General features: G+C 38.5%; 2 protein-coding genes across 6 annotated transcripts; one reads left to right on the forward strand and one right to left on the reverse strand.

The window, feature by feature from the left end:
* Positions 1-3,705: 3,705 nt before the first annotated feature.
* Positions 3,706-102,145, reverse strand: GAS2 (growth arrest specific 2). 5 transcript variants are annotated; one of them, XM_052811720.1, is made up of 8 exons: positions 102,013-102,145; positions 91,800-91,961; positions 83,468-83,592; positions 63,713-63,854; positions 53,448-53,511; positions 48,609-48,753; positions 45,166-45,273; positions 3,706-5,084 (listed from the first exon to the last, which is right to left on the reverse strand). In XM_052811720.1, the coding sequence occupies exons 2-8, from the start codon at positions 91,939-91,941 to the stop codon at positions 4,866-4,868; spliced, it is 945 nt and encodes a 314-aa protein (XP_052667680.1). In that variant the 5' UTR covers positions 91,942-91,961; positions 102,013-102,145; the 3' UTR covers positions 3,706-4,865. The 5 variants fall into 5 exon arrangements, with proteins under 5 accessions (XP_052667680.1, XP_052667682.1, XP_052667684.1 ...); XM_052811722.1 differs by lacking the exon at positions 102,013-102,145 and adding an exon at positions 101,639-101,747; XM_052811724.1 differs by lacking the exon at positions 102,013-102,145 and adding an exon at positions 101,603-101,621.
* A 21,168-nt stretch (positions 102,146-123,313) lies between these two features.
* FANCF (FA complementation group F) lies at positions 123,314-124,726 on the forward strand. The gene has a single exon (XM_052811374.1). The coding sequence runs from the start codon at positions 123,334-123,336 to the stop codon at positions 124,444-124,446; it is 1,113 nt and encodes a 370-aa protein (XP_052667334.1). The 5' UTR covers positions 123,314-123,333; the 3' UTR covers positions 124,447-124,726.
* The last annotated feature ends 19,453 nt before the right edge of the window (positions 124,727-144,179 follow it).

Raw genomic sequence — 144,179 nt, forward strand, 5'->3', positions numbered from 1 at the left:
AAAACACTGCTCTTCTCTCTCTCCATCCTTTAAGTAAAGAACAGATACATCTTGTGCCTCTTTCTTAGGAGTCCTTGTTTTGCATGTCAGATTCATTCTTACAGCTATGAAACATTCCAGAGGATTGGGGAGCATGTAGTTCTGTATTACAAATCACTGACTGATAAAGCTATTTTTAAAGAGGTTTCTATACCATACCCATCTCACTGTTCAGATGGCCAGTCTGAACTGAATTTGGGAAGTTACTTGGGTAAATAAAAACACCTCTTGTTGCTTTAAGTTTTTCGGTAACATTAAATGCAGTTGAGAATAAAAGCAGAAAATACTGCAGTTCAGTAGTATACAACGGATCACTACCTGAAGCGTACCATTGAACGGTAAGGTTGAGAGCTATGTAGATTAAAGCTGCTCTGTCCTTTTAGAAACAGACACCTCCCCTCTCTTCCTTACCACTTAGTGCTGCAATAAGTAAATATGAAACACTATAGGAATTTTGTCCTTATTTCCCCCAATCCTAGACGTTTATTTCACCTTAGAGGCTGTTAAAATGCATCCTTTCATGTGGCTTATCTAGGCAGTTGACATTTTGTTTGCTTTACAGCAGTATATACCTTTTCCCCCTCCACTTTCTGAAAGCATTTTCTTGCAGATCACTTGAAAAAACTCCCGGCAGTCAAAGACCAGCGCTCGTAAGCTGAAATGAAGGGGCTGACTCTCGGTGACTGCGATAGCATAATCGCTGTTGCGGTAACAGAAAATGAAACCATCTGCTACTGCGGATTGTTAAACTACACAGATCGTGCCAGGGAGAGAGCGTTCGGGGCAGAGCTCCTTGAGGTTTGGGAGGGCACAGAAGCTGCGTCTCCGCAAGGGTGGGTAGCGCCGCTGCGGGCCCTTAGGAAAACAGATGACTTCAGCACGTGGATTTGGCACGGTGACAGACTAAATCACTGGGACACAGCTCATCAGGCACGAGCGGTGCCAGCAATTGGACTGGGATGGAAAAACCTCTCCAGCCCCATAAAGGTTCGCACGATCCCACGTGCCTGTTTCACCTCACTTTAGATTCCTAACATACCACAGGCTAAGAAAGCAGGAGACACAGAGCAAAGAAAAAGCACTCTGCCTCCTTCCCTATCAGGTACTGCCTATCAGCAAGCAAGGCAGTACAACACATAAGCCCAAAAAGAAGCAAACCCTCGCAAGCGTCTCTAGCAGACGTTTCTGTAACGCTGTGGTGCGGCAAACAGCTCATCTCCCTGACCTAAAACGAACACATATAATGAATTCAGTGTTGGGTCTTAAGTTATAAGAAACTTGCTGTACCTTCCCCCACACATATATTGATACCTCCCTGTTTCACTCATCCCCACCAACCGCCCTTGAACTAGCTTCCATAGATTTTATGTATCATCTCCAAACTGCTGTTGGAAAAAAAGGTGGTAATGCAAGGGAAGGAGTGCTCATCGCTAATAAAGATGAAGAAAAAAAAAAACAACCCCTATCCTCAATCATTTATGTAAATAATCCTGCTTGGAAGAAAAACTCCAGGTAATATATGAACAGCAAGGTGACAGAAGGTACCTCCCGTAATGAGCAATAACAGATGTCACGTTTCTAAACTAATTCCGAATTGCTTCCAACGTGGTGATGCTTATTTGACATTGGTAATAATAATAGGTTTTCTAAGGAATCTAACACAATTTAGCCATCTTTAGCACAGTCACTTATTCACAGCCAGCAGGAGCTCCTATGAGGTTTGTTCTATGACCCAATGAGGACTTTGAGCCTCCTCAACACTCACATTCAGCTGAGTTTTACAGCGACAGAGTAAGCTAAAATCACTACACGGCACGCTTCCTTACAATCATCTTCCACGGCTAGTTCAACATTTCCGCATCTCATCACCTGCCCTTTTAACAAAAAGCTACTCCAGTCTCAGCAGACCCTCCCTCACTTGGGGGGACAAGAGAAGAGCTGCAGGTCTTCCCTCTTGGTACTCTACAATTCAGTTCAGCCTTCTAGAAATCTACACTAGATACCTTAATACCATAGATTTTGGTATAGAAACTTCAAGTATCATCCACTATAGCTAGCTGGTCAAACAACGGGGTTTTTTCTCCCCAAATTCTTTCGACATGAAGCCTGTTCTGCCCCCATCACTGCAACAAAGGCCATACCTCTTCGAGCAAGATTTTGCTGCTCAGCTTCAGCTTTGTAAATTGAGCCTTAGGCTCCCAACAAATTCCCCGACTCCTACATTGCTATAGGAGCTAGTATACGAAGAAAACACCATTTATGAGAGCAGCAACACTTACCTTCTGAAGAACATACGCCCAACCTCTTCCTCCAGAACTAACTAGCTTACTGCACGTTTTGGTTTTTTTTTTTTTTCACTTTATTGATGCTCCTGCTTTAATTTCTTCCTCTGCTATCCACAGCCACACCAGGTGCATCAAATGCACCAAGTCCCACCTGCAAGCTTTTTACACAGATTAGGTGGTAGAGGCAATACTTTAACAAGTCCTTTATAGGTTTCCCATTTTGGAATAGGCCAAGTTGAAGTTTTAAGTCAGGAAGTGTTTTAATGTGATTTTTTTTTTTTTTTAAGATGTTTTGAGTATCCTGAATCAAAAAAGACTATTTTGATACCTATAGTCCAAGCACATAAAGCAGTTCACGTTTAATTTAAAATCTTGGTTTGGATTTACCAGGGTGGTTTGTTGAAGTTTAATGTTAAAATAAACCCAAGAATACTTTTTTTATAATTGGCTGCTCGTGATTTATTAACATGTAAACACCGTCAAATATTTTAAAGAAAAAACATAATAGTAATGCAAACTTAAACTTGGATGATGGAAATGCAACTATTTATGTTTTAAAGAGTAACCATTACTTCAAAATAAACATCTGACACTTTCGCAAGTCATTTTTTTTTTCTTCTTTGTTCATTTGAAAACAGATCTCTTGGTGCACATATTAAGATGGTGATTTTTTTCAGCTGTGCTGCATTTTTTTAAAATAATGTTGCTCACGGTCTGTTCTCGGCTCCCATAAGGGCTACGTACATTGCTTCTATGAGAATTGGGTCTTCCAATGGCTTTTCAAAGGATTTACTGCTTGAGTATGCATTTAATCGTCCTAGAAAATGTCTCAAAATAAGAATAAAAGGCTGCAATTTTTCTTTCTAAAACCATGTCTGGAATTATGGACTGCTACTTAGTATGGTGCACCAAGCAATTGTGAAACTGTATTTAGCAGATATTTTTAGATGGTGAGGTAGAATGGTTCCGTGGAAGTGAGATAAAACGTGCTGATTTTAGGAAGGCATGGAACATGAAAGAAGAAGGTCTTGATCCTGCCTAGCCAGTAGATACTTTGCTGTTAATTTTAAAGACCACAGGGACAGATCATAAGGAAGGATATGTTTTAAAATTAAACTTCGATAAAGACAGAAAAATACCAGCTGGTACTTAAAAAAGTATTTCAAGAATGCTTTCAATTTTTTTTTTCCCTGCAAAGGAAAATTAACTTTCAATAAAATCTGGATATTTCTGTGCTATCTGTAGTAAGTGAATCCTTGTCTCGTTCACTGTGTACCTCATTATTAGGTTAGCAGGCGGTATTGTATGTTGTAGGCATCCAGTCAGTAGCAGCGAAGTTTGGGAACACAGATTACAAATAATAAATAAGACTTTCAAAATGTATGAGTATTTTAAAAAATTTTATTTCATTTGTAATGAAACAACTGAGTTCTGCTCAAATTTATACAGTCAGTGAAATAATCCTATAAAATGATTTTTCTAGGATGTTACAAGGCACATAAATTACCAAATATAAACACAGAAAAGTAGCCAAAATAATGAACTAAGCCCCCATATGCCTTTAGCTATTTTAGAGGTGTGTGAATGATTTACAAGAATGTGAATCATTCCACTGACAGGGTAATGAATATTTCACATTTGGCATGACCAACGAAATTAAAAATAAGGGGAAGGAAAAGCTCAGCTTCAAGAAGAGCGTAGTGTTTTGTGACTCAGGAGGGACTAGCATCTTCTGAAGCTCGTCGAGTCCAAGGGCTGTGCATCTTTTCCTGCTTCCCTTCGCGGGTTGCAGTACATCACCCTCCCAGTACATCTGTATTGTCTGACAGAGGAAGGGGCAACCTCTCAACTTCCCCATGCTTCTATATTGGGCAACTTTGTAAAAAACAGGAAGGACCTACGTACAGATCTAGCACTGAGCATTGTCTTTAGCTTTAAAGAGTAGAAGGTGTGGGGGTTTTTTCCTTGGGCTTTTTTTTTTTTTTTTTTTTTAAGTAATCAGTTTGGGAAGTTGTTTGGCATGCAGTAAGTCTTTATATTCTACTGGTTAAGAAAATCTTGCAACCCATAAAAATAGTCAATTTTTATTTCATTTCAAAAGGCATTACCAAATAATTTCCACAAATATTCTTTTTCCACCTGCAGATATATATTTTTCAGCTAGCCTAACAGTCAAGGATTCAATGTAATAAGATTTTCATACAAATATATTGTATTGTGTATTTTCTTCCATTAACAGGATCCACTCCTTTATGTAACTCTAAGTATACATTCACATATTAGAGAGTAATAATTTGGCTAAAAATATATGTCTATTTCTTATCTGATTGTAGTAATTAGCCTATCAAGGGTAATTTGCTATAAAAGATACAGTACTAGAAATAAATAGTTCTACAGTTCAAAGATTTTCAAAATGGGTTGCCATTTCCAGTCTGTCTTAAATTTTCCAAAGTCCTTTTAAAGCATAAACTAAATTTACTACACTTGAGAAAATAATTTGGACCTACGTACATAGAATCCCAATCACATGAGAAGCTTATTTCACTTAATCTCCTTCTTGGTTTTGTAATGGGCAGAAACAACCAGATAATTGTCTGGATTCATGTCCCTGAGGGTTGGAGACTTGCTCTGGATTGGAGAAGTTTTCCCATCCACTCGGGAGATCTGCAACATTCGGCACGGGTCATGCTTCAGTAAGTAACCTGCAAAAGTCTCCCATCCTCCTCCAACACGAACCATCACATGTTTGTTGTGCAGCATCTGAAATTACATAGACGGGAAAAAAAACCAAAACCTCTTGAGAGGGAACCATTCACTGGGAAATCACATTTTTTCTACTGGAAAAAGCTGTGCTGACTTTTAATTAAAAGTCACAGACGTATGTTAGTAGTCTGCTTTATAATAGAAGGAAAGGAAAAGAAATAGTAGAATGGTTTTTATTTGAATGTAATGAGTAAATTAAAAAGGTAAGAAAAATGAGATCATGTTTAAAACTAATATTTTATGTAAACAATGCTACATGTTTTTCTAGTCCTGTAGCACCGAGTGATCCTGTTCTTCATGTTTTTAGTATAAACACGTTAGGGAATGCGAATAGTTTTCAGATTAATTTTTTGAAAATATGTTAGTAAAGACACCGTTTTATATGTCTTGAAACTGGCTTTTCTTTATAGGCTAGGGATCTATATAAAAGGAGTAGTGAAGGGCAAACAACCAAAACCATCTCCTCTATCTCTTAAAATATCAAAGAAGTTATTTAAGAAAATGAAGTACCCTTTAGTTTAACAAAGTAGTATTGCTGACATACATTTTAACTAAAATAGTCCAATGTTGCAATTAAATTAGTCTAATGAGGGACACCAGAAATAAAGTATCTGGAACTGTTTGGAGATACCTGAATTTATGCTGAGTTGGGAAAGAAAATACAAGAAAAGTCCCCAGGCTCTTACTAGCAGGAGAGCTCAGTACTGCTTACGCTTGCTGCCTTATTCCAGGAACACTGGGGCTTGACCTACAAAGGAATTTCAGGTTGAGAGGGATATCTAACTGCCAAATTAGGTACCTCTCTCTGATGTGTATCCTCCAGATCCACGCTCATTTTCTGCCTACACTCAAATAAGATTTTTCACCAAGTACCAATGTAACTTCTCCCACATCTGCACCCGTGACTTCAGTTGGCACTTTCACTAATTTCTCTCCTCTAGTTCTCCATGCAGAACAGTCAAATAAATACCAGCGAGGGATCATAAAGCAGCATATTCTATAGAAGCCACATCATAAATCATGCACTGAAAAATACTTTGATTAGTACATCTCATGAACCGCTAAACATCATTTAGCCGTAGCGCCAGAAATTAAAAATTGGCCCTGTAAAAGGCATGCTAGAAGCTGTTTAATGTAGTCTGGGTAACATTTGGATTTATGGCTGTGATGAGTATATGGGCTCTTCTACACGTCCAAAACTCCCTCGAGGGGTGACAGTATTTGCAATTGAGACTTAAGTGGCACATAAGCCTTTCGTAACAGCACAATTCAGATTAGTACACATAGCATAGGCAACAAAACAAGAAAAATTCTCAAACAATATCACAGGTAATAAAAGGCAAAAATGTAACTCTCAACCCCCCCCCCAACAAACACCCCACCTCAGACTAAAAATATGTTGTTTGATTTCTGTTATGTGAGGAGACAGATTCACCTGGAGTGAAGAAAGCATGGAAAGCTGTACAACTTTCTAAAGTTTGAAAATCGGAGTAAGTTTGTAAGGAATCAAACTCTTCATCTGAATAAGCAGCTGCAAATGAAATCTTGTTTGAAAGTTTTAATTTAAAACTTTTTAATGCAGGGCAATTCTTGCTTCTGCATTTTGGTTTTTCTGTGAAACACAGTGGGAAGTCAATTCAGCTTTACAGATACTGAAAAATAAAGTCACTTCTGATCCATCCCAATGAGAGCACACTCAAGTACTCTTAGTTTAATTAACACCTCTCAGCTACTGAGACTGTCTGTGCTGTTGCTCTGGGTTGTAGGAGCGTTAGCCTCTGTAACAGCTATACACGAGTGAGGTTTTTCTCTAGATTTACATGGATATGCAAGTAGAATCAGAGTCACATCTTCACCAATCACACTTTTTCATCTCAAGCTTTGTATTTTAGTTTCAAGACTTCATTTTGAACTGATAATGCTATGATCAGCCTTCAGCAGTATGAGATTTGAATCGTATCTTTAGTCTGGACAATATATCATGAATGAAGCAAATGGTTTTTACATCAGGTTTGAAAATAGCAATTCAAATGGTGACACAGCCTTGAGACAACAGTCTACAGAATTTTATTTAGCAACTTCCTCCTCTTTGAATGCCTAAAAAAGCATTTGAGAAATGCCCCCAAAACTTTTCGCGTTAAAACATTTGAAGCCCAACTTTGGTCCACTACAACACGTGATGGTGCTGTGGGAGGGAGTTAACTGTTGCTGACTTTCAGCTTCCACGTACTGTCACAGGGGGGTTCATGTTCCAAGAGCACTTCATATCTGGACTTTTGATTAAGAGTTAGGAATGGAAAGTTAGCAAAAAGTATGTTTGGTTCAATTTCCCTTAGGGACTACTGTGCAGACAAATAAAAACTACTGCTGGTATGTTATTTCCTGATTCTCAGGTTAAATGTACATCTTCTGTCTTTCCCCTCTTTTCTCTTTGTATTATTATACTACTCTGAAATTCATTGAATGCTTGCTTTCTATAGAGACTGGGTTTTCCTACATCCTAAATATAGCCATTGTTCATGCTGTGCTGTGCCACAAAAGGACCATTTTACTCCTACGGCCATATTTTGATGTCAGTAACCCCAGCACAAATCCAGAATAATTCTGCTAGCTTCAGAATTGCTCCAGGTTCACAGAAGTATAAAGGATTTCTCACCAAGGAAAAAAAAAAAAAAAGAATAAAATAACTTGCTCTACTTTCTAACTGAAAAAGCAGTTTCCTCCTCAACGTACTTCAGCTGGAGATAAAACTTTTGAGATTTTTATGATCCACCCAATTCAGCTTTTCATTGCATGAGATGTCTGAGAAAGAAAAAGTTGGACTCTACAATAATGAGGTTATTAGGCAGTTATCAGTGTAAATAAATTCATGACACGTGTCTATTTTCACACCACCATCCAGCCAACTACAGAAACTGAGAAAACCCTTTCTGTAAAATAAAATCCAACATATGTTTACGATTGCCATAAATCTTCGTTATTTCAGTTGCGTCTGAAGCAGGGCTGTCACTAAAGCCGTTCTCTCTAGAATCTGTGTTTAAGTTGAATCTATGGTGAAGCAAACATATGAGAAACCAGATAACCAGACAATAGCATCGCAGAGGGAGAAACTACAGATTGTTTTGGTATGCGTTAAGGGTGTATCAAGAGATAACATGAAAAATAGTCAATAAAAGTTAGGTAAACTAAGTTGTCATTGCATAGGACTTTGGCATCAAAGTGAAACATAGTCTAAATGGCTCTGGTTTTCACATAAATAAGTTTAGAGAGCTTATGGCTTATTAAAGAGATATTAGGCTGTATGTAAAGATATTAAGCTCATGTGAATGAGCATAGTTTTACTGGCTTGAAAAAAATCTATTCGGTTTTGTAGGAACTGAAAATCTGGCCCAATACTGTTATCGTTCAGATTATATTATAACTTTCTTAAAGAATATTTCAGGGAGGGAGGGGAAGCGGGAGGAGGAATTACACACTACGGATCTGATCCAAGTACTGCAAAAGCCAATGGAAAGAATCCTACTGACTTGGGCTGGGCTCTGGAAGCCAAACACAGCAACCTAAAGCAAATCATAGCCTGGAGTTAGTTGGTGTGATTTTAGGCCAACTTCAGAAACAATGTAGGCTACATACTGAGAGAATATTGACTATAAAATCCAAAGGTGTTTGGCAAAATAATGCAGTGCATCACACCAGTGGCTGTGCGAAGAAAGTTTTGCACTCCAAAAGTGAAACGTTAATGAGATGGGGAAAGAGAAGAACTGAATACATTTCTATTAATTTTTACTGAATATGAGCCGCTTCGACTCATTGTCATCAGTAGATATAACCCTTGTTCTCGTATCCTAGCGTTTAGGGGACCTTCTTTGAGACATGTGCAGAACTACATCATGAAATGGGCTTCTAGAGCGATGTATATTCACACTGACCCCAGAGACGTCGCAAGCCAACACAAAGGAAATCCCAGTGTTGTTAAGACTTATCCACATCACTGTGTCAGATCACTACCCATAGCAAGTTGGAAGGCCTCGCTGCCGTCGCTGCAGGCATCGATGCCCGAGGTGAGTACGCACACACACACGGTACGCTCAGACACGGCACCTCTACTTTATGATTTTGCTGCAACCCCAGCCGATGCTATTTAGGAATCATTTTGCTCCAGCTTCTCTGTACCATTTATGTTGATGATCTACCCTTCCGTCTATGTAAAAAAAAAAAAAAAAAAAGTCTGTCTCAAATCTCAGCATTATTCACTAACTATTCTTAGCAAAAAAAAAAAGTGGAGCAGGGTACGAAACTCGTACCAAGAATGGGACCCAGCTTCCCCAGCGAGTCTCTGGGCCTGTATCTAGCATATGGTACTGTCAAGTAATGACATTTTATTCCATAGACCATAGCTCATGCGGACATTTTCATGGAGTAGGACATCTCTTCCACACAAGACACTGGTCTCCCTCAGCATCTTCCTAGTTGTGACCTGAAGAACTGATGTTAAGAGAGAACTTGCAGCCTGGGGCTGCATGGGTGGCTGACAGAGGGTGAAGTCTTCCTGGAATTTGGTGCACATATCTATATGGAAAAAAAATATTATCTGGGGACTTGAGACACTATTGCTTCAGAGAACAAGGCTTCTGTCATCAAGTGTCAAAATTTTATTCCTTCTCCTGGCAAAAACTTTTAATGGTAAAGCTCTAAAGCCAGCAAAATCAGTTCTCAAAATCCCCAGCAATTCCAATGCTTAGCAGTTACCTAGGTCCTCTTGAAGGTGGCCACTGAAAATCCTCACATCTACCATTTAATGTAGAGCCAGGGCTAGCCTGGTGGGGCCCTGAGAAAGACGGTGAAAGACTGGCAATGTGCAGAGAAGCCTGTCTAGCTGTATGCCTTCACAGAAGCTCTGGCAATATTAGTTCAACATCCCTGACAGTCACCAAAACATACAAAAGTTCACGTTAACAGGTAATGCTAATACTCCATTCAAACAGGTCATGACTGGGGGCTGGCCAAGAAGAGGATACTAAGGAGAGCTGAATGGGCCCTGACCATTGGTCTGATAAAGCTCTGACAATTGGTCTGAAAATGGGTTTGATAAAAAAAGAAATTGAGGGAAACTACGCAGATGTGCAACACGTGCTGAGAGTGGCTGGCCTCTGATGGGGCAAGCCCGTCGCAGATTGGAGTTAGGATTCCTACTGGTTCCATGAACGTTTTGAGGACACCTGACAGGAGCAAGTGCAAGGGCCTTGGACAAAAGAAAAAGCGCTGCAGTGCTGCCCTGTGGATCATGGATTAGCAGTACTTAATAGTGATGTTTAGCAACGTCATATTTCCATCATCATTGATGTTATCATATTGACAGTTTACTCCTTTCCAGTACATGGCCATGCAGTAAACGCAGTAGTAGGCGGTAGTAGGCATTTACACCAAGTCTTCTAAACACATTCAAATGGGGAAGTGAATTTTCAGAAATTTGTAGGTAACCTGCTACATGGAGTTTTTCTACTTCCCTGAGAATTCAGTGATCTGAAAACACCATCAAGAATGTGTAATAGTCTCCTGATTAATTGCTGCAAGCCATGTAATTACAGACGTTAAAAATACCTTGTTAGCAGAGATTATGCAACTTTATCTCCAGAGTTCATTGTAAAATTTATAGCAAAATCCTGGTGTACCGTCACGTTTAAACACCGGTCTGGCTAGATTTAGATACATTCCTATTTTAAAAAGTTTACAGCCACTTTAGCATACATTTTGTAAGAGGCATTACTGTTGCTACGTACATAGAGTTCACCCTTTTAGGCACAAGGGATCGTGGGAGCAATTCCCAAGAGGACAGAGAAGAAAACCAGCTTCCAGCTAGAAAGCTAGAAAGCTTCCCTCCAACTATTCTTTTTCTTGGCTTTCAGTCTCCTTTTGTCATTGAATTTGTGTGTCGTCTTCTTAGAGAAAAGTTTCAGCCTGATAAAACAAAGCTTATTTTAGACTTTTAAGAACTCACTTATGTGCCTAAGTGCACATCTAAGGAATTCAAATGAAACCTCAACCCTGCAAATCTGAAAAAGTGCAAATTATGTAGCCAATTCTAGATATTAATTATTTATCCACACTGAAGTAATCTACTTACAGTATATTAATGTGTATTTTGGCAGGCAATAGTGTATTAGTCTCTTCCAAACCGAATTATCCTATGATCTGACTGTATTAAGAAAAAAAAAGAAAAAAACCAAACCAACCAAAAAACTTTCACCACCTGAAAAACAGGAAAAATGCACTCCTCATTTTTCCCTGTCATCCCTCATTAAGTCACATTGTGCCTAGCCCCCCTCTTGATGTAGGATTATACAAAACTGTTTTGGATTATGTCTACTAGTTTTAAAAGTTCCAAATGATGCAACTTGTATCACTCCAGTCATTACATATGGATTTGTTTAGGGACCTCCACTGAGTCTCTGTGTTGTCATTCTAAAACCCCAATAAAGGAGCCTGCACTTCCCCTCTCTGCAGACACCATGATAATGACATGGAAAATAGACAGCTCGCTGGCTCAACATCTCCTCCTCATTTTCAGGGATTTATATGTAGTAAATCACACTAAATGAATCTCACTTAGGTGGAAAAATCATTATAAAAAAAAGCTCAGCTTGAAAAAAACATGTCCAGAGTGCACACTAATTGCTTGTCACAATATTTCTAGCTGTGCTAGAGTTGGGGTTTATAATTAACACACTTTCTGAATTATAAAGAATTTTATTTTAATGTTATATCTTGGGCCGTAGCAAACACATTAACAGGTATCCACTCAGTTTATTGAAACGATCTCTTACACTATGCTGTATAAACAAAGAATGGGATGGAATGATTCTTTATAAATGATTTATAAGCTTCATTGGTTCAAGTCTATATTCCTGAAACAAGTCAAATGCAAACATTCCTGATTTTATAGTAAATATGAATAGTGGAAAATAAAATAGAATGGAGGCATTCATCGGAATCCCTAAATCTCCATTTTGGGGCAGAATAACCTTTATTGCTTTGTGTCAAGTGATATTTCTCACTGAACAAGGAGCTCGGTTTTCATGTAGAACCTAATAAAGTTCCCAACTGCTTCAGCAACACCACCACGCTTATATTCTCCATGTCTATTGACTGACATACGGGGTGGGGGGAACTGAAAGAAGTATTAACTTAAAGAGGTGAAACAAAAAAATTGTATCAGTATAGTTCCAGCTGAAATTATTTTCAGTGGCTGCTGATACACTGAAGCCTGATAGATTTTCCAGGTGAGGCAGCCACAGAGGCTTGCACCAATAGAACCTTCAAAGCATGTACAGACCAGGCCTTACACTAAATATAGATCAGAAGCCTCCTATAATTCACCAAGTCATTTTTTCAAAGTTTGTTTCGCATCAAAAGAACAAGCAGACTTTGCATATGCAAATACAAAAGGCATCTAAATAATCATTTGCACATGTAAATACCCCAAAGGCAATTTAAGCATGAGAAGCATGAAATGGAAAATGGCAGGTGTAAGTGTCTGCTTTTCTGCTTTTCAAAAGTTGGCTATCGTTTCACTCAGTCAAACAAAATTCATCAAAGACGACTACAGACTTATCTCTCTGGTGACAGGACTTTCATTTAGGAGGTCAGCCACAGTAAAGACAGGAGTTTTAAGCTTATCCTTATCTCTTCTGAAGTTAAAATCTGCTCAGTCAGGCTTTCTGCAAAACTGAGCTGAGTACTAATTTTCTAATTTTCTAATCCTCCTAGGTGAGAACTGTTATTATAATTAGAGTACCAAATATAAAAGAAGGAATGTTAGTGGTGCAGTATACTATATATAGTGACATCTTCAAGACAGACATTATCTTTCACTATATATATGGCAAGATCCCTGATCTGTGCCTGGTGCCCAAAGGCATTGTCACAAAACAAATAAGAATTTAGGGTACAATGACATATTTTGGTACCATTTTCCATATTCAACTCCAAACCGCTTCAGACACACGCATCAGACTCACATCAATAGTGAGGGTTGGGTTTTTTCAGCAGTAAGAATGAGATATTGGTATTAATTAATAATGTCCTCTATCACAGATACTGTTGTACCTTCAAAGACAACTTAATTAAAAAATAAAAAAAAGACACCTATCTTCAAATAAGTTAAGACATAACGAGAGACTCAAGGTTTAGTGGGCAATCAACACACACCTTTAACAGTCACTGTCCTATGAAGGGCAAAATGTTTGATTAAATGTGTTTTCATTAAATTGTCTTCCCTACGCAGACTTTTGTCAGTTTTCTATCACATAGTTGAGCCTCAAAAATGATGTAGAAATTCTTCAGGATTTGTAAAGTGATACAAGCTTATAGTATTATACAATAGAATATTATGTACTAGAATTTATTATTATAATATTACTGTAGTATAGGATTAAATTAAATAGGTATTACCTATTGTTTCACACTTAAATCTATTAACAGATTTTTGCAATCAAGTAGAAATGGAAGTGATCAAATATATAAATAAAGTGAAGAACCACTCTCCAAATTTTGGAAGCCTACTCAATAACAGATACTAATTTGGGAGAAGGAATAGGAGACAAAAGTGTGGGACTTTGTATCTGTTTCCATTTGTCACTGAAAACAAAGCCAAAACAAAATGAGTTCCAATAAGAAGTTTAACATTAGTGAGACTGATGCTCCTCTCTGATTGAGGGATTTTTTTTTTTTTTTTAAGGGAGGATTAAACTAGGAATGAATAAATTGAAAGCTTGGCACAGAACATAGTGAATTTGGGTAGACAGTATATGGAGATTTTCTTACTTCTACTTTGCTTATTCCGATCTGACCTGAAACATAATTCTTTGTGGGTTTTGTAAAATGGCTGGTGGTCTCAAAGCTGAAAGCCGTTGCGCAGTTGTAAATTATGTCATCTTTTTGAAGATGTTAATGAAAAGATCAGAGACCGGGCTAGCCCGCACTCTTATTTCTCAAAATGATGCTGCCAGTTCAGGCCTTTGCCGGCGTGACTGACGAAGTTTCAGAAGCCAGAGTTGTATCTGATTTTTGTTCTTCAATACTGTGTAGTAAACGTGGCTGTTTCAGGTATTAAGTTATTTGACTGTGTTACTTGTGTATCCTGCCTTGCTCACAGGCTTTTCCGTGACAATAGAAGTTGACTTCTTAAGATTGTTTCGCATCAACATGAAAATGCCAATCTTTAAGTAGCAAAGGGTGAGGTGTTTGAAACGTGATGAAGCATTATTACTTTGCCACAAAACCAGAAGGCTCACTAACAATACTTATAGCATAATGCTTGCAAGCTTGAAAATACTTAAACATTGATATTAAAATGATCCACGTGAGGTACGCAAGCTAACTCCTGGTCTCCTAGCAGATTAACTAACATATGCACCAAAAGGTCTCAGAGGAAACATAATGAAATCTAATAAAACTGAATGAGACCAGTTACACAGTATTTTCATTAAGTGACTGATCCAGTTCCTACTGAAGTCAATGGGAATGTATCCAATTCTTCAAAATGTATTTTGGGTCATGTTTTTCTGAAATCTGAACCTGACCCTTTTGCTCAAGTAAGTAATTTTTTTTTTTCTTTTCTGAAAAAGCCCCAAGGATAAGGGCTTTAAAACCGCATCCACCGTGTCCTTTGTTAATTAAATCTCCCTCACAAAGCAGCCCTCTCATTCTCCTTTTTATCTCACAGATATTTCTATGAAAAGATGCATAACATCATCAACTTTTTTACTTCACTAAATCACACTGCAGAGAGCTCTCTTCATTTAGAATATGAAGTGAATTGTTTTCACCCAGCTCATCCTTATTTAATTGATCAGTCATTTTGCTTGCATGTTGATTTGTCCTTTTTCTAGACTGACATTACTGTCCGTTCATCCCATTCAGCAACTGCTTCCACTTGCAAAAACACTCCTTTCCATGAAAAACTTAAGCAAAAGGAGGGTAAGTCAGGCTGACCTGAATTATATGAACACCCTTGCCTCTCTCTTGGGACTCAGTTTCTTGTCAGACCTTCTTTATCCCACTTGCAAGTTCCTGCTAGAGGATCTTTGGACCGACCTCATTTGAGATTTCCACCTCACAACTTTTCAATTTATTTTTCCAGTACTTACCCGAGTTGTTAAACTACCTTATCAGTCAAAACTCTTACTTTACATTGCTTATGAAACACTATTATAAGATGTCACATTTTCAGCACAGGGCTGATGGTGCAACTGGGAACTGAAGACATCTGTATCCTGCTGAAGACAGAGAGGCACAAAAATGAGTGATTCAACTAGTGATTCGACTGAAAGCAGATTGCTGTAGCTCAAAAACAGAGGCTTCATATATTAACATACCTTGTCGGTATGACCTATATTACCTGGTTACCTGCTGATGAAAGTTAAAATGCTCTAAGACTGCTTAAGTGACGTACAATTCACACATGACTGTAAATTCCCCCTAACAGGAAGGCAAGTGGAACTTGTATAAACCTTTAAAAATCTGGGGACAGTGCGAACAAGTATATCAAGTCTCTGCCTTTCACCCTTACAGAGAGCTAAATCCTGCTCCTCTGTTATTGTTTATGCAGGAGGCAAATCCTTCTCACCATGCATCACAGCAATATAAAATGAAAACTAAATTTCATTTAGATTTAGTCACAGCTCAGCAAACTAGCATGTAATCGGGTTAGAAACCCAATACCAAGGGGAAAGAGTTTATAAATTGTTCCTAGAGCTTTCCCCTAGTTGAGGTACATATGTGGAAAAGTTGAGATAGCTTCTTAGTTACGTCCTGGTTTACAACAAACAGCTGCTCAAAGAGGGCAGTTTATAAAGATCTGAAAGAAGCCAGGAAGCATATATTTCAGCTTCAAGACACAGGGTGTCTAAGAAAACAGAGTGAATAAGATGCTAGATGACTAAAGCCTCATACAATCCAAGGGAAATAACGGAGGATAACTACGGACCATGACCTCCACTTAAAGCAGTCAGAGAACAGGCAAATGACATGTTTACACTGGTACTAGGCACGATATGCCAGAAGCTTTTTCCATTTGATATTTCAGCAAAAGACCACACGAGAACAGCACGCAGCCTCCCAAAACGGGCAACAGCAATTGCTGAAAACAATGCTCCTGTAAATCTAATCTAACAGCGTACATCGGGAACAATGAAGATCAGCAGTTGTGGATTTATCCGAAGTACAAGCAACAGCAGGGCGGTGACAGAATGGGAGAGTAGAAAACAGGATTTCTCAGGATGCGTGGATGAGCAAGACGATAACAAACAGGTGACCCAGAAACACCCACTGCAACATTAGAGACAGCAGTACTTAAGAGCCAGGGGAGAGAAAGCTTCTTTTTGACAGGCATCTAACAGTAAGCAAGAATCAAGCAGCACATAGAAATCCTGAATTGATGTGAGACATGGAATATCAAAGGATGGAGAGGAAGATCTCAGGGCAACTAACAGTAATTACTAAAACTACTGAAAGACAATTTAAAGACTCAAAGGACAAACTGGAAGCGTGTCTGACAACACTGTCCCATAAATTATGGGATCTAGCATAGAGATGACTTTTAGCTGACACCCAGGCATCTGAAGAGACGGTAGAGATTGAAACTATGGAGCAATGATCAAGAGAATTGCACACCACACCTGACATTGGGACCTGAAGCATATACACAGACATATATGGAAGGTGGTGTCAGGGGAACTGAGAATTTTAGGGGAATGGGGTAAGACAGAAGAAAGGTCCACTTGCACAGTGAAGTGAATGGAAAGATCTCATTAAGCCTGAGGCACTGAGGAACAATCAGTTGACTAGCGAGGAGGTCCCAGCTTAGGCGGTAGCATTTCCACAGTCATTCTACCATTAAAGATACTTAGAACCCATGAAATAACATCTCGCCTTCTGCAAAAGAAATAATCGAGCGAGGCAACTGGAATTTTTCCCCTTTCACATTGCAAAAAATGCAACCTCCTCCCTCTATTTGTTCTTGGCAAGAGATGAAGCGAATATGCTTGGTGTAATGACATAAAACACAAATGCACGTGGATGGAAACTAATGAAGAAAATTGCCTGTTCCACTGGTTCAGCTCTGGATTGAATACACATGCAGGGAGCCCGCCTCGTTTGCAAAGCTCTAGAACAGAACAGGAGTTTAGCCACTTTTCATACACATGAAGAAGCCAGGAATTGGCTTGGAGGGTGAAAGCACAGCCACGTAAATTCTGCATGGCATAGACACCTCAAGGTCAACAGCCTATCGACCTCCGGAGGTTAAGGAAAAGGCAAAGTTGCATAAAACATTTTTACAAAGGGAAAGCACTGGGGAAAGTAAAATTGAAGTGTTGTCTGTAGCACAAATGTTGCACTTAATGAAACTAAAGTCTTTACTTCTGTTTTCAGAATATAGCAGACTCATTGAAAGAATTACTTAAAGTATTCCCGCTTATCTAACTGAAATCAAGATACATCTTTGGATGTGTACCGATATAAATAACCTGAGAGTTTGGACATTTGGGATTCTCAGTCTTGATTAAACTTTCCCCCAACCCTTACTTTTAGTTTCTGTCTGTCACAATTTTATAGAATTTGGGAATAGTACATGTAACACTAGACCTTGGCTGCTGTTTGAAAAAAGCATCCTGCGTAGGCCAGTGCTTCGTGTGCGAGAAATGACTCAGACGCAGACAGAAGTAAACACATTTGTTTATTCATTAAGAGGCAAGTGAATTTCTGACAAGTGGAGGCTTTTATTTCTTGGACAAGGAGGAATAATGGCAAGGAAAATTAATTAGATGCGGGAGTCATGTTCAGAATGGCATTTGTAGGTAAAGAGATCATGCGTTCCCGAGCACTTTGGGTGAGACCCTGCACCTGGTTGGCTATGAGGTCAATGAGGGTGACGCTTTCTCGTTGCATCCCCTCCAGACATTTATGTGTGGGCTAGCCACAAAGACCTATCAACTGAAATGTGGGATATTTAACAGAAATCCAGTTCCTTCTAGCTACAGCACCGACTCGTAAGAAATATTTTATGCAACCCTCAGCAGAAGAGATGATATGGCAAACAGATTAAATACAGAAAAAGAAATCAGACAGAGTTTATGAGGTTAAGTGAAAGAGAAAGCATAAACTGGCAAGTGCTGTCTCTGGATGGAGACATGGAAAACCAGATGTACTAAGAGCAAATAATGGGGGGAGGGGAAGACAGTCTTTCAGAAAAAACATTTCAAAAACATAAGCCTGAGGCTGCCAAAATAAATCTATGAGTGATTGCTTATAAAGAAAAAAGCTTTACTCTTACCTTTGAAAAAAAAAAAAAAAATTAATTTTCTTAATTGTAGATAGTTCATGTTCCTGTTAGCATTTTGAGCCTTGGAAAGTCTCTCTCAAAAACAAAAAGCTAAGGGGACAATTCCGTCTCACGTTCTAAAGTTAAGTAAGTTTTTACCCCTCAAGGAATACCACTGAAATCAATATATTGGAGCAGCGAGATACTACTCAGAATGAGTTCGAGAGGCAAAATCTAATAAGAAATAAAAATGAGTTCCGCTTATAAACAGTGCACAAATTTAAAAACAGAAACCTCTCTAAGGACAAAAGGAATTAATTTTAACCAGACCATCACAATTCTCCTGATTTATATTCCTGTAAGGATATTAAGTCATTTACAGAGTCTATCCGTGCAGAGTGATCATCCATTTAGATTTTGCCACTGAATGCAACAAATCTAGGATTTCACCATGCAAATGTGCGTGGGTTGCATGTGAACATGCTTGTGTTATAGCAATGCAGAAGTACATGAAAATGTTCTTTTGAATCCTAAAGTGCCATCTGCTTTCTAGCTATTTTCTCAAGACTCATTCTGTCTCTCCTAATTTCCTGAATAACAGCCTCAAAACAGTCAAATAAAATATTTCCCGCAACCCAATAAAAAAAAAAAAAAAAACACAAAAAACTCCACCGTCATCTACAAAATTCTTCTCACTGCCTGCCTATGGAAGTGATGGGCATGTGATAAGTGACACAGACATGTTATAAGTCTAGCACAGATTGATTTATCATATGCGTCCAACTGCAGCAATCTGTATGTTTCCCTAACTCTGGCTGGATTTTTTCTTTTTAACGTTCCACATTGCTTCAAACAGCTACTTTCAAGTGTATGCAAGATTAATGCAGAAGCTGGAGTTAAATGTGCTTCCTTCATTATGCATCCATATCCTCAGGGATACCAGTACAGCAGACTCAGCAATAGCTTTCTTGCAGTTGCGATCTTTGTAATATTTGTCGCGAAAGTGACTGTAGGCCATCTTCCCCAAACCACCATTCTCCTCAGTGGACAAGACAGGCTCTGACCTCTATAGACATTAAACCTAAAAGGATGCTTTCAGCAGTGTTGCAGCTGGAGCTTACCCTAAGTACAGAAAAGCAACCAAGTCGAATGCAGTTTCTCACAAGTGCAGAGGAAAAAGAAGGGAAATTTCATTATTACAAGTCATTCATTTCACTTAAAGCATATGACAACCAGGCACATCGTGGAGATTGGAAAGTCCTTGAGCAGAAAAACATTTGAGTAAAGTAGCTGAAAATATTTTTTGCTGCAGTAAAGCTTTCAGTATCTGTAATTGTATTTTTCTAATCACACAGAGACACTGATATAAAGCGTCTATGAACACAAATTGCTCAGAGCCAGAAGGTGAAATCTCTTACCTTACCTCAAACAATGAGAGTTCCAGCTGCATTTCACACAGAGTTGGACTCACTAGCGGCTGTTTTAAACCACCAGCGTTTAAAGGCAGTTCACACCGCTCCCTATAATTCTGGTCCCCTCATTCCTTTCCTGCTTGCACGTCTGGATTTTCTTCCAGTTGAAACCATGTCGTGTTGAAAACTAACATGCCCATCTTTTGCCTCCTATTGAAATAAAGATGCTGCCAGCTCCCTTAGTGGTAAAAATCATGACCTATAAATTTTAAAATTATGTTTAACGTGTTTAGATTTACCCAACATTCAAAATTAATTTCAGTTGAGATAGGTATAGCAACGTGCTCAAGTTGGTTGTTAGTATTTCAGTTTAACGTGTTAAGTCCAAAGTCGTAATACTTTGGGAGAAAAAAACAAAACCGCAAACCCCAATATTAAAGAATAACCCCAACAATTGGTGCTTTTAAACATTTTTCCTAGCTGACTTTCTGAGCTTTTACAGACCTCAAGTCCAAGCAGGTCAGTGAGACAGGATGGATCAAGAACTGGATGCGTGCTTGGCCATTATTCCAGTTAGTATGACTCACCTCCTTCATGACCCTGAGAAATTAATTCCACGAACACACTCTTTTTTCTTTCACTACCCTTCCACTTACTTTGTCTGATCTGATCATCTGAAAATCTAAACAGAATCAACATTTAGTATGAGTTTTTACAATGCCTAACATGAGAGACCTGATCTTGGTTAGGTCCTGCAGACTTCACTGAAGAATAACACCAGAACATATAATGTTAATGAAGTCATGAAAGAGAGCTACCCCATTGTCTTATACTGCAAACTAAAGATTTGCAAAAACATCACTCTGTCCTAATGTTTAAACAAACAAACATATAACAGAATAATTTATTCAGAATTCCAAAATTTCAGGATTTTTTACAGTTGGATCTGGTTCCAAGCTTTTTATTTTCATCCCTTTCTTAGTGAAACAGCTACTTTTCATAGCTGTGCATCCCATGCTACAAATTAACATTACTTAAAATAGGAAATGTTGTTGCCTGGAGCAGCAAAAAGCCATGCACAAAATGAAGTCACTTTTAGGATAGTGTAATGTCTTACTGAGTCATAAGACTTAAAACCTAGTCAGCAACAGGAAACTATGACAGCATCAGCTATCATTTACACGAAGAAAAAATGATGACAAAGTATGGGATCACACTCATCTGTTCATTAATGAGTCTCTCAAGGGCATCATCACTCCTATGCATTTCTGAGAAACAGATAACAAATGGCATGCCTAGAGTCATCACAGTACAACTCAATTGCTTACCACGGCCTGTGCAAAAAAAAAACCAAACAAAAAAAACCCAAACCAAAACCCAAACCAAAACACACAAACAAACCCACCAAACACATCAGGATTGCAATTATGAAGAAAATCACAAGGAGGCAGACAAACACTACGATCAATTAAATGCATGAGAAAAAGGAACAAAAAAGGATGTTCAGGGCAAGTGAAGATCTCACAAAGGATAGTTAGAACTTCTTCACTTGCTTGTGTAATAAAAACTAACAGAAACTGAAAATCCCCAGACACCTTAGCAGATTACAAAGAACTGAGTGCCATGTATTTTATGTCAGTTCTTTGTGAAGAACTAAAAAATATTTGACACTGTAGAGGTCTTATGCACTGATCAGCGTAACCAGTACCTTAACTTCAGATAATTTTCTGCAGTCTGTGAGCTCATTTGGTATTAGTACCTGCCTCATTTGTTTTGACACTATCAAGTAAGTGAAAGGAAAGACAACAGTCTGAGGTGTTGTATAGACTGGAGAAAGGAGGCCTGCACAATAGCAACATGCCATCCACCTTAGCTGTGAGACAAAGACCACAAAGACTGTATGCTCCTAGGATAGAACAAAAGATATCATTTCTGTTTGATCATTGGAAACCGAGGAAAATCTTGTCTCTGGATTTAAGCCAGAGCACAGCCCCATTGTTTCAAGCACAGAGGCCTGAAAGGGTAGGCATGTCCCTACTTTCAATTTTCATTCGGGCTTACCTTTAGTTCGAAGAGATTTCTGAAAAAGATTATTTCTCTCTTCCTGTAGCCACATATTTGATTTCCACAAGCTGAATTACGTCACAAGTAACCATTGCCACAGAAGAACTGTTATACTGAACCTGAAGCTGATGGCAACAGCTCCTGCTGTGGGTCTGGGCTTAGATATCCACCACGAAAAGCTTGCTGCTCTACCAAGGGAAGTTCTCACAACCATAATGTCCACTGCTGCATCTAGCAGCACCTCTGTATAGCCTTTAATGTGTGCTATGCTGAGATGACATTGCTTTTGGAATTTACATAGGAAGTTATTTCATTACATCTTTTTCCAAGAAAGCAACAATGACACTCAAACAAAAACACTACAAAACTCTCTGGAGTGAGGGCCCCAACAAAAGAATGCTAATAAGGCTTGTATTTTTCTGGACATTCTCAGGATAATCTGCACACTTTCAGGTGCAGAAGTTGCCTAGAATTTTTTTGATGAAAAGTTCAATAATGCCTTCATTACTCAAGCTTTTTACCTCATCATGGAATTACTTTCAGGACTGGCAGAACGCTGGAGTGTCTGATCTAACCCATAGGAGTAAATAGTATACAACGACTGTAATACCATTTCACTTCCTCAAATTTATGAGAGAGATGGAGGTTTAATTATAAGCTCTAAGACATACTTTTTGCATGACCTTCAGCAAGTAAATATACTGTAATTCTATACTTCAAGTCTCTAGGCTGGGCATAACAAGACTTATTTTTTCCATTTCTTCTGTGTACTGGCTTGCCGGTTATTCAAAGACAGGATCTTTGAATATATGTGGAGAAAAACATCAACATTAGAAAGTACAGTTTCCAATAACTGATGTAAACCAGTCAGAGGGTAGCTATGGTTGAAATTAAAAGCAGTTTTTAAGACTAACACTTATCATGACTCCTCCCTGAACACTTGCAGATGAAATTGGCCTGTGCTTATAATTACTGAGCCGCCTACATGTGCCTGAAGATGCAGCAACTATAGCGCACAATTTCAATGTGCACTAGGCCCCTAGCTCACTGTGACTCCAGCTTATTAAAAAAACCCCCACAACAAAAAACCAAAACCAAACCCCAATGAAATAAACACAAAGGAACAACACCAACACGATGCATTGCAATGATGATAGTTATGAAGTTTAATTAAATTGAGAAATTTAAAACTGGGGAAGCCCCAGCCATGCGACTACACTGGTCTGAGGAGATCATGTGCCAAAACCCAGAAATGATTGAAGAGGAGCTGTAATATGCTTACAATCCATTTATTCCTGTGCCAAAGAACTAATGTTATTTTAAAAAGCCTTTAAAAGCAATACAATATACCAGCCAGCCATAAAACCATTTGTCCTTGGTTGCTTAGCGATCCTAGAATAGAGAAGTAAAGAAGTTCATTGGGTCTTTATTCTGACTAATTCAAAAGGTTACATGCTATTGTCTAGTCTCATCATTAAATATATCTAACAATATGGTCTATTAAAAGGAAACTATTCCTTTATACTATGCTCTATGAAAAAGACTCATTAAAATGTGGCTACATTGAGGATATTGCTTACAAAATCTTTTCTAATAGCAACAGGAATTAGTAAACACTGCTGAGGTACATTTATTGCATTTATGGATGGGTTACATTTTAATAATTGAATCCACCTATTTTTCCTCCATCTTCCCTCTACAGGATGTTTTTTTCCTTCACTTTCCACAACCCACAAGCTTTAGGGAAATCTGCTCTCTGCCTTATAGGTGAGAGAAAATTAAAACCTGCCAAAGAATGGAAGCACAAAGGAACAAGTACAGAAATGGAGAATGGCGCAAGCCTTTCTCTTTACAAGTGCCCTGTGGCGATCCAGTACTCCAAAATGGCAAGGAGGGGAAAACTGGGAACTGTTCTCAGCCCAGTCTCGTAGCTGTCTGACATTCTGAGGCCAGAATATTCCTCGAATAGGTGCAATATAATTTTAGTACCAGTCCAGTAGGGACGATTGCTTAACATTTAAGGTGAAAGACTGCATGTGAACACTTGTTGTGCAGTAGTTGACATGCTGTTAACTCACACCCTAAAAGTAACTTGGTTAATTTGCCCAAAAATCTAAGTAGCATGATCTAGCTCTATAGAGATGTAAATTAATTCTCAATATACTGAAACAGATATTGTAGCCTGACTCTCTTCCAGAAAGTTCTGGACTGTGGACTGAATGCTTGGCCTCCAATTGCTTCCCCCCATGGTGTAGTGCAGCAGGAGCTGTAATCCCATCTCCTCCCACTCATGCTTTCTCTGGTAGGAATGTTTCCACCACTCCAGACTCCACCTCCTTCCCTTGATGAGTTGCAGGAGAGCACCACATTGCATTAAGCACCTTACACCCTCACCACTTATTGTAAGCAGTAAGGAACTCTGGGCTCCAGACCAATGCCACTCCTGCCTCATCCGGGTATGTCATGTATATAAAGAAGGGTACACGGACAAAAGGACAAATAATGGACAGAATAGTCAAGAAGAGAAAAAAGACTTCCCCCCCTCAATATAGAGTTCCACCTATACAGCTCCATTCAACTAGGTGTCCTTTTCCTCTTTGAAAAATGCCCTCCTAGATTCATAAACCCTGTAGGTAGAGCATGGCAAGGTAAAAAACATGAGCTGACCAACATTTAAGATTAAAGGTCACGATACGTCTGTATCTCCTCTATTATTTGTCACGTATCTGGGGAACAGATAGTAGTTAACGATTGATATTTAACAATACTTAACTATACTGAATGTCAGTATATTATACACTCATTCTAACAGCTATTTTTGATTAATTTCAGTCCAGGTTCATATGGGCTTTTTTACTTGTACAGAAGTTGTCTTTCTTTGAAAAATGCATCATTTGTATATTTTATTTCACTCTTTCACACTATGTCTCCGCCTTAGTCCCAAGTGCCAGCAAGTCTCTGCATTGTAATTGTCCTATGGCCTCACTCGAATGTCAATTCACAAAAAAAATTTGACCCTTATCTCTTTTAGCCACACTATGTTCTCACTGTTGTCAAATTCCAGTTCAATTTGCCTTTACATATGTGGTACAGTCTAAATACAAACAACTTCTATTTTCACGTAAATTTGAACTAAATAACACAATAAGGGAATAAACATGATCTAAGAAACCTAAGGTCCCAAGAAGTAAGTACACTGCCAACTCTATCCTGCAGTATAACGGCTCACATTGACCTATCACTGGAAATGGCACGGCTATAGCTTTTATGGGAAAATTATCTCAGGGAAGAATCTTTTGGTTACTAGCACCTATAACAGAGATAAAGGGCTTATAATAAAAATATTGGTGAGCTGGCAATATTCAGATAACATTCCTGCAACCATCACTGACTGATTTTATTCACAAGAACTGTCACTGTTCGCTAAGATACTTCAGAAAACCTGTGCAAAGCACAAACAGCCCACGGTACTGGTTGGCTGCCTATAGAGCGCTTGAGATTCCTTCTGTTTTGCAATTCTTAGTTATGATGGAAACCTTAGTCCACGTGCTTTTAGATAAGACCTAACAGACAAAGAACACAAAAGTCTCAAGATTTGTTTTCCACAGTCTTACATATGAACAGTTCAGGGCAACACCAAAATTATAAAAACAGTCACAGATGTCCCGAAGTAAGATGCAGAGATTTGGAAACTGCCCCTTACCTCCATCCCCTGTTTTTTAAATCAACAGAGCTACATGCATAACCAAGAAAATTACATTTGGAAAGTATCTAGAGACAGATTATTTTATCAGATCTTGCCTGAATTAGGACTAGAGATTATTCTATTAAATGAACAGGCCTGAAATAAACTTATTTAACTCCATGGGTTTCACTAAAATGTCTTCTAATTTACACCGGGGTAATGAAGGGAGAACGAAGGTAGCATAATTTCAATAATGTTTATACTTAGGCTTAATTTCCTTGAAATAGTACAAAGCATCCTCTCAAAGTTTTCAAAATGATGTCAGTGTGAGTCTATGGGGTATGATGTTACAATGTTGGAATGAAATTATGTCACTGCAAACCTATGAAAGCAACATTGTAACTAACGAACCAAAGCTATACTAATGTGTTAAAAAATTGTGAAAACAATCTGAATGGAATAAACAACTTTTAATATCATTATGATATTACAGACCAGAAATTATTTATCGGAGACTGCAATCATGAGTCTTGACTACAGATCCAAATATATATATATTTGGCTATAGAGCCAAATCCAGTCAAGTGCAATCTGTAGTATATTACCTAAATTCAAATCCACCAGAGTTCAAGTGACTGCAGCTTGCATGGAAGTCTATGGGCCAAATTTGGCCAGAGTATAAATAATACTGGAAATTATATACCAGGTACAACAACTGGAAAAGAGTGCAAATGGCTAGAGAATTTAAACTAGCATGTTGAATGGACAAAATTTACTCCTGATACAATGTGAAAGCAGGAAATCCACATCTGGTCACTCTCCCAGCTTCTAAAAACAGTCATCCAAATGCAAATCAGAGGTGATCTAAATACATTGATGAGGGTAGCATAAGCACAAATTAACATGTGACAACATGGCTGCACGATATTTCACTATTACCAACTTTTCCTGCTCCATATTTTCCTTTCTTTCTGGGATCAGATTAGCACTCGCAGTCATCTTGAATCAAATTTCCAAGGCATTTGAACCTAAAATGGGTTTACTCTGAGATTATAGTACCATAGAGAAATGAAGGATCTGCATTTCAGCTTACAAAATGTATGAATTTTACATATTGACGTTGACTATTTCATTTCACATAACTACTTTGTCACAGTCATTACACCCATTTTTGGACCTCCTTACCAGCATCCCATATATAGTCTTACACATCAATACTGAACATAACTGAATGTAGAAATTACAGCGATTTCAGTTCTCAGGAACATTAACAAATCTTTCTAATGTTCTAAACTGTACACGTATGAATCATCTGAAGGTCTGGTTTGGTTTTTTTTTAATCAGGCATTTCTTTTAAAACCGTTTAGCCCAAAGTGAAATTCAGCTGAAATCGCAGTCTCATCTAGTTTGATGTGCAGTATTGATTTTTTAATTGTTTTGACGCAAGACAATACATTTTACATGGATATGAAACTGCCACGATTCACCAGTTTGGTAAATTTGGGCGATAAAAGAGAAAATACTGATGTTTTTGTTCTCCTCAGCCCTACTTTGACAGCACATCTGATACTAACTTTGTGCCTAATCCTCACTTTTCCATGGGACAGATCCAGGAAAAATCATGGTAATACTATCACTTTTGTTCTGCAGAATTCAAAGTTTATCTTTGGAATGCGTTCCAGGACAGTTTACTATACTGCACTTCCATGACGCTCGTGAGTGGCCGACCAGGTGCCAAGCCCTGAAATGCATTTAAGTGCTGTGAGTGCTACCAAAAAAAGCCACTTCCTTGGTGTGGAAGTTAAGATAAAGAACCGATGGGGTCAAGGGGAGAAGAAATCAGCCTTAAACAGCACACAGATTTTTCATGTGGTGCTCTTTTTCTTTGGGATATTTAATAATTTTAAGACTCTGATAACTCTCTTGACAGAGGAATGAAATATTTAAAGTTAGTATTAGTAATTTAGGTTAGTTTTGATAGCTGCCAGCTGTAACCTGACAGCACTTAGATTCAGTCACATGGAAATCCCCTGTTGTATATATTCTAGTATGTTGGATCTCTTTGCACTCATCAGTTTTATATCTTTCCGCAAATACCAGAAGAAAGATCTTTTTAGGTTCTGGCAAAGATCTTGGAATGGGAAAATGTGCTAGTTGCCAAAAAGGCGCTGATTACTGTAACAGAGTAGCCTGGAGTTTCTATCCTTTCCTTTTTAATACGTAAACTTGTTTCTGATTTAGAACCGACTCTTCTGGCAAAGGTGTTTTCCTCAGTGCTAGTATGTGTACAGCTAGACTATATGTGACTGGTATCTTAGAGTACACGAATCAGTTTTCTCTTACTCGGAAGCACAAATAAATTTTATACCATTTAGTCCTGCATCGTAGGAGACAGAGCGGGTACACACGATAGGGAAATAAACTGTACTTTTATTGCATGTATGCTTTTTAACCATGATTTCAATAGCAGGAACTATGGAAAACTTAAAAAAAAAAAAGTCATCTTTCTAACAAAAGGAAGAACTACTTTTAGACAAACCCAGTATGCAAGGATACTTGTATACTTCAATACTTCATCCTTAGATTTCACTTCCTTCAGAGAAGTGCTTTTTGCTTACTGTCAGCATAATAGATTTTCCTTTGATAATGCTCCAATAGAGAATTTAATGAATGTTTACAAGATGACCTTGCACAATGATGACATTTGTTTGTATGACTGGGGGGGGGGGGGGAGTTTTGGGGTTTGGGTTCTTTTTCTTTTTTTCTGTTAAGGTGATCAGGTGATGCTCCAGTAAAGCCTGAAAAAGCTATGGAAACATTCTTGGCTGAAACGCCTTCTCAAATACTCTCTCTCATTCATTGCTGCTACATCTGAACTGTGGGGTAAAAAGCACTTCTATGTTCCACGTCTGTATGGTGTGCCCTAGCCACAGCTTAATCCATGAGAAGCAAGACTTTTTTTTTTTAACCTTCTCTCTACTCTTACTTTCAGGTTTCCATAGAAGAGAAGCCACAACAGGTCTAGCTGCATAATCAATCTGGACATTCAAGAAACCCCGTGTGTCCGAAATTACATCTACTTCATAATCTAAACATAGTCAGAGCTTACTAGAAGGAACTACTGTTGCAGTTCCTAAAAATCTTAGTTGAATCTACAGGCCTGTTAAATTCCTAAAGCCTTATTATGATTCCTTAGTCCTTCAATAGTGAATAAATTATTAGAAAAAATATATATAATCTAAGCATGAAGCGTGAAAATTCTTGACTTCTTGAGATCACATATTGAAATTCTACAAATGTAACGTATTAAACTTACACAGCAAAAGTGAATAAGTACATCCTTTCAAATGATGCTAAAGGCCAAAGTCTTCATGCCCAGAGTCCTGCAAAGAAATCCATTGCAACTGCATGACAAGTTAGATACAGTTATTAAGCCATATCTGCTTGAAAGCAGATCCTGATGGCATGTACCTTATGCAAACAGCCAGGTCTTACTTCAAGGGTACTGTTTGAGAAATCAGTTTCCCAACTGGCACTGGGGAGATTAATTTCTACTGAATCCTTGTGCGCTGATCTTTGTCTTCAAAGCACCTCTCACCATACGCTGTTTTAATTGATTCTTTTCACTATAGTGTATATGTTCTGCCAAACAGTTTGACCAGATTAGAAAGTAGCATATAGACATAAATATTTCCAACCCAGGGCCAAAATACAGAAGATTTAATCAACATTCCCTTCTTACATTTACAATATTTTAAGGGCACAGTTCCCCCTTTTAATTCACCCTGGGTGTCTAACAAACACCCAGATAATATATATCCCAAAATGGCAAGAAAAGCAGATTGATGGTCACTGTCCTTGAATATTGTAAAATATTTTAAAAGGCATACTGAAGTGAAGGAGAGAAAAAAATAAAAATCAAAACATGCAGTTTCACAGATTGCTCTTTAAGGTGGGGATTTGGCACGGTCAGATGAAACCAAGAGGAAGGGACTACACTCAGGTCAGTGAGTGCTTTGGGTGACCAGCTTACGCGTAGAAGTAGAAGGTCAGCTAGCCTGAACTTGCCTGAAGCCATAGGCATTTTGTGGAGCAGTTAGGGCAGTAAGCATGCCTTTAGGATAGGTCAAGAGCTATTTCTCGGAAGGAAAATATCTAAGCTTGGGAGATTGGGGAATAACTAAAAATCAGTGGTAAACATTGGAGAAGGAGTGCTGAAATTCAAGCACCAAGGTAGGAGAGTATTTCTAGATTTGAACTGATTTATCTTCTCATCCTGTATCTTACAAGGTTCACAACTGGCCCTACCAGACTTTGCTCCCACCAAAGTACAGCACAGAATGGAAACACAGACCACCCAGCTGACACCGGAATTATACCTGGGAGCACACAGAAGTGTGCACATGGTAAGCGAAGCTGCAGTCTGACATGCAATTCCAGAGCAGTGTCTGCCTTATGCTTTGATCTGAACTGCAGTCATTGTTCAGCAAATCAAGTTATCAGCTAGATACTACCGCTCTTTGATGTATTTTGAGCCGACATCATATAAATTTTAGTCAGAGGACTATGGTTTCACTGACAGAAGTGCGGCATGTGTGTGTTTGTACACACCGATGGGTAGGTGGGTACGCACATACACCCTCACATAAAATACGCAAAGTACGCTGCGGCCAGGTAACATGGTGTATAAGGCAGACGAGAGCTCCTAAATGCAAACATATGTATTTAGGTGGTAGGTCAACTGGTTCGTAAAATATTTTCATAAAATTTTTTTCCACTTCTGTATTATGACTAAGGCCAAAGAATCGTGTGGTGTTGTCTTGGTTTTGGCTGGAAGAAAGTTAATTTTCTTCCTAGTAGCTGGTATCGTGCTGTTTTGGATTTACAGTTGTAAAACAAAGCTTCTTTACACTGGAGAATCTACTAAGCTAGTTTTAGCCTTCATTCTAAAAAGACTTTGCTTTTAAAACAGTTTTTGTTATTATGTTAATCCTGAAAGTGGAAACTAATTGTTAGGATACGACTGTTAGTTTTAACTTCTTTCCTGGTCACGGATAACGTCAAGCAGTAGCTCTAGGCAGAAACAAAGCTACAGAGAGCTTCCCTTTACACTACCACTGCTAATGCTAAGCACCAGTTCTGAGAAATGCTTAACATATTATCTTCTGCTCAAAACATCTCCTAAGCAGGTATTATGAATTTTTAACAGCTAAGAAACATGAATGAATTCCTCTTGTGTAAAAATGTGACAGTGTAAAAATGTAGTGATTTCTATTTTCACATCAACATCATCTTTCATCATCAGTATAGTCTTATTTTTGTATTGGACTCTTTACTTCAGTATTAGCAAAACGGGGATATTATGTAATAATTCCTGAAGTATTAAATGTCAATACATTAATATTCACTAGAATCTGCAAAAAATTACTTGATGGCTCTAAGCCAAATACAGCCAGACTCTTGGCTTCACAGAAGAGCTCATTGACCAACCTTTTATACAGAAATAGATACATTGCCAGACCTGGATCAAACACTTGATCTCCACATTTCCTACAGCAAAGATTTCATACCACAGACACCGTATTACACAGTATAAAGCTTTGAGCTTGAAGGCATCTCATCTGGCTTAACCCTCAGGCCAGCTTTTTGGACAAAATTGAAAGCACAGTAGAGAAAAGACAGAGGAGTTAGAAAAGCAGTATCACAAGCCTACTCAGTATGTTAAGGACATTTTGCAATGCTTTTCACTAGCTGAAAGAAGGGATCTGGATGCTTAGCACTTTTAACAAAAGGTCTTTCCCCTACATACTCAGGTACTCCTAACCCACTGGCAGCTTACTTATCCTTACTAGCTTTTTTTGTACTGAAGGGATTCACTGAAGTACTGAGAACCAACTTAATTCCATGGAGAGATTTTTTTTTTTTTTTTTTTTTTTTGCACACTGCTTGCAAGGGCATCAGGGCTAGGCCAAGACAAGGTTATAATATCTGATTAAAAAAAAAAAATCCAAACCAAACAAACAATCCCCTCACACACATTTTGCTATTACTTTTCCTTAGTTGGAAAATGTGTTCTAAAATTAGGCCAGTAAGACAGTAACCCTAAGCAAATTAGCTACATTATTCCTTAATCTGTAAGATAATGAAACACAATTATCAATACATGCAGACCAGACTTTCATTGACTCCTTCAAAATCAGGGCTTATGCTCAAGAGTTGTCTTATGCAGGACTTTACATAGCATTTCTTGCAAACGTTATATTTAATTTAAACACACAACTCCCCCCCCCCCCCCCCCCCCTCTACCAAAGCAGACTAAAGAGAAGGAGGGAGACTTGAGAACAATGTACACTTTCAGCATGTAAGTGCCATGATATCATTCTTTGGCTTGCTAATATATATACTTTGAGAGACTGGAGGAGGGAAGGAAACAGAAACAGGGTTCTTTGTACCATTATGAAATGCCAAATGACTCCTTCTCCCTCTTGTCCCTCAGTAAATCACAGAGAAGTAGTTAAGTAACATGAACCAAGAAATTAGCACAAACAGCATAGTCATTTCTGAAAACCTGGTTTAACTAAAACGCCAGCCTGTCACTTTACCTGATTTATGTGACTCTGGTTAGAAAGTTTTACATAGATTCTGAATGCCACTGTGGTTCTACACCTTAGACACAACGGAATATTGATATTTAAAATGCATACTTTTTGCCAAGAAGGTTTCTTAGGCCAGCCAGGATTATCCTTACATTCTTTGTAACAGATGCCTGTGTTTCACATGTATATAGAAAAGAAATCATAATAGTAACTATGCCTTGACATCAGGTGGTATAGGGGGGTGTGGGTTTGGTTTTTTTAGCTCAAGCTGTAAACTGGCTTGGAGTTTACTTTTAGGCATTAATTTTACTTCCCACTCGCAGATCCCATTGGCTTTCACTACATTTTTTGTGCGTTTGAACAAGGAACAGACTGGAAATATATTTGATGGAACACAGAAAAATGGACATCATTCTAATCATGCCAAAAGCAAGAAACTGACCTTATTTACAAGCGGAAATTACAACCTGTTGGCATTTAACAGACTGCTGTACCAGCCAGGAACACAGGCAGCCCAAAGTCAACGTGTTGCACTTTTTAATTTTTGCTCTGCTTTCCCATGTACAGCAAAATTAGATTAGGCAATTAAAGATGGTCTTACCAATGTTTGGTTAGAAAATCCACTGACATAATAGGAGTTTTGCAACAAGTTTAGTGAATATCTGTTTTGGTTTCCACGTTGAAAATTTTTCCCAGGACAGAAAAAGAACCATGTTAAAAAGCTAAACAAAACCATTTGAAAATTTGATACTAACAAAAAGGGAAAATGGGAGTTGCTTTTGTTCACTTTATGTTTACATTTCCCTAACTGAAACATTCCCGTTGTATACAACCTTCCCTACTTCTTTGATAAATCCCAGCCAGCTAGCAGAGTATCAGACCAGGAATACTGATAATCCTGATGGATTTATGCTGGATTTTACTTTCTCCCCCATGTAAGAATCTTTTGTAGACTCACTTTTTCCATGCTTTCGATATTGAATTTTACTGATCTATGTTGAAGTTGTAAAACTTGTAAATGTGTTATTCCTTTCTTCTAATTTCAGTTTAACTGCCTGCTGGTCCTTACATCATAACACTGTGGGATCTCAGCAACATCCATCTTAATGTGTTGGAAAGCGCTTACTAACCTAGAATGACAAGGAAACAGCAATAAAAGTAATTGTGAAAGACTTTGTTGTGGACTCTGGCCAGCTTATTCTCCACCTTACTTTTGAGTATCCAGGGAACCAAGTGATTCCTTTCAGTTGTATGTGCAACCTTACAAAGGGTCAGCTTCATCCAAGCGCTACTCTTCATGACTGTTTCACTAAGATACTCCTTCCTGGGATTTAAAAGACGGTTTAAATACATGGAGAATGGGACCCAAACCAAAGCCAGGAAACAGAATATGAAAACATCAGTAGTTTTGGAAGACTGTCTAAAAAGAGTAATACAGTTAGAAGCATTATGAATCAGGTCCTCAGCAAGTCAGTCAGGTTCCACAGAAATACTGGCTTCTTTTGTTTGGTGTTTAAAAAAACAACAACAAAAAAATCTTGTCCAATACAGTGAAGACAGATGAAGAAATGAAACAATACAGATCATTGTCCTGATGATCAGATAATAAAAAGAAGTGGCAGTAAGATAAACTTAGGAAATTTTTGCCTGGGAAACTTTTTAGGTTAGAAATTTTAAAATCCTATCACATAGTTAAAAGAATTCAGTTTACTTTGCAAAACAATATTCAAATATTATGATCAACAACAGTGTTTGAAACTAGAGTGAGCTATATTAGTTTAACTGGTTGGCTAACAGGCAAACTAATGGCAAAATGTTGCTCAGGTCCAATACTGAAAGAGAAACCTGAGCTGTAAGAAGAATAACTACTACAACTTAAACTTTTTTGAATGTGTTCCCTTGAAGGAAACAAGGAGAGAGATTGGAACCTGAAGCGATACCATATACCGTATCAGTTAAGTTGAGCTCAAATGTCTTCCATGGAAAGCAATGTGTTAGAGCAAAATGGTATCAAAGTGTTAAAAATATCTGTATCAGTTTTTAAAAAAAAAAAAAAATTCTAACAGACACTCTCATTTTGTGACTTAGCTGGGTCATCTTTAAGTGATCTATTAATACGCTTCATGTAAAATAACACTAGTAGAAGGGGACCGGGAAGCTGTCGGTTGCTGAGCCAAAAGGCCCTGGCCACATCTCATGTTTTTGGGCCTCCCTGCCACACCAGAACCATTTGCAGCAAGCACGCTTATTTAAATACATCGTTGCTCTAATGGAAAGATTCCAAATTGTGTCTGGGATCAAGGCTGAAATTCAGATGTGTAGAGATCAAATATTATACCTTTGTCTCATTCAAAGGAAAAAAGAAAATTCAAAAATTCAGGGAAAGGAAAGGTTTCAGATTGGGGGCTGCTGGGGCAGAACACAGATGAGGTAGAAACCAGTTCCTTTGCATGAAGCACAGGTAGTCTAACAGGTGTAAAACTTTGAGACTAAGGCACAAACCCACTTCCTTTATATTTTTAAATTCTTTGAGATCGTTAAATCTTCCTTCAAATGAGACAGAAATTTATTATGGCTATGCATTTGCCAAAGAGTTATAAACACATCTCCTTATGAATAAACAATTATTCTTAAATAATGTTCATGTGAAGTTAAGACACACATTTAAGATAAGAGAAAAAACAGACTGTCAAAGGCTTTAGGCAGAGGAAGCAGCTCCTTTTCCCTATGCTATATTGTGATAGAGTTTGAAAGAAGATCTTAATGCAAATTAAAAAATTACTTAATGTTATTTCAGCCTTGTTTACAAAAGCACTCACAACCGAATAACTAACAGCATATGGCATGTTTAGGGCAATGGTTCTGGCTCTCTCTTGACTTCTAAAAAGCACAAATAGGATTGCACGTAGTTGGGTAGACAAAAGGCATATTTTTGACTGCAAAATCTTAAATGATCTAATCCGTTCTGGTTTCAGCATGTATTTATCTAAATAGAGTGTTTATAACAACTAAAGCATTTTGGCATCTGTTGCCATGATTGGAATACTAAATTAATGAAATAATACAATTTTAATGATCTGGTAACGGCTGGGGGGGGGGGTTGGTTTGGGGGTTGTTTTTTAAACCTTAAGATAAATCCATTTCTGGCAAGTTGAAAACAAGGCATGATAGCACACCACAAAGCAATCTGAATCAACTGATGCTGATTTATGACTTGAGGAACAATCTGTATCTGGTCTTCAGTTTAATAGTTGCTGGTTTTTTGGAAAATACCCTTCAGATAAACAGTTGAGTCTGGGATCTCCAGAGTTTACTCATCTTTGCCAAAGAAAATTTTTTGCTGTATTTAATACTTCCTTAGAGCAACACATTCTTCTCATTTTGCTCTGAGTTTCAAAAATCAATGACAAAAAAAGAGCGGAAGAGACGCTCCTAAACTTCCATTAAAACATGCATAACATTATTTTAAAAGTTAGATCAGTTTTACACATATTAGGTCCCAATGAGATTTGCAAAACAAGCTGATGTTAAAAAAACTGGTTTAAAGAAAGTTTTAGAAATTTGTGCATTCACCATTTTTACAGTCAACATATGTGGGAAAATTTGGTTTCATGTACAGCTACCCCTCAATGAAACAGTTCACTGCTACAAGACAATCACAAGAAATCACTTCTGGACTTATGTAAAGAAAACAATGTTGTTTTCAGAAAAGGATAAATAATGGCATTGGGCATATATTTTAACAGAACATCACATCCAGTTTTAACTCCAAATTCCACATTTGGAGAAGCTAGAAGTTTTACCCCTTGGCTTTTGTGGGCTACTACTGACCAGTGTTTGTCTACCAACTTACATCTGTCTCTAACTTGGCACTTACTCTGTAGCTTTCATGTGATAATTAATAACTTTATGTCAAGGCAAAAAGGTGGTAATTATAGCCTTTTTAATGTTCCATTGCTAAAGGAGTAAAACTATGTAGAAAATAACTTCTGTGAAAATTCATTATTTGATGCACAAAGCATATAAGTGGACTTGGACTCAAAAAATGCTACTTCTAATGCCAAGAAGAAATTAAACAAAACCACAGAAAAAGTCAGGCTCAAATGTTGACCTTGGTTGAGCATTTGCAATTTCTGTTGATGGAGGAGCCATGGAAGCATAATTTTGGTCCCATGTCAACTGGAGTAGTCATTTGCTGCAACTGTTTCCATTTGTGATATACAAAGAGGTCACCTGTTCAAGAAGCAAAGACAGTAACTGATACAGTCTAGTCTGGGGTCTGACAGTTACCCGTGGAGAACTAGTAAAACCTATATTTTAACCTGCTCATGTATTTTGATCATAAACTAAACTTTACATATGTTCAGCACAAACAACTTGAACAGGCAAGTTATTATATGAGAACAAAATATACAATCAAATTTGAGTGCACGTAACCTTAAAACCTCTTCCCTTCATTTTCTCTTACTGTAAGCAAGAACATTTCCCAACCAGTTTTTTGACTGATGAATTTAAATTAGCAAATGAAATTTAAAATATGAAGTAAAAATAACTCTTAATACTGTGCGAAATTATTAACAGCATATTACATTTCAAAGGAAAATTTTATTACATTGTAGCTACATAAAATCTAAAAATCTGCACTTAAAAGCATTGTTCAATATAGCCTAAAAGTCTTATTTCTATGCTATTGCATATATAAGATACATATACTGAATTTATCATGTCTATTTCATAGTCTTTGCCTCCTAGACAGATTAATAAATCATTCAAGGACATAACTGTTATGGATAAATGTGTCACTGTTTTATCCATTCCCTACCATGAGAGTTTATTCTTGATAAATACTTTTTGGTTTTTTGAAAGAGAAATCAATTCCTATTGACTCACACAGATGCAGCTGAAGTTTTGTTTTTTCTTTTAAAGTTGAAACATAACGTCTCAAGATAAAATCTTAAGAAATCAATGTAAAAAAAAAATTCCCCATAATTTAGAACAAAGACTATCTCAAATTGACAGTTTACTTTTTCAATTTTTAATCTAAGAGATAAGTAATATAAAATGCCACGTAGTTCTTTAAGGTGATTAACAATCCAGTTAGTCAACATAATAGAAATAGACAGGAATTGCTTGCTCCTCTCTACTGAAAGAACCCTGTAGGCATCAAACCTAGGCAAGATGAATGCAGCCCTCAGATTGTAAAATAAACAAGATTCATTTTTTTAAGAGAACAAAACAAAAATAAAAACTCAACTCCCCCCTGTCTTTTTAGGAAGAGTGGGCATCTCACAACTTCTGCTAGAAAACAAGACATCCTAGTGGAACAGACTGGTTGATAAATTCATTGGTATGCAGATCATGAATTCTCTCATTAAAATACAATGTTCTGTATTTCAACATCGTAAAGAGGATTTGGAAATAGAGCATTTACTACTTTTCTACTGGTCAGAATTAGAAGGCAGCACACAGGACAAACTCATCAGTAAACACATGGGATAAAAAACTGCTGCCTTTGTTTATGGTAAAAAGTACTTTACATGCATCTTGCATGTTGCCACAGAGGTGCGATGGAGCTTCAAAAGAAAATACAGTAGATATAAACAGTTTTTACTGAACAACAGGAATGCATACAAAGTGTAACTGAATGCAACAGGAGGAAAAACCATTGCTTTCACGCTGATAAGAGAATGACAAAGAAAACACTTTTTAAAACACGCTTTAACTTTTTCCTGTTATTTCAGGAATGGAAAGGCCAAACCACATGGTATTAAATATTTTAAAAGCCTACATACCACTTTTGTTAAATCATGGCCAGTTCAGTTCTACGTAGAACCATCTCTCCTGAGTCAAGATATAAAGGCCAGTTGGAAATTCCCATGTAAGCTATGAGTTCTTTAAGAATACTACCCTAAAGCTAAAGAATACTGCAATAGATATTCAATATACTTCTATGCTTGAATCCTAAATGTTCAAGGAGAATCTCTGATGAACAGTGCAGAAACTTCGGTTTACTTATGCCACCACATAAACCTCATTTATTGTCATTTCTCTAGATGGTAGCATGAGTTACGCTTACAGTGTAAAAGTATACTGTACACAAAGTATATCACAACAGAGAATCAGGTGGGTTTTTTCTTTTTAATTAGCATTGTGTACTAATTATTTAAAGCTACAGTGAAGAATATTAATTCCCCCCATAAAATATTGCAGCATCATGCCGTAAAAGATAGATGTGCTTACCTTGACTGTGTTAAATATATGCACATTACTGTCATACAAGACATTTTCACCTCATCAAGGAAGAGGTTTAAATAAGAAAATGTAAAGCTCAGTGCTATCCTTCTTAAAGAGCAACACCACAAATAGCTGCATCTCCAGTTCTAATGCACCAAGGTTACTAGTTCCAAACTGCGAGCATCAACTGCTGTCTCATCGTTAATGTAAAATGTATTAATGTCTAGTAAGTGTTAAATGGATTCTTACAAAATGATTAATCTATTAAACAGAACCACAACAAAAAAAAACCTGAACAAAAAAGAAATACTTTTCCCTATTAACATTTTCAGTATAAACTTAAGGGACCCAACCTGTGGTTCTCAACAATAAACTATAAAGGCTTTTTCAATTTGCAAATTCTTGTCTGTAGACTAATGGTGCACTATCTGTGCTTTTAGATACGAAGATGCTGATCCAGTACCTTTCATATGAAAGCAGTCAGAGGAGCAGAAAAAAAAAAAAGGGGGGGGGGGGGGAATCAGGAGGGTACTTCTATAATTTGGTCTATTTTTGTATTCTCAGCTTCCTAGGGAAAAAAAAAAAAAAAAAGCCTGAAATAATGAGATTTATCTAGCTTTGTTACTCACCTTTATTTACCTTTAAAGTATTGAGAAATTTTTTGTATAATTAGTTACCACACAGAAAACACTGCTGATACTGGGGTGCGGGGTGATTTTACCCTGGCACATTCCTGCCAGAGAGGAAACTGCGGCACCCAGGGAGGTCTCGCTTCGCAGTCTTCAGCTCTTGCAGGCACTGGCTGCATTAAGAGCACACCAAAGGCTTCCTAAGCCTGACTCACATCGCTGAGTAAGTCGGCTGAATTTTTGGGTAGTGTTTTTAAAGATATTACATATATAGCTTCAGAATACCCTACCCTGGCCTCCCGTTCTGAGCTACCTCCCAAGGGAGATTTCTCTTTCCACTGAATACAGGGAACCTAATATTGTTCTAACTTCACCTCTAGGAGCCTAAATTGTAAATACCTCGGCAGGAAATTACTGCAGGTGTATTAGTCATTTCAAGAACTAGAATGTGACACTTCTTGAAGATGCATTACATCTCAGAAAAAGCACAATATGATTTCCTAAAGATTTTTCAAACATCCAAGTGGAGTTCTCCTTGTGCAATATTGCATAGAGGAAGATACTGGGAATTAAAGACGACACAATATTTAATCGTCCACAGAAGGAGGTCACTAAGGCAAACGGGCCTAAGCTAGTGAGAAAAACTGCTGAGCTATTGCGTAGCCTGTCAGTTCCACTGAATCAGAATATTGCATCAGAGATACATTCTGTCAAAACATTTTCAACCAAGACTAACGAGAACACTATTTGTGTGAAAGTAAAAAGGAGTAACTCCATCACTTTTCCATTAAATTAGCAGCTAAGAATTTGACTTATACAGCTTTTTTGTAAAGAAGCTTACAATGAATCCTTTCAAAGCATTTTTGCTCACAATATGCATTCCAAGCTATCCCCAACACACACAAGTTCTAGACACTAAATTAACTTGAATGGCCATGCAAAAGAAGCATGTCAAGGAAAAAAAATATAGGAAATTAAATCCAGAGGGAAAAAAATAATAATAATAATTTCTAGTACTTTATGGGTTTGGCTAACCCTCAGTGAAAGTCTGTCAACCATTTAACTAGAAATGTCAAGTCTTCACAGAACCAGATAGTGGAACCGTAGCTGCTCTTGTGTTCAGCACAAACACAGCATCAGCAAGTACAAAGCAAACAGAGATGTCCACGTGCTTCTGGCTCCAGGAAGGCTGCTAGGCCTAAGTAAGAAAGGCTCAAGGAAGGAAGGGGAGGGAAAAAAAAAAAAAAAAAAAAAAAGAAGAAAAAAAGGGAGACACGGGAGAGAAAGTGTAACTATAAGAACAAGCAAGCTGTAACTTAAGACGGGGGAAGGCAGGGGTCTGCCTAATGTCACTCAACAGATTAATGGCAGAGTAAAGAAGAAAACAGATTTCCTGACTGTCCTATTGGCAGCACTGGACTCCAGTCACCCCGCTGACATGTTCAGTATCACTATTTGTCCAAGAGCTTTTGAGTCCTGTGGACTGAATTTTACCAGACCTTTAAGGACTTTTTAAAAACAAAAAAAACCCCAAAAGACAAAACCTGAGAAGGCTGAGAACAATTCCCCCTTCACTAGCACAAGGAAGACAGAAATGTGTCAACTACTCTGTAAGCGTAAAGCAGTTGGGGAGGAATTAGTACACAGTAAAAACGTGTCCAGCCACCCACTGCTGGAAGGTCTCCAAAACCACCTTACATCAGGGATATAAATTAGGGCTGGACTTCAGACATGCCTTTCCCTGGGTCTTTTGCAGTCTAGAGTTGAGAATTAGTATGTTTGTCTATAAGCGTGAGGAGACTGAGAGCAGAAGCCCAAAGAAGAGGCCAATGACTGTCACTGTCCTGAGGCCCAAGATGTGTTTTCAGAATTTACTCGCGAGATGACTCTCAGGCATCCCACCACATGTCCTTTGGAGTTAGTTCAATGAAAATTCCTGATTTGCTTAAGTTTTTGACATTTTAAACATCCCTGAGAGGCATTTGATACGGATAAAGCTCTAGGGAAGGAAGTTCAGTGTTAAAAAGGTAAACTATTTTGTAGACTACAAGTGAATGGGCCTGGGAAGAGCAGAACAACTGTTAAAATCCTTGGAATAAGGAAGACAATAAAAGCAAGGCAAATGATGCTGGAGAAGAAACAAAACACAGAAGCACACCAAGCAAAAGCTATGAGTGCGACTTATGTATTTGGATTGGAAAAGCAGAAGACGACATTTGGATCTTAAGAACTGTATAATCAATCTGCTTTCCATTCTTCCTTATTTCCAATTCTTAGATGGTATATCATCCCTACCTGGACGGTTTGGAGTAAAGCATGGTTCCATATTTATACACGAGTATATTTTTCTCACCAGGAAGAAGCAATAGCATGCACCAGACTGTCTGCAGAGTGTTTTTATGTATATACGCATATATATTACACATACATATACATACACATTTTGATAGCGAATCCCAGAATAAAGTTTCTACACAGGTGCTGTAACAGGCAAATAATGCCTTTCATTTCCTGGGATTCAGAGGAAGCTAGTATTAAACAAACATTTTATTATTACTACAGCAAATTAATGCTAAGAGATATTAATGATTAAAAGTACAAGGTCAAAAAGTATAAGAGCAATCACATGCTTATCATCTGGTCTGCAAGGCAGATAACACCTATAAGTTATAGGAAAAATGATAGGCTCTAAAGCCAGGACCTATTCATATCATCTAATCTGACTCCAGTTGCACAAAGAAAGAGTTTTTCCATTGTGCAGAACCCACTGATTTGAATATTACTATGGGTACAGACCAATAGGACAGATCTTTCTGAGAGAAGCTTGCTAGTTTGTGGAAAGTATACATCCTTAAGAACATACAATGTAATAAACACAAGATAACTTGAAATAAGAATATTTGCCCCTGAAACTGTTAAAAAAAAATTACTTTTTTTTTAAGGCCTGACTGGCATTTCTTACTATAAAAACCTCTGTTAATCTAAATAACTCCTTTACTGCCTTCTGCAAGCAGCATGCACTTCAAGCTCTGTGACTCTTTTTTCCAAGTTATAAAACATGCATTTGTGCAAGGTAGGTTTTCATGACTTGTTATTCTTTATTTTTAAAAGTAGGCTTATTAATTCAGTTCTATTTTGAAAGATTAAGGCTTGTTCCCTAAAGCACTCATGACATAATGGTAGGATCTAAGAGTGAATAGGAAAATAATTGATTCTATATAGCACACTTCTAGAGATCCCACTAATTCTAAACCAATGTTTCAGTTTTAAATAAGCTAGTCATTTCATTTACTTCAAGTTATTAATATAATCCATTATTGTAAAACATGTCTTCATCATTTTTGTGTAAGTAGAATTTAGACTCTTTCATTCCTATATGGCAGGAAGGAAAAAGAAATCATGAGCAGGTAAATTTTTATTGAAAATAAATTTTTAGCATCTAACCCACCACAGCATTATGGTAATCATGTTCAGTTGAGGCATTATGGAACTACTTCATACATAAAGAACTACTTTTGTGACATGCATTTTTATCATCAGAATTAAGTGTCTTAACGTTTTCATGGATTTTCATCATTTCCATTGCTTTATGGATTTCTATGGTTTATTTTCATCTCAAATTTAAAAATTTTTCCATGTTAAAAAAAATAAAGTATCTTTATTCAAGTAATTTTAATGGGACCATAACCTTAAGAAGTTACTACCACACAAGAGAAATTTTGAAGGACTGCCCCCGCTGCGTTTTGCCACATATTCCTAAGGGGTTTTTTTCCTTAAAATTATTTTAGATTGACACACGTAATTTTTTGTGTGATTTTTGCATGAATTCTATGTTCTGCCAGGTTTTATTTTTCTTTGCTGTTCTTTTTTCCACTTGTTCCATATCCAGATATAAATTAACAACAAGAGGGACTTGGACACTATTTCTTCTTTTTTAAACAGAACTCGTAGAACCAGAATAAAACAAATTTGTTATGGATATAGATTATTAAATAATTTCTGGGGAAAAAAAATCTTAACCCTCAATTGATAGGTGTTAACTCCACTTTAAACTTAGCTCTTGCAATGTTTTATCACATGGCATGCTTGCAGCATCACTGAAACGATATAGGTTTTAAGTCCTATATACATTCCTAGAGAAAGCTAACAGAGACAGTAATAGCCAACTTAAAACAATGAAACTTTTGATCTCGACTAGAACACACTGGGTTATAAACAAATGGCATGTATCTGGCTGTGTCATGCTGTGTAAAGAACGTAGGAGGAACTACCTCAGCAGCGTCAAATAGGGTGCCAAATACCAACAAAATTCTAAGTCAGCTACACATCTCAAATGTGTTTTCTCACAAGTGTCCAAAGGATTCCAAAGGAAGGCTAATAAATCTACTTATGTACACAAGAAGAATGTAGAACATAGAATGAAGAGTAAAAACTTACTGCGATCCAGTGAACGTTCCAAAATGAGGTTCAAACCAACCAAAACCAAAAGACAACTGACTTTTAAAGTCTAGGAATATGGACTTGCTCCCACTGAAGTTCATGGCAAGTTTCCATTGATATCGGTTTTGTAGGAATGATCTCTAATACTGCAGTTTAATGTCTAATCTATATTACTGTTATTTTTTGGCACAATTCAACTTGGAATGCGGTAGCGTGATACGAAAAGGGTGTTTTGTTTGCAAACTTGGAATGAAATCTGACTTGGACTAGATTACACAATAAAGAAGCCAGCAAAAGGGAATTTGACACTCACCATTCTGGCAGAAAACCTTAAGTTTCTCAAAACTAGAAGATTAAAAATACTTTGATATTGTTATTTGAAATTAAAATCAAACGGAAGAAAACATAAGTGTTAAACTCTGCCAGATTACTGGAATCTTTGGTTAATGATCATTACCTTCTTCAAAGCTGTTTGAAGCTAATAACAAAACTAGTACCTAAAAATAATGCAGAATTAAAAAAAAATGTCTCACTGGCTACAAAACAGAAAAAGCTATTAATCCTCAAACTATCTGTGACAAATCCTGTATTTCTTCTTCCTTCTGAACTATTACTGAGTTAATTGGGAGTTCTCAATCCCTATTCAGCACAGTACTTAAACATGTTCTCAACTTTATACACATGAGAAAACCTAAATCCTTATCTAAATTTGACTTCATTTTAAGTTAAGCATAAGTTTATGACAGAACAAGCACTCTGGTGTTTTGTTGAACTAGGAACTTGATTTCTACAGACGGGGGAAAGTCCCTCTGACTACTTTTGCTCTCGCAAGTGCTAAATCCTCGCTTCCATCAGGTCACTGTTGTGTGCCTTTAGCAAAATATGGATAACAGTTATCTGAGAGCAAGAGCTATCATTTTGTCAAGTCATTACTCAAGGATAATACATGTGGAGAGGAAAATGGAAAATGGAAAGAAGCATAGCATGAATCAGATTCTTAACCTACTACTATAGAATAACATGATTAGTGTATTTTCATTATTATTACCATAAGCATATATAGAGAAGATTAAGAGGATCAAAATTAAGTTTGGATAGTATATTGGTGCTAAATTCAGCCAGATACTAATGCTAGCAAATATTTATACTAACGATTAACTTTGTGCTATGGGAGTTAATATACTACATACAAAGTCTGAAATACAACACCGGGTTTGGAAATATCTGTTAATCAAATGAAGTACTATGTACATTAATGCTTTACTCACCCTACTTAAGCAATATGTCTTAGTCGTGACTTGGCAATTCAACGACCATGAGGTCTTTCATCTGTTTCCTGACCCGTCAAACAGTATCAGTCAAAACAAAGTGGGAGGAAGGCTGCTTTAATGCAGTGGATGTTCCTTCAAACCAAACTGAGAGGAAGTCAGCATCTCCATTTGTGAAGACTTTTGGTTGCCGTTGATCAAAGACAGAGAAAATTCAATGACCCAAATTTAGAAGGATCTACCTCACACTAACAATTCCTTGGGTCAGTTAACCCACTGTAGTTTATTTATTCCCTGACAACGTCATAAAAATGAGTCAGTGCTGGTTAATAAGAAAATATTTTCTCCTGTTAATCAGTGATATCATTTGCAAAGTGGAAGGTAGCAGATACTAACAATTCACTACAAAATAAAAAATGAAATCTTTACCCTAATAAAGAGGATCTTCTCTCCAACTCTGTATCTTCCTTGTGAAAGACGCTCCACACAGAACTTATTAGGGCATTTACAAGGAGGATCTTCAGAAATGTGTTTAACCTGAAAAACACGGAAGTTATTAATAGAAACTGTTTAAAATGGCATGTGTAGCAAAACATTCAAGGCGACTTTTGCCATAACATGATAACCCTAACCTAATCTTCATTGATGATATTTTCTTAGTTTTTCTTAATTTTCTTAATATTTCTGTAGTCCCAGACTATGGTGCTTCCAATATCAAGAACGATTTTACAGCTGTGATGAGGTAACAATAGAGACAAGTGTCACACAGTTCAGCATAAAATTTGCACTGTTTAACTGAAGTGAAACAGTTTGTTAATTTGAGTTCAGCATCAGACTTTTGTAGATGTGTTCTCAGTATTTTACAGTGAATCAGCGCAACTGTCAAAGTGCAAATATAGCTGACGGGCAAAATGAAGATGTCATAACGATGTATTTTCCCTTCTAAATAAATATAATAAATACAGAAGCATCTTGCTTATCAATGAAAGGCCCTGCCCAATACCTTCACTTGACACTTTCAAATAGTGCACTAACGTCTTAAAAAAAGTGTACAGAGAATACTGTGACATAATCACAAATCCATGCCAAGATGCTTCCCAGTATTGCTAACTACCCTCCAACCAAGGGCATTAGTGCAATCAACAGTAATTGAAAGCGGCCTCAAGAGTACTCTACTCTATCATTGCCAACAATAAGGGCTGAGAAAATACAGATGAAAACTACTTTCCTGCTTTTTATCAGCTGCATCAGCTTGACTTCAGCCTCTTGTGAAAACTTGGCCTTGCATGTGCTACCAAAGGCATTAATGCTTAGTAAAAGTATATTTTGTACTCTTCAGTGATCTGAAAGTAACAATGCCAAAAGAGCAAATCTGGTTGAAAAACTCTTATTTGACATTCAAATCACACTGCTGCATAGGAACAGCAATAACAAGTGCAGCATTTTCATATACTGCAGTTTTTGTGGATGAATGCTGACATAGTATGTCAGTGTCAAACAATACAAGATGCCAGGGGAACTTCCTAGAGGTTTTGTCCACTTCAAATAATATTCCAAAGACCTTTTCAAATACAGTTAGTAAACCAAGGCCTGTAAAAAAGGTCTGAGGTCTGGGAAAGGATATTTTTAGAATAGCTAACAAATTAAAGTCTTAAACTGTTTCAGAAAAAAAAAAAAAAATCAGGGCAAAGCTATGGCACTTTCATAGGTGTTGTGGTTATCTTGAATAAATGAACAGAAAAGGCTTCTGAAGTACAACAAATGCTTTTCAGATGTGCTTTTAGAATAAAGTTATGGTATGTTAAATAAACCAGAAGGAAATTAAAAGTTAATGAATTATTGTTTCTATATTAGAGTAGGGAGCAAAAATGCTTTTGAAAGTAGCCCTGTTGACCTATTTAAAGGCTTTCCAATTATTTCTGAAATTGTTCAATGTTGTTACCTGAGTAACTTTATTACTTTGTGGAATATTTTTTTTTATAATTATTCTTATCTTAGCTTTTTTTTTTTTTTTTTTTAATCAGGGCATGATATCTTTGTGAAAAATTTCATTTTAAAATAACACTTGGCAGAGAAAATCTACAAGTATTTTACACACACAAAGTGTTTCTCGGGTATCAGATGAGTTGTCCTCAGTTTGAATGTACAATCACTGAATTATTTTAAGATTAATTATTCCAGTGATTTTTATCAACATGGGTGAGCATTAGCCTCCAGTTCTGGATAGTCAGTGTATGATAGGAATAACTTATATGAAGTCAGTGGTCGATGACTTAAATCCAAGTTCAGGTTGCTGAGGATGCAAAAAGTGCATTCCTGTATCTCTTGCAATGTGGTACCAAGACTGGGATTGTGCTCAGAGGACTATTTGGCAATAGCACTCTGAATGCTGCCCAATAATCAGTGATTTCTGACATAATATCCTATGGCATTCATCACCTCTGGAGACACTCTTGAAACTCGAAGCTGACAATGGATAGCGTGAACTATGCCTTAATAGCTGCGTCTACCGGGGTTCATCTAAGCAAGCAAAAACCCAGAGTAGCCAGACCTAACGGGTTCAAGGTTGTTTTGAACTGTGTAAGCAAAATAGAGCCATCTTTGGCCTGTGGAGAATGAAAGCCAACAGATTTATACTGGTGTAAAGCAGAGGATAATGAGACCTTCACTGCTGATCCTGCTGTTGAGGCTTCCATTACCTTACTATCCCAAAGGACACAGAAGTATTATTGAGTGGAATTTGGAAATCAAATAAGGAAGCAGAGGGAAGAATTATATCCTATTTTATTTTGTGTCTGGACTATATGAGCACTGCTGCTATTTTATGGTGTGAGTGTCTGGGGCAGTGCGGGTCAGGAATCTAGCTGGATGAATTCCATTCTGTTTCTATCCCTACTGCTTTCTAAATTAAAGGAGGTGGTTGGAGACAACCTTCATACTCTCTATTCTGTTCCTACAAGATACGCAGTCACCACCCTCCTTCTATACACAACTGTTCTTTCTCAATTCTGTTGAAACCTAAGTGAGTGCTTTTGCAAAGTTAAGAAAGAAATACAAAACGTAAAAAATGTTAAATGTAATTATTTGCATCAAATAGTACAAAGTATTTCAATAAAACGAACGAACATTATATTCCATCTGCTCTTTGTAACAAAAAAGTGGCACATGGATTTTTCAAGAAGTGCTTTGTAACTCCCAGGTGGCACATCTACCTTGTAATACAGCAGTTACTATAGTAACTGCTTCTTTTTATAGAATATATTTGTACTTTTCAAGTTTAACCTCTTCATGGTCTCAGAATGCGTCCTTTTAATCTGATTCCAGCTGTTTCAAATGAACCCCTCTGGGGTTTGCAACAGAGAAAAAAAACACTACAGTATAGTGCAAAGAGTTTAATGAAATTCAAAGAAAGATACTTTCTTTCTAACAATGAGGAAAAAAATGCTTTTTTTTTTTACCACGTAAGAAACATGCAGAACAGCAGCATAAAAATTAGGCCAAGATAACTTAGAAGCGTTCGTTAACATTCTGTACAAGTCATTATGGGCCAAATCTCCTAGTCCTGACTCAGTCCTTTCTCAGACAAAACACCAAGTGGGAGTTGATGAATAAGAAGTGAACAGAAAAAGAAAACAGAGTAATAAGAAGGGAACTTGGCCCTAAGCACAAAGCTAGACTAAACTGCAGATCTCCTACACAGTGTGACATTTTTTCCGAACTTCAGGCATAAATAACTGTGGTCAAAAATAAACTAACTCTATCAGTCTGCTAATCTTTAAAATACAGTGAGATGTTAAACTCCGGCTTCTGTGTGCTTTGCAAGTGCATACCAGAATGGGTCAGATAGGAAGAAGCTTCCTCCCACAACTTACAGCATCATCCAACAGTTTCCCTGTGCTCTTTTTCCCAGGAGACTTTGTTGGTGACGGTGAAGGAGACGGAAGCGGGGCTGAAAGTGTTTCCTCTTGTTCAATCTCTTTTTCCAACTTTATTAATCCAGGAGGCTCCACCCCAAACCTTTTCGAAACATGCAAACGAGTTACTAGTCCTTATAAAGCATTACATACATTAAAACAAAGCGGTGGAAAGAATTCATACTTTCTGTATTGCACTACTGTGCAATAATAGAACGCTACATACGTTAGCAAACATGTATAAAATATATCAACCATTTATGCCATCATTCCAAATTAATACAAAAATTAAGTTTAGATGTAATGTCTCAGTTGATCAAATTTACAGGAAATACAGGGGTTTTTTTCAACTTCTCTGTCTGATAACATATGTTGGTGAATGACTAACTTATGAACAACACTAGGCCTCAAAAAATGCTATACCATGTAAGACAGATTCAAGGTCAGTACATTTGCCTTTTTTTTTTTCTCCTCTTTTTTTTTTTTCCTCCACACAACATCCTTTCAAATTACAGGACAACTTACATTTTGTGTTAGTATTTTTCAAAGAAATCCAGAAGAAAAGGGATTAAAGGTTATCCTGGTCTCAACTATTGCACTGAATTTACAGATAAACAAATTGAGACATGGCCAATATTTTTCAGAAGTGGCTAAAGCTTTTTCTAACTGATTTTTGACAGCAGATCTTCTGTTTACAGTGGCAAAACACTTGTAGCTCCAACTAAAACAAAATACATGCAACTTTGGCATGCAGCATCTCAAACGCAGCACTTGGAGAGCAAGGCTCTTAAAAACAATGCCTGCTTTTGAAAGCTTCATGGCAAGTGATTAAGTCAGTATCTCACAGCAAGCAGCAGAGCTTGGACAGATGTCAGAAGTCGAAAAGCCCATCCCATTTTCCTAATCATCAATAATCCCCCTCTGTTTTTTTTTCTTTGCCAACACTGAACAAAACCCAGAGAAACAGAAAGATTTCCTTTTTCAGAGAAGGACTTCAGCTTGGAAAAGTTATCATGCCAGGTAGGCTTCTCATAGCAAACTACTTGCATAAATGAAAACACATTTTCTTCTGTAGTAGAAAAGTCCATAGCCCAGATGCAGAACTATGCTGACTTACCTAGGTAAAGATCTGGACGCTAAAATATTGAGCAGTAACAAACGTATTACGAAAATCTAAGCTAAATACCGTAATAACGTTAAAAGCGCACAGAGAAAGGGCATAAGTGCATATACTATCTTTTGTGGGTTTCTGATAACTTTTAATTTAGTCACACTGCTGCCTAGTAAATTAACACGAAGAAAACAAAGAACCAAATCTGTGCTTGTATTGGCTTTTAACTGGTGCAGTCTGCCTAATGAAAAGTCAGCCAACATTGAAGCAAGCACTTACATACAATCCATTTACTTCCTGTCTGTCTGCAGATGCCGACAGGCTGTAAATCATTAAATTCCCACTGGGCTCTAAGCCTACACCTGCATGCAGCCTTACTCATCAAATAAAACTCTTCCACTCCAAGCAATGCAGCTTCTTTGCTTCTACCGCTTTTCATAATCTCCAATTTTTGTCATTGTGACAGATTTTTAAAGTTCCCTGTACTTCCAGTATTCTGAATTCCTCCGGTGATGAGTTGAAAAATAAAACCAATGAACAAACAAACACACTCATTTTTTTTCCACATATTGTATCAACCTGAAGCAAAGTTGCTGGAAAGCTGAAATGGTAAAACCCACATCTTTTCTGGGAGGGGTAGAGGTGCAAATTCTGTTCTGGAAGGTATGCCGAGAATTTCCTTTTCTGCTCTTTTCTAGCCTTCCTTCTCGTAACTACAAATGAAGCAGCATTGGACTGTAACATGATCTCCAATAGACTTCTTAGAGCACCACTTCCCATTTTTACCAAGGAAAAGTTGAATACAATAGCAGAAAGATCTGGAAATTGCTCAACAGTAATTTCCAAAGACCTCTGGGTTTTGTTTAACCCCCCCCCAGAGTTTAATAGTTACCCAAGAACTTCATTCTTTCTATAGAAAAGATAATTTAGCTGTTTTCCATTGTATAATCTTTCACTTTAAAATACTTGGGGAGAATGTTGGACCTGTGCAACCCACTGCAATAGCCCTGTGTATTGTCAATGCTCAGTTTCATCCTGTAGGACACTTCCCTCTCATAAACGTTCTCACTCGACCCACGTGATATCTGCCGGTGCACACAACGGCCCACTTTAGCTATTGAAATTTCACAGATTACCTCAGAATTTTGTTTTCATAAACAACTGAAATCCAGGATAGTTTATCAGGCAATTCTATTTTTATTAGTACCTGGGCTTTGAACTGCCACTCTTTGAGCCAAGTGGTCACACCAGTTTTCCACTCACTGTGTAGTCCATCCATCCAGTCCATCTCTCTCTAATTTGGCTAAAAGGACACTATGAGAGAATATGCTAAACGCATTGCTAAAGCATAGGTAAATTATCATCTATCTCCCCTCATCCACAGAGTATCAGCTGAATGGGTTCAAGTTTAGCTGAACAGAGCTCAGTTCTATCTCCTCCTCAAACAATCGCCATTCCTGCTCACTTGTGTCTCAACCCCAAGCCTATTTATTTTCATTAAGAAGGCAGGCCTAGGTTGATTTATAGGAGTTATAGACCCTAAGACTAACAGTAATCTAGCTGGGCAAAGTGAGCTAAGAGCTGGCTCCTCGTGATGAATAAGCTACTTTGAACACATCTTTGTCCTTCTAAAACACAAAAGGAAGAAAAAAAGAAGTTACTCAGTGTCTCTTTTCATTCTTTAAAAACATAATCAGGCACTTTTCAAAGATCTCTGCAGCTCCTGTTCTGGAAAGCAGACCCCTAAGATTGTCAACAGACCCAGTTTGCTTTACAAAGCAAGCGTTCATCTGACTTCCCTCCTATGTAAAGCAGTGCAACAACAACGGCAGTTCAATGTGCTCTTTCCTATGCTTTATGGAGGCAACTATCTATTCTCCTTTTTCCACATAGTTCTAGTTTACCACAGCTCAGGCAAAAGTGGCATCACTTATTTGCTTTTCAATTATATTAACTGGATGTTCCCCTTCAACAGTTTTTGTGCACCTTGGAAACTTACAAGGTTATAAATGGGGTTTGGTTTGTTTTCAAAGAGATATTAGAGCAGGAACAAGTACACAGACATATGTTATTTGACACCTAAGCTATAAACAAAAATAAAATACAGTAACATTAGTATAATATAGAAAATACATTAATGATACATGGTAACATACATGTATTATAAATAAAAAATAAAAGTATTTTAAAGGCAAAGGGATAGATATGCATAATAAATGAAAACATGGTTCATTTATTGGTTCAGTATTTGTTTTCATGCCTGGAACAGAGAGCATCTGAGACATGGAAGCTTAGGACAAAAGACAAACATGAAGGATAAGATTCTATCTTAATGCCCTTGTAGATCTGTTGAGAAATCAAATCTTGTTGCAAAATGAGATTAATCTAACTCAAACAACTTTAGCAGAATCCAACGCTGCCTAACCACTGACATGCATTCTCTGAGGAAGCCAGATACTATCAAGTAATCAACCTGAGACAGACATTTCTGACAGCTATGCCCTGGGTATAGGGTCTTTGGATGCTGGAAGGTCTGTCTCCAAGCTGGGGTTCTTAAAACCACAGTTTGTTTGCTCAGGTAAATTAAGACTCCTGAAAATCAATTTCATTGAGCACCTACAGATCAGAATACTTGCTTATTCATGGAAAGTTAAATTAATTTTTTTCCATGTTGGACTGAATCCAAGTTTTACAGGTAAGAAAATTTCTGCAAACTGGAAATAAACTCTTTTTCTGGCCAATACTGTTCCTATGCAAGATTCCACTGACAACAAGGGCTTTTCTGAAACTTGACCAAGAGACAAGTTTCTAGTTAAGCACCTTCCCAAGTGAGTGGCATTCACAAAACAGGAATACCCGTAATGCAATTATAACACGAAAATACTAGTTCTTAAGCTATGAATAAACAGGGGTCTCCTTCGCATTGACTGTAACCACAAGGAAGTCTTCTGAAATTAATGAAACTATCTGAACAGCAAGGCACTCCAATTTGATACATATGGATGAATTTACACGCAAGACTGGGAAGCAGCACTGCTGTTCATACATTTTGTAGCAAATCTTACGTGCTATGCTGGTTAAATCTGCATCTGCAAAAAGGGAAAAATCACATTCTAATTACTGTCATTTTGATTGTCTAGTAAAAGTCACTGTTGTCTTGACATCAAAGATAATGCTACAATGTATTGAAGGGTCCAGCCTGGCTAGAATCATCTGACAGAGATAGAACACAGACTGTTAACTCAATTCTCATATTGCTTCTGTTGGTGAAAATCAGAGCTAAGTTTATTTAAATAAATAGGAGTCAGTGTTGCTCAGATCAGATTTAGGTCATGTGAAGATCAATTTATTATCAGTAAAGTTAATGAAATCTCAGTTGTTTATAGAGACATCTGACTGTTAGAAAGAGAAACAGCTCAAAGCTTTAGAAAAAAATTCTCAACTCTTTCCCCTCCTAATACGAGGATAGCCAACAAATACCTTCATTGAGGTGATGGTACAGAGATTTCATTGTATCTGTTAACAACTGCCCACAAAATATTCTTGAGTGACATCAAGACAAGCATTCTCCTTGAACCTAATGAGCATAAAAGTTTGCTTGAGATGTGCTGATTCAGTCAGTCTCTCAATAGCCAGTGCTGTCAAGAATGTAAATATTTCTTCATTCTTTAAATATTTTCACCTACCTTGCTGCAATCCTTCCAAGTTCCAGCAAACAAAGGCACACTTCTCTTGGCTGCTTGTGGAGAACTGGAAAAGCAAAATGAAGATGGAAAACATTTATAAATAAAAGCTATTTTAAAGATCTTAGTGATGAATGGAACCTAATCATCAACATCTGTAACTCTTGACTCAGATAAAACTTGGTTTTCTTTGGCTTGCAGTGGAGTTTTACTGGAATAAAAGGATGGGATTGAGGAGTGGTTCTCGAAGTGCAGACGATTTAGCAAGTTTCCATTTAGTTATCCTTTAGTTCCTTTGAAAATACCATTCTAAATCTAAATCACTGAGTAATTACTTGGGCTATTTGATAACCTGCAAGCAGTTCATGACTACATAAAAATAATCAAGAGCTCTGGCAGAACACTAGAATTAGTAGAATGTCAAAAATAACAACATTAAAGTGATACTTTTCTTTCTACAAACTAAGAGAAATCCTATCCTTTAGATGACTATTTTTCTTAGCCTATTTAAATACCCCAAATAACAAAATTGCATTAGCAAATATACGTCTCATTATAAATTTGGTCCTGAATTTGTTATACATATAGTCTTAAAGCAAATATGAAACTAGAATACTTTATGAATTCAGCTCATCATAGAAAAAAAAAAACAAAAAACCAACCAAAAACCTTTTCTTCTGTATATATACACACATACATGCAAGTTTTCATGCCTGGATTCCACACAAGACCTGTAGCTTTTAACCTTCAGAAGCAGCTGTAACACAGCATGAACTTGTCATTAAGAAATACCACCATAATCCAAGACAATTCTTCCCCCCCCCCCCCGCCCCAATTCAATTCAAATAGGTAATGTTCTGTAGAGAAGTCCAGCAAAATACATAAGCAAAATCCAAAAACAATAAATGAGGAAAGGCCTCATATGGCTGTTTGCATAATCAACTCCCTTTAAATCCAAAACAAAGAAAGGAAAAAAAAGCAGAAAAAAGCAAAAAGGAATTATGAGTACATTGTCATCTTCTCTCCAGAAATACCTATTGCAGTAAAAGCCTCGTGTTGTGGATAGACTTCAGGTTTTAGAAATTTCCACAATAATCCAAAGATCTGTACCTTATTCTTCAGATTGAATTGACACACACACAAAAAAATTTGTGTGAATATTTGTATAAATCAGAAGGAAAGAAACAGCAACAAAATTGATGTGTTTTTAGTGAGTTAAGGTCAAAACATCTGCTGTATAAACATTTTGGTTATCTAAAGACTCACCTAACTCAAATGCCTGAAGAAAAATCTACCATACCTGAAAAAGATATTTCAATGTCTAGTTAAAGCTCTGAAAGTCATTACTTTGCCCTATACTGTATGTACGAGACCCAGAACGGGAATCCACAGACTTAAACATCTCTAAATAACTAATGCCCTGGGGCTGATCTTCAGCTTCTGCAACTTCAACTTCCACCTCCACTGACTTGAATAAATGTATGGTAAGTTGAGCGAGTTGAATGCTTATCCCAGTATCTTTTACTAGCGTATATGTAGCACTTCAAGATGTATGCATTCTTCCTCTCTAATCTCATCCAAATATATTTCCAGAAGTGAAACTGCAGAGCATGAAAACTTAAATGGCACTGCACTAGGAAAAGTATTTTTAACCTTCAGCCATCTGTTATTAAGATTATGAAAGATGCAGACTTGGACATTCAGCTATTCTCAATATTCTTCCTTGCCACAACACAGTAATTTGATGAAACATTTACCTTTACTAGTAGTATTTTTAAAGTGTTACGTTCATGACCCTAGAAATGTATTCTGCTGCTTTGGTTTTAAACCAGTTGGGACTGCTCCAAAATAAAACTTGATTTTAAGAAATAAGGCATTCCCCCAAAATATAAATGGAATAAACCGGTTTTGGAATAGTCAAAGGGAGTCCAATTTTTCTGAATTGCAATTCACACATATGCACATCTGAATGACTTTGGAAAGGAGGAGAAAAAGAGAGGCTCAAGTAATATTATTTGCAAAATGATCCATAAATAGAACTGAAAGACGATTTGATTACGAAAGGCAAAATGTTTTTCTGTCAATACTTAAAGTTCTTCTACCCAAACAAAATTCAAAGTTCTTCAGCAAATCTGACTCAACATAATCTAGACACATTTCATGCATTTCACATCGAACAACGTGACACAGTGAAATCATTGTTAGAGGATGAAGAGCTGTGCAAGCAATAACCAACCACAAAAACAAACATCTGGTCATCTGATAAGAAGACAGTGACACAGCATTTCTAACAAGAAAATGTTAGCATTCCTGAGGACTATACCAGCATATGTATTCGGGAACTTCAGAGACAAACAAATGTTATTTTGTTTACTGCAATACCCACTGGAAATAATTTAGATTCTCAAACCAAAATTTTCATTTTTTTCCAAAAGCACAGCTGTTTAATGGGCTACCACCTTGCAAGGTGTCAGGAGTTACAGCAAAAGCCAGAGAGACACAAGACTGCGTCTCCCCAGCTATCTTGGTCCCAAATGTTCAGTATAAGCTTGGGCAAGCAAATAAGAGCATTGTCTTTTGGAACAAGTAGCACTTTCCAGTGCCTTCATTTCAAAGTACTTATTTTGAGATACTTTTTGTCTGGTGCTATTCTACAATAAATGAAAAAACTCGGTATTTACAGTCACTTTCAAAAGGCTGTCTCCTAAGCTTTTTGAAAAAAGCTACCTTCACGCTTTTTTCCATCTAGAGAACAGAAAGAGAAACATTTCTTACACTTCCATTCTTAGTTTTACTTATAGAAGTTGAGGTAATCAGCATTTTCGAAGCACTTCAAGACATCTGATAGAAGAGATGGCAAAAACTATTTCAGAGGCACTACACAGCATCAAAATCACTTATTTCATTATTTAAAATAAGTATGCCACTAAAAAAGAAAATTTGTACAAGTCCTCATAATTCACATGTAAATTCTCATTGCACTGTAATTTAAATTCCCATTTAAATTCTAACTGTACTGCAGTTCATGGCTAACTACACTACATACAAAATACTAGTTTTATAAACAGGTAATTTAATAACTAATATCATTTGAGGACTAGAGGTAATTCATTCTGAAGTGACTGGTGACTAGCTCAGGTTGAAACGTAACACCTGTACCCATGGTATTCTGCTGTACCTGTGGGAACTAAATCTACCACTTTCTGAATTACTATAAATATATATTGAGTTGCATTTCAGTAATAGGCACCCCTTCAACTTTTTGACCTGACCAATTACTTAATCCCAGATATCCTATATGGCGAGCAGACATTTGCAAAGCAACACATTTTCTGTAACTGTAGCAATTTATATGCAGTTAGACACGCTAAGTACTGGAAGCGAAAAAATGATTTTGAGATACCATCTTCATTCTGTCTACAGCCACAGACACAATTCACTGCACATCATTTAAAGTCTACAGTAAACAATTCATTTCCACAACAGTGCTACTGTATGCTGTGAAGAATTCAAAGAAAAAGCAAAAATGAAGATTTCTCTAACACTTCTATGAGGTAAGTACTATTATTATCCCCATCTTATACGTGGAATTAAGGTATAGGTATTCGATAAAAAAAAAAAAAAAAGCACACTTATCTAGGTGCTATTCTAAAATACTTACTGCTTGATCTCCAGGGTACTGTTGAGTTTCCTAATCCTACATTTTGTATGAAATCAAAGCCAACACAACTAGCGATCCCATTACAAAGTCTGATACGGATCCTCCCGCTGCATGTGGGAGCTACGTGATAGAGCCATAGTCACTTCTTCTGACGCCATTCAGTAGCAACATCAAAATACTATCCTTCAGCATCTTGCGTCATTCTCCAAACATCTTCAGATTTTTGCAACAAATGAGGCATGTGAGGAGAAAATAACATACCAATAAGAGTTTCTTTCACGTCATGAACCTTACCATACCAAGAGGTTGGCAGAGCAAGGTCCGTCCTAAAGAGAACACAGCTCTTTTAAGGAAAAAATAGCCCATGACCACATGAAAAGTCAGTAGGTGTATCATAACCGTTAAATAGTTTAACTAATGTAGAACAGCCAGCCTTAATTATAGCCCAAGTACTTCACTTTGTGTGATTAACACAATTTTTGTATGCAATTTCCTGTAATTTTTCAAGCTTTCATATAGGGAAGAAAATGATATTCCTGGAGAATCATTGGCCAGTCCTCCCCTATCAAACATTAGCAAGGTGAATCGTCCGAGTAGGTGACTATAAGCAAGCAGCAATTTGTAAATGTAGAAGACATATGCTACACAGATCTACTGCATAAGATGAATGGAAATATCCACCTTGCCAGAGAATCTCGCTGATGATATCTGCTTGACAAGAAAGCAATGTGAAGATTTAGAAAGAGTACATACAAGTCCAGCTTATTTTAGGCATCCTGACAGTTACAGACCCTTTTGCTTTTCATCTCATTAATGTCAAATCCTTCTTATCTGCTGTCGTCATTGCCTGCATCTTTTCAAGCTACTCGAAGCCACTTTTGTTTAACAATGCTTCCTTTTCAACGCCTAGCAAGCTTTTATGCCTGCTCCTCCCTGGCTATAACTTCTGTCTCCGCACGGATTCCATCTTGTTGCTGCCCCTTTCTCCTTTTACAGGTCCTCCTCTCCTGATCACTCACCCCTTGTTCTCCTTCCTTATACTTCCTTTCTTTCCTACCTACTGTTCACCACATTTCAGCATCCTTCACTGCTTCCTTCCCCGGTGCCTGGATGCTACCAGGAGAAGCAGAGAGAGCCGAGGAAGAACAGCCTCTGGTTTCAGTGCTGACCAGACCCTGGGGCTGTGAGGAGACAGAACACACCCTGCACATGGAGACCATGTGTTTGCTGAGCACATTTAAACCGAGAGTGTTCACAATAACAAATGTGAGGGGTTTGTTTCGTTTGTGGTGTGGAGGGTTTTTTTGGTTTGTTTTGTTTGGTTTTTTAAATTACCAGAATGCCCAACCGTGATACAGGAACAAGCTTCTTACACCTCCCTGCCAGGTTTCAAGCCTTGGCTCCTAACACTTTTATAAACCATTTTTAGTGGAGTCAGTTTTTCTTCTAAACATAAACTTTTGGTTTTTTTAAAGATCTCAGGCATAGCTGAATCAAAAAAGTGAACATGATTCCTGCTTCTAAAGGATTTTTAGCTCACTAGAAGCAAACAAATTTTCCAAAGGGATTTAGTATTTATTATCATAGGCTTCCAATTGCCATCAGAATTCACACGTGTAAGGAAAGTTTTTCAAAAGGTTGATCCTTTGATCCTTCTTCTTATTGTCTTTCACTTTCTCCTTTAATACTTTTTCTTCTGATCCTAAAGTACTCTTTTTTTTTTTTTCCCACATTGCTTTGACAACACTTACTCTGTTCAATTAATCCCAAACATATCCTTGCTTCTGCATCAGAGTTACACTATGACACACTTAAATCAAGGAGTTGTGTTTTCCCACACCCCATTTCAGCACTATCACTTATGGAAGTCTGAAAAAAATTAAGGTTTCAAACAGTAGATCTATGGATAGTAAAGAATTAATCTAAAATGATTATGCAGATCATCTAAACACTAATAATTTACTGGAATTATTAATTTAAGATGCTAATCCAATGGTAAAAACACAAGTGTCCAGGATGCTTCTATAGTCCTCAAAATGAGACATATTCAACAATATTATGAGTTGTTTAGTAAAATGTTGTGAAAGACAGGACAAAGTCTTATTCTGATGCAACTACTTGTAAAATTTAACATGCTGTTACAAGCTGTAAATGTGTCACTGTGAAAGAATGGTCAAAACACTTCCATCTTGTAATATCAAATTAGATAAAACTGGAGTATTCATTTAAAAAAATCATTTGCCCCATGCATAAAATCTTTTTAAGGAATCAACATTTTAGTGTTTTTTTTTAAAAACAACTAAAAACCAACAACATTAGAATAGGGATCAGAGGTGTTTGCGTTTAAGTCTCTCATTTCCACGAAAACACTAAATGCTTTTGTTTAGGGAACCTGTCCATTAAACCCTAATCAATAAGATGCGTTGCATCAGAAGAAGTCCGTGTCACATATTGTGTGTACATAGGCACAGTTACTGAATATACAAGCACAAAACATTAATACAACACTATCATCCAACAGCTCCCAAAACAAACGACACGCATTAGCATGCTGGCACACTCGGTGGCAAACCCTTTTCTTGCCGGGTAGACTCTTTATCACAGAAGAGATGCAGAATATTCATTGGTTCCAAATCCTATAATCATCCAACAACACTACGTTACCGACAAAGAGTTCATAACTTATGCTTTAAGTTCACTTAACTGAAGCAATCATAGAAAATCTTACCATTCTTACTATTTGGCCAAGAAGAGTTTTCTTCAAGTATTACACTCTTCAGGCTTGAGCACCATAATTACAAATATCTCCACCTAGAATGCTTCCTTAAATTAAATTACCATAGCTGTGTGGATCTGCTGCCCTAAAACCTACAGCGAGGAACTTACAAAATATACATATCATGGGAACAGAGGAGTTACAGACCGTATTACTTTTCTCAGACTGCAAAGAGTTAGTGCATCATGTTCCAAGTCCTAGATAAGGGGCAAATTTTGACCTCCGATACATCTAAGAACCCCATTCAAAGACAGAATATCTCAAGAATTGCCCAAATGATGAAAGTTTGGACTTTGGATCATAATTTTTGTATGAACAAAGCTAATTCCTTCTTCCTTAAATACGCTAACTATAAAAATAACAATTGTGAAAAGCACGCTAAATTGGTCAATGAGTGCAGGGAGCATGCAGAGTCTCCCTCTATATTGCAGCATGCAAGATTATCCCTACATACTGTGTTGCTATATTTGTTACAGATGCTAATGTCTTTCTTGCAGCTCATACAACAGGTACACCACCCACCTTTTCTTTGCAAAGGCATTAACTCTGAGACTTCCCTGCCGTGTCTTTGCGTTAAGATAAGTTCAAAGGGCAAAATACATACAGATCACCACCCGTCAACCCTGGCTGTATTATAAATCTTTGCAGAAAACTACATTTCCAATTTGTATTTTAAACTATGTTAAAGCGTCAGAACACTGAGCAAGACAAAATACATCATATCATAGACTACTAACCACAAGTTAGTAGTACAAGTGCATTGTTTTCAAACTTTTGAGCTCTGTACTGATCTCTTTCAAGGACCTATAAAGTAACTCTACTGATTAGAAGGCATAATTGTATCTACCAGCATAACAAACAGCACTTTTTTTTTTTTTTTCCTTCTATTTATTTTGAAGAAAAACTTAGATTCTGTCTCCTTGTTTAACTCAGCTGAATAGCCCAAATCCAACAAAGCATTTGAACCCACGGTGATCTTTAAATAATTAAATAAATTACTAAATCGGTCCACAAGTGATGGACAAGGACACAAAGTGACACAAGTAGGTCTACTCACCTGCTTGTCTGGTTCAACCCTAGAATGTTAACACTTCGCAGAACCAAGCCTCTAGGAACACTCAAAATTGCCATTAACATCACTTGCCTGCAAGCTCCTCAGGCATGGACTGCACTTATCTGCTACAGTGTCTGTTTGACACAGTTCCATTTCAGTGAGGAATACCTTCATGTGACTGCAATCTGAGTGCTAAAAAAGTGGGAGCGTTGGATGCATTTGTGTGCAGTTAAACTTGCAAGATTTCAAAGACTTCAGAACTCATCAGGATGAGAGTATATTTTGAAGTAATGAGAAATAATAGCATTTAATAATTTCTTAGCTAGTATATATCTAATTTTGCCGATCTCTGAATAGACTTGGGACTTTTAAAAAAAAAATCAGCAATGACATAAATCCATCATTCAAACGTTTCAGTGCAATAAATTTTCAAAATTACTCTTATAATGTTAGAATACAAATTTGGCAGAAAAAGGCCTCAGGAATGTTTTATATGAAGAAAATATCACTATGTGCATCTAATTAAATAATACTGTATTTGCATACCATAAGGCAGGCAGAATAGATTAAAAAAGGAGGATAAAAATCAAGTCAATTAAGAATATTAACACAGTAAGGTTCCTCAATATAGACCAAAACCAGTTGCTTTATCACTAGCCATTTACACATCAATACAGCTTACTAGCCAGGGGGGGAAAACACAAGAAAACACAAAAACCTCTGTAACCATAATTTCACCACAATTATCTGTTATCAAAAATACAGCAGAATTCCATGTGGCAGTGCAAACACTTAGATGTCAGTCCCACACGTTTCTCACCACTTTGAATAGAACCTTTGATATCACTTACCTTTGCTGAATTTTTTATTTCCCGTTCAGTGGAGAAGTGATTTGTGGGAGAGAGAGGAACATAAAAGCTTTAGATTGGTAAATTTTTACGATTCATCATTATTTCTAATGCATTAGAAAAACCTCAACTGAAATCAAAACTTTTTAAGAGTTCTAGCTCAAACCGAGGGAGAACAGTAGCTTCTATTTTAATCTTTTTTAGAAATAGCATGGTCACTATCCCCTTCTCAAGTTCAGAAAAACAGGTCAAAATATTATCAATTCCTAATCCTATTTCCAGCACCATAAGTCTTTTCAACAAGTATATTCTATAAACACTAACACTCAGAGAAGGAAAACAACAGAACCTAGTTTTCAATCAGTGAAGAAAACCAGTCACTAACCAAACAAATCTAATACAGCACAGGTTTGCACACTGTGTATTTGGGCATATTTCACTTCAGTTTTCCGAGAGAGGAAGTCATCTTGAACATCAACTTTCCAAGTGCATTTGCACTCAGTGTTATACTGTGGCAGGCGAAGCACTGCGTATGTGTAAAAATTAACTTATCCAGGGAATGTTGGCATTTCGGCTATGCCAATTCCATCTCTAAACAAGATCTGGTTTCTTAACAATGCAAGAGAAAATTCCTTATAAACATGCTCTCAATTATCTAATTAACCTATTATTGGAACAACGGTAAACCACAGGGCTTACCATAGCAGTACAAAGTCTAAATTCATTTAAGTGTTGGATTAACCACAGGTTCTTCTGTTTATCTCAGACATTGGAGGTCTGTGCCTCCTTCCTTCTTGCGTTTGCAAGTTTCTTTGTCCCAGGCAATTTACATTCCACGTGATTTACCACGTCCAATAAAAATTTCATCTTGAGGATTGAATTAATAAAACAGAGACAATACAGATATCCTCCCTACTATTTGTCACCTTTGTGATACTAATTTCTTCTCTGCCACACATTTTCTCCTGGAGATATAAAACAATTTAATTTATTTAAAAAAAAAAAAATCTCACAGGGTAACAGAACAGACAAATGAAAAAAAAACGCTTCAGAAATAGTTGTGCTAGAAGAGCAAGACTGTAAAAAGGGAACAGATCAGCTGCAACACAGATAAGAACTTCAGCTGGGCAGTCAAGGTCTTTTGAGCAACAGAACAAAGAAGCCTCTTGATTCAGTACAGTGTGTTCATTTGTCTTTCAGAGAAACTGAGCTGTCTGTCATCACAACTGCTTTACACTTTTATCTGAGTTCGGATAACAAACATTTGGTTCTCTTCATTTCATGATACTTGGCTCAAAAACTCTTGAGGTAAGATTCCTAAGTTTACCTTTGAAGAGAGAAGAGTTAAAATAATGAAGAATATGTAGTATCAGAACAGTGATTTCCTAAGTAGTCCAATTCTTTTGATGGAAAACCCTGAAGCACTACTGTTGGATAATTTTTGTCCAGAGCTGCACAAGGGAATCAGCTGGAAAAAAGGTCAGTATAGGACACAGAGAAAAATTTTATATTTCCTTGCCTCCTGCACAACCCATTGCATTTGCACAAATAGCTAAATGTCTGCAGCCAAAACTGAGCATGCACTTGTATCCTGCTCTCCCAAAACAGAAAAGCACCACCTTATACATCGAACTACGGAAAAGCATTCCATGATTAAAAAAGCATGCGTAAGGTGAAAAATCATCTGTGTGCAAGAAATCATAGCAAGATTCTTGTCTCATTTAAGCTCCTCTTAAAAATGACTTAAATTAATTTTAAAAGATGTGTACTTTATTTGTTCATGCTTCAGATAAGGGGCAGAATTCACACAGTCAGACACAGGTCACATTTGAAGTCAGGACCTATTAAGAGAGCAATTCTGTCTTTCAAGGCACAACGCAAGAGAAAAGTTATTTAAAATTACCAACTACTATATAAATAAATACATACCCAAACCTTCTGACTCAAACAGGCAGGTATCATCCACCCCTACATCTCTGCACCAGGATAGGAAATTTGCTGTGTTGTCCCGTGCAAAAAAAGACCCTGAAGGAGCATTGGCTTTGCATGGAATCTTCCGTACTGGTAAGGTCTGAAAAACAGAAGTTCTTTATTGAAATAAATCATACATGCTAGCATAATACTTAAGTATTATGAAATCAATATGCAGGTTTTGCATAGATGGGTGACTGCCACCAACATATTTCCTTGTCCATTAAAGAACTCCAAGCAAACAAGAATGAGAAGGGAATTTAGCACCATGAAGTCGTCACCCATTGTCACTTTTGAAAAGTCTTTTCAAAAGCATCATGGTAGGCTACACAATGGGAAGTTCAGAGCTGAATCAATATTAGCAACTTCTTAGAAATATTAGCAACTAGAGTTTTGGGATTTAATGTTTGTTCCAGTTCACTGAATTAAAAAAAAAAAAAAAAAGTAAAAATTGTAAAGACAGACTTTAAACTTGGAACTGAACCTTCCCAAAATTAATGGTGAATTAGTTTCAGATCTACGTTAGGCAGGAATCATAGTGTAAAGCAATAGGTCTTGAGACCTAAAGACCATAAACACTTGAGAAAGGCCACTGTCTCCCTCTTAACAACACATGGAAACCCCCTATCCACAACACAGAAGTGTAATCTAGTAGCTACAAGATCAAGGTCTAACAGAGCCAGGCTCTCATTGTACCAGAGTAGTTCCATTTACACGATTTTGGTATCGGAGGAGATGCTACTGATACAGTATATCAATATCTGAACCGAACAGAGTAATTACCACAATAAGCTTTTTGCTTGTATTGGGACACTTACTGAGACACATACAAAGAATACTTTAGCATTTAGTTCTCATTTAAGGTTTCCTTTCCTCAAATGAAAAATAGCCGTCATTCACGGCAAAATGAAGAAAGAATGAAATATTGTTGCTATGTACCTTTAGAAATCTAAACCATGGAGAAATTCAGACCCCATGTCGATCTGAACGTACAGCTTTTCTAATGCTGATTTATGAAATATTTGCTTCTGTTCTGGAGCCCGTAGTTAATGGCAAGCGAGCTAAGAGGTAGAAAACTGAAAGTGGTGTCTCTACTAGTTCCTAGATCTATGTCCAAAATTCTGGTTTTAACAGTCCAAAATAATTCTTGGAAATGTGGAGAGGGAAGAAAAAAGACACAGGAGTAGGCTTCCCCTTACAACAGCTGCTGGTAGTATACTAATGTCAGTATTTAAAGACAGTTTAGAAAGAGTTTCTATATCATAGAACAGTTTGGGTTGGAAGCGACCTTAAACATCACCCAGTTCCAACCCCCCTGCCGTGAGCAGGGACATCTTCCACTAGACCAGGCTGCTCAAAGCCCCATCCAACCTGGCCTTGAACACTGCCAGGGATGGAGCATCCACAACCTCTCTGGGAAACCTGTTCCAGCGCCTCACCACCCTCACATTAGACATATGATAGCAGCAGTGTAATTGCAGAATACATCTACATGCACAGAACTACTCACATCTATATACCTGATAAACCAAATAAACCGCGAATAGAATGGCTACAGGGATAAACACCATTCTACTTATTTCATCAATATGTCAATGGGAGCTTATAAATTGTATTAGACATACACACATGCCTTATAAATGTTTAGACCTCTTCTTCAGATCACCATCTAGCTCTCATTCCTCCGTGATTCTTATTCCAATTGCACAATTTTACATTCCCTTGTTTTCCAAAAATTATGCTTATGTTTCAAAATATTTACAAGGAGATATTTTTACTTTTCTATATCGTATTAGCAGAAAACACTGACCAGTTTTACGTGATATTTTAAAGAAAAATCCAAGTAAACCTTGTGTCACAGATACCACATCACCTCCTGGACCATCCTGAACAAGGGACAGGAAGGAGGAAGAAAGTAGGACGTCTATTCACTAAATTCAGAATAAATAAAAATCAGTGAAACCTGAATTCTTCCAAGGGGCTCTAGATATGGAACAACCTTACAGATCAGAGCACGAGGAAGTTGTTAACCATTATTTTAAATCCCTTTCCATTCTTCGGCCTGGGGGAGGGGGGAGCGGGCTGTGCTCAGTTCCTCACAGACCAGGGCTGCTTTTCCTTGTCTTTTTATTTAAAAAAAAAAAAAAAAAAAAAAGAAAGAAAGAAAGAAAGAAAGAAAGAAAAAAGCTGTTAGCCCTAGACACATTTCTAGACTAGCACCCTTTTCACATCACACTGATTTCTTCAAAGAAACAATGACTATCTCTACCCTGAGGCAAATACTCATTATACCCTACACACTGCTTCACACGTTGAATTTCCCCTTGTGACTTACAGCCTTAAGAAAGAAGTAATGCAGCATTTGTTCATCTCTGCCCCCCACCCCTTTCTCAGGAGATTTTAATTGGGCAAGTCTAGTAGTCTTAAAAGAGCACCCACTTCTGTTAAAAGGAGTCACACAAAATTCTCTGGCAGCCTGCTGGAGGAAGGTCAACGAGTCCAGTCTGCATTTGGAGAAAAGCTGTCAAAACAAGCCTTTTGTTTCATGATTTTCTACTAAAATCTTACACAAAACATTGCAAAAACCTTAGAGAGGTTTCTTCTTCAAAGTAATCTCCACAGCAAAGGTCTAACCTGACCTTACTTCCTCCGGTGCAGAAGAGGAACGAGCAGCGTGGGCAGGGATGTTCGGCTGGCTAACAGCAGCATGAAGCGAGACGGGAAACAGGCAGGGAGCAGCAAGAGTCGGGCTGCTCCATCAGGGAAGATAAGCCAAAAGCCAAGGATGACCCCAGCACAGGCAGCAGCAGCTCTCACTGGCAATGGTGCGGTCCCGCAGCAGCCAACTAAGGCAGTGCTGGTGACATAACCATCTGTCCTGTGACAAGATGAGGTGATAAGGCAGGTCTAGCATCTGTCCAGGAAGACAAGTCAGAAAACAGCAGAAGACAAGGCTGGACACGAGGCTACAGCAGAAGCTGAGGCTCCAGCTGTGAAGCCCAGGCAGCAAGAAGCAAGGCTGGAGATGGTCTGTCCACAGCGCGGCTCAGGCAAGAAGCGGGCCTGAGGTCAAAGGGACCTCCTGGGCCACGGGCAGAGAGCGCAAGTTGGGGTCCCAGGTGAGGCTGGTCATGACTATTATGGTATTTTGGTTCCCTCAGGTCCTGACAACAACTATTCCGTGGTTTTTAGTGTTTCAGTGGAAACAGTCCCTTTGGGAATACATAGCTAGTTTATAATCAACTCTGTCTTGTCAGTAGATTCAGAGAGGTGCCATTTCATAACACTGTATCTTAATCTAATTACATAAAACATCCACTGTACATGCAACATACTGGATCACATTCTCACAGAACCAAATTACCAGCAGCTACAAATTGGCTGAACACCATTCAAATCAAACAGAAAGAAATTCTTTTCCCATAATACCTCTGCTTGGACTAGAGTATCTGAAGTGATACATGGATGTTGAACCAACTGAGTTAACAGGTCAACGTAAGGAGACCAGAAAATTGTATCTGACAAAACTAAACTATACTTTTTGGAATTTTTGAATGATCACATCCAATTTAGAGCACAAATCATGGATGACCTTATAATGGATTAGCAGCACTGCGACAGGAACAAGATGACAAGAAGCCAGCTCCAGTATTCCCAGCACTCGCAGACTTGTGCATAAGCTACTTCAGAGAGCATGGAAAGGAGACAAAACTACAGTTACTTTTTGCCTGAAAGCAGACCTGCAGTGTCAAATCTTGTCACCTCCCAGTTCGCTCTTCAGTTCTCGTATCTGGATTTTCCACAGAGCCTATATGTTACTTTGCTCTCAGGCTCTCCTTTGCAGAAAACTAGCGAGTCTTCTCCAAGACAAAAACTGTTTATAACCCCACAAGCAGCTCAGAAGGGCATTACAGGTGAAATCATGCCAGGTTTGTTTCCTTCCACTCAGTTCTCCAATTCCAGCCCAGGGGATTCTGTGCCTTTAAACTACTTTGTCCTGCCGCTTCCCCTGATAACCAGCCTATACTCTTTCGTGTCGTGCTAAGGGTATTAAACACTGTTCTGGAAGTCTGTGATAAAAGCCTCGTATTATTTCAGGAAATTTGAACTAGGAAGAAACCACAAAAAAAAAAAAAGAAATATTGTGCTATATGGCTGGTGGCTGCCATCTGGCAATCAGATGAGACTTAGGCCCAAGTGTGGGCACAACCAGTCTGCTCGACTCGGCCCTGAGCCCTCAGGGCAGGAGCAACTCTGCAGCACTGGTCGTGAAGACCAGGAGCTGCTCCTCGGCACGGATGCCCTCAGCAGTACAAAAGCAGCTAGAAGCAAGGAGATAGCCAGAAGAACCTGCACTGCCTTTCTTTTAAGGGGCTATCGGGAAGGCATTGCAATGCCTGGCAGGAACGCAGAAAACTCTAGTTTTCCCCTGGGTCACTGCTGCTCCCCAGTACTAACAACACATGAATAAATCTGGTTCTAAATATTTCATGTCTTCTGATTTAGGTAGATCGTAATGACTGAATATAGAAATGCTTTCAAGAAAAGCAATTCAGAACAGATGGTTTATGTGTCAGAAATCTATGCAGTTAAGAGTCAGCAAATAAACCATCTAAAACTCCATGTACGTAATGGAATATCCATAAATTACGCTTCTATACCTTGACAACTAAGACAGACCTTTAAATACATCAGTCAACCTAGCTTCACTGTGAAGCTTAGACATTCATGGAGCTTGCAATATTTCTTTTATAATTATAAAGATTACAGCATCTTTTAGAAGTACGTTTTGGTAGTAAAGCTACCAACAGCAAATAGTAAGAGCCTAGGCACAAAACTATCCCACTTAATTAATCAAACTTGTGATATTTTCTAGTTTCATAGTGACAGAAAAGATGTCTGATTAATGGGTGCCCTAAACAACTCAGAAGTGACAAACACCCAAATGTAAAAACAAGGCATGTCCTGGACTACAGAAGGAAAAAAACCTACATTATTGAAGGAAAAAGAGAAAAAAAAAAGCTTTAAGTCATTTTATGGAACAAATACTATGCAGATAAATATCCCTGGCATCACATGATCCCACGAAGATGTAGCATTCTATATTTCATCCCATTTCCCACAATATTAGGGTCTTGCTGAAGAGAACAGCAAAAAAACCTCCTCTCCATTCAACAATAGCACGATCAGGTTTATCACAGAAGTCATAGGGAAATACTCTTATTTTCTTATCACCTAATAAATTTCCCTACCACCTTTTAAACAGAAGTCTACTTTTTAAATATTTCCAAAACTGTCACTGTAATGTTCAACCTAAAACGCATGAAAGCTCTTATTTAAGAAAGGTTTCACGCACAAATATTTTTTACTGATTTGTATAAATGGCCTGACTATCTCAAAAGTGCTTTCTAACAGATCATTCTGAAGTAATTAGGTTTCCATATGGCAAAAGTGACTTTTGTTGACATAGTATAGTATAACCGCAGTTGCTTTGAAACAGCAGTGGCCGCAATTACTCCTATCAAATATCATGAAAACAATTCCCCCGTTACACTCCTTTTACAATCTTGTCTTGTTGATGTGCATGCATGTGGTTTAATGCAGGATGTGAAAGTGTGAGTGAAACATATGATGCAATCCTGGAAAAATGCTGTCAGGTTCACTTCTAAACCCAAAAGGGACTGTCTTACACCGATGCTCTGAAATCACATGGAAAAATGTATTTCTTGTACTGTTTTTTCCAAAATGAGGGTCCACAAATACATGTTCAAAACACCATTTTTTTAATAGCAGACTTAAGCCATATTTTGAAGATTCCTAATCGCACTTCCCTCTTTGAATAGGTGATTTCACAACTTTTTGAACTGTCACTCGCACGTGAATAAAAGGAAAAAGATTAGCAATTTTGTTTGTTATGGAATAGGATTACAGTCAGCTAGGCACTCACAGGAAAAATTTGCGTTTATCGCCTGATGACCTACATTAACCAAAATAAGAGGAAAAGTTACACTGTGAAGACTTCAGTATCTGACTGCAGCAGTGTTTCTCATGTGGTTCTTCACTGTTACGTAAGCATAAATTCACACTGAAATGTGAGTATATCAGCTAGGCAGAACACGTATCTGTTTCAGAACTTTTTACAATTTTGCCTTTAACTTTGCTACCGGCCACAGAACTATTCTTTTTCTTCTTAAATTCTTCCCTCATTTTGCTCAGGTATTCATAGAAAAGCCTCCCTCCCCCTTATAAAATCTGGATTAGTTCATTAGGATAGGGAATACAAAAGAGAAGTTCTGCCACAATCTTCTCTGTCAATATGATTGCGCTCCTTGCCTTTTATCAATTTGTTAAACATACATGAACTGAAGCTCAGGGCTACAAGAACTTACTCTTACTAAGCTGTTACAATTCACCTTACCACAGAGTGACAATACCCCTAGCCAACCATCACTTATTCAGTTGCTGTTCTTAATTCTTCAGGAACTCAAACCTAAAATATTTCAGATTCCATTTATAAATCACAGAAGTGGTGTCCCAGACACTCATTTCAGCAAAGGAAAATTCAGTTTACCTTAGACTGCTTTGCAGTGCCAAAATTCAGGTTTAGTGAATAGCCATAATGTAGAGACAAGTATGAACTAGACATTAAATAAATGAAACTGTAATATATACAAGGTAAAATAACTACTCCTTGGCAAGGCGGGCCCAGTTTTGTTTTCACCCTACCCCATTTACTGTGGGAGAGAACACTTTCCAAATATAACAACTGGACCAACAATCAAAAGAATGTGCTAAATGCTTATGCAAAATGCATAGAAGAAACTCTGACTGGAGTTGGAGTATGGAAATACATACGTAGAATTTAAAATGAAGCTTTTCCCACTGCAAAATATAAAACCTAAGGAAAAAAAAAATATAAACCCCCCAGCCCTTCCAAAGCCGCAATAAAAGTTAAAATCCAGGAAAATTTAAAAACTAAAAAAATCAACATGCAAATTTTGAAGGCTTAGGAGACATCAATAAAAATTGCCAAACTTTTCAACAGACACGGAACCAGGAACAGCTTCCAGATTAATGAAAAATGACATTGCACTTACAACAAAGAAAGCATCCCTAAGCAAGTCACTTAACAACTGGCGCAACATTGTCCTTCAGTGAAACACAATCTTTGCACTGTCATATTAAGTACTGTAGAGAGATGTCGTTTTAATGGAGTAGCAGGTTGGATTTCAAGTTTAAAGATCATGTGTTGACCAGATTTTTACCCTATGTAATTCACTGAAGAGATCATCAAAAGCCAAAAATCACTCATTATCAACTTCCTAGATTCTAAGAAAGCATTTGTGATCACTTTGGAATACCCAACAGATTTATGATATGCCAATAAAAATAATTAACATCATCAAGGCTTTACATCAACATACAGACTACAATGTTAAAATAAATACAGAGCTAAGTGAATGGTTTAGCCATGCTATTAGTATCAAAGTAGAACACATTCTCCCACTTCTTCCACATAGCATTAGTTTTAACTTCTTAAGAGTAAGCACAGGTGGAGAATAAGCTTAATTTAAGAACAATATAGTTTTAAAAGTTAAGATGTTGTTCATGGCTTTGTTCTTCTAAGCGTTCTGACACAGCTTACGGGTCACACAGCAAAAGAAGAAAATATTGGTTATCATTTCAAAAAAGATGGCGTTAATAAATAGTTATGAAAAACTAATTTAACAGAAACACTGCAACTCCTACTTCTATGTCTACTGACAAGTCCACTTTTATTAATAGTCTTTGAAAGATCTTGTAGAAGTAATTTACCAACTCCAGGCACGTGTGCACCACAAATTAAAATCCATTACTTCTACTTACCTACAATCTGAAAACACTAGCGGGCCAAACGCAAAAATCAAAGGTGGCTTGGTTTTTTTCTAATGCTATAATAGCATTAGAGAGAGACTACCATTAAATAGCATTAAAGAGAGATACTGCAATCAAAATTAAAAAAATAAAAGTAGTTTATTAAAATTTTATAAACAGATAAATTAAGACAGAGACACCAAGGTAAGTCATGGCAAAGACCTTCTTGCAGTGTTCCTGAAAACAAATGCAAGAAGCAAAGCCTGGGATTCAGTATTTCACTCCCATTCAATAAATGCTCTGTACTTTGTTTGTCCTTAGACCTCTGGTTTTCAGAACTTACTTTTAGATGGGGATTTTTTAAATTGGCATTTCATAATAGGCTTCTTAGATAATATCCGATGAGAACAGAATAGGGCAATTCTCATAGTTCCTCTTTCCGAGGACAACTACACCTTATTTTTGATACATGATCATGAGCTTTTCCCCCATCACAACCACAGAAGCCAGAGCTGAATTAACATAGAGTTAGTAGAAGCAGCTGAAGAATCCTAGTTTCTGAATTTCCCTCATTTATATTGTAATTTAATGAGAAAAAAACAGGAGAATTGCATTTGAGTAAGTTTTTTGTGGCTATTTCATTGTCACACAGCATGACATGTGAATAAACATGGCAACTACACACATAGGTAGCAATTTTTCCATGAGATATAAACTGGTCAAATCTGAGTGGATTTCCGTAGGTCATGTTTCAAGAAGCATCTTATTAACCCACAATGATGTCTTATCAAACATAATATTCTTGAAGGGGATACGATTCTCTCAAAATAAAGTTAAATATGAAAAATATTAAATTTTGGCAAAAGCAACTCATTTTAGTCTCAGAAATTTCAAAATCACTTTTTCCCCTTAATCATTCCAGAAGAACCCAAGCTAAGGACGATGCTTAGAAAATTTCAGTCTGAATGCTGAAGTCCATCAAAACACATTATAGGTTCTAAAATTTCATATCGAAAGATGTTTCCATACTTTCACTTACAGTGTGGTGTAATATAGTTCAAATAACCAACATATTTCTTTGATCTATGGAATTAGAGTGGCTAACCTTTCACTGGCAGTCTGAATAACAAGTGTCAGAAGCCATTCAAATTCCTTGATGTAATAATTATAACACTGGGTATACTGCTGTATTACAGTCACACCTCTTCTTCCTTTTCCCCCTGTTTTTCTCTCAATCTCACACTTTGCGACCTTTCGAAGTGCGAGGCGGGGTGGGGGGTTCCCAACCCTTCCTGTAAGATTAGTTCCAAATGGTGATTTACCTAACACGAGCCAAGTGTCAAGGAAGACTGTGATAAAGATCTACGCAGTCTAAAGGAAGACAGAATTTTTTCAGATGCTTTATCTGTTCGCTTTTTCGATTTCTAGATGTTTAACAAAGATACAATTTTTATGCAGATGCCGAAAACATTCAGAAATAATTTCACATGTAGATCACCGCAGGTAAATCTGGTTCTCCAAAGCCCTGTACATTCATCTTTAAGAAAAAAATGCATCTTTGCCTTTATGATAAAGAATCTGATTTTCTGTGAGTTTTCCAATTAGAAACCACAAGGAAACTGCTAGACCCCTGGGAATTCAAAACTGGCGTAGAATTTAAAAATGTCCGTGATTTGAAAAACATGTTGGAATGTTAATCTATACAGCCAAATTTCCAAACCAGCCTTAAATCAGCCTCTAAAGTCGCAAACAAAGCTTTACTGTATACTTGAAGCATTTGGGGCCAATTTACATATACAAGTCCAAATGAGAATACGTTTTTATTTAAATAAACCAATTAGACATAATTATGATATCTATAAATTGGTGTCTATGCCTCAAAGTGACTTCTGTTTTCTCCTTCTGCATTGCAGTCATCAACTTATGGCTGTATATTCACTATTCCCACTCTTTCAGAAATTTTGCCTCATTATTTTAAGTTCAAGACTCACTATTCGTAAATGGACCAAATTCTGTAGTTCTTACTTTTTCATCATTCCCTAAAAACTACTAAGTTTGACCTAAGAATTGCACAATGAAGCTGAGGATAGTTGATTTAAATTATATTTTTTCAAGCTTTTAAAAATATATGCTAATTTCCATTCAAGTCCCTAATCTTATGTTTCTGTTCCAGACTATTCCTAATACTCTACATAAAAAGCCCCATAGAAAGATCTGTTACAAAGATTTTTAGTTTTCTTTAAAGACTTAACAAAATAAATAATACGAACGTTACAATACATTTCACATAAGAGGCAAAATCTAGCAAATCTAAAAATGGCTGTTTATAGATTTCTCTCAGAAAATATGCCATCCCTATTTGCAATACCTGGACAGAAGTAATGGTAAAAGTATTATGAAAACTTCCAGGTTTACTACAACTTTTATGAAGTGAATGAAATTTTATGGACACTTAGACACACTAGTATTCCATACAAAAACAATGTTTATTAAATATTTCTAGAAAAAACTTGACACGTCTTCTAGTTAAATGATATCATTAGAAATCAAAGTTTGGTTCTCCTCTTGACCTGATTTGCAGTCTGAATCATTATGATATTTTCCAAAGCAGAAGCTAACACGCAGCTAACTGCTTAAATCTGCACTGCTTTTTCCATGACAATTACCTTGAGATGCAAATTCTCATTATTTCTGCAATGTCAAACAGGAGCGGAGGGAGGGGTATGCAGGAAAATCCCTACCTCAGGATCACTGACAAGAGCAAGCCAGTTCACACAGAGATTAATCATGCTCCAGCCAAACACGGGAACGAACCATGCTTTCCCAAGGACAAGAAGTATCAGTGGGAAGAATGATCTGGAACGACATGACGCCTCGGTGCTCCTTCCAAGATTGCGTAGCTCTGCCCACAACACAACGCATGGCTTAAAGTGCACCTAAAAGCTTTTAAGACGTTCTTCAATGTATTCACCTGGAAGGTGCCAAGCAGAGAACCGCATAATATCCTACATTTGTTCAGACATCTCCTTTTATGGTCCGGTGGGAAACAGAACTCTATCCTACCATGCAACCTTCCTGCAAGCAGAATAGCTGTAGTTGTAAGAGTTATTTGCTGAGGCACATTGGGTTTGTCCACATGACCTGTTGCAGGCAAATCTTATGGTATCTGCAAGAAACCTGGTAGCAATCCAGCTGAACATAAGCTCAGCAAGCTATTGACATGTCTGAGAAAGGTACAAGGAATTCTCTAACAAACAGCTTTACAGTCTTGTGGAAATGATTCTTTCCAGATGGATTAGCACTTGTGAGTCATTTCGCAAGATTATTCTTTTCCTCTCATATCCACATCAGTCTGCCACTATAAAGATTAATACACAAAAAGACAATGCTGTACTTTTTTTTTTTCCTCCCTAGTAACTGAGGGCCATATCTATATTGTATATGATTAGAAATTGGCTCCACAAGCTTTTACTGCAAAACAAAAGTCTCCAGAAAGTACAAGTGTGCAGACAAGCAAATTGCTGCCCCAGACCACAAAGAATCTGTTCATAGCCTAACCACATTCATGCATTTCTCAAGTGGAGAGTCAGATTTATAACTTACAGGGACCACCTGAACATGGCTCTGCTATAGCTGAGGATTCTTTACGCCGGGCAGACAGGCTCAAGGCACCAGAGCTTACAGAATACTGTATTTGCTGGGAATCCATCCCATCTACAGGACACAGGTAACCTTGAGAAACTGAAGCCTACAGTAAAAATAAAAGCACCATGTTGATTAGATCCGACTTTCAGCTTGGCCATCCAGGGTCTAAGAAGAGCAAGATTCACGTACTTCAAAGGAAGATACTTCAAAGCAGATAAAAAAATAGAAGAGACTGTCCAAAGAGAAAATTTATTCTTAGCCTTTTCCACTTGAACTTGAATTACACCTTCAGGCATGAAAATTTATACCCTTGCCAAACTTTAAAACATTGAAGCAATTCTCTCTATTGTACCTATGGATGCTCTCATAGCAATCGCACATACCTGATTCTGTTGAGGAATCTGTTCATCTTATTCTTAATTGAGAATAATTTGATGCAGTACGTTCAAAAAGTATCATATGTTTCAGAAAGACCAAATGAAAGGAAATTATAAGTTTACTGATTTTCATTGCACAGCACCTCAATCATTTGTCGAGAGGAATATTTCCTTAGGAAACCTTTTCTACTTGAGGGAGATTTCCTTAGGGAACCTTAGGGACCTTTCCTACTTGAAGAAGAAAAATAAAGTTATCTGGTTTGGCCTATTTTTGCATTTTAATATCCCAAATAATTTTAACGCACACCCGCTTTTTGACAACTCCAGTAAGGGAAGCTCAAAGAGCTTCAGTGTTGATTTTATAAACTATAATATCTAGCCCAAAGAATTTTTTACTCGCCTCCTCATTTTTAAGAGCCCTTCAAAAATACTGTGGTCTTTACTATCGTTGTCAGGTTTAGTTAGATCTTAAACCAACTACTGAGTCTTTGAATTATGCCAAGCACAGCCTGCCTCCCGTCCACCAGCCAAGCTAGCTGCCTCAGGAAATTATTAAATATTTTCCTAGTTCTCTTCCTGGTTTGATATTTGACCAGTTTAAGTGAAAATATACTAACATGACCTATTACACCTTCTATAATTTGTCAGATGTGTATGGTCTTCTGTAAACAAAAAAAACAATTTAACATTACAATATCTGTACAAGTGTCTCACCTTGTCCAAGACTTGAATGGATCTTCCTGGATTACTTACAAATGAGGGTTACAGTAGCATATTAATTTGTCATTTAACCTATGTGATAATATATTAATGTGAAGATACATAAGATTTTCTAAAAACAAATTTCCTCATTTCTAAACTGCTGCCATTTTGCTTTCTTTGATGATGCATGCCTTGGAGACTCAAGAGGCATTTGTCACTCCTCGTGAACCTCCAGGATTCTGATAATTTCTCCATTCACATAATTCCCTTTATGCAAAGGAATGACTGACAAGATAGAACAAGCATAAAAATATCTTTTTTTCTTATAAATTGTTAGAGCAATCCCAGAGCTGTTATTTAACCCCAACTCTCACCAGTTCAGGAGATTGGTCAAATCCTAAACCATTGGTCCAGATTCTCTACTTTAGGAGGACTAGGTTCCCTACATTTGCTTGCGGCTCCATTGCAGAGCAGACACAAAGCTCTTTGAAGCAGTAGATTCACAAGCAAAGGTCTGTCTCCTATCTATATTTAGAGAACCATGAGTTTCCATGTTTCCTGTAAATGAGCAGAGTCAAATATCAACTTGTTTTCATAACGGGAACTACCTAATACTAATCACGGCTCACCAAATGGGGCAGCAATACTCAAAGTGCTCAAAGCACTTTACAATGTTCACAAATCAAGCCACTATTGTACAGTGAACAGTATTCCCAGGTTACAGATGTGGAAAATGAAAGTAGGGAGATGTATTCTCCCAAAAGTAAACAATAAGCTTACAGCTGAGATGGGAAATTAACTTGGCCTCCAGTTTATAATCTTGTTCTTTTGCCACCAGCCCCTTCTTTCAATATTGACAGACTTCAGATCAATTCCCTGGCTTTTCAAGTTCTTTAGTTTACAGGATTCTGCCTCTACTTCCACAGATATATGTAATTCTCTTTAGAAACATAAACATCTTGAAATTTAAAACAAACTGTGAGTTTTCAGTTGTGAAACTGCTGAATTGTTTCGCCTCCAAGATCCAACTTCAATATTAGAACGTAATTAAGGTCAAAACACTTCCGTCCCAAATAGCAATTTAGATCTCTTAATTGTAACTCTCAAAATGCATAATGTGACTTTCAAAGGGCTCTCACTAGGCCAAAAATCTTACCTTACGCAAACCCGCATGACTCAGAGAAGCCAATGCTGTCAGACTGATCTACACCCACCAAGTATCAGATCCATTAAGTACATTTCCCAGGGGCAAGCGAAACCTTTGGATATGGAACAACTGCAAAATACACTTCAGATACTAGGACTATGGGTGAGACATGGACAGAATCTCTTAATGTTAGGAAATACACGAATGCGTGTGTGCAGAAATTACTGTTTCATAGACAGTTTCAATGGAAGTGCACGTGCACATCCAAGGACAAAGTTTACTTGTTTTCTACACAAAAGCTTTATTTCAGCGCACATTCAGTTTAGTCTTATTAAATCAGCTCCCATTGGAAGAATAAAATTAAATGCATATTTGAATTAAACATTCTAGGACTTAAGAAATATTTGCATCTGGATTTATTTTGTACTTCTATTTCTTTTATAGGCCAAATCTAATCTAGATCCTGGCTTCCTGAAAATGACGTTGAATTTTAGATTCCGATTCATTATTCAAAAGTATTTCCAAGAGAGATTTGAGTTGAGATTTATCCGATTAACCTCTGAGAACTCGGAGAAAAAGGATTATTCAGCTTCAACCTGTTTTCATTCATTTGCCGTGAAAACATTGTTTCCAGTGGAATGTTCATAAATATATAGGCAGCTTCAAGGATGGTGGGCAGATTACTATGCTCTGCCTATTAAAATGGTGATAACTATTAACACAATTTACTTATGTTTATTTTAAAATCTTAATTAATGGGCTTACTAAACTAAGCCCAAGCAAATGTAGGCTATGTGCATACTGCACACGCCTTGATGCTCTGAATTTGTTTGTACAGCTGTGAAATTCTCAAATTAACTATCTGACAGGAAAAGTAAAATACTGCCAGGAGAGCATGGAGATGAAATCCAAGCCAATGGGAGAAAATTACAAAATGGCATCCTGTGACATGAATCACTTTTACGGAATAACTCCTGCTATAATAATAAGTCTGTAGTTTCTAGACAGTAGATCATTAGCAGTAGCAGCACAGGTAGTTCCAACAACTTACTACCATACAAATCTTGAACATTTATTAAGATCGGTATCAGTCATCTCCTTGTCATTTACAAAAATGTACATTATTAGACTTATTTATGACTGTAAAATCTCCAAATAGGGGAAAAAATGACTTCTTCAAAAATATATCATACAGTCACACCAGTCTAATACGTCCCTCCCTGTTTAAAATTTCCATTTTCATTTAAAACTCAACGTTCTGTCTGTCTGAAGCAAAGGATAAGGTACAACATGAATGTTTTCAGAATCAACAGATTTTAAAGCATCGTTTAGCTGCTTAACAAAGAAGAACACTGTCTTCTGGGGTTTGCAAATGAACAATTGTTAAATGCTTCATCTTTAGAAACTGAAATGCTTTTAATAACTTATTACTGAATGATTAACAAATCAAACACCACAATGGTAGGGAGCTAGACTTGTGCAGGACACATTCAGAGTATCTATTATGATATCCCAAAGTGCTTATTATGGCATTAAGCTCAGGAGGGCAAGGAGCAGAGACTGCGTAAATGGCACCAGAGGCTGCCAAACTCCAGTGCTCTCAATCACCCATTACTCCCCTGGATAACAGATACCAAAGCAGAGCGTGACTCAGGTGCTATTTTTAGCTGCAGGGATTCAGTCCTAAAGAGGCACCTTTATACAGAAACAAAAAGTACAAATTTAATTTAAAACAATTTCTTTGAAGTTTGGCCCTTGTGAAAGGATACATTTGCCCATGTCCACCTGCACAACCAGCAAAGTATTCAGCCCCAAGAAGCAAAAACGCATAGAACGTAAGAGTGACCCTTCTGGGTCAGCTAAAGGTTCATCTAACCCAGATGCAGACTGGCCATAAGTATCTAGGGAAGACGAAGACCACAGCAAACATGTTACACCTCCCAATACCTTCTCAAGGTCCAACCACTTTCAGCTACGGGGACTTCCTCATCTAGATAGGCTGGACATTAGGAAAAATTTCTTTACTGAGAGGGTTGTCAGACATTGGAATAGGCTGCCCAGGGAAGTGGTTGAGTCACCATCCCTGGAGGTATTCAAAAAGTGCATAGACGAGGTACTCCACAACGTGGTTTAGTGGGCATGGATGATGGCTGGACTCGATGATCTTGAAGGTCTTTTCCAACCTAAATGATTCTAGATGGGGTTCCTGTTTATTCAGCCTTCTCTTCCATTACCTTATTCAGTGTTTTCTTGAACCCAGGTAAACTTTGACACTCATTGGCAAGAAATTTCCAACCAGTTCGTAAACAAGGACCCCCTTCTGTTTGGCTCCTACTAGTTTCATTCGACATCCCATAGCTTTTGTCTAGAAAAGAATTAACATCTACTGTGCCATTCCTGATTTTGCAGGTTCCATCATATGACCTCATGCTACCTCCTTCAATGCTGAAGAATCCTAACCTACTCAGTCACTCATAAAAAGCTACTCCACTCATCTCCTTCACTCATAAAAAGTTACTCCTTCATTGCCTTCCTCTGACTCTTAAGGAAAGAAGACTTCACTTTTGCACCACACACCTTTTAATCTCCTTTTCAGTTTCTTAAAGCTGTATTCCCAAGTCATATTACCAGTAATTTCCTAAACCTTTTGAAAATGTCCCCAGCATCCACAAGTGTCTCCACATGACACAAAAAGGAAGTGTTTATATCAAAACCACCATCTTCCTTCCAGATTTGGAAAACACAGTATTTGGGGATGCACCACTACTTTGGTTTATGCTTTCCTGATTTATTCCACATTCAAAAAGGCTGACGTTGACCTAGGGGGTCCTTGAAAGCTGAAGAAACTTCAGTCCTCCCTAATAAGAAAGGGAATGATACAGTTCTGTTAAGAAACAAACTGCAAAACCGACAGCAACTAGAAACATATTGCACAAGCAGTTAACCCAGAAGCAATAGGATTTAACCTCTGCCATTCTGTACAGTATTGCAATATGAACTTAAGGAATTACAGCAAACAACTGATGAGTCAGTGTATGCAATATTAGTTTTTAATGTCTTCTACATGTGTTGCTAGAGCAGCTAAACTGGCCAGACAGCCCCAAAGAGCTGTACAAGTGAGTTCGTGATCAGTAGTACATATCAAGCAGAGCAGGATTATCATCTTCCTCTAAGACCAAAATATTTTATGGAGTTTTGCCATCCAGGAAGTAGTTCACATACAAGGTAAAACTTCACTTACGAAAACAGACCAAATCTTCAAGCTTGTGGAGGGACTTAGTAAGATTACACACACACACACTCCCCATTATCTACAGCCTTATCCTGTCTCCCTCACTCAGCTGCAACCTCGTGCTCCCTGCAAGCTGATCCTTCTGGCAGCCACTCATTTTATATCAGTCTGCTTCTATCTAAAAAAATTACAAGTTACATATATGGATAGAAAAGTATGTTATCTATTTTGATAGAGGCTGAACTCTACAGAAGTCAGCAGCTTCTTCCAGCTGCCAGTGAAGTCACCAGGGCACCTGGGTGAAAGACCATAATGTTTCTGTTTTCCTGCGCACAGAGAAATGGCCAAATGGCTTCAAAATTCCACATGTATTATTAACAGAGTGCATAATAATGATTCAGGGGAGGATTGTGGAATTCTTACTATGCTAAATTTCATACAGTATAATCTTCTTATAAATTTCCTTGGAACCACAAGTCAGATTTTCCAATGTATAGACTAGTCCTATTGCCTAGGACTGCTACACAGGGAATTAAAATCTGAAAGGATTAATAGCTCCCTAATAGTCTACAATGACACAAATCTATTACTCTGCCATTTTTTTTGAATTCTTACTATACCAAGTATGAAATAACATACATTAAGAAAATAGCAGTGGAGCAGAATTTTTTCACTTTAATTGCATTGCCTGTTATACCAGTTTGACAAATAAAAGACCAAGAAAGTTAAGTAATTACAACATATGGGATTACAAATGTCTAATTGGCTTCTAATGTAAGTTAGGTTCAAAAAAAAGGGGATCAGCTAACTGAAGGAAGGCAGGCCATATTCTCAGCTGGGGAAGTTAATACAAGAAAGGAGGTCTTCCTCTTTTCAGTGGCAAAGCACTGAAGTACCAAACATTGGTACATTTCTGGGTTACCTTTCCAAATGGTAGCTTCCTCTAAATGAGCCACCATCAGGCAAAAGTCTGATGATACAAACCCCCCCCAAAAAACAAAACAAAACAAAAACCCCAAACCAACAAAACAAACTAACAAACCAACCAAAACCCCCCAAAGCAGTAGTTAGATATCTAAGAAAAACGCATTATTTAAATTTCTGAATATTCACTAGAACTTTGTAGTAGAATTTATGACTATTATTTTTCCTGATAATTTTATATTAAACAGACATGGCTTTCTGAGATGTCAGTCTGTAAAAAAATGCTTTACACTTTGTGATTTGATTTTCTAGTATGCCAGCCGGGCAAGATATGAAAAGGGAATGTTTTAGAACTCTGTAGCCAAGTCTACCTTTAGGGTATTCACTGAACCTTTTAGTAGTTTTTGGTCAATAATGGTGCCTTTTGTTGGTTTGGATTTTTGTTTGTTAAGAGGAAAAAAAACAAAACAACAAGTAACCCTTCTTTCCGCCTAGCTAGTTCCTAGGCTCAATCGAAAAAGACTGCCATAAGTGTTTTCTCAACTTGGGAGCTACCATGACACTAACAGGCCACCCCTTAGGTGAAGACAAGCTGGACCGTATTATAAGGAGGAACTCAGAAGTCATCCAGTACTTCCACTAACCAAACCCTGATTATTATTTGAAATATGAAATATGAGATCCAGCTGTCTTTTCCTCCTTTGCGGAGGTAGGATTCCTTCTTTCTCTACTTTACTTATCTTCCTTCCCAGCTATCTCTTCCTTTTTCTTTAGGAAAAATAAAACAAATGCAAAGCAAGCAAACACCACCCCCCTGCATAGCCCCCTGCCCCGCCTCAACCCACAGAAGGTTAAAAATAATTAAATAAATAAATAAAGCCTGCCTTAGTCCAGACAATTTCTTCTGCAACAACAATTATGAGCCTGGAACCAAGAACAACAACTTATGCAGCTGCAGCTGACACAAGGCCGTCAGTTCTCAGAACTGCCGATAAAGTTTACGCCGTGCCGTAATTTTTGCTATAGACTAGTTATGAAAACATCAAGAATAGAAGATGCATTATGTGATTTCTGCTCTTGGGCCCTTTTTTACCCGCTGTGTATTTGCCCGTTTCAGCTTTCAAGGAAGAGGTATCTAAATTCAATACAAAAAATAAAAACAGTTTCACAGTAAATGCATTAATGTGTCAACCACTTAATTTAACTTCTCCCAGAAAGAAACTTGCTGCGCTCTTGAATTTCTCCCAATAAGCCCATCCTATGAAAATAACTTCAATTAAAGGGAGGTTGCAGTCAAGCAAGATCTTAACCTGATCTTTGCAAAGCTCTTCAGTATGTTCTGAGGGTTCACATTTTCCACATCATTCCTGCAACTCTTTACTGAACCCCTTCCAGCACACCAAAAGGACCTTTAAACTCAAGGCACCAAAACTAGCTATAGAATTTTATTATTGGCCTCCCTAGAGCTGTTTACGGAGGAAAAGGCACCTCCCACAGCTACTTAATATTTCCCTTGCAAATAAATACAAGGATCAGATTTTCTCTATTAGCTACCACATCACACTGCGAGATCTTATTCTGTGTCTTATCCTCCACATATTAGAAGTCATTGTTTTATTAACTGCCTCTCATAGTTACCTTAATAATTACCCAAGTAGTATCAATTCCCCCAATTTTATATTGTAATTTTTCTACACAGAGCAATTACCTCCCTGCCCATTTACAGAGCCTCCACAAATGAAGTCTCTTAACTGCACAAGAAAGTTCAGTACCAAAACAGTCAGATACCTCAGATACTGATAATACATGCTAGAACATTGACCGACACTTACTTTGCCAGGCTTGTTTGCATCAAAGCTGTTTTCTTTAAATTTCTCCTGCAGGGTCTCAGCTAACCGACAAAGCAAGGCACCATTATCCAATTTCTCCATAAAGGTTTCTGCTGTTATTTCTCTACCTGAACAGCAAACAGAAAGTTAACATGGCAGAAAGTGTGCAATAGTATAGACTGCATCTGTGTAAAAAGAGAAATCAATAGAAATCTTGACAACAATTTGAAATATGCTTTCACTGAAAAACTTGCATTACTTTGAATATCTAGTGAATAACCTCACTACTACTTTACTGGTAGACATACAGCAAATTATTCAAAGATAATATGCTTGCTTTGTGAAGTCACGTGCTATTTGAAAAAATAATTCTAGCATATCAGACTTCACATATCTCATTTTACTTATGAAATTCCAGTGCTTTGTACATAGTGTTTTAAAAGACAGAGTACAGCAGGCAAATGGTTTACACCAGTGTGCATGGGTAGCTATAGCGTAAGAGTTGCTAACACTACTGCAGCTTATTTTTTAACAGAAGTAGAAAACCATGTCAAGAAAGGACGGACTGTATTTTTTTAAAAAGACTTTAAGACTTGATCCTGCAAGAAGTTGACAAGATAGTACAGTGACTGCAACGCCCCTTTGAAAGAGCTTTTTCAAAGTAAAGTTAGGTACATTAAAAGAAAAAAAAAAAAGGGGGGAGTAAGTGAAATTTCATGTTATGTATCTACCTGCCACAGATTAAAATTTTCACCCAAAGAACAAAGCCAAAATACTCAAAACATTTCAAAACATGCCAATTTTTATCATGTTAGATGACACTGTACTTCAGCTGCCACAGATCGTCCTCCCTGGCTACAGCAGACCAGATGACCTTCCATTACACAGTAATTGCATCCTCCTGGCGGAGGAGATCACGAGTCCCATGATGAGATGTGCATTCTGACCAGGCTGGACAGGTCAGATGAGAAGGGAATCATTTACACCCTAGACTAAACTTCCAGGAACTTAACATCATTTCCAGGTAAAAATATTCCTATTTCTTATTGAAGGTTTTCCATTTCACATTTCTACTGGAAAATTTGCCTTCTCTTTGGACACTTTTTTGACCAGCAGCTGTATTTTTCATCTCTCTTCACTTCTACTAATACCAGGAAAGCATCAAGGACTAATTCTTGCTCTTCCTATTAAGACACGATTTTTTTTTTTTTTTGGTGATATTTACATATGGGAATTTGGAAACAGGAATAACACTATCAACTCATTCTCGATAGGCTGTTACACAGCAATCACCAGTAACAATAGGCTACCCTGAGGGGGGGAAAAAAAAAAAAAAAAAAAAAGAGGGGGGAAAAAAAAAAAATTTAAGAACTGAAGTGAGAGTGATCCCTCAGCCCATCCAGATCCACTCCTGCTACTCAAAACCGGCTTGTTTGCAAGCAGAACAACAGGTACAGGTCTGCCCACTGCTGGTCGGGGTTTTTGCCACAGATTTTTGACCAACAAGCAGCTGCCTGACTAAACCACTTCTTTTGTTTTGTTTTTCTAGTCAGTTTGGGGAAATCTGTTCTCCATGAGATGTCTGGAAACTGAAAACATTAATCTGTTTAGAACAGGTTCAAAACATTTTTCATCAAAAAAACCCCTAGGAAAAGTAGATTTAGAAAAAACAAGTCAAGCTTTTCTATACCTTTTCACTCAGAAGAGAGCGGGAAACTAACACTCAAAAGTAACAAAAATGAAGTAGATAATAAAAAAATTAATATTGTACTTCTGTAATATATTGCTGCTACATTGTAATCTGACAGTCAATGTCACCTGTAACACTGAAGACAGCAGTATTATAAAGCAATATGATTACACGAATGCTAAAGGAAAGTTGATTTCTCTAGGCCCTTGCCTGAAAACTGTTAGATACTTAAGCATCCTCTGGGCAAAAAATTGAGAGTCTTTTCAGTTTGATCAGCTAAAAATCAACGACTAAGATAAAGATCTTTGCAACAAACCATCTTCAGATACAACAGCAGACTTGTATTTTTGGTTGAAGTTAAACTTGGTTTTTCTAACACATTTCTACTTCAGAAATATCTGTTTAATGTGAAATTTTTTCCCCTTTTTATTCCCCCCTTAATTCTCTCTGCCATATAGCCCACTTTATAGCTCCTGTATACCTAAATGACTTCTCCAGGCAAAAGAGCAGTAGCAGCACCGCAGACATTCAGTGGTAGCTTGTGCATAACGGACAATATTTTAGCAGTGCCTCCAGCTCAGCTGAAGCCAGGAGTGAAACTATAATAGCCCACAGATATAAAAAATTGAACATCTCAGCACCTCAGAAGCCTTCATCACCATTCTAGCCTACATAATTTCCCATTTGCCCCCATCAGCATTTTTGCAAGAGGTGTAAAGCCATTAGAGAGCTAAATTTTAAGAATGACAATGTTATAGGAACTGCTTTATTTTTAATAGAGTATTGCATTTTACAGTAGACTGATTTTCTTCTAAAAAAATGATTTCAAATATGTTTAACCTACTCAAGATTTTTATTTTATTTTGGAAAGCATAATTTTTCACACAGGTAGAAGAAAAATCATATTCTACATATCTATTCTGTCCTGTGATTTCTAGATTTATTACTTCACTGGTCAAGCATTAGAAAACCTAAAACCTATTTAGAGGTATTTTCTCTTCACACAGGCATGGAAAAATTCTTCTATCTTCTACTATTTAACAATATGTTTATATTATTTTAAATGCTGAATTGCATTAGCAGTTTGGTCACTGCATATTGTACACTAAACTGAAGTATTTTCGTTCTGTTCCCTTTTATGAAAGCTGAAAGAATGAGTTTTGCATTGAACATCTGTATCCAATGAAAAATATATTAGGTGTCAGCTTTCAATTCACTGTATTTTATGGCTCCAAAAGGTGGCATTTCTTTGCTAAAACAGACACTCTGACATATTTAACAGTTGAAATGTATTGATTCAAATGAGAGTAATGTTCATAGCCTGAGGAAAAAAATGGCTCTGTATATTTGTATGGAAAAAACATTAAACTCCATTAAAAATGTATAACTCCCCTATAATTACAAGAAAGCAGTTGCAATGTTTTTATAGAATGGAAATAACATTAAGCATAATAAAAAAAACAACACTATAAGTATGAAAACAAAAAAAAAAGCCTTCATATTCCTGGTTTGTTTTCTCAAACCTCACAAGCATTGCTTACTCTCTCTTTTACCGCAATCACCAGATGCCCCTTAAAAAGACAAACTGTTATACCTGAACACCAACCACTTGGAAACTGTGGGCTGCTATCTCTAAGGCCACCCAGTCCTGGGGGTCCTAATGCAACCAGACTGGGAGGTCTATGAAAGAATAACTAAAGAGAGCCCATGCCCAGGGTGTGTGCCCAAGAGGTTGAAGATAAAGCATTCCCTACGGGCCGTGTCAGACAACCAGAGCCTTCCGAAGAAGGCAGAGGGACTCAAAGACTAGAACAAAGTACCAAAATCTAGTTGGTTCCTCTATTGTTGCACCGAGTTCTTCCACACTTAGTTCAATAACTACAATGCAAGACACCGACTCCGGCCTCACAACTAGCTGATCGGCTATTTTAATTGTATGCTTCCGTGGTAACACAAAACTACTAGTTTACAAATAGAAACATTTCACGCGGGTGCATCTCTGAAACACCTCAGTAGGAGGATGAGCTTCTACAATACTGAGGCACCAGTGGAACAACTCCTCCTGACCCTCTCAAATTGTGTGACATTTAAACCCAAGATAACAAAACGCAATAAAAATAAAGAAAACAAAGGCCAACGATTTTATGCACATGCAAAACTGGCTCTTTTCTGACAAGGCTACTCTGTTTCCGACAACAGCTGACAGCAAGAAAAATAGCTTTGATAGCATTGAGACATTATCACTTACTTGAAATGGGACCTATAGACAATCCCAAAGGCATGTTGATACTAAAGAAAATTCTAAAGCCACTCAACTAAGTAAGAAACTGCATCGGTGCCAGCAGAATCACTAGAAGTATCAGTATCGTGAATGTCTTCATATTCAGGTATTTAAAACCTGCGTTTCCCACTGGCTTGAGCTGAACGCACCGATGTTAAAAATAAAGGTACTGCTACAGAATCTTCTTAGACAGCAAGGTGAGCCACAACACTGAGCTGAAACAGGTTTTGCTTTAATTCAGAATCAAAGAAAGACCATTTTCTTGCAGAAAACTTCCTATCCTTCATCCCCCAAACTTCACACCTCCTTTAACACACCTTTAAATTCCAAGCCTGGTCTTCAACAAAATGCCTGTGCTAACATCCTCAACTCTCTGTTCCTTTTCTCCAAGCCTACTTCACTTTTGCACCCAAGCAACTTTTACATGCCTCATACAACATTCAACATTTACATGTCTAATTCCTCACCACCTTACCTTCTCCAACTCCTTACCTATGAGCTTCTGAAGCCCAGAAAACTCTGTTAGGAAGAGGCCTCAGCACTGAAACCTTGGAGCCCAGACACATCTCACAGATCTATTCCATGGTCCCATGTGCTAAATGAAGCTGGATGGAATAAGCGACAATATAACCCTCTGCAGCTGGTAAATGGGCTCTGGGAATGGGAAAAAACATCAGAGCTCTACACAATAGCCAAAGGGGAAACAGAGGAACCATCCCTCCGTACCTGCCCTAAACTACAGACTGGTGATGAGGCCCAGTCCTTCTGATGTCAGCCCTTTTGCTTCCGCAGACACACATGAGAAAACCAGACAGCATTGGAGGGTACAGCAGACAAGCAAACCCTATTTGCTTTCAAGTTGCTATTTTGCCTCTGCTAGAAGATTACTATGGCCCAGCTGTGCCAATTCCCATGTGAAGCTTGCTCGAGGTGGAACAGAAGTTTTCAGTATCCACAAGAGCATTCCATTAAAGTAAGTATATACATAATCTACCAAATTTGGAGCATGTCAGCAGTGAAAGCTTTGTCGAGTACTTTATTGGCTCTATACATAATAAAAACAAGGCTGAGAGATGATCGTGATTTGCAAGACAGTTGGGTCAGCACATCTCCTTAACTTTGCTACTGCAAGGATCTCTCGACTGAGCCACCACAGCTCAGCAGAGGGAAGCGAGGGTAAGAGACACAACATCCATAGCTCCAATCTTCCTCTCCAGCATGCAAACACCAAGCCCCGCAATGCTGACATGTCCCACTTTGAGAATGCTATAAAGTACACTATTGTATGAGTTAATCCCATCTGACACATCGATTTTATCTGCAATGTCCTTTTTCCAGCCCCCAGAATACAGGCAGCTAAAATCTATTCAGCAATGGAGCTGTAATGACAAACTGTCCTCTCAGAAGCTCTGAGTTTCTCTGACATGGTTCCAAAAATAATTAGCAAAATGCGTACAAAAGTACTAGTGATTACTAAAAAAGCCCCCACAACAATGTCCGTGCTAAATTGGAATAAAATGTCCAAAGTCTCAGGGTTAAAAATTCTTACAGCATTATTTTCCAGCTGCACCACCTATGTCAGTCTTCCCATTTATCACTTGGGTAAGGTCAAATTCTAGCTATGCCTAATTTCCATCTAATATCAAACCCCTTCATTCATATTATGAAGTGCAATATCCTTCCAATGTTTTCCAGTTTGTAATTGCAAACCCATACCAGGCTTTGCTGTTGCAAAACTGTCACCATTTTAACTTCCAGTAACACAAGTATGTAGGACATATTTGCCTCTCCACAAAAATTTCCAAAAACACCATCAGTTGATCAAATAGTTGATCAAACTATTCTTGCCTAAAATATTCTCTTTTTTTTTTTTTTAAATCTACATTTAGTTGAAAAGATTATGTGCCCTTGTTGAATCATAGTACAAATGAACAAAATAATAGAGATAAAACAAGACATGAACCAACATGGCAAAAATTGAAATGCATACTAATTTTCTTTATAAATTCAGAAAGCCTATTACATTAAACTGGCATAAAGACACTTACAATGAGGCCACACAAGTTATAACACAGAGCAAATTAGGGTGTGAATACACAGAGTATTATCTGCTCTGTGTTATCTGCACATCCATGCACATGAAAATCTACTAACCATTAATGCAAAGTACATTATTTCTCCCATGAAGGGAAAAAAACCCACAACAAAACAAACAAGAGAGTCTTGCATTTCCTTTTATCCTTTTGAATGCTGAAATGTGAGAGTACAAACAGGTTTTTACAAGGTAACAGCATGCTATAAATTCATACCTATTTTATCTTACAGCAACATGCTCATGCATCCTTCCTCTCATTAAATTTAACCTAAATTACACAGTAATTAAACCAAATATGAATTCTGAGTTAATATATTTATATGAATATTAATTACTTTAATTCAGTTACACTTAATTTATTTTGAATGCAAATTTTAACTTAATTGAATTATTAATTTGAATAACAATGTCTACACAGGAATTCAAAGCAGTTTAACAAGTCACTATAATTTCAGTTCTTGAGGACAAACTCTGAGAAAAGAAGAGGTTGGTGTGAGAAGGTGTGGGGGAACACATTAAGCAAGTGAACTGTGTATCCTGCTTAATTAAAAGAAGGTTGCGCCCATTTAGTTCTGCAGTGCAGAATTTGGTGTCCATATGAAAAATCAGATTTTTAATTATAGTTGGCATTTCAGAACCTCCTGCTGGTTGCTACTTTCTTGCTAAAAAACTGACCTCATTCCTAAACTTGTCACTGTGAGAACTCTGTTATGAACTGCAAACAAGCTTCTATTTGTTTTAGAGTGGCTCACTAAAACTTCATTGTTTAAAACATTTAAGCAATATATTAAATCCTTAATGGAATGTGCTGCTTCTGATTCAAAAAACAGTCTTTTGGATTGCTATCTTGTGGTAATTGGAACGAGAAGTCAGGATTTCTGGATTTTGTTCTGGCATCGCCTAAACAATTTTATATTCAAAACTCATTAATTTAAATGGAAGTACCACACAAAGATGTAATTTAAAACAAGTGCCACTTTTGCAGTTGTGGATTCACAACTATTCCAACTCTAAAATGGTTACCGCCTAGCTGCAAAATACTGTGTTCTTGCATTCTACTGACATTGTACTTATTGAATACACCTCTCATAACACAGTGATACTTCCCTTCCTCTTAAAAAATGAAGAAATACAGCAAGCTAGAATATGCAGATGAAAGGCACTAGATATACTCTATTATTGTGTGATATCACTGAGTTGGTTCAGCTACAGCATTTGCCAAGGTAAGACACTGTCTATGTCTCACCAGAACAGGCTTCCAGAAAAAAAGCCCGAAAACCCCCAAAACCACACACACCAAATTTAAAAACGCTCATCCAAATTTTCGTCCAAAAAACCATCAACGAAAGTTTCATGTAAACATCACCTCCTCTGAAATATTTTCTCCTTTTTGTTTAATGAGAGGAACGGCTGGCATGTTTCCCTGAGGATGAGGTACTGCGTAAGTCATGTACGTCTTTGATAGAATCCTTTGGACTTACAGAGATCACACAAAAGCCATTTTCCCCTGAATGTTCTCAACAAACAACATACTATTTCCTGGCTCATAGTTTCTAAATTCCACCTTCTTGAATGAGTCGTATATCCCAAAGAACTGCCTCTCTCCTTCCTGCCAGGGACATACTCTCATTTGCTCCTCTTCATGTGTACCTGATTTTTCTCTTGGCTTTTGGTATGCATCCTCTTTCCTCAACAACATGTTTTGGCTTCACACACTGAGACATACAGTTGCAACCAGTAAATCCCCAGGTCCCAGCTGCAGCCACTAGCTCAGACCCCTCTATGCACAAGCTTCCACAACTCTTAGCATGCATTGCCTTGGGTGGCAGTTCTCAATCACTGGACTGCTTGGTCAGCAAAGAACTATTTAATGGCTCCTTCCATTCAAGACAGTACACCCATACTCTTTAGGGGGCCTACCAATAAAAATGGAAAACATAGGTAATGGCAGTAATTAGCACCATTCAGCTTAATGGTATTAATACAGAAAACACAAACAAAAGAACATTTAAAAGAAAATGTGAGGAAAAATAAACATGAAATGAATAATAAAGTTCAATTATACTACTCACAGAAACACTGTGGAGGCAAATTACTTATTAGCTTTTCTGACTCTGCTAACAGTTGCACTGTGTGTGGCGGTAGCTACCTAATCATAACCACCTTTATTACTGAAACGCAAAGAAGCCTGAAGGACCGAATTCCCAGCTAACAGCGTATAGAGTTCTTTTACTGCCCAGTATCTGCATTCCATCTTATTATATCTTACCCAGTAGGTTTGTGAGCCACAGGGCCAAATCCTCTTTCATCGGCAACAAGTTCGCCTCATGTCTACTTGCAAGCCACTGACTGTATTGATGCATATCAGAGAGGCCAGGGCCACGTGCCTTCGGGCTCAGAGCAGTGCACATTGCTTATCCACTTGTTGTACCTGTTTTATTATATATATACAAAAAAAAAAAAAAAATTACTTCATTATACCAAATCTAGTTTCACAGGTTCTCTTTTTAGAATTGTAGAAGATAGTAACTATGATTCTAAGAAATCAGATGTCAGACAAACAGATGTGAATCCAACACATGAATACAACATCAATGACTGAAGGTTTGTTTTGTTAATGGGTCACATTGCAAGTGATTAAATCATACAGATAAATGTCAACTTCATTTGTACTCACCAAGCTACACGTTGCCAACACATAACCAAATATTCTGCAAGGAATGATTAAAATCAAATCAAAATAAACATTTTACACAAAGCTAACAACTCACTACGGTGCCTGATCCAATACCCATTCAAAATAAATGGAAAGCTTCAGAGATTTTTGGATCAGGCCCAAGAAAAGCACGGGAACAACTGAGTTACGCTACTACAGCAAACTTACTAACAATTAACAAATGCTGTTACCAAAAAGGAATCAGTCTATTCTACAGCTTCAGAATAATTAAAGTAAAAACCCACACCAAATATATTTACTGAATAGTATTATTTCTTCAGAAAGCAGCACAACAGCTAGTGCTGGTCACCCACACTTCCCACTTCCACCTTTTCTACAAATACTCCTCTGCTTCAGTGACAACATACTGAAACTTTAGTTTCAGGTAAGACCATACGTCACGTGTTAACTATTAGTTAAGTGTTGTGAGTCTTGCAGCAGCCAGAGACGTTAGGCCCACCGCACCTATATCTCTGCTCCTGAACGAGTAATTGCCCCATCTGTGGCAGAAGCATGCTAAGAAAAGAAGGTTATTTTTCTCTCTGAAAAGAAGCTCAGATCTGGACCCTAATGCTCGCAGCAAGGAGCCGAGATACTTTCTTGCCTGGTAGGCTGTAGCCTGCTGAAAGCCCAGTCACGCCAACTAGCAGTCACGGGGTCTTACATAGGCGGCACTAGACAGACGTTAACTGGAGGTGGGAGGTCCGTAAGGAATAGTTCTTTGCCTACTGTCAACTGGGTGATCCACATCAACTGTGGTTACACGAGCCAACTGGCTTCAGCTTATGATACTCCGCAAACACCGCTCCTTTCTGTCCTTTGCATACCTTTCAAGTCAGGTAAGAGGTAGTTGTGGCTTTAAAAACAACAACACAAAAGAACAATTTGTTATACTATTCCATTGTGGCCTGGAATAACAAGAATACTGAAAACAATTCCTTTGCCAAAAAAAGGAAAATGTCTACTGAATGTAAAAAGCAATTGCCTTTCCATAAAATTGTGCTGTAACTGACATTTCCAAATATATTAAATGCTATTTGGGATATTTTAATGCTTACATTAAAACAAGCTTGCGTATTTTAACCATACCCTGAGTAACTAAACTCCTTGTTCGCAAAAACATCTGCTTAAGCTCTTGTTGAGAGTACCTCACCCCAAATCCTGAAGTCTGGTTTGCCCTTGAGATAGATACTGTAGCTTTCACTACAAATATACTCCTTACAGAAATTAGACAATTTTTTCAGTTGGGGAGGTGGGAAAATAAACATAAAAAAGACTTTATTCCCTTGTACATTTCTGAATTATAAATAAATTCTACATTTTTCTAACAACAAAAAAAATCCTTATGTATCAAAGTTCCTTTGAAAGCAGAGGAGTTGAAGGCAGACTGAAGTATGTAATTTAAGCACAGCTCTGTTCTGAAAACTGACTTTGTAAAAATGTCAGCTTGGATTTATGGTTTCCTGGTTGATTAAATCCAAATCATACCTGTTCATTTGGGGCGGGGTGCGAGGGAGTGCAGGGAGAAGAATTAGGCTGTTAACTCTGCAAAAATCAGTCTGGAATGTCACTCTCAAAATAGATTCCTTTGGACTAGATGATACTAACAGCAAAGGAATTACAATGACAGTATATTTTAAGTTGCTCTAAGTGACTCAGAACCATGCAATTTAGTTCTTCAAATCACCGCTTCATTTTGGATGGAAGCAGAGGCAAGATGGGTAATTGATACCCCCCTTGTCTTCAAAGACTATATGGGAAAAGTCGAGTATAAATACCTCTGTCATATACTTTCTTTCCAGAAAAAAAGCCTTTTTATATATATATATAATTTTTTTTTTTTTTTTTTTACTGATTTCTGGAGTCTATAAACCCCATTGATATGGTGAGAACCAGAACTGAAACTAGTTTATTCTCTTGAACCACCTCTGAAATGATATCGGTAAAAAGTAATTAAAGTCTCATTCCTGAATGTTCACTTCATATACAATACACAAATAAAGCAAAGTAAACATACATCATTTTTTGGCATCAATTTTTCAGTTTATTAACACCTATATATCTAAATGTTTAGGAAACAAGATCCTGCAGTTTGCTTCTTTTGACCTACAGATTGGAAAAATATACCTGAAAAAAGAAGCACAATTATACTAAAGGAACCAGTTAGACACTGCACCTCTTCACCAGAAACAATTTCACAGTTCATACATGCTTTAAGGAGGGGGTTAGACTAGATGACCCCTGGAGGTCCCTTCCAACTTAAATTATTCTGTAATTTTATATTTCAAGGATGCACGCAGCAATATTCATCATGGGACCCTAAGCAGGGTCTGCCCTGTTAGGAGCGTAACTCATGGCACACACACTGAGCTGGGTTGCGTTAAGAGGAAAACTACAGCGACAACATCCTTTTCCTTCACCTCAGGAAGGGTCCACCTACCTTGTGACTTCCAAGACCACGCATATTTAGTGCCCTATGAAACCTGGAGCTAATTAATAATCAAGAGCATTATAATATGCCTGACAGCCAGCCAGATAGGATACAGGCTGCTGCCACTGGTGGGGCTGAAGTAATTCTAAGGTCTGAAAGTTGCATTTCTTTAAGACTAGACAAAAGAGAGGGAAGACTTCTGGAGCAGCTACATGGAGGCAGTTTGGGTTTCCCCATCAGCCTGTGAAACAAGCACGGCAGTCTGTTTACGCTTCAGCCTGATCTCTGTGGAGACGCAGAGCAGAGAATTCAGGGATTTGAGATGTTACTTCAGTTTGTCTCTAATACTTCATACTGACGTACCTCTTGTTTCATAAAACTCAGCAACCAGGCTGGGTAAAGGTGTCGGGGAACTTTGAGACTCACTGCAGGAAGAAAAGTGGGAGAACAAAGAGCTCTGATTTCGGAGGACGCATGGGTGCTTCAGTTTTGTACTAACTGTGGTAGTAAGAAGAGAGAAGATCCAGAGACAAGAAGGGTATTCTGAGTTTAATGTAGTTTCAACAGGACACAGGTTCTCAGAATGGGAAACTGGGAAAGATGAGGAAAGGCAGATAGACAGGTGACAAAAAAATCTCTAGAAGCTAAAAATGATTCAGGCATCTCTATACTGGGACTAGGTCTGCTTGAAATAGTAGCCCTGAATTAACAATAATTTATGGGTTAATTCGTAAAGCAGGCATGCAAAGTGAGGACTGTGGAATGAGAAAGTTAATACTGATGAAGTGTCTCCACTGAGAAGAACCCTGAAGAATCACATACAATCCAACCTTACCTTTGTGTAAGTTTTCTTTAATTTCGTTTCTGAAAGAAATTAATTTTCCCCTTCCCCGCTACTTCTCTGAAAACCTGCCCTACATTTCAGTAAAATACTTTGTCAGGCTCAAAGCAACAAAATTCCTACCTTGGATTTTTAAAATTAAAAAAAATTTTAAAAAATCGGTCCTCAAGAAGCAGAGCACAATTTGTACCTGTACCTCCTGTCACAAATTCTGCAAGTGATATTGTGGGTCAGTTATCAAAATGCAAGCATCAGAAGCTATCAAAACCTTAATTATTCTTTATGCAAACACTGACTGCTGCTGAACTTCTAAGTTTAACTTAAGCCTCCACGACACTTCAGTGCTGAAGTACCTAAGCTTCATTAAAGTGTTCATCTACTTCATCAATTGTAATAGCCCATACATTAACTATTAAAACTTCAGCACATACTAGCTGGGATCTGTGAAGAAGCTGAACTGAGTTAGGTGAAGGTGACAGCAGCTGGGTCCTGAGCTCCTTCAAGACCCTTTTGAAGATTCTACCTGTAGTAAAGGCCAGGCTCTTGATTGCTCTCTCAGATACCATCAACTCACCTCCTTAAAGTGTCTTAACATACTTATTTTCTGGTGAGCTGGAGAAAAGTTTATTGACAATTTAGCAGCGAGGAATTTGGTCAAAGAAGTAGACTAACTTGCCACAGAAGGAGCCAGCAGCGTTCAAGGCTACTTCACCACAGCTCAGGCAAGCCTCTTTGGCTCCAACAACTATTTCATCCTTTCCTTTTGGCAGACATGAGGTATGAACAAAGTAGCCAAAAAATATTGGTTTTCCTAATCTCACTACTTTCTAACAGCAACATCAAATCATCATATATACAGCTCTTTAAAACTAGCCAACACAAACACATCAAATATTTTGTAGAATGTTACGCTTCTCTATAAACTGTTGAGGCTGATGTGATATGCAGAAGCGTTTTCAAAACTTACCTCTAAATGCTTTGTTCCTCAAAAAGCAACTTCTTCCCCCTACTATTCTGAATGCAGACAAGGAAAGGTCTTTAACTACTTTTCATTCTGTTTTGTTACAGGTCATATTTATGCAGCACAGCCTTTTTTTCCACCTCTCTCAATAAGAGGACGACATCTCAAATTCTTAGACTTATTGTCTAGCTGAAGAATTCAGTGTGGGATAGTTTACAGTACACCCAGTGACATGTAACAGATTCAACACACTAAAAGGTTATATTTCTCTCTGCTTGCTTCTACCAAACAGTGAAGTTTTTATTTTGCTTTACAGTAGTACATTTAGTTTTCTGTGTATTGTAGCTCACCACTTGTATTTTGCCAGCAGGGTAACTTACGCTATCTGCTGATTGTTGTCAGTGATCATAAGGTGAAAGCAATGAGAATCAAACAAGTAATCTTCTGTAATTCCACTGGCTTTTGTTGGGGTTAACTGGTAGAACAAAACGATTCAAGAATGATACACTCTGTACTCAAAACACACAGGAGGCAAAGACTGTTAGTCCAGAAAGTAAACCTGGCTGCACAGTTAGGCACTCACAGTTGCAGATGCCTGGATTTGATTCCATTTCCTATTCCAACCACTTTCCTTACCTGTAAAATTGCAATAATAGTATAATCTGGAGGAAAAAAATTATTCTATATAGTAAATATATATATATAAAAGCGTGCATGTATGCATAGATATGCATACACAGAAAATACACATGCTCTACCCTGTGAGTTAATCATACAAAACAGTAAATTCTTACTCCAGATTACCCATCCAGTTCCAGCATATATATATAATGGCTTATACTGAGTAGCTGCTGGCTACCCAGTGCTCTCTGTGCTACATGAGTTTCATTGTCGCTTCAGCCTGGCTCCTAATGACATGTGCATTAGTTCTCAAACAAAAGGAGGCTTGAACCACTCCTTTTAACTTGTTCCTAGATACAATCCTTCCAGGTCAGGGATGAAGAAGTCTTACCGAGTCACTTGCTCTTTATGACTTGGTTTAAGAATTAGGATAGACATTAAGTATCCAGTGAAACAAGTATTCTTCTTTGTATTTGTATTCAGTTAGAAAAGAATAAAAATACGTTAAAATTGTCTCTGGAGGGGAAAAAAAAAAGTCATAAAGCAAATGCAGAACTCTATACAGAGATCAATCAAATCCTCTCTGATGCAAAGGTCCTACATGATGTCCCTTTTGCGCCACACCAACTTGACTGTGACACCGTGCAACAGACACCTGTTTTGGCCCCCCCCAGGTACTATCGCCTAGCAGGCAAGCTAATTGACCGGCTCTGTTCAGTTGGCAGCCAAACCAGAGTTATCCAGGACTGAAGATTTGCACATATGCCAGTTCAGTGGCCTAGTTGCTCTACAAAGTTGGAACAACTGGAACAGAAGACAGCGTAACTCCGCCTTGGACACTGGGTTCAAAGACTCTATTTCATAAAATCTTCACAGAATTAAATAAGCAGGCTTTATGCTTGTGAAATGAGGTCTCTTGTAATATGATTGAAGAAGCACATTAGCTATCAGTTGTAGAAGAAACAAAACATCATGCATGCACAACTGTGCAATAGTTTTACTGTCAGTGGTAGAGAGAGCAGACAGCAACTTAGACAAGAGCAGCAACAGTTTTCTCTGAAGGAACTGGAACTTGAGCACTAGACTGCACATTGGCTTTGACAGAGGGGTATCGGCTATAACTGCAGACAATCTCCTGCTGTCTTAGAGAGAAGGTAATGCTATTGGAAAGCAGCCATCCTGGAAAGAGAGGAGACAGAGGATCAAAAGCCAGAACAGAGCTCATGAGTATCTGGCAAGGGTCTCTGCTGGATCTCCCTGCTAGTTCTAATCACCTCAAGCAGATGGAAAAGAACAGAACTTTTGAAACTTTACTGGAGTTTAAGTGGACAGTGTGAAGCATTCACTTGCTGTAACTGCAAGCTGGGTGCAAAAGAGGCTTAAATGAAAGATTCAATGCTCATAAACAGATTAAGTTGCAGCAACAAAACGCACATTTGTGCAAGCAGAAATGAGGCTTCCCACACTATGGGACCCATACTTGCAATCACCACTTTCACATACGCAATTTTACACACATAGCACATCCAAGCATAAATACGTTCACATCTGAAAACTGATTTCAGTTTTCCTGTCTCAGTGTTGGCACATTTTTCAGATTTGGAGAGTATATCATTAGACCACAGACTAAAGGCTGCTCTTGTTTTTCTACCCCCTCACCCATGTACATACATAAGTGTATACACACATATATATGCAGAAATGGGGCGGGGGGGGGGGAAGATCTATTAATGTCTTCCTTTGAGAGCCACAGAGGTAACTAACAATTTCTGTAACTGATATTTTTAATGTCAGGAAACTGTTCCCTATGGTGAGATCCGCTAGACAGTGGAATAATTTCCCCAAGTGAAACCGTGAAAGATCCCCTACTTGAAATCCTTAAAATGGATTAAAAGAAGCAGTAGGAAAAAACACAGAGACCTGTCACTCACTGATAGATGTTACTCAGTCAATCTTTACCACCTGCAATTTCCAGTTTACTATAGAACAGTAATCACTCTCATTTGGCCCTTTTATATATGTAAAAACAAACACAATCACTTTTAAAGTGATTCTGCTACTACATTGCATAGCTCCTCTTCAAGAGCTATTGCAGAGCTTTCCCTTCTGTAAGAAACAACAGGTCGTTCCCGTCTGCATCATCCTAAATACATATATCTGTAATCTTAGTTTTCTCACTACCATAAACAAGCAGATAAAACATAAGCTCACAAATGCAGCAAGCATATTTTTGCAAGGAAATTCAATTTTTCTAGTTATTTTATTATCCTTATAAACTATACCACAACCAATTTAGCCCAAGGTTTCTGGAGCTTTCCCAGATTAACTTGGAGCATACTGTACATGTTAGGAGCAGGGGGAGGGGCACTGGAGGGGAACCACCATCTGAAACTCATTAATCAATTAGAATTTTTAAGGGCTTACATCAAAATGTGATCTACACTGATAAAGTAAACTTTAATCACAAGAAGCCTTTGTCCTTTACGTTATGAATATACATGTTACAAATGTGTGCAGTACTTCGAGCGGAGGATAGAGAACCTGGCACAACAGCTTACCGATACTTTAGACCCGCAAGGCCCTTGGTCTGAGGCCAGACCAAACCGAAGTTAACCGCACTTAAAAATCTGAGCTAATCATTGGAAGCCTAGACACTTTCAGGACTATGCCTAATAGAAACAATTTTGTTGCCTTCATAATGTCTCTTCTACCAAAAGGAAAACAAAAAGTCCTTCTCACATAGACCAAAACAAAACTTCAGGAATGTTCAATATCTACTTGCTCATAAAATTATAACTTCTGGAAACTGAGCCCAACTCCTAACACAGCCCAAAAACTTTCAAGTTGACTTCTCTTTGCCTGGCTCTTACTGTATGTTATTCTGCTTGTCTAAGCAAAAGAGCCATTAAAAATTAGTACAAAAGAAGTTTCAACCGCCACCAACTAGAAAAGGAAATACATATTAAAACTGACCTATCGCATCTTACAAGGAGTATAAGCATGTCTCTTGCTGCAAGGACACTACGCAGACAGTATTACAAGCTGACTCCCAATCATCAGCTTTGCTTTTAATTATGAAGTTCCATTTCTAAATCCTGTCCTGAAATTAGTGTGAAGCTTAACTTAGAGGTGTAAAGTGGAGTTTAAGAAGTACTTTGGATAGTAAGTGTGCCAATTTAAATAAGACTGTGGGTAAAATAAATAAAGCAACCAAATAAGTTAGTAGCCTGAAGTCAGTAAGAGCTAGAAACTTGAGGATAGTACTGACTCTTCCTCACCTCACCTCCTCCATCTAGATGTGGCTGTGGTTCCAACTAGGGTACCACGGTATAATGCTGATCAGATGGCCTATGGTATCATATGATATGAATTTAGGGATGTCAGCTAATTTCCTATTAAATCACAATCCACATCACAAAACCATCATAAACCCATTACACTTGGCACAGCATCTACTCCACAGTGAAGAAACCATTCATAACTTAATGTACATGGAAACCAAAGAATACTGGTTTTGTTCCTTTTTCATTTCAACGTAATGTCAGAAGCGTGCTGGAACTGCACCGGGGAGCCTGCAACGCATCCTTTCTGGTGCCCCGAGAGCCCTTCTCCCCTGGGAGCACGCAAAGCCCGTACAGCCAGCGGGCTCAGCTGACACACACCACTGCAGCAGGATGCTGACAGCAGTCCTAGATAAGGAATACAGCAACCTTCATTTCTTACACGTAAAGCACCAGGGAAGAAACAAAGCCCTCTTAAAGTCAAACTCTGCCCTCCTCAGATTTGAATCTAGAGCCTAGAGAGGAAAGCAAGAACCTGGAAGGACGGGGGAGCGCACAGCGAGTAGGAACTACCCGAAAGACGGGCTGGAAAAGCGCACACGGCCTCGTAAGGGGAATCCCCCCCCCCGTGTTGTGCCCCCACCGCTCCCAGCACCCGGCAGCCGCCCCCCCCCGCCCCGCTCTCACCCACCGCGGAGCCCGGCTCTGCGCTGCCCCGGGATGCGTTTGTCCTCCTCGGGGCCCCTCCGCAGCAAGGCTGAGCTAATGGCTTTGCCATGAGTGCTGGAAGCACCGCTCCCAGGTCTGCCCCTCGGGGGCAGGACCAAGCAAACCCGCCGCGGCCCCCGACCCTCCGCGGGATGCCCGGGGCGATCCGCCAGCAACCCCCGGGCTAGCCGCGGCGAGCCCCGGCTGAACCGCTCGTCCAGCCCCACCACACACCCACGCACGCTCTCATTCCGCCTCCGCGATGCTTTCAAACTCTGGACAGCCAGAGCGCGGGAGAAAAGAGGGAAAAAAAAAAAAAACAAAAAAACAAACCCAAACCAAAAAAAACCCAACAAAACCGAGAAAGCCCCCCGCTGCCCAGCCCGCAGGCAGCCGCCCCCGCCCCGCAGCCCGGTGCCCACCACCGAGCCCTGCTGCTTCCCCGGCGGGCCCCCCACGGCCGCCCCGGGACACGGAGGCGGGGGGGGGGGGGGGAGAAGAAAACAAAAGCACCTACTCCGCAGCGACAAACCACCAGGCAAACCTCACCTTCCCGCTTCGCTCCCCGGCCCCTTTCTCTTTAAACTCGAAGGCAGCCGGCAAGCCACGCGAAACGCCCTCAATTTAAAGGAACCCGGGCTGCGGGCTCCGCCGTGGGGTCGGCAGCGAACCAGGCAGGCAGGCAGGCAGGCAGGCAGGCAGGCAGGCAGGCAGGCAGGCAGGCAGGCAGGCAGGCAGGCAGGCAGGCAGGCAGGCAGGCAGGCAGGCAGGCAGGCAGGCAGGCAGGCAGGCAGGCAGGCAGGCAGGCAGGCAGGCAGGCAGGCAGGCAGGCAGGCAGGCAGGCAGGCAGGCAGGCAGGCAGGCAGGCAGGCAGGCAGGCAAGGCAAGGCAAGGCAGGGCTCGGCTCCCGGGGCCGCACTCACCGGCCGCCCGGCGCGCCGCTGAGCCCCCCGCCTCCGGCAGCCGCCGCCGTCCCCCCGAGCTGAGCTGAGCAGACCGGCAGCAGCCGCGCTGCCGCTCTTCATACTTCTGTCCGCTCCGCTCGGTGCTCTCTTTGGGAAACCCCTTTTTTTTTTTTTTTTTTTTTTTTTTTTTCCTCCTCTCCGAAACCGATTTCCTATATTTCAGCGGTCCACACAGGCTGAACGGAAGTTAAATACTTACTTTTTTTCAGAGGGACGGCAAAGGCAGTTCACACTGATTTACCCTTGAAATGCTGAGATATTGTATTACAGCCCTTGGCAGCAAGTTGGTGCTTGGGTCCATTTCACTTTTATTATTATTACTCCCTTTCCAAGCCTCTTGATTGTGGAAAAAGAAAAAAAAAACAAGGGAGAAGGGAAGATTTCACATCCAAGATAAAACTCTCTTTTTCTTTAATTTGACTAGCTGTCTCTGGAATATTTTAACACTTAACAGCACCTCTTTTAATTGCCACTTTCTTTTCTCTTGGCTAAAGGAAGATCTTGGGGAATTCTGCTTTATTGCATATTTCTCCAAAACATTTCATGCCACCTTGTAGTCTATTTTGAACAAAAACGTATGCTGTTCATAGATTAATCATTCTATTACACTTTTAGAAGAGTGGTGGGTAGAGGTTTTCCTTGTTCTTGTATGTCTGTGCTTCGTTTGCCAAGCTAACTCTTAGCGCACCTTTATTTCAGCCATTTCATTCTCACCTTATGTCATTCTCATGACATTTCAACATTTGGTTAAATGTCAGAGATAACCTTCTCCAACTCTTCTCCAACTGTTGCTTATTCACTTATTCCCTACACAGAGAAGCCCCTTTTGTGAATTCAATAGCGGGAAACAGATGTTCAGACTTCTGCTTCTCTTAATGCATGGATGTAGATTGCCTTGCTGAGTTTCCTAATGGTATCATGTTATCACTTCCCATAAGAATGCTCCAGTCAAACAGCACACTTGTTTTTTTTCTTTCACAGTGTATATCTACTTAATTAAATTGTTCTAGCCAAAGCACATTATGTACAATTATACTGAAATAATTGTTTAACCTGATTGCTGAAAAGCACATCAAGCTGACCCTTATTTTTTATTTACATTCATTTTTTTGTACTCTCATCTGCTGGGAAAACTTGATTTGCACAATTAATGCTGGGCTATTTCTCAATAATTGCACTGTAAGCAAATTCCTGTTCTCTGAGAAGCAGATGTTCATTTCTAGCCAATCAGAATACACACATCTTTCGTTATTTATTGTATTCCTATACTCATATTATGCTGTTCTGATGGGCTATTAACTGCTGTGATGAGTGCTACTTAAATGAGAGCATTTCATCAGCGCAGTGATGTATTTATGATGAGCTGGAGGCATGTTCTATGTGAGTAACGGTACAGAATTAAATCAACTCCTAGTTTTGTTCTGGTTAGCAAAATTTGGATGCCCCTGGGTATGATGGTTTCCTTTGGCTCATCTAATTTCTTGATCAGAAAAAAAAAAAAAAAAGGAAAAAAGGAAGAAAAAAGCCCTCAGACGTCCTAAAAATGCACTGGGGTGGAGCGGATGGTGAGCTGATGAGCAGATTCCTGTATGCACTTAATTATCTTACAGAGGTTTTATCTGACCTTCAGAAAGATTTTTTTTAAAAAAATTTTTTTAACAATGAGCAGCAACTTAAATCCAATTTATGTGTCACCTTGAAATAAAAACCAGCTTGAGATGAGAAGGCCAATTCTGTTTAAGGTGTCCTCTATGCTTAGAAGTCCTGCCACTATATAGAGAAGTTGGGCAACATTCCCCTAAGCAGCAGTTATGTCTCCAGTAAAAGCTTTGCAAGGTTCACGTGTACTCTTGAAGTACAAGACTCCTACTGAGTTTGGGAGCAATTCTACGCAGGGAGTTAAGCTGAGGCTTTTCCAGGCATCACGCAATAAATCTTGTATGTTCATTTGCATATGTACCAGTGGAAAGGGCTGAAAAAGCAATTGTAAGATTTTGAAGCCAAACTTGGTTGTGCATTCCTTGATATGGTCAGTTTGTACCAAAGAATAATCTAACATCAGGTGATAGTAAAATAGCATGCATTCAGAGATACATTACCTATGGATCTTTTTCTACCTTTTATTATTTCAGTCATTAGTTTCTTACCATCACTTCATAAAGAATTGATAGTAGACGAGCAATATGCAACACCCAGTACAACAGGTAAGAAAAACAAAAAAACGAAGGTTAGATCAAATGTTATACAAGCAAGACTGAGGGGAACACAGTGCTAAGTATGCATCTGAAATGTACATTATATAAATGCTATGGAAGTTTCAGCAGTGACACTACAGTTATGAATGCACTGAGATTCACACTTCAAGCAGGACTACAACTTTTCTGTTTCACACTTAAGCACTAGAACTTGGCTTTCAGATTTGACACAGTTACTTCGGAGCCACAGCACAAATACATTTTCTACGTAAGGTTATTTCAGTAACATCCTTGCTAACCTTTATAGAGGAAATACACAAAAGTTCCCTTGGGAAATGCTATCATTTTTTTCACTATTCAGTTGCATAAACAGTCTTAGCTCCCCACACTTTCAACTTCCAGTGACCACATGTTCTGATAATATTTTTGACAGGGTGTATTGGCTTTGTGTGGCAAGGTTTTGGTAGTAGGGGGGGTTACAGGGGTGGCTTCTGTAAGAAGCTGCTGGAAGCTTCCCCTGTGTTCGAGAGAGCCCATACCAGCCGGCTCTAAGACGGACCCGCCGCCGGCCAAGGCCGAGCCAATCAGCGATAGCGGTAACGCCTCTGTGATAACATTTTTAAGAATAAAAAAGTTGGGACAGACGGTAATCGGCAGCCGGAGAGAGGAGTGAGAACATGTAAGAGAAACAACCCTGTGGACACCAAGGTCGGTGAAGAAGGAGGGGGAGGAGGTGCTCCAGGCGCCGGAGCAGAGATTCCCCTGCAGCCCGTGGGGAAGACCATGGTGAGGCAGGCTGTCCCCCTGCAGCCCAGGGAGGTCCACGGTGGAGCAGATCTCCACCTGCAGCCCGGGGAGGACCCCACGCCGGAGCAGGTGGGTTCCCGAAGGAGGCTGTGACCCCGTGGGAACCCCGCGCTGGAGCAGGCTCCTGGCAGGACCTGCGGATCTGTGGAGAGAGGAGCCCACAGAGCAGGTTTTCTGGCAGGACTTGTGACCCCGTGGGGGACCCGCGCTGGAGCAGTCTGTGCCTGAAGGACTGCACACCGTGGAAAGGACCCATGCTGGAGCAGTTCGTGAAGAACTGCAGCCCGTGGGAAGGACCCACGTTGGAGAAGTTCGTGGAGGACTGTCTCCCGTGGGTGGGACCCCACGCTGGAGCAGGGGAAGAGTGTGATGAGTCCTCCCCCTGAGGAGGATGAAGCGGCAGAAAATAACGTGTGATGAACTGACCGTAAACCCCATTCCCCGTCCCCCTGTGCCGCTGGGGGGGGTTGGTAGAGAATCCGGGAGTGAAGTTGTGCCTGGGAAGAAGGGAGGGGTGGAGGGAAGGTGTTCTGAGATTTGGTTTTATTTCTCATTACCGTACTCTGGTTGATTTTGTAATACATTGAGTTAATTTTCCCTAAGCTGAGTCTGTTTTGCCCATGACGGTAATTGGTGAGTGATCTCTCCTGTCCTTATCTCGACCCACAAGCTCTTTGTTATATTTTCTCTCCCCTGTCCAGCTGAGAAGGAGGGGGAGTGATAGAACAGCTTTGGTGGGCACCTGGCGTCCAGCCAGGGTTAACCCATCACACACGGTCAACTTCCAAACAGATAAGAGGATGACTAGGCATATGAATAAATGATGATCTGAAGACAGACATAGGAAAGAGAACTGAGAGAGAGAGAGGACTTACAGTGATTGAGGAAGGTAAAGCTTGTTTGGAAGCCATACGTGCGTGCAGAAAGCCTGAATAATATTACCGTGACTAGGACAAAATGGTTCTACACATTGTCATTTAGATAGTTTTAACAGTAGGAAGGGAATATTAACTCTCAAAAGAGGTAGAAGATGAGTGTAGTTGGCTCGGATGCAACAAATTCTATCTAAAGTTGTCATAAACTTTCTATGATTTAAGGCAAAAATTCAGGATTAAAGATTCTGAAAGATTTACTCTTAGTTGCACATTATAAATCTTGATACATAGCTAATTAGAGATGAAATTCTGGAGCATGAGGTCGGCAAGGATGATCACAATGGCCCGTTTTAATCCATTAAATTCCTCAGCCATTTTCTAAAACTGTCTTACAATCACCATCTCTGGTGACCTGCAGATGCTATATCATTCTGTGGCATTATCAGGATTTTCTTAAGAAGGTACCTTGCAGGTCACTTACAAATGGGGAGAGAAAATTACCTAGATCAAAGGGTTATCACAATACAGCTGAAGCAGCAGTCGCTAAATGGGAGGAAGAAAAGGGAGCAGGAGAGGGAGAACGTGGAGAGGAGGTTGAAGTTCTCAGTAGGCAGAGAAGAGACACGAGCATCTGGTTTGGCGTATCTCTAGATCACACTCTCCCGGTGATTTTCCAAATTTCCCAAATACTCCTTTTTCAGTATGTAACAAGTGTCACAACTGACCAGTATAATATCAGTCAAATATAATGGATACAATGTAATTTATGACTAGCATCCCAATCCTATATCAACTCTTAAAGCACATACAGCCATTAACCAGGACATACCTTGGTCAGCTAAGAGAACCAAGATGGGAGAGCAACAGAGGTGAGTAGCAGGAAAGATGAATAAAATGTATATTGAGTAAAGAATGTCATAGTTGTTGATTTTCTGGCTTTTTGCCACTACAGGGACTATACAATTAAACCATTTAACTGAAAATTAAACAAGTTCAGAATGCAGAAGTACATTTACTCTGTTCTCTTCTTTCTTTCAGAATATGCCATAGAAGTTAAAATTCAAAACATGTGGAGTCAGAGGTGAATAAAAACTGCTGATACTTGAGTCAGCTTGCTAGAATATGAGCAGCCACAATGAGTGCAGAACATGTTTCATAAATGACCTAGCATTGTCCCATATTATAGTAATCAGTTTGCAAAAAAATTTCCATGTCTTCCTTGACTTTCAAAAAAGTCAGACTAGTCAGTAGCCTTGCAGGCCTGTGATCAATAAATATATCATTGTGGAACTCACTGAAATATATTGCACTAACTGGTGCCAGATACCTCTTAATTTTACGTTTTTTTCAAAAACGGTTGGAATATAATGTATAAATCCTAATGTGTCCTGTGTTTGGCAAGTTGAAGAATATGTGGACAAACCATGAATGGGTAAAACTTAAAATTAATTCAGTTATGCATGATTTTCCATTTTAATTATCATGAAAATAAGGCATGCTGTAAGCTCAGTCTATCATCTGATAATTCAGTTCAATGCACACAATGACTTTGTAATCAGCTTTGTAATCAAACTGTACTTTCATCAAACGTGCAGTGGAATACCCATTTTAAAGCTCTATGAATAAACTGCAAACAATTCCTTCACCGTCCAAGTAGTATGTTTTGTCCTTCCATCTTGTAAACTTACCATGCAAGAAATGTACTTTCTATTCATATAATTATACATGACTTAAAATAATTACAATTTTCATGAAACTTTTTTGGTTTTAATCTTAAATGTGAAACTGACTGTGGTAATCCGAGAAAAACAAGTTTTCATCACTGTAAGCCTAAATACAAGTTAACTGTTTCATCTGCATCTTATTTACTAAAACATAGCTACTTCTAATCTTTTGCAGTAATCTTCATCAGTGTCAGGGAAGACACCTGGATGAAATTTGACCCAAGAACAGTTTTCTGTCATCATGGAGTACACATACTTGAATTGATGTACTGTGCACCAGCATACATAGACCACTCAGAAGATACAGGTGTACAGTACGTGCATCACTGTGACATACATTATGGTATATGCACCACTGGCACGAAGTGCTCACAGCTCTGATTTATACAGAAAGCTATTTTTTGGCCGAGTGTCATAATAGTTTATTCATTAATACGGAGCATGCAGTTGACATGCCAAGAAAAATACTGGGGTTGACACAATGATTAGCAAGCCAAAGTCTATGTTCTGTTTGACAATTGAAGTGCAATGATCTGTCTCTAAACAAACCAGTGCCTTAAACATTAACAAGGCAGATTGTTTGTTTGTTTGTTTGTTTTTCTTAAATATAAGGATCTCAGATATTACATTGATAAAGATCATTTAAATGCCTAGGTAGATTAGATAGGCCTCATAACACCTTACATCCTTCTTGAAGGGAAATCAATGATACTCACATACAGAACTGAAAGTTGTCTAACTATACCTCGTAGGGCACTGCCTTCTCCTCCAGACAATGTAGCAATTGAAAGTGACTCAGGAGACAATATAGCAACTGCAACTAACTCAAATACCTGTCAGAACTAGCCCAAATGTAAATGAAGTGATGGGAAAATGCGTATATGATCTCTGTTCCTGTTCATTATATTTTACAAGAGCCCCAGATTTTGTGGTTGGTTTCTAATTCGGATGGACAAGTCATTAAAATAAGATGCTATCTAGGGTTACATAGAAGCATTAGACTAACTATCAACAGCACAAGAACAGCAATGAGAAAAAGAGGATCTAAGAATGCCAACAGCTACCACAGCAACATCATCTTCTTGTATCAGAAGTGTTCTGTAATCATTTTACCAGCTGCTTCTTGTAGAGTAGCTGACTCAAAATACACAAACTAATTTTCATAGGAGTTAACAAAGAAATGCTGTGCTTTGGGAGGCAATTGACAAACAGTCCAGATGCACACATCACAGTTTCTTGAAAGTAACAGATTTTCCAGACCAAGAATACCAGAAGACTAATGCATTATTCAAGAACCAAAAAATTCTTTTAAACAGAAAATGTTCTAACAAAGTAGTAACATCTGACCACCTGCTCCCCACTTGGCTGGTCAAAATCCTGCCTTCCCTCTTTTTCTCTTTGCCTTTCAATGTCTTCCTTCTCCTGACAAATACCTAGGTTTCTTTTAAAATCATTAATATTCTTTGCTTCCATTTCCCTTCCCATTAACTTATTCCCTTCGTTATTGGACTTTGTATGAAAATATTTTGTTGAGTTTCTATTTAAACCAGGGCCCAATTCTGATCCTAATGTCACCCACGGTGAAACTCCCTTTAACGTTAATGAAATCAGATGAGGCTTTTTTTGTACCTAGTTTGTAAGAACTAAATTATCAGCAGTTATTCTAAATCTGAGAGAACTGTAGATAACTACAGATGTAGCTTTAAATCTCTTCTAGCAGTCCTATGGACTCATCTCAAAGTCTTCATAACTTCATCACATCCTCATTGATACTTTCCCACAGCACTCCAGTCCATGCTTCTCGGAGACATTATAATATTTTACTGAATGGGGAAAAATGTATTTCAATAGGCTAGCTAGTGATCTGATACCTCTAAATGAATATGCTAAGCTCAACCTAGAAGCAAATATGTGGCATACAGAGGTATCTCTGTACAGGCCTATGTGAGACAAATATGTATTCCTTCCCTACTGGCTACCTAGTGAAAATACAGCAATTTCATAGAGCTACTCTAGCCTAGTCACTGGAACAACTTCTGCAGCCCAATTTAGGATCCCGTTTCCATATGAAAACCCCATAAAGCAGCAGATTCTTTGGCTATCTCACAGGTTCAGTTCTACTTTTCTCACATTGTTCTGTCCATGAAGTAAAAAATGGCAGATAATTAATTCTACCCCATTTGAAGTGATGCATGCTCACAAAATATGTAATTTGTAATAAACCTGCCTTTGTAACAACAAAATTCAAGAGTTTTATTGCCTGGCCAGCAATGTAAAGGAAGAGAGACAGGCTGGTCCTTATAGCCGAAAATTAGGTGCTCGCTTACGTTTCTGTAAGTTTGATTTTCTTTCCGCACTATCTTCATAGCTCTCCCAGCCTTTGCCCTGGTGTTTCTGACACCGTTTTTCAGCATTTATCCCTCAACTCTACACCGTCTCCATCAACATTTCAAGTTAATTTTCCTCAGAAGCTATTGTTGAGATACGACTTCTATTGCTATTCTTTTCCAGGTTTTTTTTATCCAACTGCTCAGTTCAAACAGCCAATCTTATACCTTAGGCAATGCTTCAAGTCCAGCATTCCTTTTCATTCTTCTATTAAAGCGGCATCATCGAAGCATTCCTAATGGAAAGAACACCATTCCCTCTGCACTGTATTACATTGCCAAATGAAACAGGGCGAATGCCAGCTCATTTAATGAGTATAAGTTATTCCTGTCTCGTGGGGGTTGGGAGACTCGGTTCCTTTTCCCAGCCCCGCAAATTTATCTGTTGTATGAGTTTCGTCAAATCACTTTTTATTTCAGTTTTCCCATCTGTAAAATAGGCATATTCATAAAAACTTTCTCTTGTAAAGTAATCTGACGTTAGTGGACAGCGAGAATTATATAAAGATGGGCTTGATTTATTAATTCGATTTACAGAAGAGTCCTGCACATATTTCCCTTCTCTGTCTTTCCTTCTTCCTTATCCTGCAAACCATGTATCTGGTAATATGCTATTAGAGAAGGGAAGTAAGGTGGTTTGGGAATAATCTTGGCTCTGGTTATCACTTGCTGTCATAACAAAACAAGAAATCCGCGTGTGATCTTGGGAAAGTTACTTAATCTTCCAGATGCTTCAGACTTCCAATCTATAAGATGATTATTAAGTATATCTCATGAGGGTTGTAAGATAAGAGACACCTGTTAAACATTTTGATGTCACATACTGAGGATTCAACAGAAATGATAAATATTACTTTTTTAATGTATTACCTCTTGCAAGCATTCTTCTTGCTGTGAAGAATTTGCTCAATTCCAGAATTGTCTCTGTGACAGTATTCTTCATGTAAGGGCATGTCGTGGAATGGCAGTTTCCTTCAAAAGAATCTTCCCAGTTCACAGCATTACGACCTGAAAAATGATAAGGGAATATCTAATTGCTGGCAAAAGACTAGCGTTTATAATTTTACTATTTCTTTTAGAGAAAAATATGCTTTTGTAATTCTGTACATTTTTAATTTAGGAGGTTATTATTTTGCATAAATGTTACTTCAGCACCTGCAATCCACAGATCATCCTTTTCCAGTTTATCTTTCTCTTTATTGGGAATGTTTCTTTGTCCTTGCCGTTAACCATACCAATGTCAAAATAAGGAGCTTGTTTTGTTCGGCAGGTTTCTTGTTCAGAATAAAAGCAAAGCATCATTGCCAAGTACACACTTTTGGTTTTCTTCTAGGGAGGAGCCTGACATATCTCTGTTTATGCTATAGCCTATGCCTTGGGCATGTTTTCCTAATTGGGGCTGGCCAAAACTGTTCTGCTTTCCTGCTGCCTGTCATAGGCTGAATTACAAACAATGGTGAGACCGGTTACCCAGCTCCCTTCATTAATTACATATGTTACTGAAACACGTTGAGAGAATTTGAGTAAGATCAAATTTCAGACCAACCTTGAAACCAGATGCCCAAAACCAATAACGAGGAGAGAAAGCTATAGATAGAAAGCTAGTTTTTTACCTTGTGAACATTATAGCCATGCTTGCAAATAAGACCAGGGTCAGAATTCCAGTATTAAAAACCATTCTGTGTGATGTTTTAATTTAGTATGTTGCTTTTTCTTCATCTGTTACAAGTCCAGGCAAAGTGCCCGCAAAATAATTAAATCAAGAAATAATTCAACAAATGTGAAAAAACACTTGTGCAAAATATTGTAGGCCTGATAAGTGACAAGAATCAGGAACAAAGTAGACCGACCAAATAAGACCAAATATTCAGATCAGTTATCTGAATGATATGATAGCATGAGATACTTGGATGCTAGTAATTCCGTATGGAATTTGCAACCAAATACTGTACTGGGTGTCTGTGGTCCTCAGGCTTCATTCAACAAAAAACAAGATGGGAAAGACAGTAATTTAAAATAATTCAGTCTTAATATATGCAAGTGCTAGGGTCTAAATCCATCATAAGGACCTTTTCATTTCCATCCCAGTAGTTATGCATGTGAAATTTTGATCTGTAGAAAAAAATGTAAGGTAAACAAAAATATGCAGTCATCTACCAAGGCATAACTGGCGATCCACATCTTCTGCTGCAACATATAATAAGTCTTACTGGACATAGATAAAAATTATAACTTTCTTAGGGTAACATTAATTTTTATTACTCTAATAATAAAAACTAGATTATGAACCTAATAATAAATATGGTAGCCTAAGTAGAACAGATAATCATATTTCATATCCTACAAATAAACTGAGTTTACTGGCCGCTTCTTCATGAAATGCTATAAAAGACAGAAATCAGGAGAAATGCTAATGAAGCCAAGAGATTTACACTACTGTGAAAGTGGAGTGAGTACAAAGAATGCCAGGCCCACAATGTGTAAATTTTAGAAAAAAAAGACTCTGGAACATCTCCCCTTGAAAAGACACTGAAAAATAAAACAAAATCTAACAAAGACTACCAGTTTTGCAAAGTTCAACAAAACTCTCCCCACGGATTCGGAACAATTCCATGGATTTTGCTGAACACGGCAGTAATTTGTATACAGACCAGTTACAACTGACTAGGTATGTTCAGTGAGCTGTTAAGAACTGGGATGCTGAATCACTTTGGGGACAAATTTAACGGGAAATCCATGACCAAATCTGATGGATTAAACTTCTGTTTATGTCCATTAATATTACAACTGGAGGAATACTTGGAACAGGACTGAAGTCACTGTTTGCAATTTACTAATTAAAACAGCATGTAAAAAATAAAAAAAAAAAATTGAAATACCATCCATATTGTTATTTTTGACCAATATCTTTGTCAGTACTTCCCAGCGAACTAGCTAATTCAAATTACTTGAGACAGCGATGTATTAGCCATAGTAGCAAGCTATGCAGAAGGTGTCTGTTTGCAGGACAAATTACCTAGAAGCAATGTGCTGTGTATAACTTGAACCTTACATGTTTAGTATGAAGCCTGTAAAAGAAAAGGACCAGGAAGAACAAACTGCTATTAGAAACAGTTATATATTCAGAGAAAAAAAACAGCAAAACAATATAAGATAAGCAAAAGGAGAAGCAAACATTTTCCATTTGGATATTGACCCATGCTAAGCCTACTGTCTGAGGAACCACTGCATCCTGCCAGGCAGTCTCTACATTTCCAATTCTTTGTATTCTGCAGTTCTTTCCACACCAGCAAGAGAAAGGGTAATTTTGAACCAGGCCATATATCTCAATCTTGTCAACAGGACAGGGACTGACAAGGCCCTTTCTTCTTTTCCAAGTCCTTTGAATAGATCAAGTCAGGGAAGAGCAGTTCAAACCAGTGAACATCAATTCAGACTAACAAGAGGAGGTTCAAAATATTTCAGTGGAAGGCTGGGAAGTACCTTACTTGAAGTCAAACCTCTCAAACAAATTCTCTGCTAAGCGTAACAAGTTGTTGAGGTAAAAGTAACCCTTCTTCCTCAACTTTACTACAGAATTAGAATACTTTTCAAAAATTTTTTTGAACAAATGTTTTCTTTTTTAAATCCTTAAAATAATTCCATTTTAAAATGTTCATTTAAAAGTTAAGTCAAAAATATTAAATAAAACATACTGATTTTATCTAAACTAACATTTTTATTTATCCCAAGTCATTTTATTTGATGACTTCATTCAGTAGAAAATTCTAACCACTCATTCATAGTGAAATCACTGTTTGATAGCAAAGACCACCAAAGAAAAGACAAGCAAATTTAATTTTGAGATTAAAAAATTACTCAGGTTATTTCCATGGAAATGCTCTGGACTATTCTCTTGGATAAATCATTACTATACTATAGTTAGTAGCATCTATTTACTAGGACTGCAGTACTTAGGCGAGTTACACCCAGATTATAAACTGTTAAGTTTCCTGCGTAAAGCTTCAATCATGACTATTGCCAGATGCACAGGATGCTTTCACTAGATGAATGAGGATCCCTAACTTGGACACAAGCATCTCTTAATACACAAATTTTCAAGAGCTCTTAAGACCCTTAAGCATCTGGTTCCCATTGACTTGCTATTGTGGCAAGATGCCTAACTCCCTTAGGTGTTTTTGAACAGTCAGTCGTAGGCAAGCTTTGTCTGGAAGACTTGATCCATATTGTCCCTTTTCTAAGAACTATTAGATCCAACTCTTCTCACAAAAAGCAAGGGAACCAATTCCAGACATCAAGGATTGTAAGTTATCAGTTAACAGAACTTCACACTCTTGCTAATGCTGATGAGCATCAGCATTTCACAGAAAGAAAAACAGACATAATCAATCATTTTTCATTGTTTCATGAGTATTATTTTCTCCCTGCAGAGTATAAAACTCCAATACATTCATTAGAGATTATTCCTTGATGCAGTTACAAACGTATTTCTCTCAGACTAAGGGAAGCTATTGTAATCTCAAGAAATACGAGGACACTTGCAGCAGTAGTTTCAACTAAGAATAGTGGTTTTGCTGTTTTCATTAGAACAAATTGAATTAATATGAATTTGATTATTTTCAGGTTTAATACTGGGTGATTGCTACCTTTTTCTTACCAAAAATATGGGACCTTTAATAAAGCAGACCTCTCTTTTAGACTTTTTCCTTAATTCTCGGAATTCATCTTCACCCATCACCTTCATCCCATCCATGGGTATGAACTACACAGCAATTTTTTTCTGCTGGCTTTTAGGTTTATGCAAATATCCTATGTGCTAAAATCTCATCTCTGGTGCCTTTTTTTTTTTTTAACTCATTGTTATTCTTTTCTGCAAGTACAATTCATTGTTTTACCACTGCTAATTTCCTGTCTTGTTGAGAAAGTTAATGGCAACGTCTCAGGTTCAGCTATGAACTAGTACATTCTAATACACGTACTACCTGTATTATGATGCTTTTTGGATATACAGAAAGGCTCCAACCTTCGCCATCATACAAATCCTTAAGTGTGTTCAGGACTGGACCAGGGACCAAGTCAGACAACCAAACCAATATGGAATTAATGTGAAATACACAAATCCTAACTGCTGTGGAAAACTGTAACACCAGATCAAAAGATTTTGGTTTCTGGGCCTTTTTACTAATTAAATACCTTTATTTTCTGTAAAATGTGGGAAAAAACTTCTTCTTAAAGAACACCATTAAGTTAAAAACTCTGCAGCTAGGAAAAAAGTTTAAGTCTGTGGTTATTTGGCCTGCCCTTTCTTCAGAAAATATCAATATCAGGACAGTATGACAGTTATAGTAGTGGTTTCTGTGATATGAGCAGCTTACCATCAGGAAGGTCCTGACAAAACCTGCCAGAGACATTTCCCAGAAACAGGTACACACCTCATTATTAACAAGCAGCCCTCAATAGAGACCGAAATTGTTTTACTGTGCTATTGATCCTATAAGCAGCTGTATCAGTTTTAATGATTTGCTTTCAGAGGATGCTATTGGTACAGATAACAGAAACCAGTATTGCTTTATATGTATTTAGATAAGTAGACAAACAAAAAAACACTTAAACTTTTTTTAAATAGGAAGAAAAATCCCTTCAAAGTTTTGCATTAACATTTGCTTGATTCAGACATTTATATGATTTTTTTTTTTCATGGGATGTTCTTCTTGATATACTAGGATGGAGAAAGTAAAATCTTTAGTCATTAATGAGATTAACACATAACCCCCTCCATTCACTTAAGTAATGATTCTTACCGTCCCACTCTCCCACATTTGCTTCACAGTAAAAAGGATGTTAATATGGAAAATTGAATTCCTTTGTAAATATTAACCAATGAGCTTCTTAGCAAAGACTGAAAAAAATTTATGTATATATTCTGTGGTTTCCATTTCCTTGGCTTTATTGTTTTTATGTAAATTCTCCCAGGACATTTCAGGTTATATGTCTGGAAGCCCCAGCCATTCAGCAGAGGAAAGGTTGAGAGAATGATGAGAAATGTGCTGGAAGAATTCACATAAAAGCTTTGGAGACATGAAAATGGAAACAACAGATACTTAAAATCCTTATTGCTCAAAAAAAGAAATGTCTATCCGGCATGTGCATGTGTGTGTTTTCATGTAGCTATCTCTGTATACATAGACATGTATTATTCGTAAAGACACTGTACAGAGCTATGAAGGAGCGATATTAGTGTATCTGATAATTTAAGATGTTCTCAGGATATTAGGGCAATGAAAGTGAAAAATCCAAGTGACTTATGTTATTAGAACCCAGACATACGTATAAATAGCTCTATACATAGTTGTCTTGCACTGAGTTTTATATATCTTTTTATGTAAGTGAAAAATATAACCAATTCCAACATGAAAGTGTGTTTATAAGATTTCCCTGTACTCTTGTGAATGATAGCAATTTAACTGTCATGGAAACACAGAGAATCTATGAGTAGGAAAGAATTTTTAGATGCTATTCTTAAATTACAGATCTTTTTCCCCCCCAATACTCTTAAAGACACTTCAATGTTAAATACTAAACCCGTGATGCTAGACTAAGCTTAGTCCTAGGATGCTTGACTTCATACAAGTACTACAGCATTATATATCACAATTCACAATTACATACCTTTAGCCATAGCCAGTGTCTTCTGACTCAAGCTTTATGGGATATTTTTTTCAGAGCATTCCGATAAGATGGTCTCTGAAACAGATAGCTCTTTAAGACACTTCTTAACAGGTACCCTAAAAGGGGGGGGGGGGGTTCAAACTGCCTCAGAAGGCTGAATTTGTGCACCTGATCCTATAATAAAAGTACTTAACATAAGTAACTAAGAGTTTTCTTGGCTTGAAGGAAAAGAAGCCTGGAAAAAGGCACATAGACAAATACTCTAATCAGTACATGCTGTGATCTATCAAACCCACCACCACAACAGACAGCACATGAAACCTCTCTAAAAGGTATCACAAACAATGGAAAGTGATCAAAGCACACAGCTTAATACCTTGTCATTCATCAGCTGAGCAACATTAACTGTCCGCATGCATGCTCTTATCCCACAGCAAATGTAAGCTAAAATGCATTAGCTCAAACAACCTTAAGGCAAAACTAGTTGTAGCTACTACACACTTAAAAACTGCAACTGGTTTTGGAGTGCACACATGATCATTTAACGTGGCTCATCTAGTGAGAGGGAGCTTTTTAAGTGTGTAACTTCACCACTTCTAATTGACTATTCACAGTTAGAAAAAGGTGGCATGATTTGCCACTCAGAGCTATACCCTAGCTTAGTAGCTTTGCTAGTGCAGTCCTGACTCATAGTATCAAAATTAGAAATGGGGCTAGGCAGCAAAGTCTGTCTGTTTATATCAATTTCCTAAAAATTTGGTTTTGGTAAGCCAGACATAGGCAAAATTCCTAATTAAGCGTTTTTTCAGTTATCTCAGTAATGACATGTTACATATAGCACTCTTTCAACACACTGATTTTCAATCAATTTTCACTCTAGTGCATTATAAAACTGCTGCTTGGTCATTGACATCAGTTACTGAAATCACAGGTCTAACTTATCACAGATGGACATTGCTGTTAATACACTGATACGCTACAATCAGCAACTGCAGGACTTACCATGCTATCCTAACTGAAGCACAGCACCAAGAGGTCTGAGGCTCACGCTGATGTACAAATTCATAGGTTCTATACCTTTATTACACAATTTGATCTGTTCTCATTCCAAAAGCCCACCACAGCCTTGCTAGTTTTTGAGATACAAGAGATGACATTGACAAAAAAGTTCTAAGGACCTAGCCAGAAGTTACAGAAGGGGTGACATAGTCTGCCAGGTACTGGCTTGACTAACAGCCTCAGTTTTCCACAAAGTTTGTTGCAGAAATAGGAAGAAATTCTACAAGGATGGTCCACAAGTTCAGAGTCTTCAATACACGTAAGTCACTATTTAATGAGTGTAGCAACCTTATGCCTAGCATGCAATCTGAGGCAGCTAAACAAACCTCTTCACAGTTAAAAAGTGAATATTAGTGCCAGAAATATAGAAGAGGATCATACATCTCTCTCAATGTATTAATTTTTGAAATTTGAAATAACACCTCTTACCTAAGGAAAGACCATTTTGGAGTTTTGTAATGCTAGGTATACCGAGTAAACAGTGTCCTAAATTTCTATTCAGGACAAATAGTATAACCATGTTACAGCCAATATGACTTCTGAGAGGAAGGAAAATACGACAATGGAATCCAGACTTCTCACTACTTTGACAAATTTTGCTTCAGAACTGATATTCCCTGCCAGGGCAAATTTTACTGGCTCCATAACCAGCGTGAAGAAACCCACTAGTTTCATAAAACTTCATATGAATCTTTTACTTGACTTCCCAGCTTAGATAAAACAGTACAGTAATTCATACAGAATGCAGGGCTTGTGAAACTGTTTTGCAGTGCTTCACTGAAAAGTGGGCTTGTTTTCAGGGAGCTGTGGAAATTACTTCCTTGCTCAACAACTTCCTTTGCCATGTATCTTATCAATCAAAAGCTGTAATGGAGAAACACTTAAACAGCTTAACACAACAGTAGATGAATACTTTCAAAGACCCTTTTCTTATTTTAATGCTCATTTTAGAGATAAAAATAAAAGATAGACTTTATTGGGGAGAAAAAAACCCAACAAACCACAACACAAGAAACACTGGCTATCCCTGTTAACAGTATCATAGCTACTTGCAAGAAGCATATAGGAGAGAGCCGAAACAATCCGATATGTTGCAATTGTAAATCTGTGCTCTAGCCTATCGTACAAAATATGGTCTGTTCTCTCTTCTGCCTATTTTCCTCTTTGCTTTTAAATCAGACAAAACGAAGAGGTTAGTTTTCAGACTGTGTAATGCAGTAATAATTCTTTTAAATAGTTGAAAAACGCTACTTTAACATATTTCCCCATCCTCCATAGAAGGAAGCCTCATGCACTCATACATGTCGTCTGCATGATTTTCTTTAAGATATCTTTGTGGGTTCCATTTGTTGTCAGGAAAAAATAAAGAGACTGCATAGTTTACATGACATGAAATACACATTCAAACACAGCCTAAAACGGTATGAGAGACTACTACAAGAGTCATTAATAGGGGAAGAAGACTGATATTAAACAACCAAAGACAAGTGTGAGGCCCAGAAGTGAACTTTTAGGTTTTTTCTTAAAAAGTAATCAAGCTAAGTAGGAAAGCGCACCCCCCCACACACACAGAGCAATCTGAAAATCCATTCACCATTCTATCCCCCTCCTTAGGTGTGTTCTTACCGCATCTCCTGAAATCCTGACCCAACCTTTCCCATCCCCTTCCCATCCCCTTCCCCAACGTTAACTCTCTACCTCACCTCCTCAGTCTTGCAGTGCTTACCTTCTTAGTATCTCCCCACTATCCCATAGATGTTCCCCAGGTAGAAAAATAACTCAGCACTGTGCAGACAGATACTTTTAAACAATGTCTACATGATTCAGTAATACTATCAGGTGGCAACAGACTTAGCATAAGTTGATAGACAGTAACTACAAAATGCAAACCTTCATGTTCAGTAATTTCGCTGTTGGTAGGAAAAACCCTAGGACTACTCAAGCTAGAACTAAGACTGATCATAGAAGAGAGAGCACTAGCACTTAAAAGTTATAAGAAAACAATTTGCCTGTGAGAAAGAACCACACCTGTTCAATTTCATTTGATTACTACGTGGCACCAGCATCAGCAGATCAATCAACAGATAAATAGATTCCAGTCTTACAGTGGAAGATCCCAAAACACATTTTGAGAGCGGCCAGGCTCTCAAATAATAACACAAAACTTGGAGTAGAAAGGGAGTTCCTTCAATGGTGAGTGTGGAAAAAGAATTACTATTTTTAAGGGCTATTGTAGTGTAATAAATTATTACATGAATCATAACTGTCTCAGTGTTACCTTGTTTCTTTCATTTGTTCCTTGAATTCATCTTCTAATGCTATCTTATGTAGCAATCCGCTAGTTCTTCGGATCAGGCTCTATTTTTCATTATATGCATCAACTGTGCCCCATCATGACTGGAGACTCCAAATGCAGCTGCAATACCTAGAAATACATAAATATCTTTTTTCATGAAGCATTTCATTACAGAGTTGTCAGTCTGTATCCCCTCGATGAAAAATGCTGATATTTAGACTTTTCATCCTAATTTGAGACAAAACCAAGTGCTGAAATATTCAGAGTTTTTTGTAAAACGGAAATTCCATTTTTCAGTCAGCTCTACAGAGACTCATTAGAACACACAGGACATCTCTCTTCACATGCAAGAGTATTCCAGATACCATATTACTCAGTGTTTTTTCCAGTCTGGTTAGATTTTCACAACCTGTTTTTGTTAGTTTCCTGGTGCTGCAAATGTGATTATTTGATTTCTTTCAACTGAAACATACAGAGACATTCACAGGATATAAACCCCTATATGTTACCCAAAAAAGAACAATAATGTGAAAGATTTCTCGTGAAAAGTTTTCTGACAGAAAGGGAAATATCTCTTCTTCATGACGTGGAGCATACGCACCTCACTAACATAGAACGTGGGTCTGGAACTCACTGAAACTGTTTTCTTCCTGTATGCTGCAGCACTTAATTCAAGAGATGCTCTATTAAACCCAACTGAGAGGCCAAAGTACATAATATGTAATCATATTCCAACCACTTCAGGTTTCTATCACTTTTCCATTTAAGAAAAGCATTCAGTACAATCTCCCAAAGTGTTGCACTCAATTGTATGTAACTGCAAAGTTTGCACGTTCCATCTTCTCTTTAATGCACATTAGTTTATAATATGCTTTGGAGTATATAGGCATGGCAGATGATAGATAAGTATGAATTTATTAATAACAAAAGCAATTCCATTATTAACGATGCAACAAATCTCTCGCCACCTGTATCCAATTTTATGTTTATTACTCCAGAAATAGTTAACAGAAAGCTTAAAAGACATTTTTCAGGAGAAAAATGTCTATTTTAGAATGATACCTTAGAAAACAGTATATTCATAGATATTGAGGGATTGTTATGAGCTCCTTCAACCAGAAGGACCATAGAATTTCACTCTAATTCCTGTATTAGGCCCTTAACCTACAGGAGATCTAGACCATCAAGTCTATAACCCCATGGTTTTTTACATAGATGACTGAAATATGAAAATAGAGTAAGATCTCAGATGAGAGCTCTGTTTTCTTGAGAGTACTTGAGAAAGATCTTTCCTAAACAACCATCCAGGGCAGCCCAGGAGAGGGTTTGAAGAGGGGACACTAGTATCTAAACCCTTACTTAGAATTTTCTTATTCTCTCTTTTGCTTTATTTTGGAAGTATGGTGTGACTTAGAGAAGCCAGTCACCAACAGCTAGCAGTTACCTTTAGGGCAAGGGTCTGTGGTCTGGGGACAAGGTCTGAGCACGTTCCTAGCGAGGCATGGGACTCTAATGCATTCAGTGGCTCTGTTCACCCTCTGCAGTTTTCCTCAGTGGAAAAGAAAAAGCAGCAGAAGCAAGTTGTGGGCCTCTTTCTTGTCTTTCACCCACGTTAATTTGAAGTCTGGTGTAACTCAGAGGCTGTAAGAGTTGTGTCCCTTACTATCTGAGCTAAAGAATATTTGCTGTCGAGAGTCTAGGCACACTTACTCCATCACCCCAAAATGCAATTCATTTAGATAACAAACCCGGGGGAAACCATTTCCAGCACTAAGATGTATGGAAGAAAACACGAGTTCTGCATAAGAGGAAAAGCATTACGGTTTGCCGTACAGTATTGTAGCTGACAGCATTATGGTTTGGTTTCTGTTGCCGGTTCCTGCAATAAATCCCAGTCAAACCCCATTTACTCTGCCCGGTGTTGCTCTTGCCTTTCAGAAAGCCCCTACCAAAGTAGCTGCTCAGGCACGCTGGCAGCAGGATTTGGGCCGTCCCTCACTCCTGTCACCCCAGGGGTGGGCCGCGGGGCCGCGTCCCGCCAGGCGTGGGCGAGGAGGGAACGCCTCCCCACGGGCCCAGCCGACGGCACCGGGCTCTCGCCAGGACTCCCCGCCGCCTCCGTGCCCGCTCAGCGGCCAGGATTATGCCACGGGGCTCGCGGATTCCCTGAGGAGCACCCAGCAGCTCCCAAACCTACCAGCTCCGGCGCCCCGCCGCCTTCCCGCCGCTGCTTCACCCCCTCAGGCGCAGGGGGCACCTGCGGAAGCTGCCGGAAGGCGGGTCGGCCTGCTGCCTTCCACACCCTGAGGGAACGCTGAGCGTGGCAGGTCTGTCGTGGGGACGAGGACGGAGGGAAAAGACCCATCTCCCGGCTGAGCGCTTGAGGCAGCGGACGCGAGGGAAGCACTCGGGTACAGTCGCAACCAACAGGTAGGCTGCATCCTGCAAGCTACGCCTAAGAGCCTTAGCCTGCCATCTAAAACTGTCCTTCAGCTGGCCGAGGCGGGAAAGGGAGAAGGGGACACCTCTCTTCGCTACAGAGAGGAGCGATTATAGCACATTTCCACCATGCTGTCTGGGGGGTTGGTCCGTGTGGGAAACCCTGGCTGTGGCAGCGCCCAGAAGGCCAGGGTAGGTGTTAGCCATTACCTCTGCAGGCAGCCAGAGGCCTGGCGTGGGTACCCCGGGAAAGCCAGGTACCCTGGGGAACTGCTAATGAGCTACGAAGCCATTAGTCAGTGGGTCAGTAGGGCGAGCCCAGCCGTGTGGGCAGAGCAGGGTTCGGCCCTAGCAGGGTGCTGAGCTCGGCCATGGCCGCCCTCCAGGGACGGGGCGTACCACAGAAATCGGGAAATACCCCCAAATGCGGGGCAGGGGATGTTTGCTGCTGAAGAGTTTCATTTTTTTAAGGGGTATTTAGGAATATTATTCTAAGGCGTATTCTAAGCCTCTTAGGGTTTGTGTGGGTTTTGGGGGTTTTTTTGTGTTTGGTTTTTTTTTTTAACTTCTTAATCCTTCTCGGTTTTTAACGCTTTAATTCGGCTCAATTTTCCCCCCGCCCTTCGCTGAGGGATTAGACACAAATGACCGACGCGGGAAGGCGGTCAAAGTCTCCTTTAACGAAAAATCAATCCGCATCGGATTGACGTCAGAGTCAGCCAATAGAGTTACAAATCCCCTCCCTCCCCGGTTCGGATTGGCTCCGGTTCCCGGCGGGAGGCGGGACTTCTTCTCAAACCGGTGGCGCCAAGGCCAGGGCAGCCCGCCATGGAGGCCGTGCTGGAGCAGGTGGAGCAGCTGCCCGCGCTCCTGGCCGTCTCCCGCTCCGCGCTGGTGCGGGACTGGGACGCCCTGACCCTGGACAGGGCGCTAGAGTGGGGCCGGTATTTCCAGCACCTCCACGATCGCTTCCGCACCCGGCCTCGGCTCCGGGAGGCCCTCGGGCGGCGGCTGCGGCGGGGTCAGCCGAGCCCTCTGCTCGGCTTCCCCCACCTGGGACGCTGCCCGCAGCTGCTGGGCCTGGCGCTGCTGGAGAACCGCGCTCTGCCTCCCGCCGCCTACCGCCGCCTGATCCACGGCCTGCTGCAGCCTGCCGGCGCGGAGGCCGGCCCCGAGCCCCGCAGCCTGGCGCTCCTCGCCCGTCGGAAGGCCGCCTCCCGCCTGCTGGCGCTGCCCAGCGGCCCGCCGCGGGCCCCGGAGGAGATGGGGCCGCAGCTGCGAACGGAGGCGCAGCTGCTGCTGAGCCGGCTGCGGGAGGAGGTGCAGGAGGCCGAGCCGGCGGGGGAGGCCGCGGGGCGGCTGCGCTGGCTGTCCGGTGTCCTGGAGGAGCTCCCCCAGCCCCGGGCCTTCGAGGTGGTGGCGGCGGCTCTGCTGCTGCTGCTGAGGCCGGGGAGTGACGCTGAGCAGGCCGGAGACAGGGGTCGGGATGGGAAGAGCCTAGACGGAAACCAGGCGAGTGCAACGGGAGATGAAGCCGTTGCCGGGCTCCTGCTTTCCTGGCTGCTGGGGAACTTGGAGCGGTTTTCTGCCTTCTGCCTTTTTCTCCCAGGCTCTCTTCTCGCCTCCCTAGCTGGTTGCTATTCCCAGTTCAGCAGACCTTATTTGGACCTCTTAACCGGCTGGGGAAGCCGCTTGCTCTATGACCCCTTGCAGGGACGGTGGGTTAAAAGTTGTCTTGACGAAGCTGAATTGTCCTGGGAGGAGCTGAGGGAGCGCTTCACCTGCCTCTGTCAGGGATCTGCACTGCTCAGGGGACAGACCCAAGCTGCTCTGAAACTCCTGAAGGCACGGGATGGAGACTTTACAGTCCGTGGCCTGAGTGTGTGGACTGACTTACTGATGGAAGTAGAGGAATATCTGAGGAAAGAAGCAAAGCGCTAATGCATGAACCCAAAAGCAACATGAAAACTTCTGAAATCCAGCAAATCTGCTTAAATCTATTTGATATGAAAGGCAAGAAAACCGTATCTCGCTTGAGGTTGAAAACCAAGCATTGTTGTGACTGCAGATCACACTGTTTCTGACTGCATGTGAAGTCTTTTAGGGAGGCCTGGTGCTTTCTTGTAATTGCGCTGTCAATTCTGGTCACTGCAGGAGATGTCTCTCTTTTCAGTACTTGCTGCTCACCTAATAAAATTAAGAAAATGCTTTCTGTTTCAAATATAGAATAGTTTTCTGTTTAGAAAATATTACAGTTTGGATATGGTCATGGTAGTTGTGTTTCTAACTGCTGGAGGCTGACCAAAAGCTCAAAGGGAAGGTGGAGTTTCAAACACGAAAACTCCAAATTCAGGGTTCATTTAGTAGTGGTTGACTCCATTGGGGTGCCTGTTCTAGTGGCCACTTGCGTGCTTCTATAGCGCTTGCACACGACTCAGCCCCTAGGTCCAAGCGAAGGTGAGAGAAAGCCAACTGGAAAGCTTATTGAAAAGTTCTAGAATTAGAAGGCTTTATTAGTTGCTGTATTATACGATAATATGCAAGTATTTCCTAAGAAAACTGCAGTAAAATGTAGGGTGTTCTGTGTGGTTTTCTTCCGTTTTCCATAGTCTTGTTATGTGATTTTTATTTTTGTTTTGTGGAACAGAAAAGTGAGTGGACAACAAACTTTTTTATTAAATGACAGGGTTTTTTTCTTCATTTTATGTTTAATCGGTTTATGTGAACAAAACTTGATCAGGGTGGTTTCTATCTTACCTTATCACTGTCATTTAAAATGAGTATTGTAATGCAGAGGTAACATGTTCATGTGTTTTAGCTCTGTAAGCTCATATTACCAAAAGCGAGCAGTATGATAAACTCAGTAGTTGAGAAAGGTGGGGGAAATGTATGTGAATACCACAAAAAGAGGTTGTCGTTAATCTTTTGTGTGGAGTACCTGTCAAGGAGTTTCTATAGCCCATAGTCTTATAGTTTCAAGATCAGTTGAGACATCTCTCTTTCTTCTGTTGCTGAAGTCCCTTTAGGAAGGGTTAGAAGGTGCTTTGCTTCTGCTTATAAGCTTAAAAAAGCAAATGATATTAAAAAGTGTAAACTAGATTGAAGCTAATTAGAATAATAGTCTGTATTACAACATAAAATAGTGTATACACCTATGGTAGATATTTCTGTACCACAAAACTAGAGTGGGAAGGATCTTGTGATTTTGAAATGGAAACAATTTCATTGGGGAAAGTACAAGGGGATGGATATTGCTTATCTGGGAAAAGAAATAATGCCTATTTTAACTTGTATGGAAATAATTATAGACATACGTAAGTTTGTATTCTTCCCCCTCTTTTGAAACAAAAGAGATACTCAAGGGTAGCACACTTTAAATAGTTAGAAGGACATGCTGCTAATCTCCTATCAGAGATATGACTGTTTTCTTTGGATTTCTTGCTACATCATGTCAGTGAGGCGATGAAGTTATGGAGATCTGCAGATTAACATATTTTAAAAGCTACAGCTGTGGCGGTTGTCTTGCCCTTTCTTAAAAGGGGTTGTGTGTCCCCCCCCTCCCCCCCATGGAACTTGTGGTGGTGGTCAGTCTTAAAAGGCAGCACCATGTCAGTGGACCTCAGGACTGAGTCAGTATTTCTGTGGTATTGAAAGAAATATGAACACTGTCTATAAGCGTTTAAAACTGCTAGAAGTATAAAGCATGAAGTTTGAACTTATGTTGTCTAGCCACAGTTCCTTGTGTTATGTAGTTTTGGCATTTGGTATGGAAACTCTGCACTTGAGCTTGGTCTTAACGCTTTTAACAGGCATAAGGTTTTTTGTCTGTTAGAATACTTTTTGCTATCAGAGGTTCCTGATGAATGATATACCCAAAGATACTAGTCGAAGTCATTCCTTTCTCCCTGGCTCTATGTTAAGGGTAAATATCAAATGTTGCAGTAACGTTACAAGTGTTATAGTAACAAAACAAACCTTATCAGTGCTACTTCTTCTGCATGGAGATCTAATGGGAAAAGTTGGGTAGAAGTTGCTGGCATTCCCTTTCTTAGTGAGGGATAATTGATCTCAACTATTTAAAAACTTACTATTCCCAGGTTCCTGAGTGTCTGTGACAAATTTCAGTGAGGGTTAAGTCTTGGTTTTGCTTGTCAGGGTGGATGTGATTCCTAATGTACTCAGCATGTTGACCATGAGTTAAGTCTCTTAGCAGCTTTCAACTATTTCTAGAATAAATCTGGTGCTTGTAGGGAGTTGGTACTTGCACTATTTCAAGTCTTGCTTTTTGATAAACTTAAGCTTTCTCTTATAAAATTCACTTCACAAAGACAGATGTCTTCCTTCGAAGTAGTGTATCATTACGTCATTTACTAGCGAAGTGCAGCTACAGAATCTTCTACTGGAGTAGCTAGGAAGTAATAGGCCCTTCAGTGTGACTTTATTAAGAAAATAAAGCAATAATCGGGAAGAGACAGGCAAGAGATGGGCCAGTGTAGACCATATGTACTTGATTTCCAATTCTGTCCTCTTTATAGCAAACCTGAATAGTAAAAGGTGGTTTAGCCTCAGTGAGGCAGAAGCACCTGGTTATAGCAATTTTGCAAAAATGTTCTAATCTGTCCCAAATACGTTATAAAGAAGTGCCAGATCCACGATTACCGAATTCCAAAATCCATATGGCATTTATTGACATAAATGCACCAGTCCACATCCCCTATTATTTCAGCATGCTCATTGAGTTTGCCAGGTAGCCGTGCAAATGTCACTTGATTAAAATTTTTTGGAACTCATTTTTTTAATAAAAGTGTAAACAGGAAAGGAACAAGCGTGATGTCTGTAACCTCCTCCCTCTAGGTATTTGGAGCTCGTATTTGTATGCTGAGGTTTGCAGCCCAAATTTGCAAACTCTTGACCTAAACGATCTCAACTGTCATGGGAGGTAAGATATTAGAAATGACAGACTACAGCCTCTTCCCCTAACACCTTCTTCCCTGTTTTACTAATGAAGAGAAACAGATCTCTGCTGTGTTCTCTATTAAAAATGATGATTGAAAAAACTGTTATATTCCTGTTTCAGAAGATTGGTAAGGATTGTGAAGTGAATCAGGATTTTACTTGCCCATTAGATAGCTAAGATGGATAGCTTTTGCTACCACTGATTTTTTTTTTTTTTTTTTAAGTAGTAAAGGGAAAACATTTTGCCTTTTGTCAAACAGTACTGTAACTCTCCACAAGTGGCATAGTAGGAGATGTCTGGATTTTAAGTTGCTTTTTTTCTTATTTTTCTTGTGAAGTGTCTGTTACCTTGTAATAACTGTACTAAGCAAAATCTAGAAGAAAACAAATTATGTGTTCTAGTAATTTGTGGTACGTATCCAGATACTAGCATAAGGATAAATGGTGTAGAATAAATTGTTCATTTAGGAAAAAGATATAAGCAGATTGGTACCATCCAAATGAATATATGAGCTTGATTGTGACTGAAAGAACACGTGTCACGTTTCAACTGGACATTCTGAATTTCAAGCCCAACAATTCATTAAAATGAATTCTTGTTTTGCACGCAAGGTGTCTTTCCCCCACCCCTCAGGTGAATAAGGATCTAATGTTCTTGCTCTTCAGTGACAATGATGAGTGATTTTTTTTTTTTTCTTGTGTGTAAGAGAATCTTTTTGTAGGTCATGAAGACAGACTAATATTTTGATCATATGGCAGTAGTAGTTTCAGGTACTGTTTAACTAGAAAGCTAAGTTAAAGTTGTATGGCTAATTTTAGTTCTGCTGTTTCTGAAAAACGGAAGATTTAAAGCTAAATTTTATTTGTTGTGAACAGTTTGGATGAATGACCTGTTGCAGAGTGCTAGTGAAGGCCCCACACCATCGCCACGCAGAATACAGCAAAGAGCAGTGGTGCAGGAATCATCTGCTTGAGAAGCTTGTTTAGTTTGATGGGCAGAGTTACAGAAAAATAAATAAATGCAAGTGGAGATGGTGAGGAGAAAAGGGAGAAAACTGCTCCCTTCTGAAGGCCCTGGAGAACGGCTACATTTCCCCTTCACCAAAACTGAGTGCCTTTGCTATTGGTGGGGTCAGCATTGGATCTATGAATGTTGTGATTAAAAAAAAAAATAAAAACAAAAGACTTTTGATTTGATCTTGGCTGCTCTGCTAAAGCACTCAGCCTCTGTGTTCCCTAATGACCGCTTGGATCAATGGTTTAACACGTGAGAATATTAAGGTAGTGAATGAGAAATGTAGCTGTGTGTGCAGGGTAGGAAACTCTGCTTATTTAAGTAGGGGTTGCTCTTGCAGAGATGAGAGCAAAAGAACAATATCCTGTCTGCCCTGGTATAAAATAGACTTGAACAATTACAAGTATGGTCAGGAAAAGTAGCCTTTTATCTGTTAATAATTAATATAAATCCTTCTCGCAAGCTGTTTGCTCTCGGTATTGTATCTGTCTCATGAAGGATTAAATGTTATTTTGACCAAACACATCATTCTGTATTAATCAGTTATGTGCCTGCACTGAGTTTTGGATTAAGAGATGATAGACAACCTGGAAACAATTACACGTTTGTTCTCCCTTACCTATATACTTTTTTTAAATGTCTCAGAAAAAAAGATGTCCGTAGCAATGAACTAGACCAGAGATAAACACATAGTTAAGATGCATTCTCTTGTATCACTTTTCAAATGTAGCCCCAGAAGATGTTAAGCTGGTTAACATAGCTACTATTCCAATATCGAAGTCATTCATGTACCAACACCACTTTAATTCCTTGTGTGCCAATACCTTAGACTTACTGATGTTACTTTCCATATGTAATTATATCCTAATAGTTATTCATTGTGTCAGTTCTTTCACAACTAGAGATCTTTGTCCCTAAATGTTTAATTAGAGTGATTGGCATTTTATTTACAGTTAGTGTTTGAATCATCTCAGATACCACAGAGGGTGGCAGCAGAGTCTCTCTGCACAGATGGGCTTGGGCTTCTGATCCAAGGGGAGAATCCAAGCTCGTGGGCTGTTTCTAGAGGCAGAAGAGATGCAGGGGGTAAATACCCACTGTTGTGCTACCCACTTAGAAGTTTCCAGTTGAAAAATCCCATTGAGAGTCTATTTTGTCCTTGCAATTCTGATTTTACCAGCTCTTTAATTTAATGTAGGATCAGGTAATAATATAAACTGTATCCCCTAACTCTCTCTATCCACAGACCTGTTTTATTAATAATATTAGGTATTCAGCTCTTAAATTCCTTTTCTATTACATGATGAATTCCTGTAGTATTAGGTGATCAATTTACTGTAACCCTTAACTAGGACATTTTACCAGAAATGATAGCAGTATGCACTGAACAGAGAATATAGCAATCAAATTCTGAATTTTGTCTTGAAATGCACCTTCCTATTATATTTCTCCCTCTGGGAAGAAAGTCCAGGATGAATGCTTGGACATGGGCTATTCATAGTGTGTAGCTCACAAAGAGGCTAATCCCAGCATCTGATAAAGCGTTATTTAAGTTTTTGGCAGTCGTCATGAGTTTTAAATCCCACCACAAAGATTCAGTATGAATGTTTTCCTAAGGATCGTTTCCAGGAATGAAATGATATGAACTACTTTTACCTGCACATTTGTATCCCTGTTCCTCTTAGGGTGTGTTAGACTTTATGACTATCTGAACAGGAAATCGTAATTGTGGTCTTGAGTTTCTGTATGTAGTGCTTCTCTCAACGTAAAGTTAGCAATGGAAGAAAATGATTATGTGCTTTCTATTGTGTATGATAAAAATTACTCCCATAAAAATAAGCCAGCAATACAAGACTAATTGTTATATGATCCAATTGTCAGTTAAATGCATAGAGAAATGCTTGATTTTAATGCTGAATAGCTGGGGAAAATTTTGTGGGTTTATTTGTTTTCCTCTCGTAGGAGGAGATAATGAATCCTCTTGAAACACCATCAAGCCGAAATGTAAATGCAACCTCTATTTCCAATACTTATAGACAGTGAAGTCATTAATATTTTCTTATTAATGTAAATGAGCTAGGTGAGAACAATTGATTTCTTCTAGGAATTAATTGGACATGATCAATCCCTAAAACGAGTGTGACAACAAGGTCATTCATCAGCTGCTTAATGTTGCAATATCTAAGCTTGCCCTTTCAGCTAGGAAAGGATGCCATACCCTGGGGAAAAGGCTTTTAAATCATTATGCTATTGACAAAAAAATTGTGTACTGTCGTCTCTCACAGCCTATACATTAATGCTGAGGTGAAAGTTGCTGAGTTCAGGTGTTTTATAATTTGCCTTGTAAATGGTATCTCTTTTCAAGCTTAAATTTCTTTTACATAATAAAAATATAAGGTGTGAGGAAAGCTGAATTTAACAGTATATTAAGAGTGACAGTCAGCTGCTTGGTCTGGCCCAAAAGTTTAGGAAAACACATGGGGTTCTCTTCCTGCCTACAGAAACACCACCAGGGTTTGTGTCCTACCAAAGCAGTTGCGTTTGTATCCTAGAAGGGTTGATGGTGCTTGTGAGGATGTGCTTAGCATTCTTCCTAGTTGGACGTTTTTGTTGGGTTGGAGGAACACTTCCTATCTGAAACTGGGGCTCTCGACAGCTACGCTGGGATCTTCAGGCATTGGAAGTGATAAGCAAGAAAATATCATAATTTAATTTATGTCTAGATCTTTTTTTTGACTCACTCTTGAGTAAGAAGATGCTTTTTGCTGGATTCTGCCAATGAAATAATCTGACCCATTGTTTGTTTATTTGCTTCAAGTTAGTTTCAGCACTGAATTCATCTCCAGTTTGCCCAAGTCTTTTGCTTTTTTGTTTACAGGTTTGCTTTCCCCCAAATCCAACAAGCACCTTCCCTTTTATTCCTCATAAATGTGCACAAAACCCATTCGAGTTGAAAGATAATATACATTAAGGGAACGCCACGGTGACCATAGTGCAGAAGATAATTTCTATCATATGAAACTAGAATTTCTTACTACTACTGGAGTAGTCAAGGAAATACTTTCCCCTATTTTTAAATGGATTTTTTTAACAAGTTACTGCATGAGTCAAAAGTCAACAAGGGAGCAAAAAAACCCACACCTTCAAATGGTATGCCAAACTGTCAGTTAACCTAAAAAAAGCACAGATAAGATCCAGCAGCAGAAAGTGAAAGCTTGAAACAGTTAAAAGAAAGATTCAGTTTTCTGTAATGGTAAGATTATCAATTTAACGGAATAATTTATCAACACTTTTTGTGATTTTCATTGCTTCCTTGCAATCCTTTGCAGAGACTAGGTGTCTTCCCCAAATATGCTTTTTTTTATTTCAAGCAAAAGTTTCTCAGCTAAAAGTAGGACCAAGCAAGTGAAATCCTATGGCCTTTTAGGGGGAAAAGTGAGGATTAAAAAAAAAAAAAGATGAAAAATAAGCAAAGAAGCAACAATTTATTACATTGGTTGTTGGTATGAATCTGGGGACTCTGGGTCTTCCTGATGTAAGGTTTGCAAAGATGTGTGGCTGTTTTCAAGGCCACGTGTTCCTGGGTGATGCATTTAACACCTTGGATGGAGCACGAGACCATGATGCAGTGGAGACCTGCAAGACAAGCAGGAGTACAATCCTGCTGTTAGTACTGATAGCGTTGTGGCAGGTATTGTTTGGGTTTTTTTAGGTACAAGTTCTTGCTGTGTGAGCCAAAGCACCGGGTACTGTTAGTGATAGCAGGCCTGTGAGCTCCAGAGGTGGGCCAGTATTAAACTGGGCATGTGTCATCATTCATCTTGCAAATGATCTTTACTGCAAATGCATGGATGTAGTTTAAGGCCCAAGGAGACAGATACAGCTAGAGAAATGGTTTATATTGCCAGAAGACTTCTGCCACTATTGCTAGAGCCAACATATTGTTCTTTGTTTCAGAGTCAACGGAAATGTTGAAGTGTGGGGTAGCAAGCATGGGCTGCGAGGGGATACTGGCTTGCCAAGTATGAAGTCACTGTGCGAGTTTTGCATTGAGTTCATAGTGCTGCGACAGTACCATTGAGCACGAGCTGCTGTCATCTTGCCTTCTCCCACTGTTGTCCCACTTTTGCTATTTCTGATTTGACAAAAAAACTGGTTTATCTGCACAGCACAATATTTCACCCAAATAGTGGTCAGGCATTGTGCCGGTGCATGCCCTTTCCCACTGTGAAATTCTGCTTTTTGCTGTGTGTCACGGCTCATGACCCTGATCTTCTCTAAGTGGTGAGCATAGTGTAGAGCACGTGGCTCATAATGATGAAAGCTGCAGTTGTAACATTTTGAAGCAGTCATTGTTGAAGACTATTGGAGTCTATCCAGTAAAAGTGAGAAAATACGTTTTATCTGGATCAAGCTTAATACTGCTTCCTTTTGAATGTAATTGGATTTTTGTCACTGACTGTAATTGAGGAAGATAGAGCACAAATTTTGTTGTGACATGTAACGGACAATATCGCCACCAAAGCAGGAAGAAATGCTGTACTTAGATTTGAAAGATCGGACAAACATGTAGGGCAGGAGTTCCTATGTAAGGAATTTATAATGTGAAAAAATAATTGTTTCTTTTAAGTAACCAAGGAATGATTCCTAAGGTGTTAACTCTGGTAACGTAAAACTCTCATCTTCGCACCTTCCATCTAAGTCAAGTTTTGTAAAAATTTCTCTTTGTCCTATGACTTTCTACATATGACAATTTTTATACCTGTTCAATCTGAGAAGGGGAAAAATGGCATAAATCATTCTTGTCTGTGTTCTCAGTAATGTCAAAAACACGTGTTGCTGACACTGCCAGTTCAAGACGTGTTGGAAAAATGAAATAAATTGCAAAGGACTAACAGGAACAATTTACAGAAGGTGCGTTATCCAAACATAGGCACGTGCATACTCCACTAGTCAGTGGACATATGGTCGAATCTGGAATTACTACAGTAACTTCAGGTAATAGTGAGCATGCACTAGCCACTAATTACAACAGGAAAACACTGGACCCTGTGCACTGCACTGACAAATTGCTCCCAGTGGTATCTAAGCTATTTCGCTGTTGTCATTATAGCCTCTAGCAAAGTCAGGATATTTGAAAAGAGTATGGTGTCTGCAACCTATTAAAGATATTATATCCCTATTTATAGTCCAGTTCCATGAATAGAAAATTCCAACAGAAGAACGTTTACTATAGAAATTTTGGAATATGGAGCTTTTAAAGGCAGTTGTGTTTAGTTTATAGGCCAGGTATTTAGAAAAAAAAGCAATTAAAGCTGCCTTGCTCATTAACCTTTCAGTTCCTTATAGGGCACTTTAAGCACAAGAAAGTGATTGCATTTTGATTTGTAATGCTTCAGTGAACCGGACCTCTTCTCTGGGTATGTGTGCATTGTATTAGAGCGCAGTCTCTAAACACTTGCATGTGGCTTTGTTCTATCACGATTTAACTGATATGATGATCTTCTAAACTCTTTGAGCTCATAGAATCCAATCACCTTTTGCCATATGCTCTGTTCAGTCCTTTTTTATATTTGCTTTGTGATACCAGAAATACACGGCATAAGGGCATTACCATGGTTATTGCTAGTTTGCAGTGATTGAGAAGACTCAACAAATTATAAGCAATGGCAAATCAAGACTGTGATTTATAGAATGCATATTTTGACTTTTGCATTATAAATTGGAAGAAATGACAGCATGAGTATTACCTCTCTGTCGCTGTTTGAGTATGATGAGCACAAGTCAAAAAATTAGTACTCCCTTTAGAACATACCTGAAGTGAGGAAAAAAACCCTATATCCCATGCAGTTGGCCCAAGAAATGGGTTAGCTGAACCAGAAATCATTATTTTAAAACAGTGTACGGGTTAGCAAAAGAGGCAGCTTTAAAAGTATCCTGATTCTAAGAAGCTAATTAGAATTAGTGTGTGTTGGTGAGGATGGTGTCCTTATGTTAATCTTTTCATTTTCTTCCAACGGCAATTAAAAATAATAGATAAAAACCACAAAAGGTTAGAGAAAGATTTTTGCTGTCTTCTAGTTACAGGAAAATAACCCAGATGTTGGGTTTTTTTCCTCCTTCAGTCTTCATGAAGGCGTATCCAAATAAACCTAAAATACAGAGCCTCTAAAATGCAAAGGTATTTCATCATCTTGGCAGCTGTGACACACAATCGTAACACACCTGATGAATCCTTGTCACTACAAAAACTTCAGGCACAGTGGCGTTTTGCTCCTTATGCTGAAGATCATGACTTCAGTGTTTGGTGAATGTTGCACATGTACTTGAGGTAAAAAGTTCAGCTACTGATTAAGCTCTGGAGGGAACTTTTTTCCAACAAGATTAGAAGGGACCTTTGGTTTTCATTTCTCTTTGTATTTAGCTTCATATTTTGTAGTGTGAATTGTCACTGCAAAGGTTGGTTCTTTTAGTCTCCCCTTTTGAGCCTGCTGTATGCAGTAGTACAGCATAACTGAAATGGTTTGGTCCGACTAAAGCAACTGGTCTTAAGAAGAGAGTTCTTGAAATGTAATGGTAAAAATAGGATTTTCATATTCTTATATAAATTGCCATGCTGTTTGATATACTTATTTTGAATACATTTTTTTAAAAATCTCCACCTATAGGCCTGCCTGTATGTCTGGACATACCAATTTTTTTTAAGGAGAAATAACAGTGTAAGTATTTTTACTGCTGAATCCTCTTTCTGGATTGTGAAATTAATAATTTAAATGTAGATTACACTTACTTTAAAGTTATCAACTAAATGCTACATCTTTTAATTGAATTAAGTTCTAAAGAAAGTAAATAATGGCATTGTCAGTCTGTCAAGTGAAGGGAGAACTTGAAGTAGAGAAATCAAATGACTTGTACAGAGTGATACAGGGAGTTTGTGGCAGTTGGCCACTTGATGCACCTATTTATATTGCCGTGTCTTGTCGCAAATCTGTCCTTGTTTAATTATGAGACTAAGATGTTTTGAATGTTTCACAGCAGTTCTAAGGTAACTTTTAAGAAAAAGCAAATAGCCATTTGATATTGCCAAAAAAATTGTTCATCACATGCACTGTTGTAAGCTTCATCTAGGTGACTTTCTTATCCCTTTAGCACTGCTATGGTAAAAAGTAATTAAGTTCATATGAAGCAAATGGAAAATGGTAGCTTTTCCACCACAATGAAATGCTGAAATCTGAATGAATGATGAAGCCTTTAGAATTAGTGGCACGTTACTGTAGTGAACTGAGAGAGTGACCTGCCCTGAAGGAACAGGGAAAAGCAATAATGTTTGTCCCCCATCTGTCAGAAAGGTGTAGGAGACATTTCTTGTTACATAATGGCTGTCCCATTCCTTGAAATATTGTGGGGATTAGAAAATATCTTGCATAATTTATGTACACCATCTCTATTCCAGAACCATACATTACCTTTCCCACAGACAGATTACACTGACATTCTGAACCATATGTATGGTTTATGCAGGTAACATAATACTTTCAAATTATATGTGCTATGAGCCAATAAAATTAGTATGGGGTACTTATGCAATAGCCTCATAACAGCTAAACTAACAAAGGTTTATAAAATACTTCTCTCCTAATTTTTCATGGGGCAGTCATTGGTTTATATTTTTTCCCTTAGCTTTACTAATGAAATGCAGCATTAGAAACCAGCTCTGTTACTGGCCAAATTGCCAGTGTTCTCAGGCATATATTGAATTCCATTGTCCTATCTCTTCTCAGATGTGAATTTCTAGGATTCAAGAACTGAATTTTGAGCTAATACAGAATTGCCACAGAGCTATGACAAGTTGCACCAGCTTAGAATCGGGCTTCTTGAGAGAGAAAATAGATGAACATTTTAGATATACTTTCTGAGATGGCATTTTACTGTTCCATCAGTTTTTATTTCTGTATGGGCAGCCTGTATTATTTTGCCAAATACCTTTACTGGTTTACTTCCAAAACAGTTCCTGGACCGTTTCACTCCATTAGGGCTTTATTTCTTTGTTTGGGTGGGGTGGGTGTTGCTTTCTTTTTTGAGAATATCCCACCGGGACGAAACCACTGACACTATTTGACTTCTTGGAAGTATGTTTACCAAGACCAATAAATATATCCAAGGGTCTATGAAGGGACAAGAGGATTGATTGTTTCTGTCGTGTCGGGTTTGTCTGCTTCTGAGCCTAGAGAGCCGGAGCCAAGGCGCAGCAGCGAAGAGGCTGGCGATGCACAGCTTGTTCGTCCACCTGGGAATTGCCGCTGGGTGCTGCGCTGTGCTGGCTCAGGGGCAGCTTTGATACCTTTTCTGCGCAGCCCGTTGTGTGCCCGTGAGGAGCAGCCTGGCTCCTCTCGTGCCCCGGAGGACGGTGCTTTCCGTTGGCTCTGCTTCCAGCCCAGTAACGCTGTGCTTCTGCAGACCTATGAGCCTTACTGTTGCTGAAGGAGGTGGCCTGGCCCGCCTGCCCGCTCTTAGGGGGAGGCCAAGTGCTTGTGTGGTCGCGTTGTTACGTGGGTGAGAGGCTCTGCTAGCCCGGCGAACCTTAGGTTTCACTTGAATCGTTTCCCATTCTGCTTCACCTTGTAGCTCGAGAGCATCTGTGCTAGGCAGAAGGTATTTGTGTGGCAACATACGGCTGGGGTAGGGGACATGCGCAGCAGTTTCTTCTGGCAGCGTTAGTGTTTTATGCTTTCTTCAAGCACACCCTTTGGTGTGTATTTTCTTTATTCCTGACCAACAGTTTAGAAAATGGGTAGACATTGTGATTAGTTGAAAAGCGTTGGAAAGAAATGGAGTTTCTTCTTTCACGTTACTCCATTGCTAAGGTGCACAAGCTGGGCTGTCTTAAAGAATTATTCATGTAGTCATTTCAGATGCGATAGACTGAAAGACACTAAATTTTATTATGTTTTGCTGAATCAGCTTAGATTTATTCTAAAAAGTACATTATTGTGCTCACTTCAGTTAAGGCCTTTTCCTTTTTAAAAATCCTATTTCATAATTTGAAAACAAAGTTGTTTATTTTCCATTTAGAAGAAATACTTCGTACTGTACAAGATGACATGAGAAGGATATAGATCTAATAAATAAAAGACGAGACTAGGTCTACTTCCATTTCACACCTTCTGAGCTGTGGAACCGCCTGGGACATAAGGCATTGATTTAATGTTTCACAGTTACACTTTAAAATTTGATTTCTGACCATTATTGTACTATAATAACTGAAATAGGTGGAACTGATGAAAGTGAAATCTTCCTGCCTTTACTACAATTTTAAATTTGTAGCAGAATTTAATAGCGCTAGGTGTGTTTGCTGATAAACTTTTAGCTGATTAATAAAGCTTTCTCTCACACCTAAACAAACACACCCACACATGGAGTTCTTAAGTAACTGTGATCTGAAACTTTTCCATGCTGTAAAATCAGTAGGTGGTTGCTGTCAGCGACAGCATATTTGTTTTATATTTTTCTGCAATAACTATTGGTCTGGAAAAAAAATTCTGGAAATTTAATTCTACACAAATAAAATGGGAAAAAAGCAGGTTTGATTTTTTTTTTTTTTAAATTATATTAAATATCTAGGACATGTTAATACAATGCTGATTTCCATAAGCCACACTACCTGATTATCTGAAATGTTTGAACATTAATTTATGGACTTGTTAGATAATTTACTTTGCTAGCATTGTATGTAACTGTACAGACACATGTTTTGCCATCCTATCATCGGTATTCTTAACACAAGGAATTTTTGCTGATAGAGACGTAAGGAAAATAAAGCTGTAGGAATTTAATGCCATTTCATTCGTGTACATGAAAATCCCCATGGAAACTTAGTGGTCTTTTCATTGATTTCTGTGCCTTGATTTCTTGAGTGTTCCTTCACAAAAATGGCCTCAGGTTTTTCATTATGTTTGAATGCTGCTTGCTTGTGTGCTACCCTGAATGTTTTGTAAATCAGCAGGTAGGGTCATCAGTTCCTCTTGTGTTATAGATCTTTATTTATAAGAAATATCTAACAACAGCTGTTCTGAAATTGTCATTTGTAAAATAACCAATGCTTCAAAGAAAAGAAATATTAAGCAATTAAGCATGAACCCTGTTTCTTCTGCTGTTACTGCTATAGAGCAGTATGGAAAGGACTTAATAGTTCAAAGTCTCCCCCCTCACCGCAGTAACAGCAAGCAACTACTTTCAGTAGGTTTCCTGTATTTTGTTATTGTGTGTTAGGAAGCAATGATATGTAGACCTAAATTACAAGTGAAATCCTGATGGTGTAGACTCACAGTAATGTATCTGTTGACTTATAAAGGGTCAAAATTTCCTCATCCGTGTTCTTTTGGCATGAAGACTTCACAAAGTGCTACAGAATAGGACTGTCCAGGTGGTCATCTAAATATGTGAGTTCTTTTGCAGTTTTTTTTTTCCAGGCTCTTTATTTTGGGACACTACCATATGCCTTCTGCCACATGAAATAAGAAAGGTCGGAATATCTCAGTGAAACCAAATTATTTGGAGCCAAGTTGCATTTCTTCCTCAAATTCTATTCTAAAATATCTTGATTCAACTTGCAATGTTCTCTCTGAATGCAGAGGCGCAAGTACAAAAGGATTCCAGGAGAGAGTAAATTGAGTGTTTCTTTTGGTACAATCCAGGGAGGTTTTTATGATCTGGAAAATTAGATTACTAATTCTGCAGTCCCCTTAATGAAAGTAATTGGTAACAGTTCTGGCACATTTAATGAGTTGATGAGAACACTTGTTTTTAGATACAGAGATTTTATCAGAATTAGACTTTATTGCATGTCAGTTGGATGCTATTTACATGGCAGAAACTTTGTTTGGTGGGGGGTCTCTCCTATCTCAGGTCAGTTTTTACCCTGCTACTGGGCAGAAAGTTGACAAAAGGAATTGAGTCTGCTGGGGAATTGGGAAACCCAGGGGGTACGAAAGGCTGAGCCAGGTGAGAGCAGGTGACCTGCTATGCCACGGGCTGGAGGAAGAGGGATTTCCAAGACAGTCCAACCCCGCATCTACTTGGGATGAATGCGATGGGGGTCTTTACTGGAAGGGGGGAAAAAAAGTGGGGTGGGCCTGTAAGGCATCCCGGTAGCGGACGAGAGGCTGGTGCTGGTCGGAGCAGAGGAAACGGGTGCTGGGGGCTGACCGCAAGCGAGCACTGCCCAGCTCTGTGAGGGGGCACTGGGCGCAGCTGCTGCAGCTAATGTGTTTAATTTACTTTTTCCATTTTTTTCTTTGTTTTTTTTTCTTTTCCTTCTTTAATTCCAGGATGTCTTTTTCTGTCATTCTCATTATACTTTCTTGCTTTCTAACCCATTTAATTATTCTACTGATTTATGCTTTCCCTTTCCTCCCATGAATAAAAACCTGCAAAGATTGGATGTAGATTTTTTTTTTTTTTTTAAGAGAAGCTGGTAGCTGGCTCTAATTGGATGGGCAGGATGATATTTTAAAAATGCCAATTTCTCTCTACATTTTGCTGTAAGGCTGAAATTAATCTTGTGCAAAAGGCAACATAAGTTCTATCCTCACCTTACTCTCACTTAAAACATTTAAGTTGGAATTAAAATAAGATCTTATGTGGCAGCTTGGTATTGAACTGGCCTGTTAAGAATGGCTTAATTATTCAACAAATGCACAGACTTTTTGTATATGTTCTCAGCATTTCACGCTTAGATTACTTCATATATTCCAATCTATCCTGCTATAACATTGTAGCAGAGCTTTCTTCTATTTTATTATGTTGACTTTTTGTCATTCCTTAAACTACTATAGTCAATACTATCTCTATTATCTTTCTTTGCCTTTTTATTTCTTCCCAGGGTGGATTTCTGTCTGTTTAAATGAAGAGTAAATCAACATATAAATCCATCTTCAAATGCTTTCACTTTATTGCTACTGTGCTGTTTAAGTAGAAAGCAGTAATTAGCACAGTGTTTGGCGAGAATATATGCAAATATACTTAATATGCAAAAAGTTGTGTAGTATTAAATAAAGCATCTTCATTGCTTTTCATAAAACTTTTAGATGCAAAGTCTGAACATTATGATTAATCAAGTTTTCCACAGCTACAGACAAAAAAAAAAGAAGAAAATATTATCCAATTCATCAGAATAAACTTATTCCAGGATGAATTTGTAATAAAATTATTGAGTTATGCTGGTCAGAATATGAAAGCAGGATTTCTGTTCTAACCTTTAAGAGCATAATGTTTACAAAGCATAAATAATGAGTGACAGAGTCATTTTACTGGAGGTAAATGCCATGGCAGAAAAGTTGCATCCTCATTAGTGATGGTGAAACCCAGTAGCTATTGTAAGTAAAAATTTTTTTCACTCCCATAAAGCCAGGAGGATGATGTCAGCAAAATATTTGGTTTTCTCTCCCTTCTTAATATTTTAATCTTTTCATTGCTGTTACTTGTATTGGAACGGTGCTGTTGGTGCTCAGCTAGCCTCAAGGTCCCAGTTGTGTTGTGGAGTGAGAGACAGTGGGAGAGATGAAAGGAGCACCCTGTGTCGGAGCGCTGACACAGCTATGGATATTGGTCATGGTCTTTTACAAGTTTGGTCTTTGTGCACTCCTAAGTGCGGAAAAAAAGCCCACGTTAGCCCAGGCTGAGCTTTAGCCAGCTGTTGGTAGGGCTTATTAGCTTGGTCTAGGTACCAGGCTAATTGCAGAGATACCTCAGATCACCTGGCCTGACCTGCAGAGTGGAGTAAAACTCTGCAGTTTAATGTCAAAGGATATTGCGGTAGCAGAGCTGCAGCAGATCCTTGCGTCAGAACTGCTGGCCCACTAGTCAGACCCCTAGGCAGCTGTGTATGGTGGATATACAAGGAAGAAAATAAATGAGGGTTTGTACCATAGTTATTTCAGGCCACTAAACCCACATACCTACAGCTAAGGAATCTTAAAGCAAAAATTTACTAGGTGGTTCATGATAAGGTTATTACCAGCTACCATAGAAATCTTTAGGGCATTTAATTATTATTTTAGTATTCATTATTTCAGTGACAAATGAAAATTGAGCTCTGTTGAATGTTGTTTGTTTTATTTCCTTGGGGTCTTTACCAAGAGCAGTAATTTGTCTTTTTTTTTTTTTTTTTTCCCTTTCTGTAAGCCCCATGATGAATTCAAACATTCAGGTTCATTAATTAAAATGTTTCCTTCTCTGCTTATTTTAACGTGACGCACAGGGTTGATTACCTTTTGCCTGAGTACATTTCGGAAGACTGATGGTTTAGCTTTGAGTTATAGCTTTTGTAAGGATGTTCTCTGAAATTATTTCAGTGGCAAGGTCTTGTTCCTAAGGTATCATGCTACTTGAATCATTTATGATATGGGTTAAAAAATAAAGACACTCTGCTGGATTGCTACTCTCTGTAATGTAACAAGAGGGGGAGGCAGAAAAAAAAAAGAAATTTCTGTTTCCAAGCTTTACTGTCATGAGTAGCAGATGAAGAAGGATAAAGCTTGGTAATAGTGGGGTGCTCTGCAGAAGAGATGCAGTAGCAGTGGGGAGCACTGCTCTTATTGTTTTAAAACCTACTGCTTTGCTGGTGTGCCACATGAATACAGGAGCTCTTTGCGAATCTGTTCCAGTGTGGATACATGAAAACGTTATTTGTCTTTAAAAATCTCTATTTGAAAAATTTGCATGTTTTTAAAATAGTAACGTGAAAATTCTTATAGTCCCTTGAGCTCATGAAGATGCATCCCCTAATTTAGAGAGTTTAGTTTCTCTAAACAGAAACTCCTTCCCCTGGCTATGGAAAGCAAAGAGGCATTCAGCGGTGGTTAAGAGGCAGAAGGGCCAAGGCTTTTGGAATGCTGTACGTAACATGAGAATCCCTCGGGCAGAATGGAGGGACCATGCAGTCAGTGCCTCATATTCCCACTTGCCTACAGGGATATAGTTATGCAATTTTAAATGCACTTTTTATTAAACTCATAATATTGTCCTTATTAATTCTATAACATTTCAGAGAATAATTTTGCACATATTTACATAGAGACAGTGAAGTATATATAATTTTTATATTAAATTTTTATTAAGCATTCAATACTTGAAAAATATTTTTCAAATCCAAACCCAAAGGATATTTAACTATTAGAAGTGCAAATATAATGAAATTGCACTTTGAAATAAAGTTGACAAAAATTTAGGAGGAAAGGATTTCTTAATGTACAGGTTGAAACTCATAAAGGGCTGTCACGGGTAACCTGCAGGCTGGAATGTTGCTTAGTTTTGGTGCTGGAAAGGTGGAGGCCAGAGCAGCTGATCTTACTGCTGGGGGCCGAGGTTTGCCGTGGAGGGGGAAGAAAGCAGCAGCTTGTGCTGAGCAGAGATTTAGTGCCCTCAGTGCTGTGGTCCAGGCACCATTTCAGGGAAGCTGTTTTGCTGTGCTGGAAGAGTGTAGCTTTGCTGTGTTTTTGAGGAAGCCAGCATGCCTGTTGGTGATCTTCAGAAATGGCCTCTGCACTTTTTCAGAATTTTATGAGCAAATTCCTGAGCAAAGTGAGAACCAGTTCAGAGTGGCTAATTCCTCTTACTCAGACCGGAGGAATCCTCTGCATTTTTGAGCCATCTGTGTTTGCTTTTCATGTTCTAGGAGATCTCTAAATGCACATTTTGTTGGGGTTTTTCTGGAATTCCTCACAGGTTTGTTAAGCACTGGATCATTATGGATTCTGCTCTTGTGGATTGTGTCTATTGAGCTGTTTGGGGCTTGTGGGTAGCATTCACAGTTATTTGTTTCAAGCCTGCAATATTGAAATAAAGTATCTCTCCTCGATTCTGATTGCAGCTTTCAGCTTCCTCCTGATATTGGCAGATTGCAAGGGTTTTTTCTTTTTCTTGTTCTTTTTCTTTTTTCTTTCCTTTCCACATTACTTCCTTTGTATCCGGGTGTCATAATGTAATAAGTCTTTTGGGTACTCCCGGAGTGTTTTCTCTGTTCCAGTTTATGGGCAGCCTTGATGAGAAGGCTCTGGCAAGTTGCAGCTGTTTTAAATAGGATTGAGATCAGAATCTTGGAGGGCTTCAGAAGGGTCTGTCCTGCTGGGACACAAACCAGTATGAGATGACTGGAGAACTTCCAGGCTAATATGGAGTAGAGATGTGTCCATAAGAATGTTATAAACAAAGACCTAATGAGCATTGAACTTTATATGCTTTCAATATTGATAATAGAATGCACATTGAGCTGTGCTGTGCAGATGTAGCTTACTTCAGTGCAGATGAATTAAGCTTAGCAGGAATTTAAGTCTGCTCCACAAACCTGGTATGGACAAGTCATCTATTACAGATGTAGGAAGAGGTCTTCACCTGCTGAAAAACAGCCCCTGCTGCAACAAGCACAGCTAGGCTACAGCTATATTAGCTAATGATCTGGCCCAGTGAAGAAGGTTTGGGGTAGTATCTTTCTTTAGTGTTGAACGGTAAAAAAATAATGTTTTTAATTTTGTCTGAATTGGTTTTACTGAGTGGTGAACTAATTCTGTAACATTCACTACTCACTGAATTAAGGAATACAACTGAAATTCGTTGCACAATGGCCAGATACTGCAGTGCAAAAGAAATCATGGGCCCTTTTTACATGCCTTTTGTTTGCATAAGTAACACCGGTCATAAGAACAAA

This window comes from Harpia harpyja, chromosome 16 (genome assembly GCF_026419915.1).
Source record: "Harpia harpyja isolate bHarHar1 chromosome 16, bHarHar1 primary haplotype, whole genome shotgun sequence".
In the NCBI taxonomy this organism is placed as follows: Eukaryota; Metazoa; Chordata; class Aves; order Accipitriformes; family Accipitridae; genus Harpia; species Harpia harpyja.

Excerpts from the sequence above, each read along its gene's own strand:
- GAS2 (XM_052811720.1), bottom strand. The coding sequence starts at position 91,941 with ATGTGCACTGCTCTGAGCCCGAAGGCACGTGGCCCTGGCCTCTCTGAT. Across the intron at positions 83,593-91,799 it reads GTGGCTCACAAACCTACTGG|GTAGAGAAATAACAGCAGAA; the intron begins GTAAGATATAAT and ends TTTGCTGTTCAG. Across the intron at positions 53,512-63,712 it reads GTTTGAGTCAGAAGGTTTGG|TTCTCCACAAGCAGCCAAGA; the intron begins GTATGTATTTAT and ends TTGCTTTTCCAG.
- FANCF (XM_052811374.1), top strand. The coding sequence starts at position 123,334 with ATGGAGGCCGTGCTGGAGCAGGTGGAGCAGCTGCCCGCGCTCCTGGCC.